The 129,701-nt window shown below is 37.2% G+C and overlaps 2 protein-coding genes and 1 non-coding gene across 3 annotated transcripts; 2 read left to right on the plus strand and 1 right to left on the minus strand.

The window, feature by feature from the left end:
• Positions 1–12,964: 12,964 nt before the first annotated feature.
• On the minus strand, positions 12,965–78,605 carry LOC107648878 (olfactory receptor 49-like). The gene is made up of 3 exons (XM_007479795.3): positions 76,929–78,605; positions 76,732–76,848; positions 12,965–20,193 (listed from the first exon to the last, which is right to left on the minus strand). Exons 2-3 carry the CDS (start codon positions 76,751–76,753, stop codon positions 19,253–19,255), a joined length of 963 nt encoding a protein of 320 aa, XP_007479857.1. The 5' UTR covers positions 76,754–76,848; positions 76,929–78,605; the 3' UTR covers positions 12,965–19,252.
• Positions 45,921–46,901, plus strand: LOC130453764 (olfactory receptor 6J1). Its single transcript, XM_056794422.1, has one exon. It carries the CDS (start codon positions 45,921–45,923, stop codon positions 46,899–46,901), a length of 981 nt encoding a protein of 326 aa, XP_056650400.1.
• A 28,451-nt stretch (positions 78,606–107,056) lies between the features above and the next one.
• LOC130456677 (U6 spliceosomal RNA) lies at positions 107,057–107,161 on the plus strand. Its single transcript, XR_008915732.1, has one exon. It is a non-coding gene; the product is annotated as a U6 spliceosomal RNA (small nuclear RNA).
• The last annotated feature ends 22,540 nt before the right edge of the window (positions 107,162–129,701 follow it).

Consider the following 129,701-nt stretch of genomic DNA (forward strand, 5'->3'; position numbering starts at 1 on the left):
GAGAGAAGTTAAGGAAAAAGATTATGGGAAGTGAAGTCATCAGAGTACATTTACTAAAGGCTTGTGAAGCACACCACTAGTTTCTCAAACCTGATCCATCACACAAATAGGAAGATATAAAATCCTAAACAGGGGGATGGTATAGTTAAAGGGAAGATTAGGAAAACAACTCATTATGATTTCAGAATAGATCCTTTGTTGATAGGGAGGACAAGCATGCAGTGTCCAGGCAAGCCATTACTGGATCCTGAAGAAAAATAAAGGTGTGATCTGAGAGAAAGGAGCAAATATGGGAGATAGCAAATAGGGGAAAGTAGGAGATTGCTGCAACTGAATGAATAAAGGTATTGAAAGGATTGTTTTAGACTTGAATGAGGTTTGTTGGAGGTTCACATAACTAATTCCATTTTGCTGCATATTTATTTGCCAGTTTTTGTTTGGGTTATTTGTTTGTCTGTTTGTTATGTTATATGATATATCAGTAACTCCTGCAGGTATTCATTAAAGCAAACTGCCTCTTCATATTTCCATTCTTCCTAATTGTTTTATGACTACAAAAGAGGAATAAAGAGAACTTTGAGAGTTCAAGGAATTTATCCATTTCTCTTTATTCTATCTGACAAAGCACATTGCAGTTGCTTAACAAATTATTATTGACTGGCTGTTAAAGAAAGTAGTTTCCTTTGGTCTAGTAGAAACTGAGAAGCTCACAAGGACACATTCTTTTGTAACAAGTAAGTACTGTATGAGTTCCTTTTGCTGCCATTGGTCTACTTGTTCTGACCAAACTACTTTATATGTTACTCTTTTTTGCAGCTTTAGAGGGGATACTATACCGATACACAGATACATGCAGAGATTGATAGGGATTTGTCAGCTGTAGCATTATCAAACACACATCTTTCTCTTATCAATGGCGTGTCACACTCTTTTTTTCCTGTAACCTTTGCTTTCTGCCTTAGAATCAATTCTTAGTTCTAAGAACAGCAAGGACTAGGCAATTGGGATTAAAGCATTTGGTGTCAAATGACTTGCCCAGGGTCAAACAACTAGGAAGTGTCTAAAGTCACATTTGAACACAGGACCTCTCATCTCAAGGCCTGACACTCTATCCATTGTGCTACCAAGTTGCCCTATATGTCACACTCTTACATGAACAAACTGCAGTTTCTTTATGAATCTATCATGTGCTGGCTGATTTATTGGCAGTAACTAGTCAGATACCATTGATTGGGTCCTGGAGCTAACTTTCCTGAATAAGAATCCTGATACTCTACAGCACCCTACCTCTGTCAAAAATGATTCTATCATATCCCATAACTTCAGAGCCATTCTGTGGTCTGCTTTCCATTGTATCAACAGGACAGAGTGTGCATAGAAAGATCCTGAAAGTTCTAGCATCAGAAACCTCAGTATAGCAGTCTCCAGCAATAGGAGGAAGCCTTGGAATTGGAGATCTCAGAGCACAAAGAGAGCAACATTGCCTCTGGCCAGGTGTTCTATGGGCCAGGAATTCCTGGATGTTGTGTCCACCTATTACAGTTAGAATGATATAAGTATTTGCTGTTTCATCAAGATTATTGACTCTACTAGAGAATGTAAAAAACAGCTAGAACAAAGGTTTTCACTTCTCTATCCTAGGAGGGGAAGGAGAGAGGTTTCCAATATCCCACTGGCAAGACTGGCCTCTCTCTTACCAAAAAGAATATAAATAAATTAATATTACCCTAGATATAATTTACACTAGAACTAGATAGAGACACTAGTGTTAGGAGGACAAGCTGAAAACCACTATAAGAAAGATTGGCCTACTTTGCTTCAGTGTGTGTGTAGAAATCCCTGTCTTCAAACAATATACAGGAAAGTAATTACGAATACTGACTCATTACTTTCTTTTTTAGGTTGGCACAGATTAATATGAAAATGAAACTTTAAGCAGCTCTATCTAGTCCTATTTCCTGGTTAGCTCTTAATTCCACCCAACCCCAGCCCCAGTGGCAATCTGATCACTAATCAACGAAGATACAAAATTCTTTTTAATTACATACAAGTTCACCTCCCAGTCAAAATTCAAACATAAATCCCAAATGGTTCTCCCATTATCTACTCACAGACCATCCCTGGTCTTTCATTACATACAGCCCAAGACAAATATCCAATAAAGACATCTTTATTCTCCCGTGAACCTTTCTCACTTTCCTGTACTTCCTATTTCTAAAACAAACAAAAAAAATACTAATTTTTTTTCATGGACCTTGCCCATAACCACTCATTCTAATACCTCATCTAAACCAATAGTTTTGGCCTCCACAATCATTTCCATGAGATGTTTGGAAGATGTTCTCTTGCTCACACTGCACACTGAGGATCAATTAGCAATGTGCTCTAAGTGCAAAAATATTTTATATTCTTGATTGCTGACAAAAGTCTCATTTTTCATTCTACTGGATCACAGGGTCTGAGATGAAGGAATCAACAGTTATGGTGCAGAATGAACCACTTGAACAAAGCACGCCCTTATGTACTGGTCCTTTGAACTACTGGTGAGAATTGAACATCACGAATCATTAAGCAGCAGTATCCATTTCATACATGTCCCACATAATAGAAAAGAAAACACTAATTATAAAGTCATTCAGAAAATGAAGAGGAAGTACATAACTCACTGAAGCAATTCGTTTTCAGATAACTACTTTCTCTTCATTTTATTCATAAGCTCTTTAAACAAAAGAAGAAAGTTTGTCTCTCCTCTAAGCAGTGAGGGGGACATGAGTATAATACTCAGGATTAAAGGAAGATGTGAAATTGTTTAAATTTTTTCTCATAATTTTATTAGAATCATAGAACTTCAGAGATGGAAATTGGACTCAGGATCCTGTTTAGTCCCTTTATTTTACAAAAACCTGAGGTTAGAAAGGTGAAGAAATTTGCTCAAGGTCAAACAGTTCCTTAGAAGTGGAGATAACACTCAAACAGATCTCCTAAAACCAGGGCCACTGTTCATTCCACTACAACATGATTATTCCAGTATCTGGAAATTTTCTGATTGTGAGATGGGGCTGGTGATAGTTACTGTATAAAGAGCTTTGAGAATGTTTCCTAAAAATCAGTGGAAAAGATATATAGCCTCTGTTTTTAATCTGATTCCTCTAGTTGATCCCATGCCATAGCCATATTCTTAAGCTGTCACTTAAAAATGAGTTCTTAGCCCTGGAATAACCTGGATTTTTTATTTCCATTATATTTTCTTCACATACATTTCCTTTCTTGCCACAGTTTTCTACACAGAAAATGTATATTTCATCCATTCAGTTCCATATTACAGAAGTTTTTTCCATTGTTCCCACAGAAACCCAAAATGATCAACCCAAAAGAGAATCACAGCACTACAGTGAGAGTTCATTCTGCTTGGTTTTCCCATCATATTTATTATTTCCCACTCCATAATTGTTTATTTCATTACATTCCTATGACATATTTTTATTCATTCTCCAATCAATGGGCTTGATATGCAGTACTGTGCCATCACAAAAAATGTTGTAATGACAAACAATTTTGATTAATGAAAAAACCAATGAGAATTCCAGAGGATTGATGAAGTAACACTTTATCCACCTCCCTCTGCCTCTCACCTCCTGAAAGGTGATGGATTTAGGGTATGGAATGTGACTTTTTTTTTACCTTGAAATGAATGAATTTTTTTTTTGTCTTCACAATATATAATCTGTAGAAGGAGTCGTTTTTTTTTTCATTGTTTCTCAAAAGGAGCAGGAGGGGGAAGAAATGAAAGAAAGAGAAGACAGACTCTCACTGACTAAAATTTTTTTTAATAATCTTGGAAATAAAGTCATTCTCCGGGTCAGGAAAATCTGTCTTCAAGTCCAGCTTCTTATACATACTGACTATATGACCTTGGACAAGTAACTCAGTTTCTCAATGCCTCCAGTAAATCTCTAAAACTGAGATTTAAATTGACTTATCTACATTGGTTGAAGAAATTTCTTCACCAAAAGTTCCCACATGCCAATGAAATCATAGTCCAGATCAAATCAATAAATAAAACAATCTTTTTTTTGCCATTATCTTCTTTTTTAGAATCTATATTGATTCTAAGGCAGAAGAGTGGTAAAGGCTAGGCAAATGAAATTATATGACTTACCCAGGGTCACACACCTAGGAAATGTCTGAGGCCAAATTTGAAACCAGATCCTCCCAACTCCAGGCCTAGCACCTTTCTGCTGTACTACCTAGCTGCCCCAAAACAATCTTGTTTTAGGAATAATGTGTGCAGGCAACTAGGGAGCTCAGCATATTGAGAGCCAGGCCCAATGCCAGGAGATCCTGGGTTCAAATCTATCCTCAAGAACTTCCTAGCTGAGTGACTCTGAGCAAGTCACTTAACCCCCATTGCCTAGCACTTACTATTCTTCTGCAATACACAGTATTGATTCTAAGATGGAAAGTAAGGGTTAAAAAAAAAAAGAAGCACTAAATGTTCAAGAATACAACCTTATTACAATATCTTTCTGCAGAATATTTTTAAATGTGTACAAGCCTTCCCAGATTTCTTGAAAACCACACAGTTCATCATTTATTATGGTACATTAACATTCCGTGATTATCACACAGAGAATGTCTTCTATTTTAACATGAATAAATGCATTCACAAGTGAGGAGCACAACATGTATAACCAATATCAATTGCATATCATCTCTGAGAAGGAGAAAGAAATGGAAGGAGAAAATTTGGAACTTTAAATCTTCAAAAGCAAATGCCAAAAATTGTTTTTATGTTCATTGGGAAAAATAAAACTTTACTGAAGAAAATAAAAAGAAATTTTATTAAAATAAATTTTTGAAAAATTAAGGGTACATTTTTGGCCATCTGCTGAATAAGGCAAACTCTAAGGACTCTGTCTTGTGAGTTCCAACTTCAGGCCCCAATAGGTCTGAAAAGGATCTCAATCATCAAACAGGTCTGGGGATTGTGACAGAGGCTGGCACATAAGAAAAGTGCCAGGTTGAAGAGTGTGTGGAACTGATCACCTCGATGGGGGAGGTGCCCCAGGAATTTGGAATCTGGAGGAGCAGAAGATTCTGTCTGAGAGAGCTCTCAGTTGTCTCTCAATTGGGAGAAGCCAAAGAGAAAAGGTTGAAAAAGACTTTCTCCTGAGGGTTACTCACTTTTCCCTGTCTGTGACTGGAAATCTTTCCCCCCAACATTTCCCAATTGAAAAGACTATTGAAGAAGAAACCTGAGAAAGACATTTTAAATCTCTGTCCAACTTTACTTCAGCTCCTGTTGCCCTGAGTCTGAACTGTGGCCGAGGGGCCAAACTCAGCATGAATCAACCTGACTTTCTCTCAGGGGGCTCAGGTTGGCAAGACTTGAGTTCTTCCCAAACTTGAGGGAGGGGAAAGGATTTAGATAGAGACAGGGACCCCCTTTTCTCCACTTTCCTCTCCCATTCTTTCCCTGCTAGTTATTCTTTGTATTACCTTGATTGAATTGACATTAAAATAGTTAACTTTTCCCCAAGTTGTGTGTGAGTGAACAGATCAAGGGGAGACCCTTTGGTCTTGAGTAGTGGAGGAGGAACAAGAGGGATAAGAGAGAATCTGGGAGAGCAGCCTTAGCTAAGGAGGGAAGGCCAAAGAAGGAAAATCTTCAAACCCCCTCTTCTCTCTCTATGCCAACCCTAAACATCAGCTGTCTCCCCTGAACCCCACTTTGAGAAGGGGGGTTCTCCTCTTTCCCCCTCTCTATACTGAAAGTCTTAACCCCTCTAGTATAAATAAACAACCCCTCGAAAACAGGATCAAATGATATCAGATAAATAAAACATTTTCTAAAGAGGAAAGAATTTATTAGCAATAAGGGGAAAATGTAAAGAGAGTTCCACATGGATGGATGAACTTAGGGTCCTTATATGATGGAAAAGGAAAGCTAGGTTTAAAGCCAATCAACAGCATTCCTCAGCATGTAGGAAAGGGGTAAGGGAAGATTGTGAAAGACTCACAGTCATTGGAGTTGGGAAAAATCAGGTTTGTACCAGGGGAAAAATGAATTTCTCTGTTGGAAGCAATCTCTAAAATGTGGTCAGTAATCTCTAAGACAGAGGAGAACTCCTTGAAGATAGAATCAGTCTTGCTCTTCTTGTAAACATCTTTAAGGAAGGAAATAGAATGTAATCTGAAGGTCTCTGTTGATATTGCCCCAAAGCTCTATTTCTTTGACCTTAAAGGTTTCTTTCTCTAAAGAGATGTTCCCCCCCACCCCCATTCACAGTGCTCAGGTTCATCTTCCTTCTCCACAATTTAACTCCTCCACAACATAATTTAGCTGTAATATTTCATGAGTCTGTGAATGATGACTGGGAACAAGAACAAGTGTGTCCTGCTTTAGGAATATGTCCAATAGAAAAATCCAAATTTAGGAAACAAACTGGGAGTGGGGAGATTATGAAAAGTTATACAGGATGAGGTGCATGTTCAATCAATCAATTAACAAACATTAATAGAGAATCTACTGAGTGTTGGGTGATATGCTAGATGCTAGCAGTGCCACAAACACAAATGGAAAGCAGTGCTGGTTCTCAAGTGGCTTCTGGTCTATGAGGAACACAGCATTCACAACCTAAGGACATACAGATTATTGTATACGCACAAAATATGAAGGGGGTCACTTGGCAATTGGGGGAAGGCACTAACAGCTGGAGGGAGGAGGTTCAGGAAAGGCTTCATGAGGGAGGTAACAAACATCTGAGTTGAACTTTTAAGGAAACTAAACTTTTAAGGTATCTGGAAGTCATGGAAACTCTCTTTGTAATTTGGGATCTGTGTATGTTGGGTATTTCTCTCATAACCCTCTGCCCCTCTCCTGTATCTCAGAATGGATGTTCAGTCTTTGAATAATGGCCTCAAAATAACAATGGACTTATAGCCACCACACATATATGCTTTTACATCAGTGTTTATAAACTACTTTCAGACCAGTTGTGTCTTCAAGCTTTACAAAACCCTGTGAAATAGGAAGGACAGAGATAATTATTCTTATCTCACAAATGAAGATACAAATTTAGAGGAAATTCTTGCCTAAGATGATACAGCAGGTATTAGAGGTGAGACTTGAACCTACTCTGACTCCAAATTGTGACGTTCCCCGCCCTCCCCCAACAGGCCAGGTTGATTTCCTGTTCCTCTCTCCCAGTGGGAGAGACTGCCATTAGCTATTAAACTAGTCTCTTCTCAGGTTATCTAGAGCCCTGAAGAAAAAAGGAGAACTCTAGAGATTAATGTGGTAAATCATCTTTATCTCCAACAAACATACAATCTCTTAATTTCTCCCCTGACAGTACTCCTTTGGCACTTCTCTGGCTTCTTTCTTTATCCTACCTCAAGAAACTCATCATTGGGAAAAACCTTATCATCCTGCAAGATCCCATTAACTTTGGTACTGTGCCTCATCACTACCCTCTGTCCCACTAATTGAAGGGTGGAGCCACAAACTCCAAAAATTTCATTTAAGGAAGGAGTTCAGCTCAAAACATCTCATTTCTCATCTGGCTGCAGTACTCTTGAGACTTCTCTGAACTCCTCACTAGGTCCCTCTTCCTTATTATCTTTCTGATATATCTTATCATCAGCCATTATATCGAAAGTTCCTTGATAGCAAGGGCTGTCTTTTTTTCATATTTGTATCCTCTGATCTTAGCACAGTGACTGGCACTAAATAATGGGCATTAATAAATATTTATTGAGTGAATAAACAAAGAAGTTATTTTACATATAATAGTTACCTCTTTTGCCACTAAACAGAATTTTTAAATTAATTTTTAAAGTTAACTTTAAGAAAGGAATAACAGAATTGTTTATTTCTTTGTAGGTCCTTTTTTCCTCTTCATTTTCTATAAATTTTTCATATTGCTACTTTTATTATTCAGAAGGTTTTAACATGTATAACTTTTTCTTTTGTCATCCTATATCACAACAATAAATCCTATCCCTTTATATTCTTTATCTTTATAATTTTCTATGGTTGTGGAAATTATTTAGACCTAGAGTTAGAAGAGCTCTCAGTTTATTTTACAGATAAAGAAACTAAGTCATAGTTAAGTTAGCTACTTGAGGTCATGCAGATAAGGTTTCATTACATTTATATTCCATAATTTATTCAGCTATTCTTTGAATAATTGTTTTGCTATTACAAATAATGTGCTAAGGTATTTTTTCAGAAACATATTTTTATCAACAAAATCAGCAGGTTATAATATCATTATATAATTAAATCATTAGGCCAAAAATTATGAAGAGTTTTATATAGCACATTCTCAGTACAAGTAGGAGAACTAAATAAACTTTAATTCATAATGCATAGCCAGAAATAGGTTCAAGCAAAAGTTTCCACATGATCTCATGGACTGAAAACAGTTAAAGGATTATCTATCTGTACATAATTCATGGTCTAACAGCCTGTAGGCCAGTATATTACATTTACATATACAAATTATATATACATATGGTTATAATATGGATCAGTATTAACTAAAGAATATAAAATTTCTAATGCTCTGAGATTTGAGAGGAGATATGATTCTGATTGAGAGGATTATCTTCAGAAGCTTCCTTGAAGAGGTGAAATTTGAGCTGACAAACATGGGCTTGATATCCAGAGATGGAAAGAAGCATACAGGATGTGATATGAGCAAAAACTTAGGAATAAAAAAAACAGGGCATGCTCAGAGAAAGATAAGTAGTTCACTTTGGCTGAAAAGTTGGGTAGGTAAAATGGAAGTGATAGTAGATATTCAGAGATAAACCTGAGAATATCACCTTAAACCAAATTATGGAAGGTCTTAAAAATTAAGGTAAGGAATTTTTACTTTATTCGGAAGATCAGTGGCACCAAACTGAAATACAAATAGGGACCATTAAATCATATATAAGGATGCCTATGGGCACATGTTGATTTAGAAAACCACTTATCAACATTATTTATATTTTATTATATTTTTCTTTATTTTGTTGAATATATCCCAATCACATTTTATTCTGGCCACTCAGGAGTATTGTAGGTCACGTGTTTGACACTTCTGTTGTAGGTGATGTGGAACAATTGAGGGTCTTTTGGTAAGGGAGAGGTGATCTGAGCTATAATCAAGATGACTAATCTGGATTGGATGGGTGCAAGGAAAGTCCAGAGTCAGAAGCTAAGTTAGAAGGAAATGAAAATGGCAATGTTGGAAGAGTTGTTACTTGTTGGAAGAGTTGGAACAGATATATTAATGTACTGTTGGTGGAGCTATGAATTGATCTGTCTATTCTGGAAAACAATTTGGAACTCTGCCCCAAAAGTTATTAGATCCTTTGGCTCAGCAGTACCACTACTAGGTTTATCTCCCAAAGAGATCAAATAGAGAGGAAAAGAACATACATATACAAAAATATTTATGAAAGCTCTTTTTGCAATGGTAAAGAATAGAAAAATAAGAGTGGCCATCATTTGGGAAATACCTGGACAAGTCATGGTATATGAATGTAATGGAATACTATTGTGCTATAAGAAAGTATAATGGACAGAGGTTTAGATGAAATGATGCAGAATGAAGTGATCAGAATGAAGTGATCAGATCCAGGAAAACAATGTATATATAATTACAAAAACATTATAAAGACAAACAATTTTGAAAGACTTAAGAACTCTGATCAATATAATGACCTACTATGATTCCAGAAGACTAGTAATGAAGCATGCTGCCCACCCCCTGACAGAGAGCTGGTAGATTTGGAATGCAAAATGGCATCTATAATTTTGGACATAGAAAATGAAGGAATTTATTTTGCTTGATTATGCATGTTTGTTATGTTCATAGTTAAGCTTTTTTTTAAATAAAGTTTACAACCACAGTTGAAGTTTTGTTTTTAATTTTTATTTTTTCCAATGGAGGGGAAAAAGGAAAAGAAGAGAAAGTAAATTTTGGTTAATTGAAAAAAGAAAAGATTTTCAGAGGTAGACAACAAGATTTGCCAACTAATTGATTTTGGGGAAAGAGGAAGAGGGAAACAGTCACAAATGAAACTGAAATTATGAACCTGTTTGCAAGACTGTGGTGTCTTGAGAAAAATGAGAAGTTTGTAGGAGGGGTGGGCTTAAGTAGGGGAATGGACAAATTCCACACTAGATATTTTGAATTTTAGATCTCTATTAGCCATCCAGGCAGAGGCATCCAACAAACTGTTGTGATGTGAGACTAAAATTGAGGAGAGATATCAGGGTTGAATATATAGCTCTGGGAATCATTTGCTTATATTTGATAGTTGTGTTTAGAGGAACTCATGAAACTACCAAAAAGAATATGGGGAATGAGGACAAAAGAGGAACCAGGTTTTAGGGGCAGAAAATAAATGATGAATCAGTAAAGGAGACTGAAAAGGAATGGTCACATAGGAAGAAAACCAGAAAAAAAAAAGCTATGTCAACAGTTTCAGTTGAATGATGGGGTCAGAAGTCAACCCTATAGGCTGAAAAATGGGTGATAAGGAATTAGAGGCAGGAAGATGAGATAGTTTTCTAGATTTCTGACCATGAAAGAAAGTAGAAAAATAGAATGATAGTTTGAAGTGATAGGACAGACTTTTTATCTTAAAGGATGAAGGAAAACCTGAGCTTGATAATAGGTATCAGATAACAAACTAATAGAAGGAAAAGAGTTGATGATAAGGAGGGAATGATTACTAAGGTATCTTCCTGAAGACTTTGGAGGGGATATGATCTACATAATTAAAAGGATTAGTGTTAACTAGAGAAGGACCATCTTTTCCTTATAGGGGACTGATAAAGATTAGAGAGAGTTGTGAAGTGGAGGGAATAAGAGGTAAAGGAACTCATAATTGAGGACTTAAAAAAGGGCAGTTTCTTGTGCTCCAAGGAATGATACATGGACCCACAGGTACCATTAGGAGGTAGGTCACTGACTAAGGGTCAGGAAAGAAGAGAAGAATAATTATAGTTGGTGACAACAGGGGTCCCTGGACAGCTATATATGGATTTAACGTACTCAGCACTGAAACATGTTATCCTCCTGAGGAAGCTATTTGAAACATTGCAAGAAGCATTGTGAAATCTGTCAAACCTCATAACCATTTCATATTTTTGGTGATTCATATGAGGACAAATGATACCAAAAGATGGAGTCTAAAATGCATTTCTCAAAATAATGAAATTCTAAGCCAGAACCTAGGATATAAGTGATGTTTTCATCACTTTATGAGTGAAGAATGGGTGAGGACCTCAGAGGAGAAAGAAATATTTAGGAAGTAAATAACTGGTTAAGAAAAGATGTGTAAGAAGGGTCTATAGATTTTAGAACCGTGACTTAAAATATGAGAATAATAGAACTTATATGGTCATACATGTAGAACTAGAAAGGACTTTAGAGACTATCTAAGTCACACCTCCTCATTTTGTGGATGATGAAGCTAAGGTCTAAGTAGCTTAAGTGATTTGTCCAATGTCATAGGACAAATAAGTGGCAGAACTGAAATTAAAACCCAGGTCTTCTGACTCCAAATCCAGAATACTTTCCTTTGTTCTATTCTTCCTCTCTAGATATGGATTAGACAGTAGAATAGTTGGATGGATTTAAACATTGGTTTAATGACTAGATCCAAATTTGTTGTATTTGACGTTTCATTATGCTGAAGTTGCAAAGAAATTGTAAAGATTGATTGACGGCCCTCAAACCTAGGTTCTGTAAGAGCTGGCTGGGTCAAGATTCTAAAGGGTTGGACAGCTTTCATCTGTCTCTGAAGCTGGATTCAACACAGAAGCTGTGAATCTAAGAGGCTCCCTGATATAACCATCTTTTAAACTGCCTATCTTGGATTATCATCAAGTGTGACTTCCCCATTCATTCTGGTGGACAGAGTGATTTGGGTGAGGATTCCTCTACTTCCTGGATCTTTTAAGGACCTTCAACTGATTTCTTCTGTCTGACCCATCAGGGACTCTGGGGAGTGTCAAAATCTGGGCTCCCTATTTGGACTTTATGCTTTGTTTTACTTTTAGATTAGTTTAGTTTAGGTAGATTAAGATTAATGTAGAAACTATTGGGTTAAGAATCTGGGTGGGAAAACAATCAGATGGTCCATCCTTCCCTACAATTCCCTTCCCTCTGTTAATAAAATTATTTATTTATTTGTGTGTGTTCCCTTTCCTAAACCTTTTCCCCTTTCCCCTAGAAATCCCACTATTACATTGTCCATGAGGTTTTCTTAGCAAAGATCCCAGACTGGTTTTGCCATTTCCTTCTCCAGGGGATTAAGGCAAACAGATGTCAAGTGACTTACCCAGGGTCACATGACTGGATAAGTATCTGAGGCTGGATTTGAACTCAGGACTTCCTGACTCCAGGCCCAGTGCTCTATTCACTGTAGTAAGGAGGTTTTGCAAAGCTAAATGCAAGAGATGTTGCAGGGCCAACATTTCACTCAGAACTCCCAGGACTGGGACTGGACACAGAGTCAGTTGTTGGAGAGAGAGTGAGTGGACTCTGGAAGAAGACAGAGGTGTGGAAGTGTCTCTCTCTCAAGGAAAACAAGGTTGGAGCTGCCAGGAAATTGGACCATCTTCAAGGAGGGGTTGAGTGAGTGATTACCCCACACTGGTGGACAGAGTGTGTGTGTTAATCTTCATTCCCCCTTGAATCTTCATCCTGAGACTCTTTGACCCAAAGGACGACTCTGGTTTCATGAGAATCTTGGACCCTGTAAATTTTACAAATCTCTCTAATTTTAATTACTCATTTAATTAGATACTTTAGGATAATTTAGAAAGTTTAGGGTTTAATAATTGGGTGGGGTTTAGGAGTAAGTCATTACCTGATTCCCTTCCCATACTTCTCTCTTTAGTTTAATAAACCTTTTATATGTTTATAACTAGTTTGAACCCTTGCTTTTACCCTCCCTATTACACTACTGAGCCACCTAATGTTGATTTGAGGGTGAATTCCAGTGGAATATCATATGAAAGTGTGCTTCACCTTGTACTGTCTAACTCAGTGGTTCTCAACCTTTCTAATGCCGTGACCCTGCAATACAGTTCCTCATGTTGCGGTGACCCCAAACCAAAAAATTATTTTGGTGGCTACTTCAAAACTGTAATTTTGCTACAGTTATGATTCGGAATGTAAATACCTGATATGCATTATGTATTCTCATTGCTACAAATCAAACATAATTTAAAGATAGTGATTAGTCACAAAAACAATATTTAATTATATGTTGAGAAATATTAATCCAGCAGGAGGCAGCCTGAGCGCTGGGGCGGGAAGTAAGTCCTGCCTGGGGAGGGGGTCTGCAGACACTGCCTTCTTCTTCCTGTCGTCTCCCTCCAGCTCGAGCTAAGGCTTCACTTTGCTGGGGTTACTCGGCTCTGTTATCCGCTCCAGGAGTTATCCACTCCAGGACTCGTTCTTAACCCCTCCAGAGCCCACGCCCAGGTGCTCTCTCTGGGTCTCTGTTTGAGTCCGGTCTCCAGGCAACAGGGTAAATCTTTCCGATGGCTTTAGGTGACCCCTGTGTTTTGATCATTCGACCCCTGCCAGGGTCACGACCCACAGGTTGAGAACCGCTTTTCTAACTGTTTTTGTCAAAAAGCTGGATGAAGGCATAGATATTATGTTTTCAAATGCACAAGTGACATAAAATTGGGAGGGATAGTCAGCATGTTGGACAACCAAATCATGATCCAAAAAGACTAACAAAGGAGAGAGACCAATCAGTGCCCCGAATGTAGAGTTAGAGAATTTAAGTTCAAAGCCCAACTTTGCAATTTATTAGCTATGTCACTTTAGTAAACTACATCAACTGTCTAGACCTGTTTCCTCATGTGAATGATGATGATAATAGCACTTATCTAGTACTTTAAAGTGTACAAATATTTACTCATTTGATCCTTAAAACCCCTCTATGAGGTGGGTGTTATTATTCCCATTTTACAGATGAGTCTACTGAGGCTGAGAGAAGTTGAGTAACTTGCCTAGATTGACATAGCTAGTAAGTAAATGAAGAAGAAGTTATATTCAGGCCATTCTGGCCTGAATCCAGGCCAAATCCAGCAATATCCACTGTGCCCTTCAGGTTCCACTTGTGAGGGTAGAAGACCCCTAAGGCCTCTTCTAACTCTAAGCAAATAAGATACTAAAATGGTAATTAGTCATTCAAACTGAGTAGGCCAGTGGGTAGAGTGCTGGGCCTGGAATCAGGAAGCCTCATCTTTGTGAGTTCAAATACAGCCTCAGACCCTTACTAGCTGCATGACTCTGGGCAGGTGTCTTTACCCTGTTTGCCTCAGTTTCCTCATCTGCAAAATGGCAAACTATTCCATTATCTTTCTCAAGAAAACTCCAAATGGAGTCACGAAGTGTCAGACATGACTGAACAATAACAATCTCAATTTGTGTTCCTTTAATCCCACAAATGGATGTCACAGGTCAGTTCTCTGGTAAAGCTTCAACCAAAAAAAGGAGAAAATGGGGAAGCATATCTTCAGCAAAATGACTTTTTCTGTCATTGGCATTTCTTACAGTGATTATATTTCCCTAGTTTCTACTCTGATCAATAGACATGACTAATGAAACTACCAAATATTAACATATGAGATTGAAAACCCAGCACTGTGATCTTATTACCTTGAAGCACCAAAGATCACTTCCTGATATCTCTTTCACACATAAACTACCCTGCAAAATGAAAATGGGTACATTTTAAATCATCACCATTATCTACAGAAAATAATATTTTAGGGATATTAAATTGACAGTATTATACAAACTGGTTTGGAGGTAGGAGATTAGGAGTAAGAATGTTACTGTGGAAGTAATCTGGATGTCAACAGATTTTATTATAAGAATGAGTATGCAGGGAACAGGTTGTAGTTAAGTACTGTAATAATTAAAATGGTTGATGTTGTAAACTATAGTGAGTTAAAATGGTGGAAGATATAAATTGTGATAGATATAAGAGAGGGTGAGTAAATTTGACCTCAGAAAATATGTTTCACTACAGTGTCTTGGTTTTAAATCAAATATAAGGTGGTCGCCAGGGAAATATTCCCAATTATTCAAATACCCAAGTCAACTGGGTTTTATAGAGATTTTAATTAATACAAATGTGGAATTAAAGAAAAGAGAGAAAGAGAGAAAAAGGAAATAAGTATGAAGGGCCTTAAGCCAACATGGCCTAGACCTGAGTCTTAAGAGAGAGAGATCAGTCAGTCAGTCTTTTAACACTCACCACAAGGTCTGTCTAAGCAAGGATTCTAGTGACACCAGGCCAGCTCCATCTCAGCTGACTTCACCAGATAGAGTTCCAGCCAGAGTCCTACTTAAAGAGCCTTCCAGCCAGAGACTGTTCCAAAGTGCCTCTCTCCAGAGCCTCCAGAGGGACAGAGTCCCCTCAGAGGAGCTCCAGTGAGATCTCCTTAGAGATTGTCCTCCAAGAGCTTCCCTTCTCCAGAGCCTCTCTCAAGAGATTCTTCCCAAGCGATCCTCATCAGAGATCCTCCAAAAGGATTTTTTTAAAGAGATTCTGCTTTTTCTTATATAGGGGTTTTTCTCCTATGTCACCTCCCCTAAGTCCTTACATCTACCAATCATTGTAGACGTTTTCCAAAGGACTGCCCATCTGAATTCCTGCTAAGTCGACTAATCTCCTCAGTAAGTCTGAACCAGAAAAAATGCTGTTGTGTTGACTAATCTCCTCAGTAAGTCTGAACCAGTGAAAACACAGCTGAGTCAACTAATCTCATTAAGAGAAAACTTGCCCGACCCTTTTAGGTACCTAGCATCTCATTGTATCAATTCTAAAAAACAGGCATGGCTCAAAGAATTCCTTGCCTTATTATAAGCATGGGTCCAAGTACTTTCATTGTTTAGCAAGGAGTTTTCTCCCCTAAAGCAGTCTTAAGTACGGGTGGAGTAGAGGTCCTCCCATTTCTGATCCTAGCGAGTTCTCACATCAAAATGGGGAATGTTTCCCAGTAGGGAATTTGTTCCAATGGAGGATTCCTCAATGTGGAAATTTTTAACATTCACAAGTCTGAGAAATTTCAAGATTTACAGTACTGTTGTGAGGAGAGATTCTGAGAGAACCTGATGACAATTAAGAGTGCTTAGGAGAGGGAAGAGTGGAAGAATGACCTTTAGGTCTTGAGCATGGGTTATCTGGAGAATAGCATTGTCATCTGACAAAAATGGGGAAACTTCGGAGGGTAGAGTAGTTCAAGACATGTTGGATTGGAAGTGTATCATGAGATCCCCTTCAGGTGAGGACTTTCTGAAAGCTATCTGGGTTATAGGATATCTTTCGGATCAGTATCCATTGAAAAGCCCAAATGGCAAACATCTATTGATCTTTATTCTACCAAACCAACCAAAGGACATACCAATTCAAAGTAAATGATAGGAATGCATTGGCATTGTAAAGATTAAAATTTAGGAAATATGGGGAGACTGAGGCAGGTAGAAATTAGTTTCTCTCTGCAAGGAGTATTATATTTTTTAGAGGTTTATTGAAGATTAAGGATTAAAGAAAATACAGGATAAGAAACACGTGTCCAGGCCATAGAGTGGCCTAGACACAACCTCACCTACAGTATGAAAAAAGTCAGGCCTACCCCAAAACGGAAGTCCAAGAGCGAGAGAGCTCAAAAGCCTTTGAATCAGCTTAAATATCTTCTCGATCTCAGCCCAGGTGAGATTACAAGGCATTCTGGGGAAGTGGAGCAAAGGCTTGTGGGGATTGTAGTCCTGTATTTGAGTCTATTTTTTACAGAACAAACATAGTAGTTCTGGTGATGGTATTATACTATGAACTGCTTTGTCATTGCAAATTGTCTGTGTCTCTCCTGAACCCATTCTCTGTTGGTTCTCCACTAAATGTGGGCAAGGAGTGGGGGAAGAAGGGGGATTCGAGATTTTTAGCTCTTTTAGTTTAAAGCCTCAAGGACTGGTTCAACTCTTTAAGATTTAGACCCATATCCAGCTGGTCTAGTAGCCAGCTAGAGAAATTTTTAGGCATTATCTTTAAAAAACAAACAAAACAAAACAAAACAAAACAAAAAAAAACCCTTACCTTCTGTCTTAGAATCTATACTGTGTATTGGTTCCAAGGCAGAAGGGCAGCAGTAAGGGCTAGGCAATTGGGGTTAAATGAATTGCCCAGGGTCACACAGCTAGGAAGAGTCTAAGGTTAGCTTTGAACCTAGGACCCAAGATACTATCTGTGGGCCTGGCTCTCTGTCTACAGAGCCACCTAAATTAGTCACAGGCATTTTATTTTTAAATTTTATTTCTTAATACAAACTTAATACAAACAAAACATGAACATTTCCATATAGTAAGGTGCCCAGGAAATAAGGATTGTATACAAAATTATGAATCTAATATGGTTTATATATATACATGTATATAATTTAATATGGTCATATCAACATTGCCTAGCTAGTCAGCATCACCTTCCAAACTCCTTCAGCTCTCTTCTTTGTATTTTTAAGTTTCATTAAATTTTTCTTTTCTCTTTTTGGTATTACTAGCACTCTCTGTTATTCTCTTCTCCCCTCCCAAATATAAAACTCTTTCATATATCAAATATAGTCAAGCAAAACAAATTTATGTTGTACTAGTTTCTGAAATTGCATGCCCCATACTTATAGTCCTTCACCAATTGACCCTGAACTGAAAGACAAGCATCATCACCAGTTTCCAAAGTCATAATTGGTCATTAAATTGATGGAAATATTTACATTTTGTTTTCATTTATGATGTTATAGTATTTTCATGAATAACTCTCTTAATTTATCTTTTTTTACAATTTCTTTTCATTTGCCTAAAGTTCTACTCCTTAAATTAAAAAAATCTTTAAGCTAGATGGAGAAAATTCCTTTTGACTCCAATCAATTCCAACCATACATATGGTGTATGAGAATTGTAGGAGATTCATTTTTGCTGGGTAGACTTTCCTGTTAGTAATGAAGTTGTTATTCTCTCTATAGAGATAACAGAGTGACATCTGAATAGAAATGCCCTTCCCTTGAGAAAACCAGTTGGAATCAAAATTATTTGATCTTACATCCTATATCCTGAATTTGCTCCTTTCTCCCAGATCAAACAGTTATTTTACTGTTTGCAAGTCTCATCTCCCTTCCAACCAATGATCTGTTCTTAAATCATAACCAAAGTTTTCCTAGGCTTCATTTTGATCATTTAGGATTTGATATCTTCCTATTGTGCTGTGGAGCAGGTTTAAGAAACTCATGGTTTGTTTCAAAAGCCTTTAGTAAGCATGTCCTGATGACCTCACTTTCCTTGTTTTGGTCCTCTTACCAGATTACCACTTAAATAGAAATTTAGTTGATCTCATCTGAAGGCTACCTATAACTGAGCCCTGTGTTCTGTGTCAGCAACATGGTGTCACAATTGTCTTTCTGTGTAGGTCACCATCTCTCCTTTCTTTATTGAAATGACTCTGGACAAAGTTCCTTTCCCAGTAAGACCTTCTCCAGGTACAAATGAGGTTGTGATCTAGCTTGTTTCCAAATTTATATTTGAATTTATATATCCCACCTATTGGCTTCAACTCATACAGATGCACTGTTTAACCTGGATTTACATGTTTGTTTTGCTATGTCCTTGGCATCTTAGTATATATTAATTTTACATATTTTAGATAATATGTTCCCATAGGGCAAGTGTTATATTTTTTAATAGCTTTATATAACATTTTCCAGACAGGTACAGTGAAAGTGCTTTGGGTGATGACATTTTAAGCAGATGTTATCCCAGCAGGAATAGTAGCTGGGTTTGTCATAAATGAATAATAAACTATGAGGGATATAAATTATCACTTGCAAGCAGGCATAGGTCAGGAACTAGACACCAGGGAAGACTTGGCACAAAAGTGGAATTGACCTACCTCTATTCTCTGCTTCCTTAACTAAAAAAAAAAAAAACTAGATATTCACCAGGTTCCCATGATGTAAGCAGGACAATACAGCACTATGGCTTTGGTTCCATTGGGAGAGCTGAGAGCAAAGTATTGAGCAGAAGTCAGAAACTTTTTTAGTAATTCACTCTGGGGAGGAGAGGAAAGAGAAAAATCTGAGTGGCTGGGGAGACCCCAAGAATAGTCTTTTCAGGGAACTTCAAGATCACTTGCCTACTATGAAGAACTTTCATAGCTCTGCACCTCTAGCTTAGACCTGGGAGATCCATTTGCCCACCTTTTCACTAATCACCAGTTTTACCTGTTTGTTCCTCAGAGTGTAGATGAAAGGGTTGAGCATTGGAGTCACCACAGTGTTGAGAATGGCCACCACTTTGTTCAGGTCCTCTCCCTCACTACCCTTACCTGCCCTGACATACATAAAGATACAGCTTCCATAGAAGAGTGATACTACAATGATGTGGGAGGAGCAAGTGGAAAAGGCTTTCTGCCTCTCCTTGGCTGAGGGGATGCGCAGGATTGTGTAGAGGATGTGACCATAACAGGAAGCAGTCACAGATAAAGTGCCCAAAAGACTGACATTGGCCCCCAAAAAGCCTATTAATTCCACCAGGCTTGTGTCTGCACATATTAATTCTAGCAATGGAAAGTTGTCACAAAAAAAGTGATTGATGACATTGGGGCCACAGAAAGGCTGCTGAAATGTGATGCAACTTGGGACAATGATGAGAAGGAATCCTCCCAACCATGAGGATAAAACCAGCTGCACACAGACCCTTTTGCTCATGATGGTAGCATAGCGTAAAGGATTACAGATTGCTACATATCGATCAAAGGACATCACGGCCAGGAGGAGGAATTCTGTAGTTCCTAGGAAGAAGTAAAGAAAACACTGCAGGAAGCATCCCAGTAAAGAAATTGTCTTATTGCCTGTTAGGATGTTGTTCAGCATCTTGGGAAAGATGACAGAAGTGAACCAGATCTCCAGAACAGCAAAGTTTCTGAGAAAGTAGTACATGGGTGTGTGAAGGCGATGATCCATCAGAGTGACAACAATGATGAGGAAATTCCCTAGCAGTGTGATAATGTAGGTCAGGAGGAGTCCCACAAAAATCAGCATTTGGAATTCACATGCATCTGTGAGTCCCTGAAGAATGATCTCAGTAATAGTGGTGCTATTCCCCATGTTCCCTGTTGGGGAAAAAGAGATGAGGGTATTAACACAAGAAGCTATGATGCTGTAGGATCACAACTGATCTACAAGTGGAAGGATGAGGAGGTGAGGGAAGCCTTTTTAGCTTTTTTTTTTTTGTACAGTAGTCTCTTCAGTCTCCAGTCCACATATGCCATTCACTCCCTAGCCAGTGAATGGCCAATACAATAGTTACCTTGGATTGGGAACTAGGTAGGGTTGGCAGTGTAAAGCAGAGAGTAATTCATAGTTAACTGAAGAGTGTGTAGACCAAACTCTTCTACTCTAGTTTTCTAACCAAACTAGGTCCATTCTTTCTTCTCTTATTTTGTTCCTTATAAGAAAACCTGTTTTCAACACTTATTTATTTCTTTTATCCCAGATTATGGGTCATCTTTTTTATGTTAACTTTGGCTCCCTAGTCTTCATTTCATTATTCCACTAAACCTTTTCCCCTCCCATAATCCCTATGTCCTTCAGGTCACTCAAAGCATAGGCAATGAAAGTAGGCTCTCAATTTAGCTTATTTAACCCAGCTGTTCTTTTCATGTACTGCAAGTATTGAATCCTTACATTAGGACTTCAAGGATCTATACAAATTCATTGATGTAGAGACTATTTACACTGACACAGATTGAAACTCTTTCATCATTTTAGTATGAGGTTCTTTTGAGAGCTGCTGGAGTTGAAAATTTCATTCTTATGTGAGACCAACATGGTAATGATGGGCCTCCTTCAACTTCATTAGTATGGTCATCAGACATACCCTCAAACCCCTGACCCACAAATGTAATCTTTCTAGCTTGATAAGATTTGTCAGAGGTTGTGTTCAATCGACATGTCCTTCAAAACCGAGAGTTACCTGCATGCTCTGAAGAGGTAAATGGTAGTACCTAGAGGATTAAATTTTAGTCATATCTACATTTCTATGTCCATATCAATGTATTTATGCATATCTATATATTCACATATGACTATTTTTTATTCTGTCTCCACCTATATGTGTGTATGGGAGGTTGGCAAATTAAGTATCAATTACAGTATTCCAATGTTACTCTTATAGGAGCTGTTCTCTTTTAAACTTCCTCATGTTTAAATACTCCCAAACTAATAAATAGAGGGATGCAAATTAAAATGACTCTGAATTTCTTTCACATATTTGTCGGTTTGGTAAAGATGATGAAAGAGGAAAAAGATAAATGCTAGAGGGGCTGCAGGAAAACAGGTACATCAAGCATTGTTGGTGGATCTAGCAGAATTGGTCCAATCATTCTAAAAAGTAATTTGCAATTATGCCCCTAAAATTAACTGAAACAAGCATATATTTTGACCCATCTGTGCCACCATTAGGTCTATAATACAAAGAAATCAAATGCAGGGGGAAAAGATTTATATGGACTGAAAATATTTATAACCACTGTTTTCATAGTACCTGAAAACTTGAAGGTAGGAGGGTATCCTCTTATTGGGGAAAAGCTAAAAATATATTGTATACAAATATACTGAGATGTGGTGCCATAAGAAATTACTAAATAGGCAGCTTCAGAGGAAATTTGGACAGGCCTCTATGAACTAATATAAAATGGAATGAGAAAAACCAAGAAAATAATTTATACTATGTCAACATTATAGAGAAAAAGAACTTACAAGATTTTAGAACTCTGATCATTGATTGATTGATAAATACCAAGATAAACTCTGAGTCCAGAGGACTAAAGATAGAACATGAACTCACCTCTGCTAGAGAAATGATGGATTTAAAATGGAAAATGAGACATATATTATTGGACATAACCAATAGTTAAGTTTAATTCATCTGAGCCAGACATATTTGTTATAAAGGCTTTAATTTTTAAAAATTACTGCTAGAGCAGTGTGAAGGAAAGATGATAAACATAAAATAAGTTATTTTAAAAATTCTTCATTTTGAAATTTACCTTTTTGAAATTTTATAATATTATGGAAAGGAAAGGAAAAAATAAATATTAAGAAGCAAAAACTAGGCGCTCTTATTAGAAGTAATTTAAAAAAGCAAGAATTAAACTGGATCAAAGGGAATGATATTTTGGAAAATGCTTTTTTAAGAACATATATGCTAAATACATAATGTAGACATCAGAAACCATGTACATTGCATATGATGCTATCTTGTATTCAATGAGCATTATGAGTGAAACAATAATATCAGAAGAATGATATTAAATGTATTAATTTCAACCTTGGAAGACTATTAGTGCTCAAGAATATGTCCTGAGCTAAATTCTGGGTAATAGCCTCTATATGGTATTTGTTGGAAACATATCCAAAATTACAAGAACTAAGGTAGGATGAATGTATTGTAGTGTCTGATATTTGTAGGAAATATTGACATCAACTAGCTCAAAGATCCATTGAAGTATCACCTCTAACTTCTTTCCTCAATTCTAGTCTTATATCAACTACCAGATAGCTAATGGTCATTTAAACATTTTTTTGTTTTGTTTTTTAGTCATATCCAATGATGAACTGTAAAAATGGAGATTTGAACCCCAGACTTCAATTCCCAGAAGTCCTTGGCAGTTCCCAGAATTCTGTATAATATCACCTGAATTCCCACCTGGGCCAAGAACAAAAATTATATTTAAACTGACTCTCTGCCTACTTCTCTCAGCTTCCACTTCTAAGCACATGCAGCTCTCTACCTAGCAGGCAAGATGAAGAGTAAGTGGTTGTGAATGGGCTCTGTGCCTAGGCACATGCTCTCTTATTTTGTATTTTCTTTATTTCTTAATTCTAATAATCTTTAATAAACCTCATAAAATATAATACTTTTAGTAGAGAAACTAATTTTAATTGTTACAGAACCCATTAGGAATTTTCTTGACAAAAATACTGTAATGGTCTACCATTTCCTTCTTCAGTTCATTTTACAAATAAACAAATGGAGGTAAGCTGGGTTAAGTGACTTCACACACTAAGAAGTGTCTGAGACCACAACTGAACTCAGATCTTTCTGACTCCATGTCTGGTGCTTTATCCATAATCCCATCTAGTTCCCTGTAGCTATTTTTGACTATTATCTATTCTTTATCTACCATATTTAATTAGTTGTTAATTTATCTAATATGTATACCATTTCTCATATCCATTTCCTTCTCTCTACCATCCCAATTTAGATCTTTGTCACTTCTCTCCTAGAGACTCTAAAACTGACTCCTACTATGTATTCTTCTTATTCTCTCCCTTTTCCAATTCATGCTCTACATAGGTGCCAAAGTCATTTTTCTAAGGCATAGGTTTGCCAATATGACTTCTCTGCTTTAAAAAAATTCAGTATTTATAATTGCCTATACTAGTGATAGCGAATCTATGGTATGGGGACCAAAGATGGCATGCAGAGTGCTCTCTGTGGGCACTTGGCCACCCTCCCTTCCCACACTCACCCCAAGAGTTCATTACTAGAAAGGCAGAGGAACTCAGGCAGAGCTGCTCCCCTCCCTCCACTGTGCCTGACATTTTTTCATATTACCCACCCCTCTGCCCAGCAGTACAATGGGAGCACATAGCAGAGGAGGGGAGAGGGTAAGGTTGGTAGCTCACAGGAGGCAGACCTGGAGGGGAGGAGAGTGCTCAAGCCACTCCCCTCCTCCTCTCTTCACTTGCTGAGGACATTCCTCACTTCCCCCAACCTTAGTCCCAGGAGCCCAATGGGAGCACTTTCTTCCTCCCCTGTGTGGGTTAAGGGATGGGGCAGGGTGTACTCAGCATGAGGTGGGGGGAGGGGCATGGCACATGATCTTGGGGGGGCTGAGCCTGGCACTCCCTCTCTAAAAGGTTCACTACCACTGGCCTATACAATAAAATTCCCATAGCTGGGCATTAAAAGCCCTCTATAACCCAGCTCCCATGTACCTTACTTCCTAATACTCCCTGCCATTCACTACATTCTAGTCAAATTGAACTATAATAACCACCCCCGGATTTAATACTCCATCTCCCACCTCTGTGAACTGCTTCAACTCATTCCTCATTCTCTGAATGAACTTGCTCATCAGCTTTGTCTGTCAGAACCCTGCTTTTTTTAAAAAACGGTCCCGGAGGCGGAATAGAAGCAGGGAAAACTCAAACCACTCTGAGAATACTCTCCAACCAACCTTAAAATAACATTTCAAAATGAATATTGGAGTGAAATAACCAACAAAGGGACAGAGTGAAGCAACTTTCTTTCCGAATACAACTTGAAAGGTAGGCAGAAAGGGTACAGTTAAATTGAGTGAGACAGGAGCACAGCCCACAGCAAGGATACACCAAGGAGGCAAGCCAATAGCAATCCCCCTCCCCACCCCATATCTACTGTTTCAGGTTCTGAACATGGGCCCAAGCCAACTTCAAGACCCTGAGATCCTGCCTAAGCCAATAACAATGCAATTTTACATATACCCCTTAAAGTTCCAAGCCCCAGCACAAACCAGTGGTGATGCCCAAACCCTCGCTCAGGGCATTTCATAGCATGCCTAGCTGGTGAATGCCTGGAGTGAGGCTCTGAACCCCTGCCCAAACCCAAACTGAAACCCCAAGCCTTAGTGCAAGGCAGTAAGTAGTGTCTGGCTGCTACAAGCCAAAGGGGAGGCCCAGAGCCTTTGCCCAAGCCTGAAGTGAGGACCTAAATCCCAGCACAAGGCAATCTGTGGTATGGCTGGCCTATATAAGCACAGAGTGATGCTCAGAGCCCAAACCTCTAAATTTTTAAAGGAGAAGTTATATGAACCCCAAGAGAAAATAGACAGTAAAACTATACTAGTGGAGGACCTCAATTTCCCCCTCATATCTAGATATACTAAACCAAAATATAGACATCAAGGAAGTGAATGAAATTTTAGAAAAGTTAAAACTAATAGATCTCTGGAGAAAATTGAACAGTAATATACTTTTTTTTATCAGTGCATGGCACCTACACACACAAAAAAAATTGACCACAGATTAAGACATAAAAACTTCACGACCAAATGAAGAAAAGCAAGAGGGGAAGTGTCCTTTTCAGATAATAATACAATAAAAACTACAATCAATAAAGTCCATGGAAAGACAAATAAAAAATTAATTGGAAACTAAATAATCTAATTATTAAAAAAAGAGTGGGTCAAAGAACAAATAATAGAAACAATCAATCATTTCAATAAGAATGACAATGAGGAGACAATGTATCAAAATTTGTGGAATACAGCCAAAGCAATACTTAGGGGAAATTCTATATCTCTAAATGTTTGTACCAGTGAAGTAGAGAAAAAGCAGATCAATGAATGGGTCACATAACTAAAAAAATTTTTGAAAAAGAACAAATTAAAAATCTCCAATTAAGACTAAATTGGAAATCCTAAAAATTAAAGGAGAAATTAATAAAATTGAAAGTAAGAGAACCATTGAACTAATAAATAAGACTAGTAGTTGGTTTTATGAAAAAAGTAAAATAGAGCATTGGTTAATTTGATTTAAGAAAGGAAAGAAGAATATCAAGTAACCAGTATCAAAAATGAAAAGGGTGAATTCACCACCAAAGAAGAGGAAATTAAAGCAATCATTAGGAGCTATTTTGCCCAATTGTATGCCAATAAATCTGACAATCCAAATGAAATGAATGAATATTTACAAGAAATTGAACAAGCCATCAATGAACTCACTAAGAAAATATCCGCAGGGCCAAATGAATTTACGAGTGAATTCTATCAAACATTTAAAAACAATTTATCTCTATACTAAATAAACTATTGGGAAAGCAGGTAAAGAACCCTTCCAAAATCTTTTTGTTTTATATATATATATATATATATATATATATATATATATATGTACAGAGAGAGAGAGCTTATACCTACACCTGGAAGAACAAAACAGGGAAAGAACATTATAGGCCAATTTCATTAAATCATATAGATGCAAAAATTTTAAATTAAAAAAAAACTAGCAAGAAGACTATGGCAATATATCACAAGGAATTCATCTAGAAAAACAAAAGGTCAAGAATGTCAAGGGAATTAATGAAAAAATTGTAAAATAAGATGGCCTAGCAGTACCAGATCTTTAACTATACTATGAAGCAATAATCATCAAAACAATATGTTATGGGGGGCAGCTAGGTGGCTCAGTGGATTGAAAGCCAGGCCCAGAGATGGGAGGTCTTGGGTTCAAATTTGGCCTCAGACATTTCCTAGCTGTGTAACTCTGGGCAAATCACTTAACCCCCATTGCCTAGCCCTTACTACTCTTCTTTCTTGGAACCAATACACAGTATTGATTCCAAGACAAAAGGTAAGGATTTTTAAAACAAACAATATATTATTGGCTAAGAAATAGAATGGTCAATCAATAGAATAGATTTCATATGTAATATACAAGGATAAATGAACTTAGCAACCTAGTGTTTGATAAATCAAAAGACCCTAGCTTTAGAAATAAGAACTCACTTTTTGACAAAAATTCTTGGGAAAACTGGAAAACAGTATGGCAGAAACTAGGTATAGACCAATACTTTACAACCTATACTAAGATAAGATCAAAATGGGTTCATGATTTAAACATAATTGGTGATGCCATAAGTAAATTAGGGGAACATGGAATAGTTTGCCTGTCAGATCTATGGAGAAGGGAAGACTTTATGACCAAAGAGACAGAGAACATTATAAGATATAAAAATAATAATTTTGATTACATTAAATTAAAAAGGGGTTGTACAAAGAAAAGCAATGTAACCAAGATTAGAAGGAAACAAAAAACTGAGGAAAAAATTCCATAGCAAATTTCTCTGATAAAGGTCTAATTTCTCAAATTTATAGAGAACCAAGGCAATTTTATAAGAATACAAGTTATTCCCCAATTGACAAATGGTCCAAAGATATGAACAAGCAATTTTCAGATAAAGAAATCAAAGCTATAAATAATCATATGAAAAAAATGTTCTGAAGCACTCTTGATTAGAGGAATGCAAATTAAAACTCTGAGGCACCATCTCATACCTATCAGATTGGACAATATGACAGTAAAGGAAAGTGATAAATGTTGGAGAGGATTGTCAAAAGTGGGACACTAATGCATTGTTAGTAGAATTGTGAACTGATCTAACTATTCTGGAGGGCAATTTGGAACTATGCCCAAAGGGTTATAAAACTGTGCATACCCTTTGATCCTGTAATACCACTATTAGGCCTATATACCAAAGGGATCATTTAAAAAGGGGAAAGGACCTACTTGTACAAAAATCTTTATAGCAGCTTTTTTTGTGGGGGCAAAGAATTGGAAACTGAGGAGATGTCCATCAATTGGAAAATGGCTGAACAAATTATGATATCTTGGTGATGGAATATTATTGTGCTGTAAGGATGATTTCAGAAAAATCTGGAAAGATCTATATAAACTGATTCAGAGTAAAATAAGCAGAACCAGGAAAATATTGTACACAATAAATGCAATATTGTATTATGATCAACTGAAAGACTTAGCTACTCACAAAAATGCAATAAACCAGGACAATTATGAAGGATTTATGACAAAGAATGCTATTCATTTTCAAAACAAAAACTGTTGGCATTGGATACATACTATTTTTCAGATTTGTTTATGTTTTTATTTTGGGATTTTTATTTTATATGAATATTCTCTTACAACAATGACCAATATGGAAGTATATTTTGCATGATAGTTCATGTATAACCCAGATTAAATTACTTACCTTCTCTAAGAGGGGGAAGGAAAGAAGGGAGACAATTTGGATCTTATAATTTCAGAAAATGTATGTTGAAATCATATGTAGTTGGGAAAATAAAATAGCTTTGAATTTAAAGAATTCAATTTTTAAAAGCCTTACCTTTCATCTTCAAATCAATTCCAAGACAAAAGAACAGTAAGGAGTAGGCAATGGGGGTTAAGTGACTTGCCCAGAGACATACAGCTAGGAAGTATCTGAGGCAGTTTGAACCCAGGACTTCTCATTTCTAGGTCTGGATCTCAGTCTACTGAGCCACCCAGCTGCCTGTCCCCATTTACTTTTAAAGTTCAACTCAGCAGCTATCTCTTCTGAGAAATATTCCCAGATCTCCCAGTTGTTAGTATTCTCTCTCCCTCCTCAATTTTTCTTATATGTGCTTATGTATATACCTCATGTATCTCCTCAATAGAGGGTAAATTCCTTAGGATCAAAGTCTGTTTCATTCCTGTCTTTATGTTCCTAGTAGCTAGCACAAAGCTTTGCATGTAGTAGACATTTAATAAGTTTATTGAATTGGATGTTGAAGTTAAAATGAACTAGGTGGCCCAATCATCAGATTCAATTATGAGAGTAAGCCCCTGGCTTAAGTTTGTAGCTCCTTCTATAAGATAGGAGCAGAAATCAGAGTGATTAAGATAAAAAGGAGAAGTTGTTAGATAACAGAACCAGATTAATTGGGATTAAGAGTTGGATAGGACAGTTCAAGAGATGCCTAGGTCTAAGGGAATAAATGATTTTATGTGATTCAGGAAAGAAAAAAATTAGGGTTTATGGCAGCATATATATTGAGAATGAATCAGCTATACCAAGCTATTACAAAAAAAGACAAATAAGATGGTGACATATTCCAAGAAGAATATAGAACACATTTTTCCAAAAAAATATACTGAGTACCAGTTGATCATTAGACTAGTTCTTCCTGTATTTCTAAGGAATTTAATATAAGAGACCAAACCAGAATGCAACAATTTGTGACAGACCTCCTAGGGAGGAAACCTGTGAATTCCTGATATTCTCCCCTTTAATAAATGGAGAGTTGGGTTTCATGGTATAGTTGCTGGAGAAGAGGAAAATAACATCACCTTCTTCATTCTACATGTAGCTCTTCTTCTTTGTAGCATTGGAATGACTAGGTTGGAAAGTCATTGCTATGATGGTGGTCTTGCCTTATGATGGTTCAGGCCATATTCTATTCTGGGCTTGTCAAGGAAATATTAAAGATCAAGTCTACCTAGATTTGAGCAAAGAACTTAACAAAATCTCTCATGCCCTTCTTATGAACAAGATGGAAGGACAAGTACTGGTTAATGGAATATTTACATGTACCTTACAATTGCTTAGATCCAAAGAGTAGACTTTAATGGACTGATGTCAACTTCAAAGAGCTCTCTAATGGAGTCATGTAAGATTATAAGCCTGACCACATGCTGCTTAAGATTTTTATTAAATCCTTGAATAAAACCATAAAAGCCAAGCTTATCAAATGTACAGATGGACATGCAAGAGGATGATTACCATGTATTTTATAAGATTGTTGGAAGAATCAATGTATATAAAGCATTTTGGAAGTTTTAAAGTCCTCTGTAAATGTCGGTTATTTTCTCAGCTGGTTAAAAGGTTGGCTGAATCTTATAAAAGGGAATTTAGTAGGGATAAATGTAAAATCTTATATTTAGGTTCAAAAAATTGATGATGTAAGTAGAAGATGAAGGAGGCTTTGCTAGACATCAAATTGTTTGAAAGACATCTGGAGGTTTTAGTGGACTGCAAGCTTGATAAGAGTCATGAGTGAAAGAGCAGTCAGAATGGAGATATGGCAACTTTTCTTCTATGATCTCTTGTTCAGATCACATTTGGAGTATTATGTCCAGTTATGGGCAACAACTTTTAATGATGTTGTTAAACTGGAAGGCAACAAGAATGGTTCAGGGCCTTAAGGCCATTTGAAGATGGGCTAAATGAGCTAGAACTGTTTATCCCATAATTGAAGAGACAGTCAGAATATAATGGTTATCTCCAAGTATTTGAAGGACTATCACCCAGAAGAGGGATTAGACTTGTTCTGTTTGGCCCCAGAAGCAGAAGTAGGCATAAGGTTTTGCAATTACACAAAGAAAGATCTATAAAGTGAGACTTCCTAATGATTAGAGATACCCAAAATAGAACGACTGCTTTTGGAGGTAGTAGGTTCCCCTAAGGCAAAGGCAGGATGTTTCTTTATTGGTATGTTGTGGAGGGAATTCTTGGTCAGATAAATGTTGAATGAGGCAGCCTCTAAAGACCTTTTTAATTCTGAAATTTTGTGATAGTTTTACACATAAAGTGTATGTGATTTTGTCTTCTGTAAGACTCTAAGGTATGTCACTGAAATACTAATTTGATACAGCAAGAATCTTTGACTTTTTTCAGTTGAGAAAATATCATGGTCCATGGGGGTCAAAGAACACTGACAAGCCGGGTGAGATTAATTTCAATGATGGATTTTCTTTCCTATTGCCATCATCAGTTTTTCTAGAATGTCTAATCCATGTCATATTGGATTTTGTGTGTCAACAGCTAAAAAGATTTTGTGTGATAACTACAAGGCAGAAGTTCCCATGCAACTGCTTCCCCAGTCATTATCTACTTAAAAAAGGATCTACTGTATAAATTATTCCATACATCACTGGGAAAATATTCTAGTTCCTCTCTAGGTCAACTGTACTTCTGGTAAGATTGATGGTGCTACTTACAGGATGGCAGGGTACATGATTCTCACCACTGGCTCCAAGGGACAGCATGGAATCTACAGATCTGAAACAGAGTCAGGTGTCCTCTCTTTTCTTGGACTGGGCTTCCATGTTTCTCAGCAAGTTCCTTGTTTCCCAGCAACACCCTTTTCTTGGCTCACTATTCACCTTACTATTTAACAGAGAAGAGACTTTCTCTAGGTCACCCTTCTCAACCAAGCTTGGTAACAGCCCTTTGCTTTCCCTTCCAGAGCCTCTTGTTCTTCTGATATCATGGCATCTTAAGTTGACAATGATCTACATTTCTATACTCTCTTGGTAAATGACAAGGAGTAGTTTCCAGTGGAAATGGATAGAGAAGAAAGATATGTTAATCACTGGTTGCAAATCATCCTCCCATCCTAGACCAAAAGGATAACTTTTGCTAGTGATAGCTCATTTTGCTCAGCCCCGGGGGCCTATTGTTAAATGATTCTCTCATGTCTCAGGACAATGTGTCCATAGAGAACTTTGTACATAAAACTTTGATGAAATTAACTATAGCTGTCTCTGTGGAACAGGCAGAGGGCCTATAATATTTGGGATGCTGTTTTGTTTTCTTTGAAACAGAGATGTATACAACCCAAAAGAACATAAATGTTTGGACCCACTGGGGGATTTCTGCTCCCTCTACTGAACCAAGATCCTTAGAGATTCATTATAATACTATTGTAACAAAGGCTCAGCCTTGTCATAACCCAATTGATTGTTACTTTTTCCAGCATTGAAAATGAAAGTTTCCTTTATTCTTGTCAAGAAATGGAATTACCTTAGACAAAATTTAATTGTACCAAAAATGAATTGTTTCATTAACTTTTATAATGCTTTAAGATACCTGGAGGAGGAAAAAAGACAGACAAGATTGTGTCAACAGGCTGGCCACTGGAGTCAGAGGAGGATGTGGAAGTGGTTGCTTTGGGGGAATTAAGGACAGGAGGAAAGTTAGCATGGTTAAGGTCTAAAGTCCTTTCATGCTGGCCACCTTACTTTGGAGAGAACTGTAAGCTGATTTCACTTTTTTTCTTTCCAACCTCATGTCCTAGTCTGTAAGTCCATTGTTCTTTAAGTTTAAATTTTTGTATACCAATTTTTCTTTAAAATTTTCTTATACCAGGGGGCAACTGGGTAGCTCAATGGACTGAGAGCCAGGCCTAGAGATGGGAGGTTCTGGGTTCAAATCTGACCTCAGACACATCACAGCTGTGTGACCCTGGGCAAGTCGCTTAACCACCATTGCCTAGTCCTTACCACTCTTCTGCCTTGGAACCAATTCCAAGACAGAAGGTAAGGGTTTAAATTTTTTTTTTCTTATACCAGATTTCAGTCTCATAGAATATTATAACTAGATGGAATCAACTTGAATAGAAGACATAAAACCAATCCTAATATTTTATCTCTAAAACAAAAGTTTCCCAAAAACATATACATACCTCTATGTAAGTAATATCTACAGTTGAATTGTAATTTATGATAGAAATACACTTCTGAAAAACACTCCCAACTATGTAACTAAAGGCATGAGACCTATAGAAAATTATAGTTTTTCCTTTAATAGAGACAAGTGACCAAGGTATGATGGAAATTCACAGGATCCTAATTTAAAGCAGAAAGAGACTTTAAAAATCAATATTACAAAGGTAAAATCAATTTGCCTTGGCAACACATTGGTTGTGGGGAGCAAGAGAGAATAAGGAATTGAGAATGACACCTAGGTTAGTAGAATGGTAATGCCCTTGATCTTAATAAAGAAATTAGGAAAAGAGTGTTTTGAAGGAAAGAGCTCAATATCATCAGGTTGAAACTACCCCCAGAGAGCAATCAAGCATCATTCTGGTAGCCCATGACCCAGTGTATTTCTCTTGGTTCTATTTTGCTTAATTTTCAGTTCCAAATTCTTTCATTCTTCCCTCTCCTTTCCTTTTCATTTAATTATTTCAGTCATGTCTGACCCTTTGTGACCCTATCTGGGGATTTTCTTGGTAAAGGTACTAGAGTGGTTTGCTATTTCCTTCTCCAGATCATTTGACAGATAAGGAAACTGAGGCAATCACATTTAAGTGACTTGCCCAGGATCACACTGCTAGTGTCTCAGGTCAGATTTGAACACAGAAAGATGAGTCTCCATGACTCCAGGCCTGGCGGGCTATCTACTGGACCACCTAGCTTTCTTCTTACTCAATAAGAAATCAAGAAATATAAAACCCATTACAAATATATCTAGATAAAACAAATTTTCACATTATCCATGTTCCAAAAGAAAGAGAAAAAATTATTTAGTCTACTCTTTGAGTTTACCAGTATTCTTTCCAAAGGTACATAGTTTGTTTCCTTATGAGTCCCTTCCACTATTTGCCATTTTCCATTTTTGTCATTTTAGAAATATGATGGTTCTGAGATGGTACATTAGAGTTGTTTTGCTTGACATATCTTTAATTATTGGAGATTTAGAGCAATTTTTCATATGTCTATTGATAGCTTTGATTTCATTCTCTGAAAACTACCTATTCATTTTTTTGAACATTTATCCACTTAGGGATATTTCTTGTTCTTTTAAATATGACTCCATTCCCTGTATATTTTAGAAATGAAAACTTTATCTGAGAAACTTGCTGAAAGTTTTTTTCCCTAGTTTCCTGCTTTTCTCCTAATTTTAACTGCCTTGATTTTGTTTGTTCAAAAACTTTTTAAAATTTAAATAATCAAAATTATGCATTTTATTTCCTACAAACTTCTCTATCTCTTGCTTGGTCATCAACTCTTTATTCATCCACAGACTTGATAGGTAAGGTTTCTTCTATGCTTCATTTATGCTTATCATATCACCCTTTATGCCTAATCATGTACATATTTTGTAATTATCTTGATATACAAGATGCTGAAATGCAAAATGTTGATCTATGCCTAGTTCCTTCTAGACTCCTTCCCAGTTTTCCACAGTTTTTCTTAAATGTTGAGTTCTCATCCCAATACCTGGGATCTCTGGCTTTATCAAATAGTAGGTTACTGTGCTCATCCCGTTTTTTTTTTCAGAAATTACCTTAATATACTTTATCTTTTGTTGCTCCAGATGAATTTTATGTGTTTTTCTAGCTCTGTAAATTAATTTCTTGGTAATTTGGTTGGCATGGCATTGAGTAAATAAATTTAGGTAGTATTGTCATTTTTATTATATTGTCTCAGCCTACCCATGAACAACTAATATTTCCTCTGTTATACAGATGTCTTTATATGTATAAAGGGAGTTTTATAATTATGTTCATATAGTTACTGTATGTTTTGGCGAGTAGTCTCCCAAGTCTGTCTATAATCATTTCAAATGGAATTTTCTTTCTAGCTCTTCCTAATATGTTTTACTGGTAACACAGAATTGCTGACGATTTGTGTGAGTTCATTTCCTTTCCTGCAATACTGCAGAAGTTGTTAACTGTTTTGATTGTTTTTTTACTTGACCCTAAATTCTCTCTAAGGGCAGCTCAGTGGTGCAGGAGGTAAAGTACCAAGCCTGGGGGTCAGAAAGTTTCATCTTCCTGAGTTCAAATCTGACCTCAGGCACTAGCTGTGTGATCTTGGTAAGTCATTTTGCCTATTAGCTTCAATTTCCTCATATGTAAAATGATCTGGAGAAGGAAATGGCAAACCACCCCAGCATTTTTCCCAAAAAAATACCTCAAAAAAGTCACAAAGAGTCTGGTACTGTTGAAAATTACTGAACGACAAATGCTAACGTAACAAATTGGAATTTTTTTAATTCTCCTAGTCTTACTAAGAATGTCTCTTATAAAGCTCTTCATACTTTTTGACCCAATATTCCAATTCTATAATGGGACTATAACCCACTGCTTTTATTTATAAGAAAAACATCTTTATACAAAAATATCTTAGCAGCATTTTTTAATAATAGCAAAACTGGAAATAACCCTGAACAAATTAAAACAGATAAGTACAATTAAATATTATTGTGCCAGAGGCAGTGTAGTATAGAGGAAATCAAGCCACAGAGTTGAAGACTTTGGGTTCAAATCTCAACTCTGTGTGTGTATGTATGACTTCAAGCAACTCAGCTGTGACTCAGTTTCTTCCTCTATAAAATGGATTTGAACTGCAAAGATCATGAGTGTCCTTTCTGTCTCTTAAATGTAAATAATTTTCTTACTTCTAGGAAATGATAAACATGAAGGATATAAAGAGCTATGAAAAGATTTACAGGAAGTGATATAGGGTGACATAAAAGAAATCAAGAGAAAAGTATATGCATCATTCCATAGTTTTAATAATAACAGTAACAATCTGAAAAATATACAGAAAATAAAGTAAAGAGAAAAGGACCACATGAAAGGTAAAATATAAAATTTTCTGATTGGCATTCCAAGCCCTCCATAACCTAGCCTCTTCCTACCTTTTCAGTCTTCTTGCCCCTTAATACCCTGAAGGTAACTATAATCCAATGAAAGATCTTCTTGCTATTTCTTTTTTTTTTAAACCCTTACCTTCCGTCTTGGAGTCAATACTGGGTATTGGCTCCAAGGCAGAAGAGTGGTAAGGGCTAGGCAATGGGGGTCAAGTGACTTGCCCAGGGTCACACAGCTAGGAAGTGGCTGAGGCCGGATTTGAACCTAGGACCTTCCATCTCTAGGCCTGGTTCTCAATCCACTGAGCTACCCAGCTGCCCCCCTTCTTGCTATTTCTTAAGTGCACAACACTATTTGTTCTTTATTTTCACTGGCTGTCATCCATGCCTGGAATTATTCACTTTCTCACCTCCACCTTCTAGCTTCTGTGGCTTCAAATCCCAGCTAACATTCCACCTTCTATCTAAAGCCTTTCCCAATCCTTCTTAATGCTACTGCCTTTCTTCTATTGATTATCTTCAGTTTATCCTGTCTACATTTTACTTATCCATAGTTGTTTACATGTTGTCTCCCCCATTAGATTGAAAGCTTCTTGAGAAAAGAGACTAGTTCTGCCTTTCTATATACAGTATTCCCAGTGCTTACTTAGCTCAGTACTTGGCGCGTAGTTAGCACTTAACAGATACTTATTTACTTGACTAAGAATGCTACTCAGAGGGTGACAGGAGACTTGTAACTCTCACTGACAGCTTTTGGAGCTGGTCATGGTTCTACATGGCCCAAATAAGAGAGAACATAATCTTTTTGCCTTTTATGTGTCAAACCCATTTCTCTCATTGCTAGTACCTTTTCTCAATCACAACTTCTAGGAGATAGCTTATTTTATGTCATTAATATAGATCCCAAACCAATTTAGGAGCATTGAGGAAGACTTTCTTAGACTCCATCTGTCATTCAGGTTATCTAGAATAACTAAACTCATAAGATACTCCTTTCATTCCAGCCCATCAGGGCATTCCATTCTGATGCTGGTTAAAGCTATGCCCTGCTAAATCTGAATTCTGCTTAGGGGTATAGATGGGATTTTCAGGATTGAGGAATGTTGGATTTGAAGTTAGAAGACTTGGGATGGAATCCTACTTTCACTATTTACTTCTTGTGTGACCCTAGGCCATTTGTTGAGTTTCCCCATTACTAAAATGAGGGAATTTGGATCAAATCCTCTCTAAGGTACTTTCTAGATTTAAATACATCCAGTAAAATGAATTAGACCACCCAGACCTGCTTATTTTGGAAAATAAATCATCCCCTCTCCCCTCCTACTTCCCAGGGCCACCTTGGCTGATAGATGTTCAATAAATTCATCCTTAGCATGTTCAGTGGCAATGTGCTCCCAGAGAGTTTTGTGAATGAGACATTTGTGGAAGAGACCTTCTTTTTCTTTGGAGAAGGTTCAAGTTCTGTAGCACATAAAATGCTATTTTGTTACCACATAAACAAAAATAAGCTGTCCATAGTTTCTACCTGTCCAAGGATCTTGGCCTTCTCTGGGATGATGAGGCTGGGTTTATTGAAGGAATCAATTTAACACAGTGATAACAAGGCCCCAGATGCTTCACAAATCCCTTGGCTATTACATAGCTTAACTAGAGAACTAAAACTTTTCTGTTTGTTCCAAATGTGTTGGGAATTTTATTTGTGATGAATATTCTACCATCAGAAGTCAGGGGTGAGTGGGGAAGGTCATTGGGAAGGATATTGTTTTTAAGGAGTATTAATAATGGCAGCAAGGCAGCTAGGTGGACAGAGAGCCAAGCCTAGAGTAGGGAAGACCTGGGTTCAAACATGGTCTCAGAAACTTCCTAGTTATGTAACCCTGGGCAAGTCACTTAACCCTAATTTCCTAGCCCCTACTGTTCTCTTACCTTGGAATCAATCCTTAGTATCCAGTCTAAGACAGAAAGCAAGGTTTTTTAAAGTATTAATAACACATTTTTAACAGATATTGAAGGTTATCATCCACATAACAACATCAGTTGAGGCTGGTAGAGTGCACAATCCATATCAGTCTCTCAGTCAATAAGCAATTACAAAGTACCTATCATGTTCTATGAACCATACTAAGCCCTGGAAATACAAAGAAAAGCCAAAGTGGCCCTTCCCATCAAGGAGATTGGTTTAGGGAAGGAGATAACATTCAGGAAACTATGTACCCAAAAAAGTATATACAAGATAAATTGGAGATAATCCACAGAGGGAGGGCACTAACAATGAAGGGGTCCAAAAAAAGCTTCTTTTGGAAGAGTGAGATTTCAATTCAGACTTAAAGGAAACCAGGAAAGTGGGGAGGTAAAGATGAGGATTAAGAATTAAGAATTCTGAGCATGAGGAACAGGTAGTGAAAATACACAGAGGAGAGAGAAGGAGTGTCTCATTAGAGGAACATTAAGAGGGCAGTGTCATTGGATTATATAGTATGTGAGAGAGAATAAGGTGTAAGAAGGCTAGAGCGGTAAAGGGGGGCCAGGTTATGAAGGATTTCTTTTTCTCCTGGAGGGGGGTAGGGAAAGAACATGAATCATATAACCATGGAAAAATATTCTAAATTAATTAAATTTTTTAATTCAAAAAAATAAAAACCAAAACCCCACATCCTATATACATATAAACAAGTGATAAATCATAAATTTTTCTTCTGTGTTTCTATTCCCACAGTTCTTTCTCTCAATGTAGATAGCTTTCTTTCTCATAAGTCCCTTGGGATTGTCTTATATCATTGCATTGCTATTAGTAGCAAAGTTGATTATGTTTGATCATTGCACAATGTTTCCATTTCCGTGTACAATTTTCTCCTGGTTCTGCTCATTTTGCTCCACATCAGTTCCTGGAGGTCTTTCCAGTTCATATAGAAATCAAGTAGTTCATAATTCATAAAGGACTTTTAATACCAAACAAAGGAATTTACATATGATCCTAGAGGTAATTGGGAGCTATTAGAATTTATTGAATAGGGGGTAACATGGCCAGACTTACACTTTCAAAAGATCACTTTGATAGCTGAGTGGAGGATGGAATGGAATGGGGAGAGACTTAAAAGAAGAAACCAGCCAAAGAACTATTATAATAGTCTAGGATTATATTAGGCAAGCAAGTATTCACAAAAAGGCAAAGCCAAGTTTACTCCAGGTAATGTCAATGATTGCCTGGAAAAGAATCTTATAGAATTTCATGGGAAATACTCCAGGTTTTCTCTGTCATGACACAACAGCCTTCTCTCCCTAGAAATTTGCTCTACTCTTGGCCTTCTTACACTGGAAATATATCCGTTACTCTTTTTTCTGATAAATTAATTCCTCCCAAAATCTTCCTTTTAAGGAAAGTACCCAGGACAGCCATATTTTCATTCTTCTCTGGAATTTATACTTGACTTGCCAGACATTTTCCACTATGCTCCATGTGGATAACTTTTCTCTCTCTATCCCCTCCCCTTTAAGATCCATTTTATGTATTGTCTTCTCCAAGAATATAAATTCTTTGAGGACAAGAACTGTATTTTGTTTGTATTTGTATTTCAGGGCTTAGAATAGTGTTTCTTGACTTAATTTTTATTCAGATAGGATATAAATCCTGAATAAGATGAACTAACTTATGACTTACACCAGAACCATGTTCAAACTATTTGGGAATAGTTTTAACCTCCCTTTTGGTTGAAGATGTATATCTTCTTTTAGGGAACCTTCAAATCATCTCATTTTGCACATAAAAATACTAATATATAGGCATAATTTTATCAATTTATTGAGGTACATATACTTTAGTGTGGAACAGAAAGTCTTGTAAAAGCCAAAAAAAAATCGTTCCTACATATCTGTGATGGGTTCATGATCATTCAACCTTGCATCTTCTACCCTGCCTGGTGTCAACAAGATGCCTCTCCCAAGATAAGTTCATCATTTCTAAACTTACAACCATGCTGCCAACTCAAGCCTTGATTGACTCCAGTTTATTCAGCTTCCTCTCTAATCTGTTTGGAGGGCAAAATGGCCTTCTTTTATAGAAGGCAGAAACTGGACTCTGATCACTCCTCTTTGGATCTGCTATCATGCATGGCTTCAACTACATAAAAGATGTCCCCAGGCTAGATACCACATGGTGTCCCATCCCTCCTGCCCATTCTTCTGACTCTTTATGTCCATTGTCTCTCCCTTTAGATTGTAAGCTCATTAAGGGCAGGGGCAAATTTTTGCTTCTTATTGTCTCCCTAGGGCATGGCACAGTGGCTGGTACATAGTAGGAACATAATACATTTTATTGACTATCTGACTTCTGTAAGTATATTCATATAATCTGTTCAGAGAGGTGATAGCTTCAATATGCTGGATGAGATATACATTTTTAGTCCTGGACAATGTGGGAATTTGTTTGCTTAACTATGCAAATTTGTTACAAGGATTTTTTTTCTTCTTTTTTTCCAGGTGGGAGACTGAGAATAAGAAAAAGTAAATGCTTATTAAGTAAAAAAATAATAATAAAATCCTATTATAAAAAAGGAACAGAAGCTCAGATGACAAAGAAGTATTTGGAGGAGGGAGAATAAACCAATCTGATTGTAATAAACAATCAATTGGAAAGGTATAGTAGAAATAGGGTTATATGTGAAGTCCTAGAAGCTTTGTTAGAATCTTGACTCTGCTACTTACTATTCTGTGTGACTTGGGGCAAGTCAATTCACTTCTCACTTCAATTTCCTCATGTGTAAAATGAAGGGGTTGGACTACATGAACACTAAGACCTCTATCAATTCTAAATTCTATGAGTTACAGCAGTGGTTCTCAACCTGTGGGTCCAAAACACAGGGGTCGCCTAAAGCCATCGGAAAACACGTATTTCCAATGGCTTTAGCCGCTGAGAAATCGCGCTACTTTACAGCAAGATCTCGGAAAGAACGGGGATCCTGCTGCCCGCACATTGTACTAATATTAGTTACCTATCAGCAGCCCTCCCCCTAAGAGGGGCAATGGATTTACCCTGTTGCCTGGAGACCGGACTCAAACAGAGACCCAGGCACTGGCTCTAGAGGGGTTAAGAACGAGTCCTGGAGCAGATAATGGAGCCGAGTAACCCCAGCAAAGTGAAGCCTCAGCTCAAGCTGGAGGGAGACGACAGGAAGAAGAAGGCAGCATCTGCGGACCTCCTCCCCAGGCAGGACTTACCTCCCACCCCAGCGCTCAGGCTGCCTCCTGCTGGATTAATATTTCTCAACATATAATTAAATATTGTTTTTGTGACTAATCACTATCTTTAAATTATGTTTGATTTGTAGCAATGAGAATACATAATGCATATCAGGTATTTACATTCCGAATCATAACTGTAGCAAAATTACAGTTTTGAAGTAGCCACCAAAATAATTTTTTGGTTTGGGATCACCACAACATGAGGAACTGTATTGCGGGGTCACGGCATTAGAAAGATTGAGAGCCACTGAGTTACAGGAAACAAAGCTGATAGGAGAGGATTTTAGAAAGTTTTCAATATCATCTTATAAGCTATGGCTGACCATTAAAGACTTTTTGAGAAGGGACATTAAAGACATTTTAAATATGGCAACTTAGAAAAATTAGTCTGAAATGTAGGATAAATTGAAGAGAAAAAGAGCTTGGAAGCAAATCAACAGGTTAGGAATCTATTGTATTCCAGGTACAGTGATAAGGTCCTGTAGTAGTGGTAAGATTGAGAATGGAAACAGAATGGAACATTTAATGACAGATTAGAGAAATTTTGCAAAGGAAGAAAGAAAAGGACTTGAGTGCAGTAGTGAAGTATTATCGGTCACTTTGGCTGGTATTCCTATATGTTTGAGTTGGCCCAATCTTCTAAGCAATCCTTAGGAGCATTGCTTTGAGTTTTTGTGCTCAAGGACAAGTTTGTAAATTGTGCCCCTTGAGGGATCTCTATTGATTAAGTCCTAGAGGTGCCTTTGTTGAATGAGAATAGTCCCACTCCATCAAAATGCACTGGTCTCAATTAGAGGTGATTCTGTGTCCTACTCTACATTATCCTATCAGGGCAGAGTGTACTCAGACCCACAATCCACCAAGTCTCAGCAGAGGAAGTCTCAACACAGCAGCCTCTAGAGCTGGGAGCCCTGGAATTCCAAGATCTCATTAAATAAAGAGAACGGGAACACCTCCAGCCACTTGCTCTATGGAACAATGAATCTCAAGTTCTGCCATTCCCTGTCTCCATTAGGGTAATTGTAAGTATTTTGTGGCCTCAAACTTATTGATTCTACTAGAAAAAAGTAAGAAGTGTGTGAAGGAATTGTTTCTGATTTCCTTCACAAAAGCTAGAACGTTGCTACCCTGGACAAGAGAGTCTCACAAAATTCCACTGGAGAAAATGGTCTTCACTCTCAGTAGCAAACAACATTTAATGTCTAGAAAAAGATTAATTTATTTATAAACTGTGCTGGGACCATGTTGTAGAGAGAAACTCACCACAAGTACCAGTAAAGTTTAGCTTCTTATGCTTTAGTGAAACACTCTTTCCATTAGAGTGTACCTGAAAGATTTGATCCTTGATATGAGTGAAATAATAGAATAACAAGGTTCCTTATAAAAGATTTTAACTGTATTTCATTAATATGTAGGATACTGTGTTTAAGACTTCAGAGGCATAACTCAAAGCAGACCAGCCAAAGCTTTGCTCTACCAAGAGGATATATTTTAGGTGCTCATGATAGCATGCCTTCAGCCACTGGCAATTTTTTCCAACATGGTCCTCAAGCAACACTCAAAAGTAGCATTACAAATGGAAGTCCCAATTGCAAGAAGCTTTTCCCAAGCTTTAATCTTAGGTGCCTTCCCTATGAGACTATCTCCCTTTTACATTATATGTAAGTTGTTTGTACACAGATATTTTCATGTTGTCTCTCCCACTGGACCAGAAGCTTCAGGAAGATAGACACTAGTTTTTTGCCTTTCTTTGTAACCCCAGAACCTACCACAGTGGTAGATGCCTAATAAATGCCTGTTTACTGACTGATTGACCTGAGTCTCCACCTTTAAGAAGAATCAGTGTCTCAAGTTCTCTGTCTCCCAGCTGAGAGTGGTTTCCTCAGGTTCTTTCCCTTCTCTCCCTTATTTTAATTTTGTTTTAAACCCTTACTTTCCGTCCTAGAATCCATACTTTGTATTGGTTCTAGGATAGAAGAGCAGTAAGGGCTAAGCAATGGAGGTTAAGTGACTTGCCCAGGATCACACAACTAGGAAGTGTCTGAAGCCAGATTTGAACCTAGGACCTCCCATCTCTAGGCTTGGCTGTCACTCAATCCACTGAGCCACCCAGCTACCCCATTTTAATTTATTTTTTAAAACTGATTTCAGAACATCTTTTTAAACTCTTGCCTTCTGACTTAGAATCAATACTAAGTATTAGTTCCAAGGCAGGAAAGTATTGACTAATCACATATTAACATTATCTATATTCTATTGTATTTTTATTTATTTTGTTAAATATTTTTCAATTAGTTTAATCTGATTCAACTACACTCAGCATTTGCAGGCCATATTGGACTGAGGGCCTCTGATTTAGATATATTCCCTTTTTTTCTCTAGCTACATATCAGACAGGGCCAACAGGACTTAGAAGACCAGTCAATTGGAAGAGGCAATGGGTTTCCCTCACCAAAAGTCTTCAAGTAAAGGCTCAATGACTTCTCAGGAATGTTGTAGAGGGGATTCTTATGATTTAGGTTGGATTCACCCTTTCCAACTCAAATTCTGTGAGTCTTGTTTTGTTGGAGTCAAAGATCAAATTTTTGAGATATGTTTGAGTTTTTTTAAACCCTGACTTTCTGTCTTAGAATTGATATTCAGTATCAAGTTCAAGGCAGAAGAGTGGTAAAGGCTAGATAATTGGAGTCAAGAGACTTTCCCAGGATCACATAGCTAGGAAGTTTCTGAAACCAAATTTGAACCCTGATCCTCTTGACTCAGGTCTGGCACTTCCTCCATTTTGCTATCTATTTGCCTCAAGATATGTTTTGTTTTGTTTTTAATCAAACTTAATAGGTCCTTCTAACATACAACAGTAGGCCTCAAATCAGGGAAGAATTCATAGCAAGAGAGTAAGAGAGAAAAGGGATAAGCATTTTTATGGTATTTACTTTGTGCCAAGCACTGTGCTAAGCCCTTTTTTACAAATATTATCTCATTTAATCCTGCAAAGAATCTCTAATGAGTTGAGAAAAAGTCAATATTTGCTTATAAAATATTGTTGCTATAAATGTCTATTTGGGGATCAAATGGTGACCACTGTGCCCTCCTCCAATGGTCCTTGAGGTTAGGTACAGTTGCTAGAGAATCAAAAGCATTTGGCTGCAATATGTAGTAGTCTCCAGGTATAAAATATATACAGGAAAGGAATTACAAGTATAACATATTCCTTGCTGTAAGTTGGAATAGTTTAGCCTCAAAACAGGGCTTTTAGCCTATTCTGTTTCCCCAGTTTACTCTTACCTAGTCTAAATTAGAATTCTTTATGTCACTGAGGAAGCAAAGTCTTTTTGTATTGATTGGATCCAGGTCTACCTCTGGGCACCTGAATAACCTTGAATTAAAAACCCAAGTCCTGACTTAGTAGTGCTTCTGATGTGGGCTCACAGATCAAGTCTGTTTTAGGCAAATTCCCAGCACATAGCCCAGGACAGAGATTCAGAAAGGTACTCGTGCCCTCCCTCAAACCTTCATCTTTCTGTACTCCCTTCCTATAAAAATATTCTATTTTTCTCAACTTTTCTCGGATGAATTTTTTTCTAATTACATTTTGATCATTCTAGTCTTAACTAACCTGAGGTTAATTTAGGAAAGAGTTTTGAAAACCAGCATCCCTTTGCTCACACTGGACATTAAGCATAAATAAGGAATACCTTCCAATCATAGGAAAATATATGGTCCCAGTCTCTAATAAATGTCTCCTTTGCTGCTGGAGTATGTTGGAGGGCAAAAGAAAAAGAAAGGGGGAAGAAAGAAGGAGAAAATGTGCCACATTATTTAAAGCTACCTATGAGAACAGGTCCTTGAAGCAATTGCTGAGAATTTGAGACCATCAATCATTAGGAAGTAGCTTTGCAAGGCAGTTAGGTAGCACAGTGCATAGAGCACTAGACCTGGAGTTGGAAGCACCTGGGTTCAAATTTGACCTCAGATCCTTCCTAGCTGTATGACCCTGGACAAGTCACTTAACTCTAATTGCCTAGCCCTTGCTGCTTTTCTTTCTCAGATACTAAGATAAAAGGTTTTTTTTTTAAAAAGTAGCATCACTTTCATAGGAGAAGTAGTGGTAAAGTGGATAAAAATTGAGTCTCAAATCCAGGAAGATCTGGGTTCAATTCTTATCTCTGATACATGTGGACTCTATGATCATGGGGAAATGACTGAACTTCTCAGTGTCCCCAGGTGACTCTCAAAGACTATAAATTTGATCAATCAATAAACATTTATTAAGCACCTACTATGCCAAGACTCTGCTAAGCACTGGAGATACAAAAAGAGGCAAAAGACTGTCTCTACCTTATGGGTCTTACAATCCAATGAGGGAGACAATGCAAATAAATACGAACAAAAAAAGCTATAGAGGGTAAAAAGGAAATAATTAACAGAGAGTAGGCACTGGGATAAAGAGAGGTTGAGAAAGACTTCCTGTGGGAAAGGGAAGAATGTTGATCAGCATTAGGGGGAAAGCCTTCACCATGAGGTTCCCTACATTGCTGAAATCATAGGTCTTATTAAAAAAAAATGCATTTCACTCTATCATGTGTCACACACACTAGGAAGAGCAGATACCAGTAATAAAGCTAAGGGAGAAAGGAAGCCAAGTAAATAAGTCCCTCAGAGACTTTAGTTTCAGAAGACCAATTGACAAGAATTCTCTCATTTTTATCCATAAGCTCTAAGTATGATCAAAGAACTGAAAATCTATAGAGATGAAACTCCTCTAATAAGTGTGAAAGAGTTACTTCAAACACCATGGAATAGGATAAGCTTTTCTCTCAGTTTTGAGGGCAAGATGGGGATAGGACAAGGACTAGGAGTTCAAAAGTATAACTATTATTTAACTACTGTCATGCCATTGAATCACAAAATTTCAAAGATGAAATTTTGCTTTTTTTAATTAAAATTTTGTTTATTTTCAAATATTTTTCCAGTTACATGATTCATTTTCTTTTCCTCCCCCCCCCTCCTGGAGCTGACAAGCAATTCCACAGGGTTACACATGTGTTTCAAAGATGAACATTTGACCAGAGGTCTAGGCCAGTTCCTCATCTCAGACCCAAAGAGGTCAAAGTGATTAATTCAAGGTCACAGATCTAGTTAATGTAAAGATAACACTAAAAGTCAGGTCTCCTAACACCTATCCTAATGGGCCTCAGAGAACGATATGATTTCAATGTTATCTGCTTATTTCCTAAATGCAGGTGGGATTGTTGTAAGTATTGGGAGGTTATTTATAAAGAAGACTGAGAACAGAAATGGGTTAAGAAGATTCAATATCTGCTTTCAAACAGGTTGTGTTTTTTGAGGTTTGGTGGGTTTGGGGGAGGTGTTTTGCAGGGGGAGATTTTATTCTAGTTACACATTCTGACCAGATCCTTAGCTTAAATCATGAAAAGTGTAAATCCTAGTTCTTAACACTACAGTATGTCTCAGAGTTATGGTGCCCCAAGAAACACTCTTTTCCCATAGATCTAATTTCCTATTGTGAGTTGCTTAGTAACAATTTAAAGAGTTCATCAACTCATTTATATCCTACAGATTCTTTTCCTATAATTCCCTCATGGAGAAACATTCAGGACAATTTCCCCATCCATGGAGAATCAGACTACAGTAACTGAATTCATTCTTCTTGGTTTTCCCATCAGCAGAGAGGTGGAGCTGCTGTTCTTCCTTCTCCTCCTGCCCACATATCTAGTGACACTTCTGGGGAACATCCTCATCATCTGCATTGTTGTGTCCCACTCATGCCTCTATACACCCATGTACTTCTTCCTCTGCAATCTCTCCATCCTGGACATTCTCTTTACTTCTGTCATTTCTCCAAGGGTACTTGCCAACTTGGCCACTGGGTATAAAACCATCTCCTTTGCTGGGTGTATCACCCAATGCTATTTCTACTTCTTCCTGGGAACAGTGGAATTTATTCTACTGACATCCATGTCCTATGACAGATATGCTGCTATCTGTAACCCACTGAGATATAGCACCATCATGAGTCCTTCTATGTGCATTGGGCTAGTTCTTTTCTCATGGGTAGGTGGTTTCTTGTCTGTTCTTTTTCCCACTATACTCACTTCTATGTTGCCCTTCTGTGGTTCCAATATCATTAACCACTTTTTCTGTGATAGTGGGCCCCTTCTGGCCCTGGCCTGTACAGACACAACCTTTATTGAGCTAATGGATTTCCTGCTGTCATCCACAGTCATTATCTTTTCCATAATTCTCACTGGGTATTCCTATGTTTGCATCATTATGACCATTTTACGTATTCCATCAGCCACTGGGAGGAAGAAGGCCTTTAACACCTGTGCTTCTCACTTGACCATTGTTGTGATGGCTGGAGGCATCACAGCCTTTATCTATGTGACTCCCTCCCAGAAAGAATCCCTGGAGATCAACAAAATACCTTCAGTGTTGAGCAGTGTGGTGGCACCTTTCCTCAACCCCTTCATCTACACCTTGCGCAATGACACTGTACTGGGGGTCCTCAGGGAAGTGTGGGTGGGAGTCAGAGCAGTTTTAGTGGGAAGGGGAAGGGAACTGTTGAGCAGAGTGTCCAAGAAAGATCATTGACAAAAGGATTTGGGCCTTCTTTCCACTTGCACAAGGACCAATTTATAATCCCATATAAAGCAGTCTAATTTAGATCCCAGAGAAAGATATGATCTAGTTGGACAAGAGCAGGTAATAAGTCTGCACTAGTGAAAATGTAGACTTTAACCCCATAGAGGTGAAGTTTTTTAATAATGGTATTAAAAAGAGCAACAGTTTATAATTAAACTCTCAAGCTTCCCTTATCTAATCCTTCTTCTCTGTATATTCAAGTTGTCTCACATTCACAGAACTTTCTGCTCTATATCCAGTGTGATAAGAGTAATATCTTCCTTCCCCCTCACCCAATCTCATTCAGGTTAGGTTAGTTGAAACACTCCTTGAGCTTTGGATGGCTCAGACTACAGACTTCCTCATTGTCAAAAGACAAGGAAACCATAATGAGTTAAAAGGGCTCTCACTGTGGATTGCAATGAAAGCTTCACTCAACTGAATCAACTCAAGTGGTTCTCAAAGCAATCCTTCTGCTGTGGCTAAGTAAATCCCCTTTTGTTAATGATTGAATAATCTTATTTTGTTCCAGTGTCAAACCTAAACTACTAGGGATTTGGCCTTGAGTCAAGACCAATCCAGAAGACCCATCCAAGCTTATAGTTGCCCTTAGTATGATATAGTAAAAAGAACTGATTTTAAAGCCAGAAAATCTGAATTCATCTCTAAGCTGTGTGACTCTGGGCAAGTCCCTAGATCTCTCTAAACCAGTTTCCTCTTTTGGTCCAGAATTGTGATTTCCTAATTGTGAAACTTACAGTGTAGAAACTCCCTAAAAAAAAAAGAAAAAAAAAAAGAAACTCCCTCCCTTGATACATGTTGATAACTATTTTATAACTTATCTAAAGCTAGAATAAGAAAAGCTGTTAATTGGGGGAGAAATCTTGACAACAAATATCTCTAGTAAAGATAGATCTAAAAAAGATGTCTCTCAATTAGATCAAGATTTAATAAAAATAAGAGCAAGTGTTTTTATTCCTATAGATAAGAAGTCAAAGGATATTAATACGCAGTTTTCAAAACAAGAAATATACACTATCAACAACCATATGAAAGAATGTTCCAATTCACTAATAAGACCAATGTAAATATATGTTTAAGGAAAAGATATCAATGAAAAATTTAGGGAGAAATGCACATTAAGACAACTTTGAGGCTTTATCTAAGAATTTCACCTATAACGTGGCAAAGATGACAACAGATTAAAACAGTAAATGTTGGAAAGGGTATGCAAAGATAAACACACTCATGCACCATTGTTAGAGATGTGAATTGACCTAACTGTTTTGGTAAACAAACTATGATAAAAAAATCACCAAACTATATATATATATATATAGAGAGAGAGAGAGAGAGATAGATAGATAGATAGATAGATAGATAGATAGATAGATAGATAGATAGATAGATAGATAGATAGATAGTTTGGTGATATATATATATATCCTTGGATCCATCAGTACTACTACTAAAGCATACTATAAGGAGGTCAAAAACAATTATTGCCTCACATTTCCTGGAAACCAAAAATTAGAAACAAAGTAAATATTGAGGAATTGGGAAATAGTTGAACAAATTGTGATATATGAATGAATGTATATAATATTATCATTCTATAAGAAATAATGAATATTTGGAATTCAAGGAAATGGGAAAATTTCTATGAAGAGTGAAGTAAACAGAACCAATAAAAATAACTCACATAATGACTATAATAATGTAAAGAAAAACAACATTGAAAAAAATCAGAACTCTGAGGAATGCAATGACCAATATTGACTCCAGAGAATTGATAATGAAATTCACATTGGAAGAAGTAGATGTACTTTGCCTCACATGATCAACATGACATGATGAAGAGACCAATGGACTTGGAATCTGGTAGATATGGGTTTGAATCCCACCTGAAACACTTAGTAGTTGTATGATCATGGGCAAGTTCTTTATATCTCTAAATCTCACTTTCCTCAGCTATAAGGAATAAAATAACACTTAACATCTGGTTTGAGTGTAAAATAACCTTTAACTAATGTGCTTAGTTAGGTTAAAGCCTTTGATAAGTGTGAATTATTATTACTTTGTTACAAAGAAAGGTTCTAAGAGGAAGAGGTGAATAAGAAGTAACAAGAATGTGATTTGGGTTTTTCTAAGTGATAATAGTCGTAATCTCTACAAACTTGGGGCTAAAATGGATAAAAATTGGAAGGGAAGAACAGGATAACTATTATGTTGGAGAGGGGGAATTACTATGGATAATGAAGCAATATCAATATTGGATCTGTATGCACCAAGTATTGTAGCACTCAGATTTTTAAAGGGAAAACTAAGTGAGATACAGATGGAAATAGAAAAAAATAATAGCAGCAGACTTTAAGTTCCCCTCCCCTGCCCTTAGAAATAGCTAAATCTAACCCAAAAATAGATAAGAAAGAAGTTAAGGAGAAGAAAAGAATCTTAGATAAGTTAAATAAGATAGATAATTAAAGTGCCCCACACACACATCTGCATGAGGCTAGAGGTAGGCATACACATATTCCAAACATAGTTTCCAATGGGACAAAAATGGCTTATAGAGTATAAATATTCTGCGAAAATGTTACTTTAACATTCATTATACTATGGAAGGTAATCCTGCATCTCTGAGGGGTTGTAGAACTAGAACAAAAGTTCTTGGATACAAGGGAACTGGAAAGACCTGTTTTGGAAAGAATATGGGCCTGGCAATAGATTGTATTTGCTGCCTAAGAACCAATCTAGCTAAATATAGACCCAGTAATGTATGTTAACTGAAAACCAGATAGGCTAATATGATCAAGTTAAATACTGATTGTAACATGGAGAAACAGGACTAGTATTACATTGCAGCTGTAAATTTTTTTTTTAGAAGACAATATGGGAATATACATTAAGAGCTATAAAGCTGTTCGTACTCATTGACCTAGACCCCATTACTAGGGTTAGCCCCCAAAGGCATCAATAAGATGGTAAAAAGCTGTGAATGTATGAAAATATCCCTAGAAGATTTATTTGTTATGATAAAATTACTGTAAATAACACAAATGCAATGAATGGGAGAAATGGCTGAATAGATTGTAACATTTGAATGTAATAGACTGTATTATGTTATTAGAAATGACAAATATTCGAAATATAAAGACTATATGAGGTGAAAGAGAAGAGAATGAGAATAACATATACCATTATTACATTTTTAAAAAATAACGGCTACAAAATCAAGAGAAAAAAGTATCCACGTAAAACAAATCCAAAGGGAACTCAAAAGCAGAGGATGTTTATATTAGTATACATATATAATTTACATATTTTAAACAAGTTATAAACAATGTGGAGTTTGTAGTTTTGCACATAAATTTTATGCATTTGTTTAGTAAAATGTTTGTGATGTTAGTAACTAAGTAATAAAAAATGAGAAAAAAGAAAAATATCAACAAAACATTAAAAATATTTTCTAAACCATGCTTGCTTTGCGGCTTTCTGCCTTTAGTCCTAATCCTGTCATATCAGTATCCTACTGTTTCCTAGCTCTCTGTTCTATTATGTTTTGGATTCCAGTTTTTTCTGTTCCCTTATTCCATGATGTATCCATTCTTTATCCAGACTGGTTTGGGCCCTGCCTTTGACGACTTGTTTTCACTATGACTCTCCTATATGTATCTTATCCTGCATGATCAGGACAAACTTAATTGGCCTCTCTCATCAATTTACAGTTGTTCAACGTTATTTCCACCAGATGCTTCTGTACCTGAACTCTGACTCCAGTTTCCAAAGCAACAGAAGCTTGGTAGCCAGTAATACATTGAAGCTACCCAGCCTTATCTACTTCTAACCTGGATCTGGAAGCTCCTTCCAAATATCCCATTACTACAAGACATGTAGCCATCATTCAGGCACTGCAGAAAAAGAAAATGATATTATGGGGATAGTTTCTCTTCATGAGCACAAGTAGAATCTGTACAAACAATTTTAGAGTTCCTTCCTAGTCGTTAGAAGTACATTCTCCTTCTTTTGCCCTTTACCAAAGCAGACAGATTAAGAAGCTTTAAAAGGGCTGCTCAGCTTTCTAGTCTATGTTCACTTGTATATGAAACTATCTCCTGATCACTTCCCAAATAATTACACAAGCATGGTCTTCCCCCTACTTTCTTGACCAGACTGGCCCCCAATTAGATATTGTATCTGAGAAAAACAACCGGAGCTCCAAATGGTGGTGTTTGAAGACCTGTAGTAGAAGGAAGCTGCCAATTAACAGATTCAAAAAATGTCATATGCCTGCTCTGGACTATATCAATTTCTTAATTAATATTAACTTAGAATCTGCATAGGGAAGTCTGCCCTGGTGAACTATTTCTAGGCCTCAATGATTCCATCTGAAAAGAACTTGCCTGGGTGAAGGTAGGCATCCTAATTCACCAGACTCAAACTTCTGATCTAGAACCCACACAAGGGAACTTAACATTTTGTCACACAATAAATCCTATGACGTTGTCTATCAAAACAGCTGACTGGGGTCACAGCTTCTCTTCTGGCAGTGAATTTCATTGGAGCCCTAAAAGATAAACAAAATTCTGAAGAAAACTAAAGCCTAACAACTTCAAAAACATCCTTAGTTCTCCCTGAGATTTGCAAACTATTATTGCTTTTATTTACCTTAGATGAATTACATAAATCTCTGGAGTTTCAGTTTGTTTCATTGGTAAAATGAGAATATTAACTACCTCATAGTTTTGTTGTGGAAACATTAGTTTGTAAAGTGTCATGGAAATGGGTTGCTAATTATTTTTAATGTATTATTATAACCTTATTTTTAAATTTTGAATTCCAAATTCTCTCCCTCCCTCTCCTTTCACACATTCACTGAGAAGGAAATCAAAACAATATCAATTATACATGTGAAATCGTGTAAAATATATTTCCACATTAGTCATATCACAAAAAGCAAGAAAAATAAAGTAAGAAAAGTACATCATTTTACACTCAGAGTTCATCAGTTTTCTCTCAGATGGATCGTACTTTTTCATCGTGAGTCCTTTGGAACTGTTTTGGATCATTGTATTGATCAGAGTAGCTAAGTCATTATTACATACAACATTGCTGTTTCTGAACATAATGATTTCTTGATTCTTCTCACTTCACATTGTATCAGTTCATATGAAATGCTATTTTTTTTTACTGAAACCACCCCCTTACCACTTCTTATAACACAATAGTATTCTATCACAATAAATGCCATGACTTGTCCAGACATTTCCCCAATTGATGATCATCCCTTCATTGACAATTCTTTGCCACCACAAAAAGAGCTGCTATAAATATTTTTGTACATATAGGTCCTCTTCTTTTTTTCTTTGGGATACAAACCTAGTAGTGGTAATGCTGAGTGAGTCAAAGGTATATGCACAGTTTTATAGCCCTTTGGGCCTCCTTCCAAACTGTTCTCCAGAATGATTGACCAGTTTACAACTCCAACAATTTATTAGTGTACCTATTTTCCTTCCTCCCCTCCAAAATTTGTCATTTCACATAGGCATGAGGTAGTACCTCAGGGTTGTTTTAATTTGCATTTCTCTAATCAACAGTGATATGGAACATTTTTTCTTCCTTTTTCTTTTTTTTGAGGATTTTATTATTTTGTTTGTTGGTCACATTAAAATTTTCAAATATCTCAATTCCTAGAGCACGTTTTCATATGACTATTGATAGTTTTGATTTCTTCATCTGAACACTCCCTGTTCATATCCTTTGACCATTTACTTATTAGGGAATTACTTATATTCTTATATATTTGACTCAGTTCTATCTATATTTGAAAACTGAAGTCTTTATTGAAAAATTTGACCTTAATTTTTTTATATTACTTCATTATCTATGGTACCTTTCAGCAAAATGCAATTTCCCCAATTATCTCTTTTAATTAGGTTTATTTTTGCTTTTGTTTTGTCTGAGATCATGATGGCTACCCTGCCATTATTACTTTCAATGAGGTAAAATATAATCGACGCCAGCCCTTTATCTTAATTCTGTATGTCTCTTTTGTTTCGTGTCTCTTTTATCAACATATTGTTGGATTCTGATTTCTAATCCATTATGCTATCCACTTCGATTTTAAGGGTTAGCTCATCCCAATCATAGTTATGATAACTGTATATTTCTCTCCATTCTATTTTCTTGTTTATCCTTCTCTTTCTCTTTTTATCCTATCCTTCCTCAAAGTCTGTTTTATAAGAAAGTGAGAAAAATGTGAAATAGCATCCCTAAAACATAGGTCCCAAACTGGAGACTTGTCTGAAAAAATAAAATAAAATACTACTGTTCTGAGAAAAAAAAAAGTCTGCTTTCCTTCTGACCACTGCCTCTCTTAATCTGCCCTTTCTTTTATCATCGTTCCCCATATCTTTTATCCCCTTCCCCTCCTATTTCCCTATTTGACAAGATACATTTTTATACCCAATTGAGTGTGTGTGTATAATCTCATTACCCACCAACCCCCATTTTCCCCTACACATTAAGAGTTCTTTCTTATGTGCTTCTTTTATGTGAGAAAAATTTTCCCATTCTTCCTTCCCCCTTTTCCCAGTGTATACCTCTTTCTCACCTCTTCATTTTTTTTAATAGAATGTCCCAAGATAATTGACTCATACTCATGCTCAGACTCATACTCATGCTCACTGTCTATGTAGACTTCTTATAACTGCCTTAAAAATTATAAAGTTCTTAGGAATTAAATGTATCATCTTCCCATATATGAATATAAATGCTGTTTTCTTGAGTCTCTTATGATTATTCTTTCATTTTTACCTTTTTATGTTTCTTGATTCCTGGGTTTGAATGTCAAATTTTCATTTCAGTTACAGTCTTTTCATCAGGAATGCTTATAAGTCTTCTATTTAATTAAATATCCATTCTCCCCTCCCCCAACTCCAAAGGTTTATATTCAGTTTTGCTGGGTAAATTTGTAGCTCCTTTGTCTTCCAGAATATAATATTCAAAGTCCTCTGCTCCTTTAATGTGGAAGCTGCTAAATTTTGTGTGATCCTGACTGTTGCTTCATTGATATTTGAATGATTTCTTTCTGTCTGCTTGCAATATTTTCTCTTTGAACCAGGAACTCTAGAATTTGGCTGCATTCCTGGAAGTTTTCATTTTGGGACCTCTTTCAGGAGGTAATTGGTGGATTCTTTTAGTTTCTATTTTATCCTCTGTATCTAAAATATTGAGTCAATTTTCCCTTATAATTTCTTGAAATATGATATCCATTAATGCATTGTTGGTGAAGATATGAACTGATCCAACCATTCTAGAGGGCAATTTTGAACTAAAGCCAAAGACTTTACAACTGTGCATACCCTTTGTTCCAGTAATGCTACTTGGGATCTGTATCCCAAAGAGATAATAAAAGGGGGGAAAGAATCTACTTGTACAAAAATATTTATAGTAGCTCTTTTTATAGTGGCAAAGAATTGGAAATTGAGGGGATATCTATCAATTGGGGAATGCCTGAACAAATTGTGGTACATGTTGGTAATGGAATATTATTGTGCTGTAAGAAATTATAAGCAAGATGATTTCAGAAAAGGTTGGAAACATCTGTGGGAACTGATGCAGAGTGAAATAAGCAGAACTAGGAGAACACTGTACACAGTAACAGCAATATTGAATGAGAATTACCTATGAAAACTTGGCTACCCTCAGGAATACAATGATCTGGGACAATCCTGAAAGACTTATGATGGGGAATGCTATCTGTCTTCAGAGAAAGAACCATTGGAGTCATCTTTTACATCAGCGTATTTTTTGTTTTATTTTGGGGTTTTGGTTACGCATGACTGATCTTACAACAATGACCAATATGGAAGTGTTTTGCATGACAATAAAAATTAAAAAAAAAAAAGAAATATGATGTCCAGGCTCTTTTTTTTTAATCATGGTTTTCAGGTGACCCAATAATTATAAAATTATCTCTCATGTTTTCTAGGTCAGTTGCTTTTCCAATGATTTTCTTCTTTTTTTTATTATTTCAACCTTGTTTCACTGTTTCTCAATTTCTCATGGAGTCAATAGATTCCACTTACCCAGTTCTAATTTTTTAAAAATTATTTCCTTCAATAAGGTTTTGTGCCTCTTTTTCCATTTATCTAATCCTGCTTTTTAGAAAATTCTTTTATTCAACAAATTTTTGTACTTCCTTTTCCATTTAGCCTATTCTACTTCTTAAGAATTTCCTTTCTTCAGGTAATTTTTGTCTCTTTTATCATTAGGCCAATTCTATTGTTCAAAGTTATTTTCTTCAGTATTTCTTTGTGCCTCTTTTAACACGCCATTAATTTTCTTTTCATAATTTTATTGTATCACTCTTATTTATTTTCCCAATTTTTCTTCTGTCACTCATCTCTTGCTTTAATTCTTGTTAATATTGTGTCCAATTAGCATTTTTCTTTTAGGATTTTTTATAGCTATTTTCACATTGTTGTCTTCTTCTAAGTTCTAGTTCAACCTTTTATACTAACTCCTCACATTTCTAGCCTTTACACTTTATGTTTAAATCATATACCCATTTTGACCTTATTCTGATAGAGGATGTGAGAGATTGATCCAGCCTATTTCTTGATTTTGAATTTTATGTTAAAGTTGAGCTCTGCTCACCTAAGGGTGGGAAGGCACTGTTCCAAGCTTCAAGTATTTTTGTGCTATTGTTTTCAGAGCTTATTCTGGGGGGGTCTACAAAGGTGCTTGGTGCTTCCAAGATAGTATCATCTAAGGAAAGGTATGGTCACTGCTCTCCTTGTCTGTGCTCTGGTCTTTACCTTGGAAGGACCTCTGTTCCCTTGCAACCACAAGTGCTCCTGTGGGCCCTAGAACTGTGACCAGGTCCCCTGCTCCCCTGTTTCTGCAAAAAGTACTCTTCTCTATCCTGAAACTGTGACCCAGAACTACTAAGGGGCAATAAAGATGTTGATAAACACAAGTTACACCAGTGCCAACAAAGGGTCCCCCATAGTCTCTTTCTGACCAGTTGTCTGACTCTTTTACTATCTTTGGGTTGAAAGTTTCTGAAGCTGCTGCTACTGCCACAGCAGTCTCCAAGGCCTATCTTTGGTGGTGCTGCTGCACTCCAGGTAGGCTCCCACCCTCTGTCACAGATCTTTCTGGTGACCTCCTAAATTGTCTTAGGCAGGAAAAATGTCTAACTCTGACCTTCCATTGGCTCTGCCATTCCAAAATTCAATTTGAAAAATTATTTTCAAATTGTTTGGAGGGGAATGTTGGGAGTTGCTGAGTTGCTGCTTGTACTCTACCATCTTGGCTTCCTCCTGTTACTAATTATATTTTTTACAAAAATATTTCATCAGCATGTCTTTCTCATAGTCCGTGAAGAGGGAAAAAAAATCCTACCTTCAACTGCCTGCCTCAGGGCCCACCAGACTTTTACAATCTTGAAACAACACTTCATTTTACAACCCAGTTCTTGCAAGTTCTTCAATATAAAGGCTAATGCTTCCACTGTCAAGGAAAGGATAGTAATATTTCCTCTTGGCCTCTACTCTTTGCTTTCTCTATTGACTTAACTTGTTGTCAATTCAGTCATGCTTTGTGACCCCATTTTGGGATTTGCTCAACAAAGATATTGGAATGGTTTGCCATTTCCTTCATTAGCTCACTTTACAAATGAAAAAACTGAGGCCAATAGGGTTACATGACTTGCCCAGGGTCATACAACAGTAAGGTCTGAGACCAGATTTGAACTCAGTAAGATGAGTCTAGGGCTCCTCATTTTCTTTGTAGTCATTGTAAAGCCAAACTCTCCCATCCTTGGTTCCCAGTTCCCCTAAAAAGGTATATAAGATTCCCAATTTTCATGGCTCTTTGGAGTTGCCATCTAGCTGCCATTGCAGGGGTCAGTGTCCAGAGCAACCAGAGTCTTGGGGCTCTGTGTAGGTTTGTAGCATGAAGCTCAGTGTGGAATTTGTCGAATACCTTTCCTTAATTAAAGTGGTTTTTCTGACTGTTTAATAGTTCTATGTTTTTTCCAATCTAACAAGTTTGATGAGAGAGAGGTTGGTAATGTAGAAAGAGCTAAAACACACACACACACACACACACACACACACACACACACACACACACACACACACACACACAGTTACAACCAGAGTTCTCTGTTATCCCTTTGATGTTAAAAGACCTAAAGGAAAGCACTCCAGTGTTTTGGGTAGAGAACCTAGGTAGACTTTTGAAAGGACATGAACAAGAATGATATAGTTTGAGAAGGTAAGGACAAGCTGTGTGATCTATGCTAGACATAGAAATATATACAGCAAAGAATTATGAACCTATCACAGTAATTGAGTATTGGTAGAGAAGGGAGTTAATTGTTTTGAGTACTGTTTTAATAAATATGATGATTATAGTAACCTTGCGTTTGAAAAATGCAAAGATCCAAGATTTTGGGATAAGTACTCACTACTTCATAAAAATTGATGGGAAAACTAGAAAGCAGTCTGGCAGAAACTAAGTATAAACCATTTGCCATGATAAGGTCAAAATGAATACATGATTTAGACATAAAGGGTGATAGCATACGTAAATTAGAAAAGCATGAAACATATTACCCACAAGATTTATGGATAAATGAAGAATTTATAAATAAACAAGAGATAGAGAACATTGTGGGATATAAAATGGACAATTTTAATAATGTTAAATTAAAAAGGGCTTGTACAAATAAAACCAATATAGTCAAGATTAGATGGGGAGGGAGAGGAAACATATTATAGCCAGTTTCTCATTTAAGCCTCATATTGCAAATATATAGATAAATGAGTCAAATGTATAAGAATATGAATCATTCCCCAACTAACAAATGGTCAAAGGATGTCAGCAAGCTGTTTTTAGAAAAAGAAATCAAAGCTATATAATCATATGAAAAAATGTTCTAAGCCATTACTGATTAGAGAAATACAAATTAAAACAGCTCTGAAATACTATCTCTCATCTATCAGATTGGCTAAAATGATAGAAGGGGAAAATAACAAATGTTGGAAGGGATATGGAAAATTGAGATACTAATATAGTGTTGGTACAATTGTGAACTCATATTTTGCAGAATAATTTGAAATTTTCTCCAGTTATAAAACTATGTATATCTTTTGACCTAGTAATATCACTAATAGGTCTGTATCACAAAGTGACCAGAGTAAAAGGGAAAGAACCTCTATGATCCAAAATATATTTATAGCATTTCTCTTTGTGGTGGAAAAGAACTGGAAAGGGAGGGGATGCCCATCAGTTAGGAATGGCTGAATAAATTGTAGTGTACAATTGTGATGGACTACTACTATGCTTTAAGAAATAATAAACAGTTGCTTTTTTTAAAACTTGAAAGACTTGCATGAAATGATCAAAAGCAAGAGAATCATAAAACAATAGCAACATTGTTCAAATAATTAATAACAGCTATTTCGAGTAATATGATCATTCAGATCAACTATGAAGGGCTTTAAGAAGGAAATGCCATTCACCTACAGAGAAAGAACTAATATATGGAAGTATGTATTATATAGTTCCAGACACATACTAAGTGTGTGTGTGTGTGTGTGTCTATCTGTCTGTCTGTCTGTGTGTGTGTGTAATGTTGACCTCTAATGCAGAATTGCAAATGAGAGAGAAAAACAATTTGCAATTTGGAATTCAAACTGTAACAAAAATTAATAAAATTTTAAAAAATAAAAAATATGATGATTAGTAGTGCTGGTTAATATTCTATGGCTTTTCTGAATAATTTTTAATCATAACTGAATGGAATAGGATGCTTATTTCTCTTTTTCAATTTCTTATATTTTATTGTATTTTTTCCTAATCACATGTATGTAGAGACAATTTTTAACATTTGTTTTCTGACATTTTGTGATCCAAGTTCTCTCCCTCCTTCCCTCTCTTGGAGGCAGCAACAATCTGATATAGGTTATGCATGTGCTATCATGTAATACATATTTCTATATCTGTCATGTTGCAAAAGAACACACAAATTGGGCATACAAGAAAAAAACTCATATAGGAAATAAAGTGAAAAATGGTATACTTAGATCTGTATTCAGATTCCATCAATTTCTTCTATGATGGCAGGGAACATTTTTCATCATGAGTCTCTTGGAGTTATCCTGGATCCTTGCATTGCTGATAATATTGTCATTTACAATTGGTCATCATACATTATTGCTATTACTGAGCATAATGTTTTCCTGGTTCTGCTCACTTCACTTAGAGGAGCCTAATTTCTTTAAACTAACTATATATACATGTAATCTAGTTGTCCAGAGCATGAGGTCACAATCAGCTCCTGGTAGGCTATTTTAATTACAGGCAAAGCACTTAGAAGGAATTAAACGGCCCTTTGAAATCATAGGATCATAGACTGCCATAAAGAAGGGATCTTAGAAGTCATCTACTCCAGCTCACTTATTTTATAATTGAGCAAGCTTCCCAAAAGAAAAACAACGTGCCCAAGGTAACAAGGATAAGTGGCATAGCCAGGATTTGAACCCAGATCCTTGGACTTCAAATCCAGTACACACCATGCCCAAATCAAAAAAGTGATAGCAACCATACTTATAAACTAATAGACTTACAAATACAAAAGACCAAAGAGGTCATTTAGTTCAACCTTTTCTTTTACAAGTGGGGAAACTGAGGTCCAAAGTAGAGCAGCTTGAGCAAATGGACATAGCTAGTGAGTGGCAGCACTAGGACCTTTATCAAGATCTTCTTCTCCCTCCTTCCACTCACAGCAGCCTTGTCTCATCTCTTCTCTTCCCTATGTTCTTTACTGTTTGCAAGCTATTTAACTTTGGGTTATTCCCATTTCTGTGCCATTTTGTATATTGTTAATCCTTCTTAGGATACTCGGTCCTCTTCTTCATCTACCCAAATTTAACTGTGGCAACCAACTTTTCCCAACTAAAGTGATGTCTTCCTGAATCCCAGGAGCTAGAATTCATTCATTCAAGCAGGATGGGTCACAAGGTGGGAACTTTCTACCCAAGCATTTCTTTCTCCTCTTGTTTGGGAGGCTTCAACTAATGTCAGGAGAGACAAATACCCAGCTTATATTAGGACCTCTCCTTAGCATCAGAGTTGGGGCCAGAAAAAACAATGAAATCTCCCATCACTCCAGAAATGAGGAATTACCCTAGTGATCAGGGATCTGACACCTGGGTGATCACACTCCAAGAGTGGCTGTCATAATCACAGACCCAAAATGCTAGACTTCCAGAAGGAGGTGGGCTGATCAAAAACTAAGATTCAATTCAAGGGCAGTGTAGCCACCTCTTTATAAATCCAGCTGGATACTTGTAGGGAAAGCTAATAGTTCAATGAGTGCATTGAGATGCTGATTTCCTGGGACATAAGGCTCAATTGGCACTATTTAGATCCCTACTTGAAGCACTCCTCTCCAAACACATTAAAGCAATCACCATGGTACCCCAATCAATGAAGTAGGCCACCTGTTGGGCTATACCCAATTTGATTGGCAATCACCATGATTACTGACTTGGGAACTCCTAATGCTTCTTCTGATGGTCTATTTTACTCAGAACTCATCCACCAACAGATCTTCCAGGCCTAGAGGAGTACATCAATATTTCCCCTATTTTAACCCAAGGCATCTAATGGAAACAGTTAGTATTGATGAACCAATTAGTGAAGGCCTTGGCAAATCCAATCTGAGATGAATTTGCCCAAATAGAGTTGTCAGAAACACTATTAGGTATCATTGCCGCGGTCATGGTCCAGCCCCATTCGCGACTCCATGGTTCCTGACTGGTGGTGAATGATCAATCAAAATAAATAACATAAAATAAATAACAAACGGAAGACAGCTTAATCATTACGGCCATGGGACTGCTTTGCATCTCCGAGCTGCTCCGACATTCCCAGACTTGGGATTTATTTTATATCCATATTCTTGGCATGCAGGTATACAAAATCAAAGAGAGATAATTGGAAAAGTAATACATTAACTTTTAACAAATCACTTGATTAACATTCTATATTTTTGTATTGTGATTACAGACAGAATACAAGATAAATGATTTCACCACAGGTGGCTTACTAGGGAGTTTGAGTTACTGATTTGTGTAATTGTGTCACTGAGGGGGCAGCTGGGTATCTCAGTGGATTGAGAGCCAGGCCTAGAGATGGGAGGTCCTAGATTCAAATCTGGCCTCAGACACTTCCTAGCTGTGTGACCCTGGGCAAGTCACTTGACCCCCATTGCCTAGCCCTTACCACTTTTCTGCCTTGGAGCCAATACACAGTATTGACTCCAAGACAGAAGGTAAGGGTTTTTTAAAAGAAAAAAAAATTGTGTCACTGAGACATACTGAAGCTTAGTGTACCTGTACTGTACCTATACCTATTGTATGGGCCTCTATGGTTGATTTGTGTGCTGGCTTCATGAGAAAGTTTGGGGCTTGGCCTGTAGCTGTGGTTTTGCTGGGAATTATGTACCTAAGTAAAAGTTAACCCATGATAGTCTTTTGGGATTGGGTTTGAGGGCCTGATCTTTTGGTGATGTTTTAGGGAATTAGGGTACATGTGTTTTGCTCTTGTATTATTTCTTTTGAGACTAGGGGGAATACTGATCATGTCAATTCATAGGTAAGGGGTATTGATGAAAGAAGTCATGCAAGGGGGATAGAGTGGGCAATCACATCTCACCAAGGACCACTCTGTGGTCTCCCCAGCTACCACATGTGACTCTGTCAAGGCATCGTGGACTGATGGCCCCCAGAATCTCATCAGATAGCTCTCTATGATAAAGATCCCCCTCAATTCACAACTGTGATGACAACTCAAACACAGCCACATCCAGTTCATACTCTAATCCCAAATCTCATATTATTCAATCCATAAAAGTCCATACAATTTGGAGGAGCCTGACTCAAATTAACACCAAAGAGACCTGGAAAGGACTTGTGTACACTAGGGCCTCCCAGGGTATTACTCAGTGGAATGATCAGACAAGGGAAATGCAAGAGTTCTGCTACAGGTGACCTCCATCTTCCTTCACCCGATCCATCCAGACTGTCATCCCCCCCAAAAAAATGCCCTTCAAAATGGAATTGCCAGAACACTAGTTGCTCTAGGTCCAGGTCATGATGTTTTCGAAATCCTCAGCAAATTTTTCTAAATAGGGACCAGAAGTCCCATGTGCCTCAACATCACCAGGGGGAGCCTGTTGGTAATGGAAACTACTGATGGACAGCCCTTATAGTCAGAGCCAGGGACTACATGCTGGAAATCAGGAATAACCTGGGTTCCCATACTTCTATCATCCTGTGGAGAATTAGGAGGTTGATTTATCATAATTTAACATTTCTTAGGACTTGCTTGATTTCATATATTACCATTTCCAATATGCAAGGAGCCCATAGCAAAGGACCTCCCCAGAGCCAGTATCACATTTCCCCTACCACATTAGCAACATCAGGACATGTTCCATACCACATACGGAAAAAATACCCTCTCTACACAATTCCTGGGACTACAAAATTAATTTGGTTCCAGGTGTCTCCATTTTCTCAAACCACAACTATTCACTGACTAGCCCAAGAAGGAAATGCTCAAGGAGTTCCCAGAGGAAAATATGCCAAAATAATTTATTTTCTACCTCTCCTTCCAGGGTAAAATAAATTAAAATTAAAAATTTTTTTGAATTAAAAAACAATAAAGAACCAAGAGTCTCTCATAATTATCAAGTTCTCATGCCTGGTGTATAAGATTGGTACTGTCTACCTCTGAGCACCAAATTAATGGCCTAACTTCATTGGATAATTATGTTTATTAAACTGGTCCTACTAGGATTCTAGAAACTGATTCAGCTCTATGAAGAGGATGGCATTTTAGACCAATCAGGAATGGTTTAAGTCCAAAGTAACATCTTTTTAAGTCACGGAATGCCCCCATAGTTTTTCAACACTTTATGAGATAATCTTTTGCAACCTGCTGGAATAGGTGAAGAGTAGTATATTTCAATAGCATATACAAAGGCAAATTTGGTAGTTCAGTGAATAAAAGACTGGGCCTGGAATCAGGGTGATCTGAGTTCCAAACCACCCTCAGACACCTACTAGCTGTGTGATCCTAAGCAAATCATTTAAATTCTGTTTGCTTCAGTTTTCTCAACTATAAAATGCAGATGATACCTACCTGAAAGGGTTGTTGTATGGTTGATAATATTTGTTTTTTAAAAGTGCTTAGCACAGTGTCTGGCATATATAGGTGCTACATAAACTCTTATTACTTCTGTTTCTTCCTCCCCCATCCAGACTTATTTTGGTCAGCATATAACCTTTTTTTTTTAATTTGGAAAATGTTATTTAATTAATTAATTTTGAAGATTTTTCCAAGGTTACAAGATTCACATTCTTTCCCAGCCCTCCTCCTACCCCCTCCCATAACCGACATGCAATTCCACTGGGTTTTACATATGTCATTGATCAAGACCTATTTCCATATTATTGATATTTGCACTAGGATGTTCATTTAGAGCCTCCATCCCTAATCATATTCCCATCAAGCCATGTGATCAGGCAGTTGTTTTTCTTCTGTGTTTCTGTTCCCACAGTTCTTTCTCAGGATGTGGATAGCGTTCTTTCTCATAAGTCCCTCAGAATTATACTGAATCACTGCATTGCTGCTAGTAGAGAAGTCCATTACATTCAATTGTACCACAGTGTACCAGTCTCTGTGTATAATATTGGTCAGCATATAACCTTGATAAAAAATGGTTCAATACCTGTGCCAAAATCAAATGTTCACATAGCTAGAGAAATATCCATTTAAGCACAAAGAACTTGAATTTCTGAAATGTGAAAAGACAAGGAGGAGTTTGGAGGTAGCCATAAACATGGAAAAATCTTTCAAGGAAAGGTTATTTGCAAGAACCAAGGACCTATAAAAATTTTAGGGTTTAACTTCTCTAGAACCCAGTTTTCTCAACAGTAAAATAAGGAGGATAGATTAGGTTACCACTAATATCCTTGCTAGCTCTGAATCTATGATCTTGTCAATCCTTCAGTGACTTTGGAAGTGATAGGGTAGAAGAGTGGGAGTAATCATGGATTATAAAGCAGAACTGTTATCATGAGGGCTTCCTCAGGTTACTAAATCCTCTCACAAACATGACTCAATTCATTGCCTTTGTTGCATCTCCCACTGCATTTCTTTCTCTCTGAACCAAACACCAAGCATGTCTTTCTCTCTGAAGTCTGGCTAGACAGCATTCCATTACTTGTTATGTTAGTTTGAGCCCCTAATTTACTTTGCATTTTGTATCTTCCCTATTCACTGCCTTTCAAACTAGACTTTGTTTCTTCCCTGCCTTTCACCAGTAATCTGACAGCCAGACAGTGAAAAGACTGGATACTAGACCAACAACTTCATTGCTATAATTATTATGATAAAGATAACATCCATCCTCCTGCCCACCCTAAAAATCTGTTTTAATAATGCCAGTGACTACCTCTACCTTAAAGGCTCCCTGCTGTGTGAACTGAGGACATCACTCCAGATTTTTCCTGTGGTCACTACCTCAACTACTATGATGATGACATAACTATCTGGGGGAATTGGAAGCAGCTCAGCCGACAGGAGGCATTACCAGTAGTCAGATTGCTATGAGATGAGAGATAGATTTGGGTAGGAGAGAGAGGTTTGTGTGTTGAAGACCAAGAACGGCCAGGCACTGAGTATCTCAAAACTTAAAGGGCACTCAAAAAAATTAGAAAGCTGAGCAAAAGGACCATCCTCAATTGTCCAGAAAACAAATCAGTGATCTGCAGATGCTAGCACTCATTCTCAATGTATATTCATTTTGTATTTCACCAGTTTCTGCTCCATTACACACAGTGTGGTGGTGGGTGGATCATGAAAATTTTCTTATTAAGGAGATTCATGAGGGCACTGGGGTTGAACAGGATATTGGATAAAGGAAAGAACCTATTAGCACACTGCCTTCTTGCCACTGAGTTAATAGGAATTAATAGAAGCTCCCCACCAAATCCAAGGCTCAAGAATATTCCCAATGAAAAGAATAGCATACACCACCACTTAGGTCAATTTCCTTAGAGAGTAAGGCTTCTAGCCTTAGTAGCAACTAATACAGCTAATTTAGAATGGAACTGGATTCATATGTAGGGAACAAAAAAAAAACAGAAATGCCAACAAAGATAGTGTTATACACTTTAGAGCTGGAAAGGATCTATAAACTATATGTAGCCAGCTCTGCCACCTGTGAGCCTCCCACCTTACCCCAGTTGGGCTGCTGAGCAGAGGGGCGAGAGATGTGAAAAAATGTCATCAGGCGTGGTGGAGAAGGAAAGGGGCACATCTCCACCCGAGGCCCTCTGCCTTTTTATAATAATGAACTAGAGGGTGGGGGGTGGCCAAGTGCCCACAGAGAGTGTTTTGCATGCCATCTTTGGCACCCATGCCATAGGTTCTCCATCACTGGTCTATACTGATGAGACAGTAAAAATACCCAGAAAGAGGCAAAACTGGTGTTTATTCACTGACAACCACTCCACATTTTCCCCAAATCTTTCTTCAAAGTATATGAGAAAAGAGAGCAGAGGTGATATCTCCATGTTCTATCTGACTCCTGATCCCTCTTTTATTTTTTTTTTATTTAAGGCAAGGGGGGTCAAGTGACTTGCCCAGGGTCACATGGCTGGGAAGTGTCTGAGGCCATATTTGAACCTAGGACCTCCTGTCTCTAGGCCTGACTCTCAATCCACTCAGCCCCTTAATCCCTCTTTTTAAATGCAAACTTGTTTGTGACTATTGGTGCCATTTGGAAGTAAAATATGCCATAGATATGTAATCAGTCCCCTACAATAGAACTGTGTTCCTGAACCATGACTATTCTTCTGGATTGGCAGTATTTACAATAAATCAAGTCAATGAATAAGTATTTATTAAGCTACTATTAAGCGCCTAAGCAATGCACTAGGCATAAACCATCTCTTGTATCTGCCTTTGCATTAGTTTGTACTCCATGCCTGAAATACAATCCTTCCTCACCTCTGCCTTATATAAACTTCTTTCAAGATACAAATCAAGCATCATCTTCCACATACAGTCTTTTCTGATCCTTCTAAATACAAATTGTCCTCCCTTACTACCTTATATTTATTTCTTATATTTATTCTATATATACTTATTATATGATGTTCGTGTTGTCTTCCTGGGCAAAAAGGCAAGCTATTTTAGAGAATGGAGTATCACATTCTTTGAATTTGAAACTACTGTGTCTAGTAAGTACATAGTAGGCACTTAATAAATGTTTGCTAAGTGATTGATTAATTACATTCGAGTACAATTTCCTCACCCAAAATTAAAGAAAAGCCCAACAAAATGTATCATAAATTACTGTTCTCTTATAGTTCCATTGCTTCATCTTTAAAATGATATGGCTAAATATTCCCTAATTTCCCTCCTGTCTCTTGAACCTCCATGATTATTAGAAGGATCATATAGAAAGCACTGAAAAGGCCATAAATATACAGAGTCTTCATTTTACAGATAAGAAAACTGAGGGGACAGAGGTACGGTAAGTAGCCTAAGGTCACATAAGCCACAGATCTGGATTTGAACCCAAGTCCTCTGATTCTACAACTCTTTCCTCTATCTAATTTAAGATTGCTTTATATGACTTAATTATAAGTCTAAACTTTACTTTTAAAAACAGAACTTTGGCCTAATTCTCATTTATTTTTATTATTTTAAATTAATGGAAATTAAATATTTTGAGGTTTTTTTAAATGTTTTTCTCTGCCACATCTTTCCAAGACTCCTTGCTTTCCTCCTGTGTCCTAATTCTCCTCATGTTCAGGGTAAACATTCAGTACCTAGGGACCCAGCTGACCTTCACTGAGAGGCATCTTTAGGACAGAAGCTTGAAACCAACTACAGGCACTGTGCCATCTTCACTGTCACTCTGCCCAGGCAGAATAAGATTCACACACTCAAACTTTTTAACAAGCACAGGGAAATCTCAATTAGCCAGGAACACAAGCCCTGAGGAGTAAAGTTCACTTTTAATTGTTTTCTCACTTTAATCACCTATAAAACTTGGGCTGGGAAGTCACAATTACAACAAAGTTCTCATTAGCCCAGCTCTCTCTAGGGAAAGCTACCTTTGGGGCAAAGCCTAGAGTACATTCTACAGGATAACCTAAAGAAGAAGGTCAACATACACAGCGAACTGCTCTTACTCCCTAATGCCTTCTTCATGTGATCACTACTCCCCTTTGTTGTTGACCTTCAGGTTGGGATGGGCTTGGGATGGAGTTAGCCCTCTAGGAGTTAAACTATCAGAATAGCTTAGTTGGTTGAGATAGGGCTGGAAATAGAGATACCTGGGTGTCCACACCAGCCTCCCCACTGACTATGAATAACCTGAGCAAGAACCCCTCTTGTGGGCCTCCAATGCTCCCATCCATGAAATGTGGGGGTCCTGTGAGGACTTCTCATATCCCAGGGCTCTGAACTCCTTGGAGGCAGCCACTGTAGGGTATTAATATGGAGCTCTACACAGTCAGTGTCTCTCATATCCTTTTGCACATGATTAATGGAATGCAATTCTCAGCCCAGGCAACTGAATGGAATTTATGACCTAGACTTATAAATATTTTTCCAATTTTCCACTGAACTCTCTCCACTTTTAGTCATAAAATCTCATATTAGAAGCTGAGTAGGGTGCCCATATCTAACTCTCTCCCTGGGTGGGGTTGTTGCTCCATGATGGGAAGTTATCTGGGGGACAATGTGATGATGCTATGGCAACCTGTGTTGATGAACAATGCAGAAATGGTTCCGTAAACTAATCTGCCCTTCCTACACTGCCCATGTTATTAATATACAATTATTTGTTGAGTATCTACTATATTCTTAGAACTATACTAAATTTTATAGAATGTACAAAAGTATCAAATATGGCTCTTTAGCTAAAATCAAATCAGAGAGAGAAAACTAACATAAATACAAAAATTTGAGAATTAGGTACAAAACTATATGATACTTTTTTTGAAATATAAACTATGATCCAGACTCTGGGCACTACTTCACTCTTGGCAGTCCCCAAAATATTTCTCTTTGACTCATTTTGCCCCCACCTAGAGTGGCCTCTGGGAAATCTAAGAATAACTCATGCCACAACCTCCATAGATTTGGGTGAAAGATACCCAGCTCTGATGAAAGTATTTAAGACGATAATGCACAGAAGAGATATGTCATCTCTGTGAAATACACAAAGAACTCACAGTAACCCTGTGATACAAATCACTTAACCCTGTTTGCCTCAGTTCCTCATGTGTAAAATGAGCTGAAGAAGGAAATGAATGGCAAACTACTTCAGTATCTTTGTCAAGAAAACTGAATACCAACAAATAGAGAAGTAGAGAATCTAACTCATCAAATGGCTGAGTTTGGTCCTATTTTTTAAATTAAGTAGTAGTCTACTCTTCATGGCCTAAGCAAGGCTTCTGAGAAATGGTACCTATTCAAGAGGCCATGAGTTCAAACAAAAAAGTACTGTAGTTTGTTCATGGCCTGAATTTTCTGATTTAACTCAACTCCTTCTCTGCCAATCTAAAACAGTGTGCAGGTTAACATTCACTCAAAACCTTTCGTTCATCTCTTCATATATTGGAGTGACATGCAACTAGAAGATGAGCCAGCAAGCAATTGCCTAGAATTAAAATAGTCCCCATGGCAGTAAATTAAATGGAATGTCAAATTTGAGGAAAAGTAAATGATGTAGTTCAGTGGGAACATAGAAGGGGAGTGACATAAAATAAGTTTTACAGGTAAGCTAGAACCAGATAGTGAAGGCCATTATACCTCAAACAGGAGTTTGTGTTTTGTTCTAGAGGCAAAGGGGAACTACTACAGTTTCTTGGAGCTGAAAAGTTTGTATTTTATCTTAGAAGCAAAAGGAATCCACTGGAGAGTTTTAAGCAAGAGGGAAATGTGGTCAGGCCAGTGTTTTAAGATTATTGTAACAAACGTATAAACAATCTATTTTAAATATTTATGGATCTCACTAAGGTACAGTAATGTTCTGAGAGTTGAAGTAATCATCATAATATCATCTACAAATAGGAACATTTAAAGGTTTGGAGTATATGAGAAATCCCTCTTCCATTTGGGTCTTAGATTATAAGTTTCTTGAGAGCAGAGACTCTTTTTGATTCCCTAGTCCTTAACAAGTATTTAATGAAGCACAGCTAAGTGGCTTAGTGACCTGAGAGCTAGGCCTAGAGACAGGAGGTCCTGGCTTCAAATCTGTTTAGATACTTCCTACCTTTGTGACCCTGGGCAAGTCATTTGACCCCAGTTGCCTAGCTATCACCTTTCTGCTTTGGAACCAACAATTAGTATTAATTTCAAGATGGAAGGTAAGGGTTTTAATAAATAAATATTTATTGATCAATTTTTTTTTAAGTCATCCTCCATGATAGTGGCAAACAGCATTGTTAAGCACATATCTTCAATTTTTATGCCTTGTTTGAAGTTAATAACCAGAGAATTGTTGAATAGAATTGTTTCTGTGATTTTATCAAGGAATTTTATATGATCTTAACATAAGCATGAGATATCGTTGAAGGAGATTCTTTGAGGATATATTTCAACATATTGATTTTTTCAAATAGTAAATAATAAATGCAGTATGATCTTTTTTTATTCTCTGTACCTTTCAGTCAATTGGGTGGTCATAAATATGTGGTCTGATATATAAAAACCATTGAAAAAATCTAAGGGTTTCTTTTTTTGTATTTTCACTAAGGATACTATTGATATTCATATAGATTTAAGGAAATTTTATACAGATGAGCAAGTAGATATGATATGTAATTAGATACTAATGTTCTCTCAATCACCTGTGATTTTTCCCCCATTCTTCTAGTATCTTCCTATCTTCATGACCCTACAACATTTTAAGTCTAAATACTCTAGCACAGTCTTCTTTGATGTACACTAAGGCTAGTCTGGCTGCTCTTCCTAATTTCATATTAATTCTGTTTCAACTTTTTCTCAGAGCATATCAGGAACTCAAGCATTGGCATCCAAATGTAATGCCTCCATTGTCACCAGTGATGAAAATAGTTTGTAGAAACTTTAACAAATTTGTTCCACTTTTTTCATCTATTATCTTCTCCCCTCTTTCCTTTGCGTATGCTCTTGGGATAACATGGCTCTATTAGGTCTCAGGCCAAACTTAGCTTGTTTTTGCCTCTACTGCTTTTGCTATTTTATGAGGCAAGAGTGCATTTAATCTTCTGTCATTCTCTGCTGTGGTGTTTTACAAGTAAGTTTATTATCTAAACCAATGCTGTTAATTGCCATTTCTCTCTACTTGGGAAAGAGATCAAATGTTTGCAGGCTAAAGCAATTTCTAGGCTCTTTTTGGCCTCACTGTTGTGGTGATTGCTTTACATTGGGTTGAATTTCTACAGGAATGGTCACTGTTAGTCAATAAACATTTATTAAGTGCCTACTTTGTGCCAAGTACTGTGCTAAACATAGGATACAAAGAAAAACAAAAAAAATTGTCCCTTTTCTCAAGGAATTTACAAGTCTAATAGAAAGATAACATTCCAACAGATATGTATAAACAAGATATATATACAAGATAAACTGGAAATAATCACCAGAAGAAAGGCACTAGAATTTAGGGGAATCAGGAAAGACTTCTTATAGAAGAAGGATTTTAGATGATACTTAAAGAAATTCAAGGAATCCAAGAGATAGAGATGAGAAGGAAGAGCATTCCAGGTATGTGAAATCATCAAAAGCCTGGTGTCAGAAAATGAAGTATTTTATTTGAAGAATAGCAAAAAAGCCAGTATCACTGGATCATAGAGTACATAACAAGGTTTAGGAGCAAAAAGGGAAGTTACGAAGCCTGGAAAGGCTCAATACCTACAACTTTTCAAGTTTCCATTTTTCATCACATTTTAATAGATAAATTGAAGTTGTTGATTATTTTTTTCTTCTTCTCATCTTGAGTCTATCTTTTAATTTGAAGTTAATTTTTACCTTTGCTCTAACTAGTCTGTGTCTTGAATTTAACAGTACCTTCTAGAATTTTGCCCAGATTAAGAGTCAAGTTCTCCAATTATCTGATTTTTGAAAATCAGTTTATTTGCCCTTCTCCAATCCTTCAGTACCTTACCTTTCAAACCTTTTAACTGAAGTAGAATCACTAATTGGTGACACCATCCCAAAACAGCAGTTTAATTTTTTGAGGGATAAAAAAGTCAACTTTAGAAATTTTCTGCACAAAACCTCAAATTATGAAATGGCAGCAATGTCAGGTTCCTCAAATACAGGTTCCAGTTATTATCCAGGGTCCAGCAGTTTAAAATCAGGCTTCCTTCTAAAAGAATGCAATTTATAAAAATCTAGAATTATTATAAGTTCTATTTTAATTTACATAAACTATTTTGTAGGTTCAATTTTTGAATTTCCACAAAACTGACCCCTACAATGGCTCATCATTACCTATTTTATCAGGTCCAAACTCCTTGACCTCTCAAAGCTCTTATAATATCTTTCCAAGCTTATGTCTCATCATATTCTCTCCTTTTTTTATTAACCCTTATCTTCCATCTTAAAATCAATACTGTATATTGGTTCCATAGCAGAAGAGTGGTATGACTACACAACTAGGAAGTACCTAAGGCAAGATTTGAACATATGACCTCCCATCTCTAAGTGTAGCTCTCAGTCCACTGAGCTACCTAGCTGTCCCCCAGCATATTCTCTTAAATGTGAAGTGCTCAACCTAAACAATTTGTGGAACTCAGACAACTCTAGGAAACAACTGTTTCTGCATTTCAGTTGGACCTTCCTTATCCTGTCCCCTCTGACCCTATTTAGAGATAAGGTCAAGGGCAAGACCAGCCAAAGATCTTAGCTTAGGTATATCCATAGCATAGATGGTAATGTCAAAACCTGTAGGTCAGGTTGTCTAGGTAAAAAAAAAATCTGTAGCAATAACATTTTAGTCAGATCAGGAACCAGAAATAAGGCATGGATCATTCAAGGCAATTGATTCTGTTGTCAGAATAGCCAACAAAGTAATTCACAAGTAGTAGTCAGAGGTAAGAGGTATATCCAAGATCCAAAAGTACAGGTCAGCAATGTGGTAATTTAAGACCCAAAGGATAAAATGGGAAATTATGATCAAAGGTCAGGCAAGTGTTTAAGATACCAAACAAATAAGTTTGAGTCTATACAAAAATATGTCTCCTATTAAGAGTTCATCCCCACAGTGATCATGCCTATAAAATATTTAGGGCTAACTCTATCCCATTTCCTCACAATTCTGAATGAGATTCAGCTATAAATAGTTCCCAGCTTATGGCAACATTTTCCACATCACATACAACTGTGTTTATTTGATGGTGGACACCCCTGTGGCTACAGAACAGCTATGTGTGTTGACTTAGAGGAAGACTGCTTACCCAGGCTGCTCTCCAAGTCATTCATGAAGATATATCTTCATCATATCCTACAGGCTCATATAGCAGCCTGTCTTTGAACAGGATAGAATACAGATAGATTGGGAGGAGGAAACTAACATCTTTGCCCAAATATCTAATTAATTTCTGGCTTTTATCTCTTCAAGAAGATGTGAAATGTAGTTCTTTGGGTATATGATTGGGGGGGGTTGTTTTAAAAGATCACTATTAAAAATATGAATAATATGGAAATAGATTTTGAGTAATAATACATGTATAACCCAGTGTAATTGCTTGTCAGCTTTGGGAGGGGGGAGGGAATAGAGGAGGAAGAGAACTTGAATCATGTAACTAAGGAAAAATATTCTAAATCAATCAATCAATAATTTTTTTTAAAGATGTGGAAGAATAAAAGGGGATCCAGAAGGGAAAACAGACAGAGAAATGAAGGTCTATAAAATGATCCATAACAAAAAAAAGTTAAAATAATTAATTATTTGGCCTTGAGAAGACCCTAGTTCAGTAACTACCTTCTGCTAGAGGGAACCTAATAGCAAAACCATTCATCTTCCTCAGCCATACCAGAGGAAAAATACCCCAAAGCAACCTAGATACAGACTGGCAGGCAAGAGTGACTAAGTTCCTACACCCTAAGCAACAACACCCTTCAAAGCTGTGGACCTTATTCATCTGCCACTGTTTTACTATCCCAGTAGCTAATAATCTCTTCCCAACATGTTTCTCAACCAATCCCTGTATCATACAAGCTCTACTTCTCATTCTCTCATCCGTATCCTTTTCACCCCTTACCTCATCCATGTCCCATTCCAATCCTGCCCAAACCCTTCCACTGAGCCCTCTAGAACTCCTGGTCCAAAAAGGAACAAATTTCCCTTCATTCTCAGCCTCTTCCTTTTGTCAACTATCAGCCACTGAGACCTGGTTTCCCCTAGATCACACCATATACCCAGCTCCAGCACTGGCTGTACCTTTACTCACCTTCCTAAACATACCCTGGAAGAGGAATAAAAATATTCCTTGATTCCCACTATCACTTTTAAACTACTTTTACCACCATGATTCAGTAAGCTCTCCTCCTTTAAAGTTCAATAAATTAAAATGTTCTGCCTGATTAAGACCATGCTATTGTATATAACATCCTATAGAGTATTCCCCTTCCTTTCTTAAGCAGTCAGACATCTGTTTCACCATTTTTCTGTCATCTCTAACTCCTTTTCCTTATAGTAGGAGACTTCAGAATCCATATTGATGCTCTTTCATGCTGCTTGACCTCCCATTTCTTCAGTCTCCTTAAATACCATGATTTACTCCATCATCCCACTTAAACAGCCCATAAGCAGAGTCACAACCTAGATCTCACCATTACCAACAAATTTCCCATTTCTTTGATCAAAAGCTGTACTATTCCCCTGACAACAACCAATCATTCTATCTCTCCCTGTGCCTCATCGCTCCTAAACCTGTTGTAAGAATTTCTTTTTCTTATATTGTATTAACTCTTCTTATCATGGCCCCAAGAGTAGAATAACACTAATCCCTGTATATTAGAAAGATATTGAGTCAAGATCTTGGACTTCAAGCACCATCCAGTCTATAGTTTTTTGCATTTTCTTTGTCCTCAGGAATGTGTTCCTTTTACAAAATCTGACAGGAAGGTTTTACAATTATTCTTTTCCTGTACACATTACAAACCATCACCCCTTAGTGTGGGTAAGGACTGAGAGTCTGATGAACCTCCTCCTAACTAGTTATTTACCAATGTGAGATGTCTTGGGATGTTCAAAGGAGAAACTGAATAAATGAGTTCCCAAAATTGTATTTAGGTGCCCTGGAAAAAAAAGGGGTTGGAGTCTTTTTGATTATTGAATCACTTGACCAGATTAGGAAGTCTTGACAGTCAATTAATAAATTATTTTCAAATTAAGAAACACTACCTCTGGAGAATTTCAACCATTAGTATGGTGACCAAAGGGACTTTGAATTTCTCCTTTTTTGCCCACCGGACATTTCACTCCAAGATATTGGGCCCAGGTGTAATTTTTTTTTCACAAGAAGTGATTTCTCTTTGGGTAAAGAACTGGAATTCCTCGTCCTCTTGTCCTAATACTAATAATCATCCTTTGCCACATTTCAGCCATGGATTGTTTTAATCATCCTTTTCTACTTTTCCTACTCACATGCCACTGAATGGAGCTAGAGGTAATTACACATACTGACTAGATACATTATAAATAACTGTTATTCAACTTCAGCTAAGCCCTCGTTACAATAGAGCAATTCTTTTATTCATCCCTAATGGATTCCCTCAGTTGTCTTCATGGCTCATTCCTAATATAACCACTCTCTCCCTTACTGTGAGTATTCCTCAATGCACTCTTTTGGGCTTTCCTCTATTCTCTCTGTACATTTTTTCTCTTCTGGTGACTTCATCAATTCCAAAGGGTTCAATTACTATCTCTAGTTAGGATAACTCCTAAATCTTAAATATCTATCCTCATCTAATTCCTTAGCTTCACACATCGCTAATTGTCTAGTGGAGATTTCATACTAGATGCCCCCAAGATATTCCAAATTCCATATGTCCAATCTTACTCCTCAAACTCACACTTCTTCCAAACTTCTCAATTTCTACTAATGGCATTCTTCCAGTCTCTCAGGTTTGTAGATTTGACCTTTACATTCAATTCAGCTCTCCCTCACTTTATATACCAATCAATTGTCAGATTGTCACTTCTACCTCTATGACATCTCCTGAATCTGATTTCTTTTCTCTTTTCACCAAGCCATCACCTTAGTTCCAGCCATTATCACCTCTCATATAAATTATTACAACAGCTTCCTAATTGGGTTCCCTTCTTCAAAGTATCATTCAAATCTTGACTGTCCTCCATACTGCTGCCAAAATAACTTTCAATAAGCACAAATCTTACTATGACATTCCCCAACTCAAAAAAATTCAGTGCCCCCCCCCCAATGCCTTTAGAACAAAGAGAAAACTCCTCTGTTTCACTTTTTTATCACAATCTGGTCCCAACTTATGTTCCCAATCTCACTGGATATTTCTATGAACAATCTATGGTCCAGCCAAATCAGCCTTTTATATAAAGCCTTTCCTGATATCCCCTTCCCCACAACTACAAGTGCTTTCCCTCCCAAACTAGCCTTTATTTGATGACTTTGGACTTATTTATATTTACTTTGTACATACATACATATATATATATATATAAACTTGTCTCTTCCATTAAAATATAAATATAAAATAAATATAATACACTCCAAGAGTGTAGGATTATTCAGTTCTTTGTATTTGTAGTTACATCATCTAGCATAGTAGTTGGCACATAACAGGCACTGAATATAAATGCTTGTTGATAGATTGAGAAAGGAAGAATGAAAGATAACTGAGTACTGACCACCTATTAAATATTTATCTTTACCTGGGTCAAGAGAGAACAAAGCAAGAAGAACCCAATTGCTATTTTAGAAATAGCTATGTTTCCTTGTTAGTGTCTGGTTTTCCTTTATATCCAAAAAAGACACAATCTTATTTCATTCATTTCTACAAAAGCATTTTTCAAATAGTTGCTATGTGCAAGGCATTCTGCTAAGTGGTAGGTATACAAAAATGGAAACAAAACAGTCCTAGCTTTCAAAGATTTTACTTGGGGAACATTTGCACCAATCAGTGAATATAAGGTAATTCATGAAAGAAGAATATCACTAACAACTGCAGAGCTCAGGGACTTCATAGAAGAAGTTGAACTTAATCTAAACTTTGGTAACAATAATGAGTCTAATAAACTATGCATTGCAGGTATAAGAGATGCCTATAAAGATACACAGGCATGGAAAATGAAATGTCAAGAAAATTAGGGAAGCGTAGTGGATACATAGCTGAACTTGGGAGTCAAGGTTTGAGTTTGAATCCTGCCTTGGATCCTTACTACTGACTCTCTATCTCAGGAAGTTAAAGAAATTCAATAGTCACTAATGTCTCTCCTCTCTATAAATCTATATATAGTTCCTATCCTATAAGTTCAGAAAATATGTCCAACTTGGGAAAGACTCTAGTTTGGCTAGAATGTAGAGCCCACAAAGGACAAAAAGATGGTAATACAACTTGATTCTGAGCAACTTAGGTATAAGAAAGAACTTGCTAAAATCAATAGATGTTAAAAAGTGAAATGAACAACTGAAGGAGATTATATAATCTTCTTTAAAGTACTTACAGAAGATATTCCATCTATCCATCTGTGGAATGAAAGGCTAAGAGTGTGTAGAGTTGTTGGGGAAGGTGTTGGTCAGCGCCATAAGCAGAAAGAAAGCCAAGTCAAGAGGACACATTCCTTCAATGAAGAATGAAATAGTGAAAAGAGAAATGGAATTGGAGTCAAAAAACTTGGGTTCAATTTTATTGGGTTACTACCTGTGTGACCTTGAATGTTCTTCACTATAAAGAGGAGAAGTTGATCTACATTGCCTTTACCATTCCTTCTTGTTCTAAATCCTAGTATCCTAAACCATGGCAAACTAACTCCTCCTCGCTTGATATTTCCAATCCTTTTTGAGTTATTCTTCTCCTTCACTAAGATTCACTAAGAGAACCAGTTTGAAATTCCAGTACTTTTGTGGGGGAAGGGTGGAAGGGAAGGGACAAGCTTATTGGCCTTTATTATCCATGGCTATAATGAAGTCATAGTGACTCCTCTATGTGAAAGACCTCTTAGCTTGGAAATCAAGAAAGAAAAAGAGCTAAAGTTGTTACTTTAAGAGACCCAGGATGGGAAACTTAGTCCACAGAAAGAAAGTACCCAGTCAATTCCTAGATTTATGGAAGCACAAGAAAGGAAAGGAAGAGGAAGAAGAGAGAAAGGAGAAAGTGAAAACCAAAGGAAAAGGGTGTTTTGTCTTGAGATTTAAAGGGAGCAAGGTGAGTATAAGTTTGTCAGACAGGAACACCCAGGCTAAAGTGGCATAGCATTCACTCTGTATATATACCCTTCCATTAACACAAGCAAACTCGTACTCATAAATGTAGAGACATGAATACCTACTCATATAATCTCCCTTGCAATTTTACATAAAGGGATTCACAAGGGGATGCTGAAGAGAAACACCTTTGTTACACAGAGCTTCCTATATTGTAGAAATCATGTAGGAATCATGCAATCCTAGAATAATATCACTAAAAGGACCTTGGAGATTATCTATCCCAGTCTCCTAATTTTATATGTGAGGAAATAGATCCAGGGAACCAAAATTATCTGTCTCAATTTGCGAAGAGCTTACTAACAAGGTAGGTATTTAAACTATTCTTATTATAATTTCTCTCCTTTTATTTAAGACCTCCAAGGAAGAAGTCTTCACAACTTTGTCTCAATCATCTGTTTCCTTTGCCTCAATCATCTATTTCACTGCTTAACAATTCTTACTGACAGAAAGTTTTTCCAGCTGTCTTGTGACTAAATGTTTGTTGATTGGCTGGTTTAAGTCCTTCCTGTCCCCGTTGAATCCCCCATCCTCTGGTACTACCCAAATAGGAAAGATGAATAACATCTAACTTTCAGAATCCAGAAGTCTACCTTAGCCTTGTCTTCTAAACCCTATTTCACTTATCTTTCTTCATAGGCCCTGTTTTCCAGCCTTTTATTGTCTTGATGAATTATATCCAGGCTTTTAAAAAATTTCTCAATATTTCTTTAATTTTTTATTAGCCATATAACCCCAACTGGACATAATGCTCTAAAAAGGATATTAACAGTGTTTACCAAAGCTGATGAATTGTTCCTCAGTTCCTACTAATAAACTTAAGTAAAAAATTGCATGCTTTGATCTGCATTCCAACTCATGCTGTACTTTTAAAATAACACTATATAGCTGGCATCCAGTCACATAGGAGTCACTATTATTCCTGGTGTCTTTCTTCCTATACTGTGTTTAGTCTTTCTGTCATTGTGAGTACATGGCATCAGTTTTATTTGGTTTTTATTTTCATTTTGACATTTGTTGTTTTTTTTTTATAGACTGTTAATCCTAAAACATCAGGTTGCCCTTGTCATGCCCAGTCCCATTATTTGGTTCCTGAGGGAAATAACAGCCAAGTAAACAGCACCAGAAGGATGAAGTGCTCCCAGTGGCCCAAAGATATCCCGTCCTGCTGTCTGTCTCCCCAAGAAACCCAAGACCAGGTTGAAAGGGAGCAGACATACAAATGCATACATCTTTTGGAGGAGCTAACTGACCTAATAAAAGGTGGAGGGATCCTCTGTAATGAAATAAATAGTCATCAAGGAAACATGTCCCCTACAGCCAAAGTCCTGCTGGAATTCTGGAAGCGGCTCTTTTCCCAGCTGAATGAGGACCAACCAGTCCAACATATCCTCCACTTCTACCACTGGGAACTCCATTCTCTCCTGTGGGTCTATGGTAATTGCTATGACTGAAACACCTGGAGAAGAAGAGAAAGAGATGCTTCTGTTCTCAGGGAGAAAGTATATAGAATGAAATCTTAGAAAAGGTAATTGTTCAAACCAATAAACTGGATCTTTATGTATTAAGAGTAAGAGCTGATTTTCTTTGTAGTCAGAGTTAATAATTACAAATAAAGCAAGGTTGTCCCCTTTAATGATACTATAGATGTTCATAAGATTATAAATTTAGAATGGTAAGAGACCGTGGAAGTTATCTGGACTGACATTCTCATTTTATTTTTTTATTTTTTTTTTAATTTGGTCAATTTCAAATATTATTCCTTGGTTACAAAAATCATATTCTATACATTCTTATTTTAAAGAAGAGGATATTGAGAACCAGAGGGATTAATTGACTTGCCCAAGATTTAACTCCACAAAGTGGGGAGATTAGTGGCAGAGCTGAAGCTGGAAAGCATATCTGACTTCAGATCAAATGTTATTTTCCCCTGAATGCCCCTGATTCTGTTCTGGTAGACTACTAATTGGCCTTGAGAATACCAGAGAATTTACAGCTAGAAGAGACCTCAAGTCATTGTGTCCATTATGTATCTGTAACAGAATGTAGTGATCCCCTCTCCCAAGATACCCTATATATCTCTGGTTCACAAAATGGGAACCAAAGATAACTGTGCACACTTTCCCATATGCATCCACTCTAACACTTAATAGTGAATTCACTCACATATTTTTTAAAATAGGTATTTTCAAAGAATAAGCAGAATTTTGAGTCTTTTCTACAGCAAAAGGCAGGAAAGGATAAGGAATGATGAACATGATGATTTCAGAAAGAAGTGGAAAGACCTTCATGGACTGATGCAGAGTGAAATAAGCAGAACCAGGGCAACATTGTACATAGTAACAGCAATATTGTGGAATGATCAACAGAAATGAAAGACAGCTATTGTCAGCAATACAACAATCCAGGACAATTCTAAAGGACTTATGGCAAAGAATGTTCTCCACCTCCAGAGAAAGAACTGTTGGAGTCAGATACAAATGAAAGCATATGATTTTTTACTTGTTTATTTGGGTTTATTTTTTGGGGTTTTGGTTTTATAAGATTACTCACAAAAATGAACAATATGGAAATATGTTTTGAAGGATAATACATGTACATACAGATTGAAATGTCTGGCATCAGGGTGGGGAAGGGAAGGGAGAGAGGGAGATAAGTTTGATCAGTGTAACCACAAAAATGTGGTTTTGCCAAGACTGTGAATTGCCAAAACTGTAAAAGTTTCGGCCAAACTGTAAAGATAATTTTTTAGTGTCTTGATTTATATTAAAAATAAGTGGTAGCCATGGGAAAACTCCCAAAATGAAAATACCCAAGTCAACTGGGTTTTATGGAGATTTTAATTAATACAAATAAAAGGAATTAAGGGAAGAGAGAAAAAGAAAATAGTAGAAAGGGCCTAGGCCAGGGGGCAGCTGGATAGCTCAGTGGATTGAGAACCAGCCCTAGAGATGGAAGGTCCTAGGTTCAAATCTGGCCTCAGCCACTTCCTAGCTGTGTGACCCTGGGCAAGTCACTTGACCCCCATTGCCTAGCCCTTACCACTCTTCTGCCTTGGAGCCAATACACAGTATTGACTCCAAGACAGAAGGTAAAGGTTTAAAAAAAAGGAAAGGAAAGAAAAGAAAAGAAAAGAAAGGGCCTAGGCCAAATAGCCTAGGACTGAGCCTTAAGGGAGAGAAAGTCAGTCTTTATCACTTACCACAAGATCATCCCAAACAAGCTCCAGTCCTTCACTGAAATCCTCAACTCCTGAACTGAGTTCAGAGACCCTCCTCTGAACTCCTGAACTTTGAACTGAGTTCAGAGAGCTCCTTTTTAAAGAGATTTTTCTTATGTTATCTCCCCTAAATTTTCACATCTACCAATCATAGTAGACGCTTTTTCCCAGGACTGCCCATTCTTAGTTCTCATCACTCTTTAGTTCTCACCTTCTCTGGGTATATTATATCTTCTGAGTATTTCACATCTCTTTTGCTAAACTTGCCTTTTGTAAGTTGCTTGACCTTTTGGTGATTAATTTAACCTTTATAGGGACTTAGCACTTTTTTGTATTAGATCTAAAAATAGACCACCTAGCTTAGTGTTTTTGATTCACTATGAGTTGGGGACTTTTCATTGTTCAATTAGGAATTTGCAACTTTATCTTCCCCTAAGGCACTATCTGAGCAGGGTAGAGTAATTTTAAAGTTCTCCATACATTCCTGACCAAGTACCTCCATTGTTACAATAGGGGAATAGCTTAACCAAATCTTCTAAGGTATAGTCTGAGCAATTTTAAGATTCACATCAGGAAAACTTGTGTGGAAATTTGTTATTACATGTAATTAGTAATAAAAAATAATATAAAGTTCACCAAAAAGGTATCAAAAGAAACTATTAAATCAATGCATAGGAAGACTTTCTCTGTGCACTCTGCCCCTATCAAAATTTGCCTGTTCCAGGACAGAAAAACAGATAGCTCTTTGACTAGAGTCAGGCCTAAAGACAGAAGGTCCTGGGTTCAAATATGGCCTCAGACATTTCCTAGCAATGTGACCCTGGGCAAGTCACTTAATCCCAATTGCCTTGCTCTTATATCACTCTTCTGCCTTGGAACCAATGACTTGGTACTAAGACAGAAGGTAAGGGTTTAAAAAAAATTTGCCTGTTCCTCAGAACATGACTAACATTATGAAATGACTGACATAAACGAATTCACAATGAGGTGTTACTAATGATTGATTATGGATCAACAAATTTTCATAGTGACATTTTCATGTTTTTAAAAGAATTGCTGAGGATGGTAATATCTAACCTAGAGTTGTGAAGGCAAAGGGAAAACACAAAAATACAGAAGATTAATCATTTAATCTAATTAGTAATCTATTCTAAACTTTAAGTTACAAAGTATTTTTGTTTGGTTTTTTGTTTTTTAAACTAAACAAAATGGGATTACAATTTTAAAAACACTAAGTACCTGACATGATATGATAAACGTTCATGTGCTTATATCTGCCTTTTACTCTCCTAGAAGCATGCAATACCTATGATTTTGATGTAAGACTGTCTGCCCTATCAGATCCTATGCTCTAAAGCTCTCAAATACATGTACAACTCTCAAATGAATTAATAAGATTCCTGTTGACCTCTAGAGAAACATCCCTACTAAAAATGTATATAAGATAGTAAAGTGAAGAACCATGTTAAAAAAAAAAGAAAGAAATCCTGAAATGTCAGCCAACCTGAGGTTTTTACAAAATTCTTGTTTCCCAAATTCAAAAGATGAGATGTAAATAGATACAGGCTTGATTAGGAGTTTAATATATGCCAGGTATCATTTAAAAATTGGAGATACAAGTAAGCATAAACAAGGCAGTCCATAGAGAGATAAATGGTGAAGTAAATAGCCACTCACTAGATTTGTGACCCTGGGCAAGTCGCTTAATCCTATTTATCTCAGTTTCTTCAACTGAGCAATGAGCTGGAAAAGGATATGGTAAACCAGTATCTCTGCCAAGAAATTCCCCAAATAAGATCATAAAGAGTCTGACATGACTGAAACAACAGAACAACTGACACAACAAAACAGAAAAGATAACATATAAAGGGGAGTTGGATGGTGCAAGGAAATAGGAGTATCTTCAAAGAGGCTCGGTATGGAAATAGAAGTAGAATGGAAGCTTGGATCTAGGCATGAAAATGTAAGGGAAAAAAATCACCTATCAGAGACCTGCTACTGTGTTTGATCTAAGTGCAAACCTTAAATGACTGTATAAATGTCAGGCACTGATAATTACAAAATAAAAGTAGCATACTTAAAAGCTGATTCAATTTGATTCATAGAATGTAAGCTCTTAGGTAGAATTATAAATTTCTTGAAGGTAGGAGATGTTTATTCCTCTTCTGGCTGTGTATTCCCAGCACTCTCCATGGCCTAATAAATGTTTGTCCAATTAAACTGAATGTTAACTAATATCTCATATTTAAGTTCTATGAGACACTATCCTTACAATGACCCTGTCTGTATGATTATTGTGCTTTTTTTTTTATAAATGGGGAAAACAAGGTTATGAGAAGTTGAATGACTTGCCCAGGGTCAGTCATATAGCTAATAAGTGTTGGAGGCAGGACTCAAAAATAGATCTAGTGGGGCAGCTAAAAATGGCACAGTGGACATCAAGCTTAGAGTCAGGAGAACTTTGTGATCAATCTTGCCTTAAAATTTTAAAAAAATAGATCTACTAACTCTAAATACTTCCAGCCACTACACAAAAATGTCTTATTAAATGCTGATCCTTCAAGCCCTGTGGGTACTAAGTCATTGTGAAAGATAACAAAAAGAGCAAGAGGTGATGTTCTTCCCTCTAGATGATCTCCTTTTTACTGCCAGATGCAGCATAGAAAGTCTTGGAACTACATTTTGTAGGGCTTTTAAAAAATTAACTTATAATCTTTTTCATTTCTCTTGATAAATTTTTTACAATAACTTCATTTTTCTGAATGTATCCCTTACAAGAGATTAAAAAAAGAAAGGTAGGAAAAAAAACTGATCAGCAAAACCAAACAGAAGCCATGTCATTATCTATCTTTAGGCCAAGCTTGGAGAGATTATGTTTTAGTTATATTTCTTAGCCTTGGCTACATTTATACTTATTTAGTTTCCTCCTCCACAAGCCCTCTAAAGTTCTTTGAACACTATAGGCACTTAATTTGGGGTAATGAATCAATTAGCTTTATGAGTTATGCAATAATTACTTTGGTTGGTATAAGAATGCAACCTAAAATGTTGTCTAGCACACATCTATTGTAATACAAGGGGTAAAATCTACAAAACATTCTCTGACTTCTTTTTTCTCACCTGCTTCTGGTTCCTCAATCATATGCAGAATGTGAAATAAGTTGGTCTATGTTTGGAAATACACCAAAGTCAAAAAATAAAGTAAAATTAACACAAAATAAGGCAAAGAAAATGTTCTTGATATGGGCAAGTCTGATTCCAAGGCCAAGAAAAGTATTAAAATGAATCATCTAAAGGTTTAAAACTATTGGTGGTGACAGCACAGGAAATGAGACTGACTAAATAGTATTCCATGTAAGAAAAAGAACTTGGGGAGGAGAACAAGGGCCTTTTTTTCTTAGCTCCTCTTCTAAAAATTATTATTGTTGATACTCAGAACTAAAAGTACATAAAAATAATATTTTGTTACATTAGAATGTCTCTAAACTGAATACAACATTCCTGGAAAGATCTGGTCATTGTTAAGTAAAGCAAAGCATAGTTGTTGGTACTGTAGGGAATATAACAATAAATAAGCCCGTTTCTACCCTCAAAGAGTTTACAATCCAGTTGAGGAGATGACAAGCATATAAATGATTATAAGGGCTAGAAGAGAGGAGTCCAAATTCAGTTCCATGTGGGTTCCCAGACAGGAGAAATCCCAACAGTCTGTGGACATCAAGAAAGGCTTCAAACTATATAGTATTATATAAATGTAAATTTATTTCAAGAAAGAGAAGTTGCTCGAGATAGGTTAGATTTCAAAGGGCAGAAATGCAGAGAAGAAGGTATTTCAAATACAAAAAGGAAAACTCTGAGCAAAGGTTTAGTTGGGTACAGATAAATGAAGAAGCATGTGCTCAAAGACCAGCAAGTAGGTCAACTTAGCTGGGATATAAACAGGAAAATTAGGTTGGGGCCATATTTTGTGGAGGGCCTTGAAGAACTCACATTTACATATGATCAGATTGAGAAAGTTGTTATAAATTATGAAATGCAATATTCCTTAAGTTTCATGGCTTTTACCTGAATTTTTACAAAAATTTAAAGTATTTTAAATGTAAGTTCAATGAATAAATTCATCTCATCTGAATAAATTATACTTTTAAATGTAATATACTAAATCTCATTTTACAGCAAACTATAATTGCATATTTTTACATTTTATCTTCTTGAATTAACAAATTGTCTTTGGATTTGTTTTTTAAAACACCTAAAAAATGAAGTCCATTTCTACTTTTCTCAATAATTTTTCTTCTAACTTTTCTTGCCCAGATGGCATCAGAATTTCCAGAGAATTTACATTTCAAATCTTAACCAAAGAGATGATGGGCAATTCAGACCCAGAGGCAGGAAAGTGAAGAAGATATTTTGGAGCAAGCCTTCTAGCACTATCCTTGAAATCATGCAAATCACATCAAAAAAGGCCAGCTAAGAAGAGTCCACTCTCCCATTCTGATGGGAGAGAGAGGCTAAAGAACTAACTTTACAGAAAATATATCCTGAGTATTTTGATTATATTTATTTAGTATATGTACTGACAAAGCAAGCATTGATTACATTTATTTAAACTGATGTTCACAAACCAGATGCCTGGGAGAAGATCTGGAGAACTTTATGTCAGCTGAACCAGGACTTAAGGGATGTATAACAAAATTATTATGATACTCTAGCAACATCTCTAAACATCAATGGCCAGCCCTTTGTTTTTAATGAGGAAAATGAGGCAGGGAATGGAAAGTCTCTGGTCAAATGCTGATTTCCTGGCTAAAATGGGGTTGCAAGTCTCAAAACCCACAACAGGAGGACTTCATTAAAGAGAATTAGAACCAGGAAAAGTCCTTTAGGGTAAGGTTTAGGGCATCTTGCTTTCGTGTCCATTTATAACCCCTGGAGGCAGAGATTATTCATCCTTCTTCACAAATGGAGAAGTTAGTCCCTATATATAGGCCACACATCCACTTTGCCTCCATAATAAAGTCTTCCAGAGAGACTGTGATTGAATGGAGAAAAAAACTCGTTTCCTGAAACTAAAAAGTCACAGCTCAGCCCCCACTAATTTGCCCTTCCCAAGTGTCTGCGCCTAAATAGCCAATCCCTTCCAGCCCAGAAATTGACTTTAAATTTAGTACCAAAGGAAGAGGAGCAAAGACCTCCTGAGGAAGGTATTGGAAAGTGAAAGTCCTTCTCTACCTTTGATCCCCCTGCCTCTGGCCACCGCCTGGATTGTACTACAGACTCTGCCTGAGCAAAGGAAGCCTCCTCAAGAGAGAATTGAGTTAATGAGCCCTCTGTTGTAACTGTGACTCCCTGCCCAAGTTTTGACAGCTGATTAAGGTAGGAATATAATTAAAAGTGAATTCTGTTCCCCAAGGCACGAGTTCCTGGCCAACTATGATTTCCCCGTGCTTGTTTAAAGTTTGTGCATGAGTCTCAATCTCTCAAGACAGAGACTCAAGGAGGACTGTCCTGTCTCATTCAATCCACTGCCAGTCACTTTCCATCAAAATTGCCTACGGTAACAATTCTCATGCAGTATACATACAATTATCTCTACTAGGTTTGTCCTAAACTGAACTGGAAAGAATTAGCAAATCAGAAGCAGGAGAAAGAATGTTCTCTGGTTTCCATTTTTGCTAAAAATAAATAAATAAATAAATAAAAGTTTTATTGATGTCTTTTTTATGCCAGTCATTTCCTAATAAATATTCTATATCTCCAACACAGAACTCCTTAATTACAAAGGAAAAAAAGAAAAAAGTCATATCTGGCAATTTGTGCAAAAGTTCTACTCTTGAATCTCCCCATTTCCAGGACCACTTTTGGTATGACATTTAATCTGACTTCAACTACTTTTTATAGGTGCTTTCATTTACAAGATTGTAGTCATCATGGGTATTATTTTTCCAGTGCTTTTTTTTCCCCTCTGTGTCAGTTTATACAAGTCTTCCTCTATTTTTTCTGAATGCTTCAAATAACAAGACTGTCCAAGAAAGGTCCAGTAATTGGCTTTGCCTAGTACAAGCTCATATAGATGTTTAAGGATCCTGTTTTAGGACACATGATGGAGGACCCACTTCAGAGCATAAACACATATTCTGTGACTATTTCCTGTCCATTTACTGCATGAAGAAAATCTTAATTGGCTGCTGAGCTAGAACTAAGTATGCAAACAATCTGTAAAAACAGTCCAAATCTCTTTTTACTGGTGGCAAGGAAAGGAAGGAATTCTATTAAGTTCTGAGTGGTAAAAGAAGTCTTTTGGTCCTCATCTCCCAATCTGGGCTAGTAAGAAGCATATGAACAAATGGCACTAAATTTTCTGCCCTGTTGTCTTTATTCTTTCCTGATTTTAAGTGAAGGAGCTACTACTACTGGACAGCAACCCTTGACCTTCAAAAGGATGGAAGCACCAACAGAATCCCAGCGTCCAAGCCTGCAGTGAAGTCAATCCTGAGGAGCATCCTGCTTGACTCAGCCCAGCAATTGATGGGATGCCATGTCATGCAAACAAAAGAGTGACTCATCTTTGGCTCTGCCATACCCAGTATTAAACAAAGTGGTAGAAGGAGTGTTTATAGCTTTCTCTTTGAGTTGAAGCCTATTCTTCCCAGCAACTAAGATGGCATTGGTCATGTGTGTGGAGAAAATGTGTCCCTAGTCCTAGATATGTTTCTATTTCTGTTCTTGCTTTACATTCTCAGTAAAAATCACTAAATAAAAGTCAATTGATATTAATTGGTTATATTGAGGCCATACCAACAGATCAAATAATATTGTGGCACTAATCACTGGTAACAAAATGGGGATACACTGGATGGGGACTCAATCTAATAGTAATAGTATTAATAAAATTACACTTCCCCCCAGGGGTGTACATTACCCCTAGGGCTCTGAGGGTGAGTTATAGTCAACCACACTTTAGAGATTCAACTTGCTAGTATACATGTGGTTTGGAAGATTAAATCCAGTCTTACTACATTCATACCCATTGTATCTTATTATTTTTTAATATTCCATTATATTTCTATAAACACAATTTGTTCAACAACTGTATATATTATAACTGTATAATCAAGTGGTACCCATTTTGTTTTTCATTTTTGACTAGAACCAAAAAAGTGCTACTATGGGTATTTTGGTACATATTTATTGGGCTTTACTTTCTCTCTTTGAGCTTCATGAAGTATATGCCCCACAGTGGGCTCACTGGATTAAAGGGTATTGCTAGTTTTGTGATTTTTCTGGAATAATTCCAGAGTTATTAAATCTGTTTACAGCTTCAACAATATGCTGGTATACCTGTCTTCCTTCTGGCTCCTTTATTCACTGTCAGATTGAATAAACTGGTTAAATATAGCACAAGACTGATTCTCAATCAGTCTATCATGACAGTGACAGCTGCTTTAGCTTAACAGCCATTGCTATGGCCATATTGTCTCAGACCAGAAAGGAAAAATCATCTCGAAACTTTAGAAGTGATGACAAAAAGTAGCCACCAGTCCAAAATTAAATGAAGCTCTATCCAAATATCAAGATCCCTGATTCCCTGACTAAAGTAAACCCTTATTTCATGTGACCAATACCTCCTAAGACCCTTTTCATAAGTTGAAAATTGTGCCTAATAGCAAACCCCTTTATTTAATAAGTATTGCTTTTGCAAACATATCTATGTACTTATGAGTTTTCTTAGGCTTATGAGAGTGACTAGCATCATTACTCTTATACTTTGGGGCCATTATTAATAACTAAATAGCATTAATTAAACAAAGAAAAGCACTGCTCTGATGCAGACAGGACTTTTTACAAGTGAAAACCATGAATAAAAACTGATATGGGAGCTAATGTTTGGCACAAAGTAATGTAATGACTGGCACTAGCACTTCTCAGGATGGGAATAAATATAATTGGGCAAAGTGCTGCAAGACTTTATGTTGCTTGGGGAAATGATTTAGCACTTGAGATTTTTAATTTTCTATATTTTTCTGTATTTTTTCATTTCCTATTGCATACATCTGAATTTCTATGTTGTGTTCATATAAAATAAGATCCTACTGTACAGTCTGGATTGGTTTTGTTATGTTTCAACCATTTCAGTCCAACTCTTCATGACCCCATTTTGGATTTTCTTGGCAAAGATACTGGAATGGTTTTCTATTTCCTTCTCCAGCTCATTTGATAGATGAGGAAAGTGAGGCAAATGGAGTTAAGTAACTTGCCCTATTTCACACAACTAGTATCAGAAACCAAATTTGAATTCAGGAAAGAAGAGTCTTTCTGATTCCAGGTCAAGTACTCTATTGTAAGGGGTAAATTTGGGGTTTTTTGACTAATATACTAATGGTCACTAGGGATTAATTCAAATCCCAATAAAAATATTCAAGTCAGTTTGGAAATTTTATGGTGATTTAATGAATATAGAGGGAAGGAATTAAGAAGAAGAGAGAAAGAAAGGGGTATAAGATTTCTTCGGCCTATCCTAAATCAAGGGGAGTTCAGAGACCTCAGCCATGAGGCCTCCTCTGAGATGAGGGGCCTCCTAGGAGGACAGTATTTTAGGAAAGGTAAAGGAAAAAAAGGAATCAGCCTAAACTCCGCGAGAGAGCTCAGGGAAGACACCTCACCTGACCCCCACTACTGAACTTCTCCCAGTCACTGCACCAAGGACGCTCACCACCAAACCCCGACAAGAGCTGCAGGCATGCCAAGGTGCCAACACGCTGCCACAAGCCACACTGCTAGTTGAACCCATCTCCAAGAGAGAGACCCAGAGCTCAATGCCTCTGCCACAAAGAGCCCAGCAAGAGGAAGTGATGTGAATATACAGACTTTTTTTTTATATCACTTCCAGCATCTCACATGTACCAATGCTACCATGGTAGCTTAAGCTTAAGCCCAGGGGGTCTGTCAGTTGTTTCTTATTTGTCACTTGATAGCACATGTCTGTCATAGGCCATCCTCCTCAACACTTAATCCTTAAGTAGGGGTGTATGAATTCCTGATTGCTAGACTAAGCAGGGTGGAGTAAATCTAAAATTCACACTATCCATGGTGCCACCTAGCTGCCCCAGTCTATAGTGGTACTAGACATTATCTTCTCCCAACCCAAGCTGCTCCTTCTCTCTCTTTATTCTATTTTTCAGCCTTATTCACATGCTCAGGTAAAATTTGACAAGCTATGACTTTTTTTAAACCCTTACTTTCTGTATTAGAATTGAGAGTAAGTATTGGTTCCAAGACAGTAGAGTAGTAAGAGCTAGGCAATGGGGGTTAAATGACTTGCTAGGAAATATCTAAGGCCAGATTTGAACCTAGAATGGCCTGTCTCTCTACATACTGAGTCACCTAGCTGCCCTGACTTGATTTTTTTATATGTAGTTCAGTACCAGGAATCCAATGCCAATTCATGATATGCCTCCCCTGTCCAATAGCCAATTCTCTTTCAGTTTCCCAAAGTCATAACCATAAGACTATATTTGACTCATGTTTCATATTTATTCAGTTTCAAGTCCTATAAATTCTACCTCTAAAATATTCCTGGCATCTGACCACACTTCTCCATTCCTACTGTTACCATCCTCATTATAGACTTTTACTTCCCCCGGCCTGGACTATTGAAATAATCTCCTCACAAATCTTCCCATATCCACCTTCTTTCTCCTCTAATCCATCATATCACCCACAAAGTAATCTTTCTTATACATAGATCTAATCATATGACTCTGCTTAAAACTCTCAATGTTTCCCAAACTCCTCTATCTGTCCATTGAAAGCCTTCTATAATCTGGTATCACCTTGCCTTTCTAGAATCATCTCATGTTACTACCCTCTAGATACTCTACTTTCTAACCTCACCAAATTAGTCTCTGCCCCTAGAAACATCCACTATGCTCTCATAACTATGTGCCTTTAATACCACGATTCACTGTACTTAGAATATCCTCCCTCCTTATCTTTGCCTGTTGAATTCTGGGCAGTCAAAGCCCTAGAATTGGAAGGAAGAGAGCCTCCATTTCATAGATGTTGAACAACTCGGCTAAGCCCAGATAGGTATTAACATGACTAGGAATTTAATTCAGTCTTCTAGTTCCAAATACATATCTCCTTCCCTATATCATACTGACCTCCATAAAGCTCCTATGGTCATGACTGCTGCCCACCAGATCTTACTGTACTGTAAGCATTGTAATTTGGGACTCAACAACATTTCTCATATGATATTATATGTTATAGTGATCTGTGTTTGTGTCATATCCCAAGACTATATGCTCATTGAAGGTAGGGACCATGTCATATAAACTTTGTATTTACCCCTAGCACAGTACACTGCATACAAAAGGTATTTAACAAATGTTTACTATACATATTATATTATGATCTTCCCTTGCCCCTTTCCCCAGATTTCCATAATTGTAAATCTACTCTTTTATTTTATTTTCCCTTCTCCTATTACTTTCCTAAGCCTGGAACCCTGGCTTGAAAAAGATAACCATTTAAGATATGTATAATTGAAAATCTGTTACCCTAAAAAAGAACTACATTTCCCAGGAGCCCACTGAATTCCTGCCGTTACATAACAGAGGATATTAGTGAGTGGGCTGTCCTCTTGGGCCTCTTTCTTGGACTTGCAGCCAGCATGGTTGTGGTGTTAAGCTAAGCTCACTCAAGGATTTTAAATGGGCTAATCATTCATGGGCACATGGTATTTATTTTGTATCCTCTTTATTCCTTGATTTCTAATGATCATTAATAAATCTCCTAAAATATAACATTGTTATTATTGACATAATTTTTAACTTTTAAATTTTGATTTTTACAGATATAAGAGGAAAGAAAATGGGTATTTTTAAGTGCCTATCATGTGCCAGCCACATATTTTATCACTTTGTCTTCACTACAACCCTAGGAGATAGGTGCCATTATTATTTTTTTACAATTGAGAAAATGAGGGAAATAGAGGCAAAGTGACTCTCCAAGGGTCACATAGCTAAGAAGTCTCTGAACCATATTTGAACTCAGATCTTCTGACTCCAAGCCTTAGCACTCTATCAACTGAGCCATTCAGCCTAAAAAAAAAAATCTGTTATGAAGAAACCTATGTCCTTCATCTGTAAAATGAGGGGAGAACTAGATGGTCTCTGAGGTCTTTTCTGACTTTGAATCTATGATCCTTAGACCTAATGAACTTTTCCCATTTCCTAGCTCTACAGCAGGACTCAAGACATAAATAAATACAAATGGGAAAAAATGCATTGCATTAGGATTTTTTTTAATAGGAGGAAACTGAGCTGGAGATGATTGTATTTAATTTTGCTTTGTAGGAGAATTTCTCTAGAGCAAAAAAATCCAGGAGGCAGGTAAAAATAAAGTTTTAAGTAGAGATATGGTTCAGGGGAGGGAGTAGCCTTGAAGTCAAGGAAAGGAGTGTTATATTTCCCAAATTAAAAAAAAGGAGGTTTTAATTATAAAATAAATGAAAATAACTATAAAGGCTGGCAGAGTCTTAACCAGTCATTTTTTCAGAGTGGGACAGCCTAACCAGACTCATTAAGGACTGAAGAATGAACAAAAAGATTAGGAGCTGGGAAGACTTCAGCATATTTTCACTTAATACCAAAGCAAATGACACACTAATGGGTCTATCTGTTAGGACCAAAACAGACACTTAGGTTAATGTCCAACAAATGGAAAGGCTATTAGAAAATTCATTAATTGGGATCTTATTTTGTGTATGTTCTATTGAGTTAGCATGACTAAGCCATTGAGTCTTACAAAGAACTGCCAATCTGTGAAAATCTTTACTAAAGATCTCTAGGGATAGGAGATTATCAGACCCGTGGAACTGATATCAAATGGTCAAAATTCAAATATATTGTTCCTTAATTACATGCAGTAATGAGTTAATTAATTAAGGAAACCTCAGTTTAAACAGTAGAGGTAACAAAAAAAGATGAGTCTAATTAGCAAATTTCCTATTCCTCAATCCCTTATTTATGAACAGGAGATGATTTGATAAACAGTATGAAAAGTCTTCAGAATAATAATAGTTAAGATTTATATAGGGCTTATATATGTGCCAGGCACTGTGCTAAGCAATCCTCAAAATCCTGAAAGGTAGATATTATTATCCTCATTTTAAAGAGAAAGAAACTTAGCCAACAGAAATTAAATAATTTCCCCAGTCACAGAACTATTAAGTATCTGGGACTGCATTTAAGCTCAGGTCTTCTGAGCTCTTTCTAGCCAATGTTCTATCCTTTAGCTGCCTTTAAGTGGAACAATATCTGCTTCGATATCTTTAAATTATCTATAGAAAAGAATGCAAAAAAAAATTTTTTTAAGTTTAGAATGAATACCATCTGAGTATTTGGACAACTACAGCAAACCACATTTATTTCAGATCCTGGGGCTTCTGAAAAATAAGAAGGTAAACTGTGTCCTATAACTCTTAACTTCTATCTTAGTAACAACTCTAAGACAGAAGTGCAAGGACTTGGGAAACAGGATTAGCGGACTTAAACAGGATGACACAGCTAGGAAATCTGTGATGCTAGATTTGAACCTAGGGCAAGTGTTCTTTCCACTGTGCTACATAGCTGCCCCCTCAAACCCTAATTTTTACAGAGAATGAAACTGAAACCCAGAGAAAAGGTACTGATACAAGGCCACACAGATAGCAAAAGTAGAGCTGGGACTGGAATAGAAATCTAAATTTTTTTTAAAGTATCTTAGTCTTTAGACTAAAGCTATAGCTACATGATTAATAACTAACACTTAATGCCTGAAGGCTTTTTCTTCATTACTTCCATCCCTGACATCATGTTAGCAATATAGAACTAATCTCAAAAAACTGCATCAGAAACATCAGGCAGATCCCAAGCCTTGTATTCCCCATCTCAGAGTAAAATTGCTTTTCCCAAACTGCCCTGTGTGGGGAGTGAGAGCTTGATTATGAGGACAGGTAAGCCTGCTGTGCATTTGGGAGCTTTTTAATTAAGCGGAGTTTATTTAATTAAGCCCTAATTCAGGTGTTCATTCCCACAGCCTTCTGATTAATAGCTTGAAACAGAGCTCCCTTAAGCTCCCTAACTGCTCCATTAGATGGCTTCAGTTTGACTGTCTCTCAGATGGGGGTCTACTTATTTACACTTAAAGGGTCATTTTAAGAATTTCATGCTTACCTATCTACATTATTGTTCTTGCTGGTTTTATTAGAGGGACTAGGAGACAGCAGGATTGAGAGAAGATCAATTCCATTCAACAAATGTTTAAGTCATTATTATATGCCCAATGGAGCAGCAGCATGGGGATAGAAAGCCAGCTCAGATTTTAAAACACCTGAATTCAAGTCTCACTTTGGGTACCTACTGGCTATATGAACCTGGGCAAAACCTTTAACTACTATATTCCCTGGACAACTTGCTGGGACTGTTAAGGTCACAGATTAGGCTGACTTGCATGGATAGAGGAGTTTCTTTGTCAGTAATTCCCTATATTAAAGAAACTCTGATATGATTTTGTAACAAAAACAAAAATATGCAAGCAGCATTTGCTTTTGCTGGCCAAGCTTCAGTCTTCTCTGGCTCAGCTTCAGACTTCCCAGAAATCAGAACCAGGTCCCAGCATGCTCACCTTCATTCCCCACCCCACCCCCAATCCCACTTTTCAGGTCTTCTCTGTGTTGTCTTCTGTCATTAGGCTACAAACTCCAAGAGGACAGGGGCTGTCTTTTGTTTGTATTTATATACCATTGCTTGGCATAGTGTCTAGCACATTGAAAGTGATTTTTTTTAATGCTCGTTGCCTTATTTTATCTTATCTTTTTTGTTTTATTTTCCTTTGTTTAAATCTGTGCCCTCAAGTAGCTTACTGGGAGAATAAGACATATATAAAGATCATTTCCAGGAAAGCACATTAACAATGGAGAGGAGTCAAGGAAGAGGTAGCATCTGAGCTGCTCTTTGAAAGAGGCAGAGAGAGGGGCAGTTAGGTAGCACATGGATGGAGGGCCTGGGTTCAAATGTGGCCTCAGACAAGTCAGTTAACTGTGTTTGCCTTGCCCTTGCTACTCTTCTATCTTAAGGAATAGAGAGAGAAACAGGCAGTTGGCAGGCAGGCAGGCAGGCAGGAAGGGAGGGAGGGAGAGCATAGGAGTGAAGGGAATGTATTCTGGAGATTGGGTATAGCCTAATCCCCAGGGCAGGCAATGGTCTATCACATAAGGGGAATAGCTAATAGTATCAGGGAATACATCTTGGGAAGTTCAAGGAAAACAGAATTGGGAGGGAGTGTGGTAGAGTGCCTGTCAATCAAGAACCAGGGTTCCAAATGGAATGTTCCCAGGAGTTGGCAGTTGAGCTGACCAGGGGGAGGGGACTGGACTTGGAGTCCCTCTCTCTGGAGGTTGAAACCTGGCTGAAAGACCCTTGTGGGACTGACTTGGTTTTGGGGGGCTCTCTGACCAAGGGAGAAACTCTGAGATTTGACAGATCAACAGTTGAAGGAAAGCCAGGAGAAACTGAGAGACTTTGAACTTTGATTCTCTCTGGGGTTGAAGCTGAAAAAGGAGACAAACCAGGCTAAAGGAGAAATTTTGAACTTTGTTTCTTTCTGGGGTTAAGCTGAGAGACTTTGCTGATTTTGTGAAGAAGAAGAAAGATTTTGAACAGCTGTTGTCCTCCATCTCCCTAACTGTCTTAGAGTCACAGTTTGTGACTGGACTACTTCCTCAAACCCTCATAATCCTCATTTTTTATTAGGGACATCCTCATCCCTCTTACCTCAGTTTCCCCTCCTACTATCCCAATAAACCCCCTGAATTGAAAAGGAAAAGAAAAGAGTTCTTTATATATATATCTTTATAGTTCACTGGGGGGTGGGGAAGCGAAGAATTGGGAGAAGAGGGTGGCAAGAAGAAGAGAGTTGGAGAAGGGAGGTTGTGAAAGGGAGGAGGAGATTAGAAAGATATACTGATCCATCAGTCATCAGTAGGGATCAGTATCAGTAGGCAAACCCCAGGGTATTCCCCAGAGAAGTTCCCCTGTGTACCAGCATCTCTGTGTGGCAGTATCCCTGTGTACCAGCATCCCTCAGCATTTCTCATTCCTATCTCCATTACAAATAAGCAGTTTTAGGTTCCTGTAGCAGCTCTCTAGTCACAAGCCAGAGAACAACAGTCATTACAGAAGAAATAGTTTCCCATCAGTTTACATTCTCTATTTCAACAAGTAATAGTTTCCCACAGTTTACTTTTTCTAATTCAGGAGGTAAAAACCACACTGTGAGGTGTAATGGTTAAAATTTTAGCTTCTGGGAGAGGTTATAATATTGAACAATGGCCGCCAAGGAATTTACTTATGAAATTCCTAAAATGAAACACTCAAGTCAGAATGGAGTTTATGGAGGTTTAATCACACTGGGAGTAGGGAAAGGAGAGGGAGAGAAGAGAGAAGAGAAAAGGGAAAGGGGCTACTCAACCTCTGACCAAGGCAGAGTGAGTTCTAGGCCCAAAGGGCCAAGGTGGAAAGAATCAGTCCTTAACTCACGTGAGTGATCTGAAGGAAAGCTGTCTGCGGGCATCCTCTCCCTCCAAGCTCCTAACACCAACTCCTTTCTAGCTTTCTCCACAGGAAGTGAGCGAATTCCAGAGGCTGTTCCCTACCTCACTTCCTGTGTCTCACAAGTGCCAATGGTTGGCTCTAGCTTAGCTTAGGACAGCCCAGGTGGGCAGTTAGTTATTTCTGATTTGTCATTGACTAGCACATGCCCGTGTAGTGTGGGTGTGCACAATTTTTGGGTGCTAGACCAAGATGGAGACTTTTAAAATTCACAATCCCCCCTGATGATGATTGGGGGACTAGTCTCCCCAATTGATCACTAAACATAAGCATACTGCACCCCAAAAAGTTCTAACTATAAGTGTATACAAAAATTTTTTACCCACTAAGAGGAAAATTATAATAGTTGTAAATATGGGGAAATAGAGGAGAGAGAAAGACAGCAAACCAATGTTTTGCTGGGCGCATTGACAAAAGCCAATTAGGGGGCAGTCCCCTTTGGCATAAGAGTGTACATTCAAAAAATGTTCAATCAACCACACCCCAAGGTTCATTCTGGATCTTCCTGTAGTGAAAAGGTTTAGATATCCTTCTGCAAACAGTTCATTCTCTGGATCCAGTTAGTTAGCAAGCTTCTTCTCTGAAGATTTATCTCGAACAAAATTTAAATCTTGGATTTGATGAAATACAATCCCCCCTGAAGAAAGTGTTGAAAAAACACTGAGTCCAGCTGAGGATTCAAGTTTTAGTTGTGGAGGTGTGTGAGTTAATCCAAAAGAAAAACAAAACAAAATGAAAATAAAATAATGTGAAAATAATAATAAAATAAGGAAAAGAGAAAAAAGGAAAAAAGAAAAAAAATTAAATTTAGGAATTCAATGTGTCAAAAGCAGAATAAAACAGTTCCACTTGTCAATGGATAGTTATCTCCAATGCATGTATAGGATACAGTCAATCAGTCTCAACAAAGGATGCTCTCTTTACATGAGAACAGTGAATCCAAGAGTCCTTTTCTCCAACCTTTATAGATGTTGGAGTAGTTAACAATATTTGGAATGGCCCTTCCCAGGAAGGCTGGGTTGCTCCTGTACGCTGGAAGTTCTTTATATACACGTTGTCTCCTGGGTTCAGGTCGTGAAGTGAGAAGTCTAGTGGTCCAGCTTGTACTGCAGCTCCAGATTCATGTAGCTCACGCAGTTTGTGCTGTAATTCCTGTATATAGGAAGCAATAGTAGTATCTCCCCCTAATAGCGATGTATAAGCCGGGGAGAGAGGCTTAGCCTGTATAGGCGGATGTCCAAAAAGCATCTCAAATGGTGAGATGTGTAGGTCTCCTCTAGGCCTGCTTCTAAGATAAAATAGGGCCAAAGGGAGAATTTCAGGCCATTTTAAATGGGTCTCAGTGCATAATTTTCCAATCATAGTTTTAAGTTCTTTGTTCATCCTCTCAACTTGGCCTGAACTCTGGGGATGATATGGAACATGGAATTTGGGAGTTATCCCCAAGCAAGAATATATCTGGTTTAGAACAGAATCAGTAAAATGACTCCCCCTATTGGAATCAATACGTGCTGGTAGGCCAAAGCGAGGAATAATTTCTTTTAAAAGCACCTTAGCAACAAAAGCTGCTGTGGCTCGGGCTATAGGAAATGCTTCTGGCCATCTGGTCAGTTGGTCTACTATGACCAAACAAAATTTATATTGTCCAGCCTTTGGCATCGTTATAAAATCTATCTGCAGGTGCTCAAAAGGTGTGTAAGCCAGAGGATGTCCACCAAAGGCTTTGCCACGAAAGGCATGTTGGTTATATGCCTGGCAGGTAGGGCAGGATGAACACACTTTAGAGGCTATGGTAGTTATACCAGGGGCTATCCATACTCTTTTAACAGAGTCCACGATGCCCTCGGTACCAAAGTGGCCATTATTATGAACAGATTGGCAAATTTGGTGATAGAAACTTCTAGGGAGCAGGGGTTTTCCTTCAGATGACACCCAGACTCCATTGATCTGTTTTGCTTTGAATTTTTGTTTCCATTTTTCCACTTCCTTCTCATTAGAGGAAAGTGATAAATTTAAGTCATCAGTAGTTGTTAATGTTAAAAGTAATTCAGGCCCTTCTATGGCTGCTAGCTTTGCAGCAGCATCTGCTTGGTCATTTCCCCTAGAGACAGGGTCAGTGCCACCTGTATGGGCTGAGCAATGAACTACAGCTAGGGCTTCAGGCAGCTGAAGAGCTGAAAGGACTTCATTAATAATTTCAGCATTAGCTATGGATTTTCCAGCTGAGGTTAAAAATCCTCTCTGGAGCCATAGCATCCCGACTGAGTGACAAATGCCAAAAGCATATCTAGAATCCGTATAAATTGTTGCCTTTTTACCCTTGGCAATTATACAGGCATGTTTCAGAGCTATGAGCTCTGCTCCTTGAGCGCTAATGTTAGAAGGTAGTGAGGCTGACTACTCAGTGACAAATTCTGAGACTACGGCAGCTCCACTATAGCGTATGCCATCCCTCATGAAAGAAGAACCATCAGTAAATAAGATCAGGTCTGAGTTCTTTAAGGGAGTGTCCAAGAGATCATCTCGAGGCTTTTCTGCCATGGACACTAGTGTTTCACAACTGTGTAATGGTTCTCCTGAAGTTGGTAAGTCTGGAAGCAAGGTGGCAGGATTAAGGGTTGAACAGCGTTTCAAAGTAATATTTTCATTATTTAGCAAGGTTATTTCATACCTTGTAATTCGCTGATCAGAAAATGCCTGTGTTCTCTGTCTTAGCAATAATGCTTCTACCTCATGTGGACACATAATTGTCAATGGGCATCCTAATACTAGATCAATGGTTTTTGTCACTAGTAAAGCAGTAGCAGCCACTCCTCTAAAGTATGGTGGTGCTCCTGAAGCTATTGGGTCCAGCTGGGCTGAATAATAAGCAACTGGACGCTGAGAAGGCCCCAGAGTCTGAGTTAAAACGCCTGAGGCTACTCCTCTTCGCTCATTTACATACAAAGTAAATGGCTTGTTGTAATTTGGGATGCCTAGAGCAGGAGCAGATAGGATAGCCTTTTTTAGCTCTGATAGAGCTGACATGTGTTCAGGCTCTAATTTGAGGGGTTCAGGGACTACATCCCTTGTTAGTGCTATAAGAGGTTTAGTAATTTCCCCATAGCAAGGAATCCATTGTCTGCAAAACCCTGTTGCTCGTGGTCGCCAATTGTAATGGTTAAAATTTTAGCTTCTGGGAGAGGTTATAATATTGAACAATGGCCGCCAAGGAATTTACTTATGAAATTCCTAAAATGAAACACTCAAGTCAGAATGGAGTTTATGGAGGTTTAATCACACTGGGAGTAGGGAAAGGAGAGGGAGAGAAGAGAGAAGAGAAAAGGGAAAGGGGCTACTCAACCTCTGACCAAGGCAGAGTGAGTTCTAGGCCCAAAGGGCCAAGGTGGAAAGAATCAGTCCTTAACTCACGTGAGTGATCTGAAGGAAAGCTGTCTGCGGGCATCCTCTCCCTCCAAGCTCCTAACACCAACTCCTTTCTAGCTTTCTCCACAGGAAGTGAGCGAATTCCAGAGGCTGTTCCCTACCTCACTTCCTGTGTCTCACAAGTGCCAATGGTTGGCTCTAGCTTAGCTTAGGACAGCCCAGGTGGGCAGTTAGTTATTTCTGATTTGTCATTGACTAGCACATGCCCGTGTAGTGTGGGTGTGCACAATTTTTGGGTGCTAGACCAAGATGGAGACTTTTAAAATTCACAGAGGGGGCAACTGGGCAGCTGGGTAGCTGGGTAGCTCAGTGGATTGAGAGTCAGGCCTAGAGATGGGAGGCCCAAGGTTCAAATCTAGCCTCAGACACTTCCCAGCTGTGTGATCCTGGGCAAGTCACTTAACCCCCATTGCCTAGCCCTTACCACTCTTCTGCCTTGGAACCAATACACAGTAATGATTCCAAGACAGAAGGTAATGGTTTTAAAAATAAATAAAAAATAAAATAAAACACCACACTGTGAAAAGATTTAAATGCCAAGCAGCAAGAGGGTCATCTGCTGAAAAAGTAGAATGCAAGTTGATGATTAGACAATGAAGTCTCTTCAACCTTCTAAAGATCATTTCCTTCTCTTGGGGCTTGGTCCAGCATGGAGCTGCCTGATAGGTGTAGCCTTTCTCTTATTATGTGGAAAGATACTGGGATTAGGCTCCTTGCTTGGTCCTAAAATGAAGAACTAGGAGCAGTGAGTGAAACTGGAAGTTCTTCAAGTAAAAACTAGATGACCAATTGTCAGGGATGCCCTAAAAGGATATCTTTGATCCAACCTGTCCAAGGAGGATTAGGTCTCGAATATCCTTTCTAACTCTGAAATTCTAGGAATCTATAACCCAAAGATTGTGGGCAATGGGGAAACATACTACTTACAGTTACCCTGAACTATTGAAGAATAGTTTCCCTGATGATCACAATGGGAACTTCCCCAATCCTGGGTAGGCTCTCTTCTTCAAATCACAGCCATGTGGTCTAAAGAACTCTGTGTATAAATGTGTGTGTGTGTGCTCATTTGTGTCAAAATATCCCTGTAAAATCTGTAAAGACCAGCACTACAGGTAATAAAGGGACATAATCTCCCCACTATTTGATACTGCCCTTGTGGCTAATAGTAATAATGGTCCCTGTGTGCCTATGAAGTATAATAATAGGCTTTCTATCTTCTAAAGTCTATAGCAAAACTACTTCTCTCCTTTCAAAACTGTTGAACTCCCACATAGTAAAATGTGGGAGAAGTAATAATGTGAGATCTTTAGTATTTAAAATTTTTTAAGGAAAGATAAGGAAGAACTTCCCAGGATAAGATTTTTTCTTTTCACATACTGATATGTAACTAAGCAATGGAAATCCCTGGGAAGAGAGCTATGTTGGCTCAATAAATACTGGAGGGATCTGAGCGAAACTGTGGATTAATGTTAGGGGGAAAGAAAGGAATTTGGAATTATGGGTTGGATAAGAACCTTTTTTTTTCTTTTTAATGAAACCATAATGTCAGAGAAAAACTATTGAGAATACAGGTTGTTGGTTCAAAGGCTATTAGAACAACTTTCCTATTTTTCTTAAGAATAAGGGCAATAGTAAATTAAAAAAAAACAGAAGAGGCATCAAAGAAATTACCTTGGAGATCATCTAGTTCAATCCCTTCATTAAAAAAGAAAGAAAAACAAAAATGAGGGGATGCCCTTCAATTGGGGAACAAATTGTGGTATATGTTGGTGATGGAATACTACTGTGCTCAAAGGAATAATAAACTGGAGGAATTACATGTGAACTGGAATGACCTCCAGGAATTGATACAGAGTGAGAGGAGCAGAACCAGGAGAACATTGTACACAGAGACTGATACATTGTGGTACAATCGAATGTAATGGACTTCTCCATTAGTTGCAATGCAGTGATCCTGAGCAACTCTGAGGGATCTACGAGAAAGAACACTGTACATTCAGAGGAAAAACTATGGGAGTAGAAACACCAAAGAAAAACAACTGCTTGATTACATGGGTCCAGGGGGATATGATTGGGGATGTAGACTCTAAATGATCACCCTAGTGCAAACATCAACAACATGGAAATAGGTTCTGATCAAGGACACATGTAAATACCCAGTGGAATTGCCCATGGGCTACAGGAAGGGTGGGTGGAGGGGAGGGAGGGAAAGAATATGATTCTTGTTACCAAAGAATAATGTTCTAAATTGATGAAATAAAATTTAAATTAAAAAAAAAAGAAGAAAGAATCCTAGAGAATCAACTAAGAAGCTAGTGGAAATAATCAACAACTTTAGCAAGAGACATAAAACATCAGCATTTTTATATATTTCCAACACATCCCGGCAGCAAGAGTTAGAAAGAGAAACTCCATTTAAAATCACCCTAGACAATATAAAATACTTAGGAATCTATTTGCCAAGACAAACACAGGAAATAATGACCACAACTACAAAACACTTTCCACACAATTAAGACTAGATCTAAACAACTGGAAAAACATTAATTGCTCATGGGTAGTGTAGCAGTCCACCCTAGCTATGGGCAAGGGAAACAGTTAGTATGTACAGGTTGTCTTAGAAGAGAGAATGCTCAGTCTTGAGCATGCTTAGTCTTGCACTTGGCTAGGAAAGCCTCTGACCCTTGACCCCAGCTTCCCCCAGGTTAGGCGGGAAAACAGGTTTCTTTGTGCTCACCTGGCTAAGAGAAACCACACCCATACCTTGTCGTTAACCAATGATAATCATCCCTATGTGTCATATATATTTGCATATCAAATACATTAAAAGCAGCCACAGCAAGCTCCGCCTTCTCTCTTCCTCTTGGATCTCAGCTCCCACTGATGTCTGTCCTTGCTGGAGCTTGGCCTCTGGCCAAGCTCCATCTTTAATTCCGTTCCTTCTCTATCTCTCTCACCTGGGACCTGGCCTTCGGCCAGGCACTTTCTTTTCCCTATCATCTCTCCGACCTGTGTGGTATTAAATTTGGATCACTGGACGGGTACAAGCCTTCTGAGTAGTCCACGGATCAGAGTTTTGCTGTGGCTCATTGATAATTAATAAGGCCTGCATTTCTGACTCATTCCTGCCACCTCATATCTCTAATTTGGCTCTGCCACCCCCCCTCGCAGTATCCAGAACCTCTATCCTTCCTCTATCTTCCTACCTTAAAGCTTCTCTCGCCTCGGGAAGCTTTAGGTAGGACAAGCTAACATAAAAATGACCATCCTACCCAAACTAATTTACTTATTCAGTACCAAACCTATCAAACTACCAAGAAACTTTTTTACTGAATTAGAAAAAACTATTACAAAGTTCATTTGGAAGAACAAAAGATCAAGAATATCAAGGGAAATAATGGGGGGGGGGGAGAATGTGAAGGAGTGGGGCCAGCAGTACCTAGCAGTATCTTAAACTGTACTATAAAGCTTCTTTTGTACTATAAAGTTTCTATATGGGTTTATAGTAATAAACCCAAAGATTCCAGGTTTGGAGACAAAAATCCACTATGTGACAAAAACTGCTGGGAAAATTAGAAAACAGTATGGGAGAGATTAGGTTTAGATCAACATCTCACACCCTACTCCAAGATAATATCATAATGGGTGAATGACTTGAATATAAAGAAGGAAACTATAAGGAAATTAGGTGAACACAGAATAGTATACCTGTCAGATCTTTGGGAAAGGAAAGATTTCAAGACCAAGCAAGAGTTAGAAAAAAATCACAAAATGTAAAATAAATAATTTTGATTACATTAAATTAAAAAGGTTTTGTAAAACAAAACCAATATAATCAAAATTAGAAGGGAAGCAACTAATTGGGGAAAATCTTTTTTTTTTTTAAACATTATTTTAGTTGGTCATTTCCAAACATTAGTCATTGGAGACAAAGATCATTTTCTTTTCCTCCCCCCCCCCCCACCTCTCCCATAGCCGACGCGCGATTGCACTGGGTATTACATGTGCTCTTGATTCGAACCCATTTCCATGTTGTGGGTATTTGCATTAGAGTGTTCATTTAGAGTCTCTCCTCAGACATGTCCCCTCAACCCCTGTAGTCAAGCAGTTGCTTTTCCTTGGTGTTTTTACTCCCACAGTTTGTCCTCTGCTTGTGGATAGTGTTTTTTCTCCTTTCCCTGCAAATTGTTTAGGGACATTGCATTGACACTAATGGAGAATTCCATTACGTTTGATTGTACCACAGTGTATCAGTCTCTGTGTACAATGTTTTCCTGGTTCTGCTCCTTTCGCTCTGCATCACTTCCTAGAGGTTATTCCAGTCTCCATGGAATGGAGAACATCTTTATAACAAAAACCTCTGGAAAATGTCTAATTACTCAAATATAGAAGGAGCTAAATCAATTGTACAAAAAAAATCAAGCCATCCCTCAACTGATAAATGGGCAAGGGGCATGAATAGGCAATTTTCAGATAAAGAAATCAAAACTCAATAAGAACATGAAAAAGTGTTCTAAATCTCTTATAATTAGAGAAATGCAAATCAAAACAACTCTGAGGTACCACCTTACACCTAGCAGATTAGCTAACATGACAGCAAAGGAAAGTAATAAATGTTGGAGGCGATGTGGCAAAATAGGGATATTAATGCATTGCTGATGGAGTTATGAATTGATCCAACCATTCTGGAGGATTTAGATCTATCAATTTGGAACTATGCCCAAAGGGCTTTAAAAGACTGCCTGTCCTTTGATCCAGCCATAGCACTGCTGGGTTTATACCCCAAAGAGATAATAAGGAAAAAGATTTGTGCAAAAATATTTATAGCAGCACTCTTTGTGATGGCAAAAAAATTAGAAAATGAGGGGATGCCCTTTGATTGGAGAATGGCTAAACAAATCGTGGTATCGATTGGTGATGGAATACTATTGTGCTAAAAGGAATAATGAACTGGAGGAATTCCATGGAAACTGGAACAGCCTCCAGGAATTGATGCAGAGTGAAAGGAGCAGACCAGGAGAACCTTATACACAGACAAATACACTATGACACACACAATCAATTGTAATGGACTTCTCTACTAGCATCAATGCAATGATCCAAAACATTTCTAAGGGACTTATGAGAAGTGTGGGAGCAGAAAAACAACTGCTTGATCACATGGGTTGATGAGGATATGATTGGGGAAGTAGACTCTAAATGATCACCCTAGTGCAAATATCAATAATATGAAAATAGGTCTTGATCAATGACACATGTAAAACCCGGTGGAATTGCACATTGGCTATGGGAGGGGAATGGGAGGAGGAGAGGAAAAGAACATGAATCATGTAACCATGGAAACTTTTTCTTAATCATTAAAATTAAATTATGAAATTTTAAAAAGAAAGAAAATTGTGGACTAAAGAGCAAAGTAAATTGTCCAAAGTCACACAGCTAGGGTCAAAGCCAAGACAAAAATTCAGGTCTCCTGACTCTTCAATTACTAGTTCCTCTATACCTTCATCCAAGATGTGCTAATGGAGATAGATTCACTAGCTAAAAAAAATGAGTGATGGTAATTGCCCATAAACAATAGAAGGTCTAGTCAAAAGTTCCTTCTCCACAGAGCCTCCAGCTGAGCTACTGAAAGCAGAAAATTGCTATAACAATCTCAAATCTAAAGCCAAAGGGAATCAGACCTGAGATTCCAAACAGGAAAATAGTTTTCCCTTTTTCCTAGGGACCTGTGAACTCAATCAATGCTTGTTAAATTGCTTTGAACCCAAATTGGGCTTTGATGTGAAGATAGAGTTGACTATTAACAATAATTATAAAAAATTAAATTTATTTAAGATTTTGAAGATTACATAAATTTTTCAGTTACATTTGCTACTATTATAGGGTAAGTAATATAGGTTTTATAGAGTAGCTCTGCCACTTATTAACTTATTGATTTTTCCCCTTTTTGTCCCCAATTGACTGCAAAGTTATACAGGACAGTCTGCTGTTTACAGAAATGCCCCATTTATCACAAAGTCCCACTAAGAAACGCTCAGATTCTATAGAGAACTAAGTCAAATTTATAAAAAACATGTCATTCCCCAACTGACAAATATTCAAAGGACATGAACAAGCAATTTTCATGTGAAGAAATCAAAGCTATCAATAATCATATGAAAAAATGTTCTAAATCACTCTTGATTAGAGAAATGCAAATTAAAACAATGCTGAGGTACCACCTCACAGCTATCAGATTTGCCAATGAGACAGTAAAGGAAAGTAATAAATGTTGGTGGGAATGTGACAAAATTGGAACACTAATGCATTGTTGGTGGAGTTATGAACTGATCCAACCAATTTTGGAACTATACTCAAAGGACCATAAAATTGTGCATACCCCTTAATCCTTCAAGGTCTGTATCACAAAGAGATCATAAAAATAGGAAAAGGACATAGTTGTACAAAAATATTTATTGCAACTATGAGATGGTTAAATAAATTGTGGTACATGTTGTTGAATGATAAGCAGAATGATTTCAGAAAAAAGCTCAAAAGAGCTACATGAAATGATACAAAGTAAAATAAGCAGAACCAGGAGAACATTGTACATGGTAACAGCAATATTATAAGATGATCAACTGTGAAATCTTGGCTACTCCCAGCAATGCAATGATTGGGAAAATCCTGAAAGATTTAGGATGGGGAATGCTCTCCACCTCCAGAGAAAGAACTGTTTAAGTCAGATGGATGAGGATCAAAATATACCATCTTTCACATCAGTGTATTTACAATTTTATTTAGGGGTCTTGGTTTTGTATGAGTGTACTCTTACAACAGTGACCAATATGGAAATGTGTTTTGCATGATAATATATAGATATATATAGCCCAGAAAAAAAAGAAAGAATTGCTCAGATTTTGCTCAAAACTACATCTTAAAATGCAGTGGGACCCTAGGTATAGGGAGGAAAATATCTGGGAAAACAGCCCCAAGATCCTTTGGCTAAGGATTTTTTCCCTACAGTATTTAGAATAAAGGCCCTTCTTATAGGTCCCTATGAAAACGAACAATCCCAGTAACTGAATGGCCATCCATTCATAACACTCAATTATCTTTTCTGTTGGCTGAAGAAATGGTACCATGACAAGAATAGGAATTTCAGGCTGACAACTACAACTTTGCACAATATAAACAGAAATCCACTATCCCTGAGAGTGATTTTTTTCCCCAACACTGCACTTACCTCTCAGTAGGAGCCTTTACTACAATGCATTTTCTGATGCTTGCTTCACCAGTCCACATACTGAAATTAGAATGATATGTAGAAGATCAGCATGGTCCCTGTGCATAGATAACATGAAAACTCATTAAGTATTATATATATTTTAAGGTATCTCTCTCCTCTCCCTCTGGGTCTTGATTCACAACCATGTGAATCTCAAAGTAAAAAAGAATACTGATTTTCAACAACTGTTCCTACTCGGATTAAGTTATATTTGCACTTAAGAGAAGAAAGTCTGTCAAATACATTCATTTCCAATATACAAGATGGAAATAAAATTCAAATTAATATCACCAACAAAACTTTCAACCAATCTCTTCTCCCACACAAATTGTATCTGTCCATAAAAAGGTAAGTATAAAGGAGATAATTCAAGGATTAAAAAAAAACCTGGTTTTCAACTATAATATTTAGATGGTTGCAGTGTTTTGGCTATTATAGTAGTCTCCTAACCTCCTAATGAGTGGCCTTGTCTCAGGTGTCTTCTCTCTTCAATTCATCTTCCATACAATTAGCTGCCAAAGTGATTTTCCTCAAACATGGACCATATCACTCTTCTGCTCAATAAACTCTAGTGGTTCCCAATTACCTCGAAGATAAAATATAAACTCTTTTGCTTAGCATTTTAAACCATCCTCTGGGGCAGTTGGGTGACTGAGGCCTAGAGACTGGAAGTCCTTGGTTCAAATATGACTTCAGACCCCAACTGTATGATCCTGGGCAAGTTACTTAACCCCAATTGCTTAGCTCTTACAGCTCTTCTGCCTTAAAACTGATACTTAGTATTGACTGTAAGACAGAAGGTAAGGGTTTATATATATATATATATATTTTTTTTTATCACAACTTGATTCCAATATACCTTTCCACCTTCAATAGATATTATTCCCCTTACTCTTCCTAGAATACTCCCAAGCTAGCCTTCTTGCTGTTCATCATGTAGGAGACTCCACCTCTCATCTCCAAACCTTTGAACAGGCTATTTATTCCCTATGCCTGGAATTCATTCCTTCCTCACCTTTTAGCATCCCTGTTTTCTTTCAAAGATTAGCACCACTTCCTAAATGAAAATTTTCCTAAATGCTCACAATACTAGTGCTTCCTCAATAAATATTGTATTTTGTATATACTGTATTTATTGTGTCTATAGTTTATATATATATATATTTATATAGGAATATAATTGGGATCTGGCACATGCAGAATGTCATCCTGTTTGGTTGATATATCTTTTCTACATGAAAGAGACTAGGGAGCTTACTTTTGGGAGAATCATGATAATGAGAAATAAAAATGCCTTGGAGATATTGTGGAAAATATGAAGACTTTCTGTAACTGATTCTAGTTGGCCAACAATGTGTTTAAGTGAAGGTTCTTTGATTGGCTATGGAAGCTCTCAAAAAAGGTCTTTTAGCATTGGCTACTTCCTCTCTTGGTTTTGTTGTGGGGGCTTGAGGTGAACCCATCCCCCCTCTTTTCGGAAGGGTACCCTTTGCAAGAATGCAAGACTCCATAACTTAACTTAGAAATAAAAAGAGAAATTTATTCATTTGGAATTCATGTTGAATTTGGCTGGGAGGACAGCATAGATGGAAAGCTGCCTCCCAGAATCACTTCTGGGATCTTTATACTCTTTACAATATGACTTGAGGAGGGTATGATCTCAGGCACAAGGTGGGGGTGGTGGTCAGCCTGAAGACATAGAGGGTGACCCTCATAGTTTAGGGGACAGATAGATATCTTAGATACAATCCAATGGTATCAAAGCCTGGAGGTGTATCTCTACTTCTATCTCAAAACCTAAAGGAGATCCTAGGAGGATAATCCTCTCAGGGTCTTATCAGGAGTTATCAGATGTTTAGGGTTAGTGGTCACAGTTTGGCCTGAAACACTTCTATAATTTCGGGGTGCAAGGTAAACCTAGGGTCCCACACCAGTGTCATTTGTTGACTTTCAGGGCATCTAATGGGAGACAATTCTATAAGGGTCTTCTTCTCTCTGAGACCATCTAGCCCCCCCAAAAAGGCCTTGGTAACTAACCTCTGTTTCTTATTTTAATCTTCTAGGTAAAAGCAGTAGGGCCTCCCTAACCTTTTCCATTCAGAAGGTATGGAGAGCAATTCAGCAGTCCTATGTGCCAAAATCTGCAAGTTTGCAACTAGCACCATATCAGTGCCCCCGTGGGGGTTGAAAAGAAGTGACTCTTTGGGAGCAATAATCAAAACCCAGACTAACAGCAGCTGAGACAGATTCATTTGGCAGTCATGCTACATCTGGACATGAATTTGGTGGGACCAAGATTCTGTAGCAACTAAGCCTGGTCCCTCCTCTGAGACTGAAGAAGTATTGGGAGGAGTATGGATTTGTTCTTGCTCTATCTTTGAAGTAAATATCCCTTTGTAAAAGCCAATCAATGTTAAGTGATTAAATGGAACTGAACCTGATAATTGGTCCATAACAATAAGGAGAACACAGAAGGTGAGAGTTCAAACCAACAATAATAGAGAAAAGACTGCACAAGATGCTTAAGGTACCCTAGGACGCAGAGGGACAAATGTAGCAGCCTGGCTTTGGGAGAAAAGGCTAGAGAATACAGGTATTCCTACTGTGTCCCCTTCTGTACTCTCCTTGAGGACAGGATCTCTTTCATTTTAATCTTTGTATTCCAAGGGTTTAGTGTATGTAGTATGTAGGACAAAAGAGCTACTTAATAAATGCTTATTCTTTGATGGATTGATATTTGAGACAAAGGGAACTTTGGGGCTCCAATTATCTAGATATTTATCACTATTTCTTTTGCATAGATAGATAAAGCCTTAAGAAATTCTTCTACTTTGTCACTGGTTCTAGAAATCAAAGACCTGATGTAGACCTATCATTCCTGATGATTTCCAGTTTGTGTAGCTATATAAACAGGACTAAAACAGTCTATCATATAAATATTCAATACCCTATTCCCCCACAGGCTCTGGCATGACTATGATGCGTGCAAAACTATAAAGTCTGATAGAAATGGAAATCTTCCTATTTCTTCCTATTCCTACATGGCAAGCATGAATACAGCAGGTTACTCTGCTTAACTTCAACTAAATGTCTTTTTTAGTGTCTGTGTGCCCAGATCATCTATACAGTCTTCACTCAGGAAGCTTCAATTCATTCTAATTTAGGCCACAGATGAAGCTAACCACCAAGTACACTCTCTTACCAAGCCCTCTTTTTAATAGTATTCTTTGGAAAAGAAAGGGGGGGAGGGAATGAGATTAATATTAAAGTCTGCTGTTCCTAGTTATCCTTGTCCTTTAATACTTCCTGCCTTTGGGGCAAAGAAGTCTTAATCAAAATTTATTACTATTAATTGCTGCTACTATTACAGTACCAGAGTAGTGGTATATTTAATTACTGGCCAAACAAGTAGAATTTGTACTCATTCTGCTCAGTGAAAATTGTTTTAATAAGTCTGTTACACAATAGGTATGACTCACTTGAAACATTAGTTGTGGGAGAAAGAGACAACAGAAATGAACTTAAAAAGGAAATAGAATCTAAGTTCTCTGATGTAAGAAAATTTTAAATTCTATAAAAGAACCAAGGCAAAAATGCCAGGAAAAATATGCATCATGAAAACACATAAAGAATACATGAAACAGTGGAGCTAGGCAGGACAGTAAATAGAAGGCCTAGACTCAAAAAGACCTTGGTTCAAATCTGGCATCAGACTCTTCCTAGCTATGTGCCACTGGGCAAGTCACTTAACCCCTACTGCCTATCCCTTATCAACTCTGACAAAAGGTAATGGTTTAAAAAAAAAATTCACAAAACAAATACAAACGAAAATAGCTAAAGTGAATAGAAAGGTGTTGTATTTCGCCTTTTGGTTTGTTTGTTTTACCTAATGAAGTATACACCTTTAGGGATTATTGGGTTACTTCCTACTTAGGGGCTAAAGTCAATGACTAACTTGGATGGTACAGGTTCCATGGAAGGAGGAATACTTTTTCAACACTCTAAAGTATGTTTAACTGCCTTTATATAGTATAAACCAGGGGATGTTACAAGTCATGAGAAACTATAAAATTCTTTGTGAAAGAGAGACTCACCAGAATGACAAAGGATTACCATAAGATCATCCCCAAATTAAGTACCTAAAAGAAGTTTATGAGTTATTCTGTATTTGATCATGAGCTCTAATAAGTTCTGAGCATCATATACATTTTCTGTGATAGTGGTCTCAAACCCAATATCCATACTTAACACCGAGTGCTTTCTGAAAGTTGGGGGCCATAATATTCAGAAGCCAAACAAATTTTATTTTGGAGGTTTGTCTGATTTAATTCCAGGTGGAGGAAAAGAGCCATAGAAAAACTAGTCCTCTTAAGAATCAAAACCTGAGAATATTAAGCTGGTGTTTATGAGCCCACAGTCCTTGGGAAGTTGAGGGCAGGTGAAGGGTTACAACTATGTATCTTACACTTACTTCTCTGTGAATACATTGAATCCCTTTGTAGAATATAAATTCTGACAGACAGGGACTGTCTTACTTTTATATTTGTATCCTTGGTAACTAGCACAAAGCCTGAAATTATGTATGCTCTTAAATACATAGTTATTATTCAGTTAATTTTGTTAATTTTAGAGATAGTTGCATAATTGAATTCTGATCTCTTTCAAGTGATGAGAACATTTTAAAAAATTTCTTTGGTTTTCCTTCAGGTAGAGGAAAAAGGACATCTCTAAGTGATTAGTGTGGCAAAAAGTTATCACACTGTACAAAACTCCAAGTTAAATAGGTTTATTGAGAGGGATCCAAACTCCCAATAAAGTCAGAACCTAGTCAAGATTAAGACCAGAGACCTCAAGCTTTAGGAGATAGCCTTTTTTAGAGAAATCTGATGACATCCTGTCATAAAAGACAAACTGACTACAAAATTTTTCACACGGACAAATCTTACAAGTTCTGAATAAGTCAGAAAGTATATTTAAAAAATAATCACTATGGGTGGTAACTTTATGTCTATTATTATTACTTTTCAGTAAAGGGTTAGGATCTAATGTTTTTTTCCACTAACAAGTAGGAGTCAGCAGTTAGATGGATGAATGTATTACTGACATTTTCACCCTGAGATACATTTGGACCCAATAACAGCCCTCTACCTCCTCTCTTATGATTTTGCAACAGGGTGTGGTGGACTTAGTTGGAACTTTGGGGGCTTCAGACTTAAGTTCAAAATGTTTGTCAGCAAGATTTGATACCACCCTTAAACTGTATTTTTCTTAGCTAATGTTTATAATTCATATGAAGCAAACTATATTATCTGTGTTATAATCGTAAAAGCTGATACTATTATAATCATAAAAAAAGGGGAAAGGGATTTCACACTCACATTACTTAGCAAAATGGGGTAGAGCACCATAAGGAAGTTTCCAGAATGACTTGAGAGCAAACCTGGAAGTAAAAGACCTATGACCTGTGGGCTAATTCCAATATATTTAACTTAAGCAGTATTCTGAAAGGAAGCCATTATTTCTTACCTAGGACCACAAGGCTCCTGATCCTTGATTCCTAGTCCCAAAAATTATCATATTCCAAGGTTAGTATGGGAAATTTTAGGTCAGTAAGAAACTCTTCTACATAACGATGGGACATCAAAAATTTTAAGGTCAAAAAATTCTGCTCTCCATGGCACTTATTATGTATTCTATAATGTCAAGTCATTAGTGTTACAATGAAGGCTCAAAACTGGTGTGATTTTGGCAAACCATTTAATCTTTAAATGATGGGATTGAAGGATATAATCTCTAATGACTCTTCCAACTCTAAATCCTATGATCTTTGGTAGACAGTCACATACACAAAGCAAATTTTCAAATCTTCCTTGGGAAACTTTCACTAACCACCTATTCTGATGCTTCATCAAGATATAAAAGAATTAGATTCTCCAAGGTCATGCCAGTGAAGTGAATACTCTAACATTCAACTAAGCAGAGTATAGAAATGGACTGGGTCTGTCATTCAAGAGCACCCTCACTAAGTTCCTTAATGTTCATTACTAGATGGCTTGCCATCAAGTAATGACTGTGTTCAAAAGTATAGAGAACTTGTCCTTTTTGTTGTTTGAAGGACAGATAAAATTATGAAAATATTGAAGTAAGCCTAGGTAGCACTACTGTTTTGTCTTGATTCAAAGTCTTAGAGAAGAGGAATAAGAGTGAAGGAACTTTTAAAGAATGGGGGGGGGGGGGAGGACAGGAAAGAGGCTACTTTAGGAATCCTTCCTCAGTACTATAAATCCATTAACTCAAGCTTACTTTTAGGCTTATTATTATTTATAGGATAAGAAAGACAATACCTCTTTACTACTATTTAAAAAAAAATACTTCCCCACAGCTTTCCTGAAATTCTTTTAAGGAAAGCCAAAACTTTTCATTCTACAATTAGAAATAAAAGGCTGTTTAAAAGCAAATACCTGTGAGAATGTACATGTTAATATGAATGTTGATGTGAACTTCAGTGAAAATGTTAATGGCATGGATCCTTTAATATTTTGACTGAGGGGATTCAATTGGAAAACAAGAGAGTACAAATTAAATGAATGAAGGAAGAGGGGATGCTACTAAGCACTGAAAAGGTCCTATAAAGGAAAGCCTAGAGACTACCAAAATCTTTACTTCACAATTTTGTGCCCAGCCAGCTCCCTTTGTTTATCTTACTTGCACCAAGAATAACAGAAATGTTTCCTAATGTAAAACAGCTCCTTAAATACAACCATAGTCTTTGGAATCTGTAGTAAGCCGCCCCCATCACAGTAACTTCCCTAACTTTTCCCGTTCTTTAACTTTAACAACAAAGCTAAAAAGACTATGAAAAATCCCCTGTGCCTCAATTTTTGGCTCAGAGTAAAATATGGCCAATATAATTTATAAGATAAGATATAGAATAGGGCCAGGAAGTAATCTGAGAAGTTTGGGGAAAGGAGAGATAGGGGGAAAAAAGAGTTTAAACAATAAGGAAAATTACTGCATAACTGAAAATTGTTATCACAGAATAGAATCCTTGAGGAAAGCAGGGCATTAGAGATTATCTGGTTAAGTTCAAGCTACATCTGAGCAAAAATTCTCTGGACAGAAGGCCAAAATGGAAAAAAAAAAATAATAATCTCAAGGATCCCCTCCAGTTATAAAAATTTATGATCTCTCATCTATGGATCCCAAGTCACTTTCTTTAGAATATTTGGAAGGCAGGCAATTGAAAAGATCAGAATAATTTGTAGACTTTCATAGGACTACAATTTTTTTTTGTGGAAGTTGCTACAATTTACTAAATGTCACAATCTAAAAACCAATACTTAAAAAAAAATAAAAACCAATACTTCTAAAGTTGGAATAGCTAGGTGGCACAATGGAGAGAGTACCAGGCCTGGAAGAATCATCTGAGTTCAAATCTGAATTCAGACACTTACTAGTTCTGTGACCCAGGGTAAATCACTTAATCCTGTTTGCCTTAGTTTCTTCATCTATAAAATGAGCTGGAAATGGAAATGGCAAAACATTCCAGTATCTTTGCCAAGAAAACCCCAAATAGGGTCATGAAGAGTTAGACACAACTGGAAAACAACTGAATAAACTGTTAAGGTAGTCAAAAACTAAATGATCTGAAAAATAATCCAAAAATTCCCAATATATCATAAAATATAGCCATATTTCACAAAATTACATGCTTTTATTTTTTACCTTGAAGATATATTCAGGATAACATGAGCTATTTTTTTCTCATAGTTGTATAATTGAAAATCTGTTACCCTAAAAAAAGAACTACATTTCCCAGGAGCCCACTGACTCCCTGTCATTACATACTTCCTGTAGACAGGGAATAAATTGAATAGACATCCTACTTTCCCTTTTGGGGCTTGTTGACAACTGAGCATGGTGGTGGTAAGGTGGTCATTTGAAAATGGCTGATTAGCCATGGGCACATGGTCTTTTTATGTTACCTTTTTATTCCTTTATTTCTAATGATCCTTAATAAATCCCTTAAAATATAATATTTTTTATTATTGCACTTTAGTTTTAATTTTTACAATAGTTCCACTATTTCAAATTAACTTGTTTGAGATGCCAACTGCACAGCAACTAAAAGTACACTGAGTACCAGACCTCCTAAGGGAAAAATGCCTTGAGATAAATGCCTGCAGGGATAATGGCACCCCTATTACAGGTGAGCAGGCCAGAAAAAGAAGTTGAGCTATTCCCTCAAAACCTGCACTCCTCTACAGAAGAAACACTGTTGTAATGGGGAAACTACTGAACAAGATTCAGAAGACCAGTTTGAACTCTACTCTAACACTTATTGGATATTTGATCCTAGGCAACTCTATCTTTATGAACCTCTGTTTCTTCATCTGTAAAAGGAAAATAATAGTCATACTGCCTAGTTCCCAGAGTTGTTGTTATGCGTGCTTTGTAACCTTTAAAATGCTATATATAAATGTGATTTTTTTTCATTGATGTTATTGGGAAAGAATAGTATGCTCAACCTACATGGTAAAAAATATTATGAAGTGTGAGGTTTGGTTTTGTCAGATGCAAAATTAACGCTTAGCTCTTGGTCTAAATTCTCAGTTAAGAAGATTGAATAGAATAAAAGACTACTGGGGCAGCTAGGTAATTCAGTGGATAAAAAGCTAGTCCTAGAGATAAGAGGTACTAGATTCAATCTAGCCTCAGACTCTTCCTGATTGAGTGACCCTGGGAAAGTCACTTAACCCCATTTGCCTAGACCTTACCTCTTAGAATCAATACACAGTATTAATACTAAGGCAGAAGGTATGGGTTCTTTAAAAATATAATTTTAAAACTACTTATAGATGTTGGCAACTCATGCTAAGTACAACAAAAAGCTTTCTGGCTATGTCTGGGATAAGAAAAAAAAAATCAGACAGGTTATAACCACTATGAATGTATGGGCCAGTTATAATCAGGGACTGAGAGAATGCAAAGCCAGTCAACTCTTGCTTTACTGCTGCTATCTTTGCTAGGGGTAATATTCTTCAGACTGGCATGTTTGGAATTAAAGGGTTAACAGAGAATTAAAACCTTGTTATATCAAATGAGGAAATGGCAAAAAGTTACTTGAAATAAGTGAACAGAGGACAAGAATCTTTAACTGCCCTTAATGAGTTTAAGCAATTAGTCCTGGATGAACTACATTCAAGAGTACTAAACAAAGTATCTTATGTCATTGCTAAGCCAAACAGTGGTGCCAGATAAAGGGAAAAAAAACATATAAAATGGAAGTCATAAGATTATGGAAAGGCAAATGTTATTCTGATTTTCAACAAAGGAAAGAATGTGTCACAAGAGAGTTCTTGTCCAGGGCTCATCTTGGTTAATTAAAGGCAAATTTAGGAAATAAGATAAGATAAAATAAGATAAGTTTATCAAGCAATTGAATTAGAGCACACCATTTAATTCCATCTATGAGCTGTGTTTATGGAGAGGAACAAACCAATTTATATACACTAAGGGTGTATATAAAATAAGGGTAAGAAAATCTTGATTTATAGACATCTCAATGAGGAGGAGAGGTTAGTATCACTTCAGTTCCTCTTCATCACTGAATTGGGAAATAGAATTAGCACTAAATAGACAGGGGTAGTTCTCAGGAGAGGGGATTAGTCTAAGTGGACCTCGCCTTCTCCTGCAGGCTGGCCAAGTGCTTATCCAAAGGTTTAGTAAAGCTAAAACATGGTGGTCACTAAGATTGACTCTGTTCCAAAGGCTAAGTTTGTACATTCCCCCTTTGGTGCTAACCATTCTCATGGCACAGCACAATCAGATCTATATCATTCCTCTAGTCTCAACTGCATCATTTTAATCCCTGCTTCTGGAGTCAAATAAATTTGAGTAAGCATTAGAGACTATAAACTAGGGGACTTGACCTTGTAAAAATTAAAAACTTAATCTCTACAGGAAGTAATGACTGGAAGTCAGTGGGCTCTCAGGATATATAGTTCTTGTTTTTTTAGGGTATATATTCCCCTTCCCCCAGAGAGCCAAGGAAGCCTAGTCTCTCCAGTGGGTCTTGTAAACATGCCAACTTTGAAATTACAATAATTTGAGGATAAGAGGAAAAGAGAACAAAGCCAATAATTGCTAGGAGCATTGACAAAAAGCCAGTTAGGGGGTAGTCTCCTTCAGTATAAGCATATACATACAAAACAAATGCATTCAACCCCACACAGTTCAAATCACCACATCCCAAAGTTCACTCTGGATCTTCTGGTGCAGCGTGTGGTCTGTGGAGGCATCTTCATGGTGCCTTCTCCAAAAATTTCACTTTCTGAATGTGGAGAGGTAGCAAGTTTCTTAACCTAAAATTACTCTCAAAAAGGATTTAAGCTTTGCAATTTAAAATAATTATACATTCCCTCATGAAGAGGGTGTTGAAAAACACAGAGATCACTTAGGAATGCAAAGCTGTGTTATGAGGTATATGAATCAATTGGCAAGAGAAATTAAAAACATCCCAAAAAATCCAAATAAAAGAGAAAATAATTTGTGGATGAAATATAGACTATCAAAGTCTTATGTGTAAAAATTTCTAAGTAAAGGAAAATAAACCTATAACAGGTCCTTGAATCAAGGCCCAATTAAAGTAATGTCTATCCTACAAGTCTATAGGACAAAATGTAGTAATATTTCACTTACCCATTTGCAGTAAAGACTACAAAAAGTTGCCATACTACAAGAGAGAAAAAAGGACTTCTAGGGAAGTGTCATTCCCTGGTCTGATTTTTCTCAAGGATACTGGAGCCAGAACAATTGATGTATATGCATTTGATATAGCGTGTGTGTTATAAGGAAGTACTACATCTTAACATATGTCAAGCACCGCAACCTCGAGTCTCACACATGATCAAGTCCCTGGGCTCCTTTTGCAGAATGTCATCAATCCACATAGGATTGGTTTGGTCTCTTTGACCTTGTGCTCAATTGGCACTATGCAAGTAGCTTTGTGCTTTGTATTCTCTTCTCCTGGAATCAGACAGAATCATTAAGCAAAGTACCATAAAAATTTTTTTAAATATCAATGGCAGAATTTTTATAGTCTAAAGCTTTCTGGGTATGCATTGACATTATAGCAAATATATTTTAAACTTATATTACTGCAAAATCAAAAAAGTTAAAGAAAATCTTCTTAATACTGGTGACATCCTTCAAATACAAAAAGGAGAGAAAGAATAAAACTGAAATAGTATATTGCACATGCAAGCAAAAACAATAATAAAAGTTAAAATTCAAAAATATATAGCTTATAATCATTGACACACTGTGAATACAAAGAATACAAAAGTTTCTCACCTAAAAATGAGATCCATTTCCTTTTTAACTTAATTAACCACTGTGTGAGTACAAATGATTTTCAGAATAAAACAGTACTATCCACAAGCAGAGAACAAACTGTGGAAGTAAAAACGCCAAGGAAAAGCAACTGCTTGACTACAGGGGTTGAGGGGACATGTCTGAGGAGAGACTCTAAATGAACACTCTAATGCAAATACTCACAACATGGAAATGGGTTCGAATCAAGAACACATGTAATACCCAGTGGAATCGCGTGTCAGCTATGGGATGGGGCGGGGGGGGGGGGGGGGGGGGGGGGAGAGGTAAAAGAAAATGATCTTTGTTTCCAATGAATAATGCTTGGAAATGACCAAATAAAATAATGTTAAAAAAAAAACAGAATAAAACAGTAACACAGAAGATAATGCACATTCAAAGAAGTACCAAAGTCCCCAAAATTCACAATAGCCCAGTTAATTACAATAGCAAACAAACCCACTATCATATTTCATATAAGTTGCTATATGACAAAAAAAAAAAACCTATGAACTGATGGTCTATTTGTCACAATTTTTACAGACATAGCAAATCTTTCAACCTTGGCAAATATATTTTTAAACAAAGTAAAACTATTTGGGTCTAGAACATCACCAAGAAATCTAGATTGTTCTGGTGGCAGTAAATTAACTTAAAGAGGCTTTTCAGGAGCTCTTTTTTTTTTATTCCTGATTCATAGAAACACCTTAGTAGGAACATATCTTTGTTTCTCTACCTTTAATACAGCATTCTTTAAAATATAAATATTTTTAAAACTCATCCATTCAGAAACCACTAATTAAAATTATTTATGAAGACCCCTTAGAATCACAATTAAATCCTTAGCTTATCAAATTCTCTAAAGGTTGTTAGCCAGGTTGAGTCCATCCATCATCTATGTTCCAATTAAAAAATGAAAAATGGGGGGGGGCTGTTTATGGGCTTTTACAATATTTTACAATATTTTGTTCAGTAGCCATAGGGGAAAGGTAACAGAATATATCTAATAGTTAAAACACAGTAGATTAAAATTATTCAGTGTAACAGAACAGTATCAAATACATTAACATATGAACTTAAAACAACAAAATTAAATCTTAAACAAAACAATCAGCAAAATACAATAAAATATAGAGGCTTTTATAAAACATTGGAATCTGAAAAGGATCAAAAATTTCACCTCCAGTCTCTTTAAAGTTCCTTTTTTTATTATTTGAGATTCCTTTTGTAAGTACTGTGGGATCTCCCTTAGCAAGGGAGAACATGGGTTTTAAGAATCTCAAACTGGGCAGGCCCAAATGGCAAAGGTTTGTAAGGAGATGAATATTCCCCCTGAATCTCGGGCAAGATAATTGAATAGATTAGTGGTAGAAAGAAAAAACATCCTAAAACTGGAAGCTGTTTGAGATAGGTAATGCACTGCTCTTTCATAGAATATGCCATCCTTGTAATCAGCTTCCTGTTCGGAAGAGTAACTTCCTTCAACTCTTCCCTCCCTGAGATCCCCTGCCATGGGGAGGCTAATTGTTGCCTAAGGAAAGAACACCCCAGTTTTTACCAGCTAGTTTGTGATTCTGAAGGCACAGCTGCAGCTACCAGCAGCCCAACAGGACTAGGACTGGGGCTGGGGCTGGGGCCTTGGGTTGAATGAATGATCTCGATTGGAGGCCAGAGATCAGGAGTAGAGTTGCTGGGTGGCCTTGTCAATTGAGTGATCATCGTTGGGGACTGGAGGAAGCAGTATCAGCAATACCAGAGTCAGCAGTGAGGAACTGAAGAATATGAACTCAAGCAGTTAGCCAAGAGAAGTGGCTTATCTCTTCTTCACCAAGAGTCCCTCAGCTAAAAATAGAGTTGGAGTTTGCGAGGGTGGGTGGGTGAGTAACTGGGGTGGGCAAAAAGCCTTAGCAGGAGAAATGTGGCTTAAAAAAATTATCTAGGCAATCTTTTAAAAAAGAGAGTTTCTCATCCCTTCTGGTTGCCAACTGTAAAAATTAAAAATTTAATCTCTAATAAAAATATTATATTTTTGGAGGTTTATTAAAGATCATTAGAAATCAAGGAATAAAGAGGATACAAAATAAAAACCACGTGCCCATGGCTGGTTAGCCATTTTCAAAATCCTCACTCAACACCATCACTGCTGATTCTACATAATGGCAAAAAGAGAGGAGGAGCCTCAACACCCACTCCCTTTATCCTCTGTCTACAGGAAGTAAGTAATGACAGGAAGTCAGTGGGCTCTCAGGATATGTAGTTCTTTTTTTTTTTAGGGTAACAGATTCTCAATTATAACCTTAAAACAGAAAACAAGTATAATATGGCCATGAGGGATTAAAAAAATCATAATCCAATTTTTCTTTCAATGTTACAAAATTTTTAATAAACTTAATTAAAGAGTTTTAATTTTATATTATATTATATTAATTTTATATATCCCTAGTGGAAATGATGAACCTTGTTAAATAAACTCTATAGGCAAACCAAGTAAACTTACAGATTAAACTACTTAGACAGCTCACTGTGTGCTAATTTGGGAAGGTAGATTTGCATGCCATTAAAGTCACCAGAGAAAACTCAGTAAAACATCATTAAATACCATGGGGAGAAAAAACATATACATATATATGTGTGTGTGTGTGTGTGTGTGTGTGTGTGTGTGTGTGTGTGTGTGTGTGTATTTTTTAAGTCAAAGGAGGGGCAGCTGGGTAGCTCAGTATCTAGAGAGCCAAGTCTGGAATTGGGAGGTCCTGGGTTAAAATCTAGCTGTATGACCCTAACCAAGTTGTTTAACCCCAGTTGCCTAGCACTTATAGTTCTTCTCCTCCTAGGAGGCCCTTCATCTCGGAGGAGGCCCCGTGACTGGAAGATCTCTGAACTCCCCTTGGCTCAGGCTAGGCCTGAGAAATCATATACCTTTTTCCCTCGCTCTTCTTAATTCCTTCCCTCTATATTAATTAAACCACCATAAAATTTCCAAACTGACGAGTATTTTCTTTGGGATTTGAATTAATCCCTGGAGACCATAAGGATAATATATTAGTCAAAACCCCTAAATTTACCCCTTACACTCCAAAGAGATGAGATTAACTGGAAGGTGTAAACCTTAAAATTTCTTAGACTTATAAATGTTGGAAATTTCACCATTGGGAAATTTCATACTTGGAAAATTTCTTACTGATAGTGTATTGGAATGTGAACCCCATTGGCATGGGAGGTTCCTTCTCCTCCCTTCTTAAGATTACTTTAGGACAGAAACCTTTTGCTGAACAATGGAAAGGGCTTTGTCCTATGCTTAAGCACAGAACAGGAATTTCTTTGAGTCATGATTGATTTTAGAATTGATACAATAGAGATACTTGGAATGACAGAATCAGGTCTTGGAAAATACAATTTCCACCCCACTCAGTCCTAACAGGATTTAGGAAGGGCTGCAGCATAGATCAAAATTTAATTATTTGAGAATATGACCTCCAACAGACATGTGCAAAGCCACAGACCTCTGGGCGGTCCTGGGTTAAGCTAGAACCACCATTGGCACAGGGAAATTGATGGACAGTGATTGGTAGATGTGAGAACTGAGGGGAGGGAACTTGGATGGTTTCCTTAAAGATAGAGGGGTCTGAGGACTGAGGGGGTGGTTGGAGAGTTTTGGCTCTGAGTGGTTGGAGAGGTGCTCTGAGAAGCTTGCTCTGAAGGAGGCTGAAGGTGGGGGCCTCTGAGACTGTTTCTCCATTTTGGTCACGTGAGTAATAGGGACTGATCTCTTTTCTTTGCCCCAGCTATCTAAGGGCTTGGGCCCTTTGGCCCAGCCTAAACAGAAGGGGTATTTAAGCCCTATTCCCTTCTCTCCCCTTTCTCTCTCCCTCTCTCTCTCTATCTCTAATTCCTTTCTTCCTCCTGTCTGTAATTAAACTCTATAAAAGGTTGACGGCTGACTTGAGTTTTCATTTAGGAATTACATAGCTGAATTCCTTGGCGATCTTAAATTAATATATATCAGTCTTTTAAAAGTGATTTCTTTGTCACAAAGGGAACCTCCTCTTCTCCTGCATGCTGGCTAAGCACAGTACCCAAAGATTGAGCAAGGTTAAAATATGGGTGTTCACTAAGATTGACTCTATCCGAATGACTGACTTTGCACAAATGGAGTCCTTTAACTACTGATCAACATACTTGAATTGATTACATGAAAAATTCAAAAACAAATACTAAAGGGATAGTTTTTTAATGAATAAGGGTAAAGAGCCCCTTTGATATGGTAGATACTAGGTCACTTCCATGGGGCCACATTCAGGGATGTGCTGGAAAATATTTAACTAATTCTCCTATAAAACAAATTACACACTTTTAGGCTTAATCTGCATTATTAACATTTTCTTCATCACTTTCCCAAATCTAGACAATCAACAAAACAAAAAATTAAGCCCTCATTGGTAATGTTTCCCCATTTCCAAAGTATAAATACTCACATTGAAAATTTAACAATGGGTTCTCCCAATGGTTTGAGATAGCTGACTGGCTCTAACACATCCCTGACCCACAAGTGCTTTGGTTCAGTACTAATTCTAATTCTAATTTGGTTCAGTACTAATTTGATACAGTACACTTTGGAATGTCAAAATAATTTCATTATTAATAGGTCATTGAGTCAGGAAGAGGTGTATACTTAGTGGACCTTAAAAAGGAGTACTCAATCCTCTTATGCACTTCATCCTTCTCTAGTACTATATAAGAGCTTTGGGATGACGAAAGGATCCCTCCCTCCACACATGGAATAATGAGGACTGCCAACACATAGTATCTAAAGAATGTTTTACCTATATGAGCCTAAGTCTGGGCCTCTGATCCCTGGTTGCCTCTTCTGTTTTGAAAATAGGTAACCAAGGGGGCAACTAGTTGGCTCAGTGGATTGAGAATCAGGTCTAGAGATGGGAGGCACTGGGTCCTATAAAGATTAAAATTAATATGCAATAACTAAATATTATCTTTTATAAAGTTTTATTAATAATAACTAAAGCAAAAGAACTGCCTGAATTCAGCCTGGTCACACAGGTCAAAGAAAGAATATGGGAGGAGCAAAAATCCACTTAAATACCAATAACGTGATCTCACCAATATGGAGATGCAGGAGAGATCATAGGGAATTTGGGGAAATACTAAAAACTTCTGAGGAATGAAGTCAAAGGTTCAAAATCTCTATTTATACATACCCCCCTGTGAACCTATTGGGAAACCAGTTTCCCCAAAAGGATTATGGAAACATAATCAACTTAAAAATTGCAATAATTAATGAATAAAAGGGGGAAAAAAGAAAACTAATGATTACTAAATTGACAAAAAGCCAATTTGGGGGTAGTCATAAGAGTACAAAGGCATTTCACCCCCTTTTCCCCCCCAGTTCAATTCACATCCCAAAGTTCACTCTGGATCTTCTGGTGCAGCATGTAGTCTCTGCAGGCATCTATCTTCATGGCGCATTCTGGATTCTGGGAGGTAGCAAGTTTCTTATCCTAAAATTGCTCAAATTTAAATCAAAGTTCACAACAATAACTTGGCCCCCCTGAGATGAATAATAACAAACACAGGGATCACTCAGGGATGCATGGCTGAGTTATGAGGATTATGAATCAATTTGCAAAAGAAAATCAAAAACATGAAACAAATCTGAATAAAAGAGAAAAATAACTTTTGGATGAAATACAAAATGTAAGTCTTATGTCTAAAAAAATTTAAGTAAAGGAAAAACAAATCTAAAATAGGTCCTTGAATCAGAGACTAATTAAAATGATGCACTACCCAATCAATAGCTAGGACTACAGAAAGTTTGCCACACCATGAAAGACAGAAAAGGGATTAGATTTCAGCAGCAAATGGGAGCCAGGATGGCAGAAAAAAGGAGGTGCTTGATAGAATGTGGTTCTTAGGAAGTCCAGCCTCTGACATATGTCAAAACAGCCACAACCTCTAACCCCAAACAAGTTCAAGTCCTCTTGTCTTGGCTCAAAATTACATCAATCCCACTGGGATCTGGTCTCTTTGACCTTGTGCTCCATAGGCACTATGCAGGGGCTCTGTGCTTCTTTAGCACTGTACAGTGGCTCTTTTGTATATTCCCTTCTTCTGAAATCGAACAGCATCATGAAGCAAGGTTCCATAATTTTTTAAAAAATCAATGGCATTTTTATAGTCTAAAGCTTCTTGGGTATGCATTAATATTAGAACAATTTTTTTAAACTTATATTACTACAAAATAAAAAAATTAAAGAAAAATCTCAATACTGTTGACATGTGCTTCAAATACAAAAAGGAAAGAAAAAATAAAACTCAGATACTATATTGCACATGCAAGGAAAAACAATAATAAAAGTCTTAAAAATCAAAAATATATAGCTTAAAATCAGTGACACATTGTGTCAGCCATCTGTGAGTACAAATGATTTTCAGAATAAAACAGTAACACAGTAGATAATGCACATTCAAAGAGGTATTAGTCACCAAAATTCACCATAGTCCAGTTAATTACAATAGCAAACAAACCTACTATCATATTTCATATAAGTTGCTGTATGACATCAAACAAAATTATGAACTGATAGATATTTATCACAATTTTTACAGATGTAGCAAATCTTTCAACCTTGGTAAATATATTTTTAAACAAAGTAAAACTTATTTGGGTTTAGAACATCACCAAGAAATCTATACCTGCTCTAAATAAGTTGAGAATCTTTCTGCTCTGCCTTGTGGGAAAAACCTTAAACATAAGCAAAACTCAAATTTAAACAGGATGTTGATACTTAACAATCAGCTGGGGGGGCATACAAAAAATATTTTTAAGTTTAATGTATATTGTTAACATTTTTTAAAGTCTAGATAATAAGTCATGCCTTTATAGCATTTCACAATTTCCTATCATGATAGGCTGAACTAGCTCCAACACAGTCCTGGCTTTAAGTAAATTTCCCCAGGATTTCAAGGTAAGGGTTTAAACAGTTCAATAAAAGGGAGTCTGCTTCTTTCTTTAAGGGGCAGAAGATGGGGTGGGGAGGAAGGCATCATTTGGACTTTGCAGCAATGTTGTATGGGTTTTTTGTTTTTGTTTTTTAAGAGCAGCAAATAAACAATGATTTTAAAAGAATAATAAAATCACTGGTTTAGGAATCAGAGGTCTGGAGGTCAAATCCCACCTATGATGCTTACTACCTATTGTAATAATTAAAATAGTTGGGGGCAGCTGGGTAGCTCAGTGGATTGAGAGCCAGTCCTAGAGACGGGAGGTCCTAGATTCAAATCTGCCCTCAGCCACTTCCCAGCTGTGTGACCCTGGGCAAGTCACTTGACCCCCATTGCCTAGCCCTTACCACTCTTCTGCCTTGGAGCCAATACACAGTATTGACTCCAAGACGGAAGGTAAGGGTTTAAAATAATAATAATAATAATTAAAATAATTGAGGCCATAAATTGTAGTGATTAAAATAGTGGAAGACTTAAATTGTTGTAGATATAAGAGTGGATGAGTAAATTGTGACCACAGAAAATATGTTTTCACTACAGTGTCTTGTTTTTAAATCAAATATATAAGGTGGTCACCAGGGAAATATTCCCAATTATTAAAATATACCCAAGATAGCTGGGTTTTATAGAGATTTTAATTAACACAAATGTGGAATTAAAGAAAAGGAGAGAAAGAGAGAAAAGGGGAATAATGAGAAAAGGATAGGCTGGCCCAGGGCAGCCCGGGCCAACCCAGGCCTAAGCCCTAAAAGAAAGATCAGTCAGTCCTTAATCACTCACCACAAGATCTGTCCAAGCAAGGATTCTAGTGTCACCGGGCCAGCTTCATCTCAGCTGCCTCCACCAGCTCAATCCTGAATCTCTATCTGAATATCAATCTGACTCCTCTTCAGCTCTATCTGAGCTCCTATTTAAAGGGAATTTTCTCCTATGTCACCTCCCCTAAATTCTTACATCTACCAATCACAGTAGACAGTTTTCAAAGGACAGACCATTCTTAGTTCACACCTAAGAAGCTGTAAATTTTTGAGTAATTCACACCAGGAAAGCTCTGAGTAAGTTTCTCACCTCTTTGCTCCTTGTAAATTCACAACTTGCCTGAACTTTATAGGTACTTAGCACCCTTTTGTATTAGTCCTAAAATAGGCATAGCTTAAGAACTTTTGTCCCACTATAAGTATGGGTTTAAGTACTTTTCATTGTTCAGAAAAGAGTTTATAACTTTATCTTCCCCTAAGGCATGCTTAAGTATGGTGAAGTAGAGTTCTTCACATTCCTGATCTAAGTAGAGTTCTCACTTTCCTGATCTAAGTACCTTCACTGCCCAAATGGAGAATGGTCTCAATGGGGAATGGTCTTAACCCAACCTTATGAAGTAGAGTCTGAGAAATTTTAAGGTTCACACTATGTAACCTTGGGCAAGTAACTTGACCTCGGTTTCATTCATCTAAAAAATGAGGGAGTTGGGATCCATGATCTATTAATGTAAATTTAAACCAAAAAAAAAAACTTCCTCAGAATTAGAGTTATCCAAAATTGAAATGGGCTACATGAAGGAAATAATCTTTCACACAAAAATTGGATAGATGACCATTGGGCAGAAATATTTAAAAGGAAGGATTCCTGTTGAGGTGTGGATTGAAGATCTCAAGATCCCTCCAACTTTGAAATTCTCTGGTTCTCTGGATCTCTCTTTAAAATGTCCAATGTATGGGGTAGCTGAGTAGCTCAGTGGATTGAGAGCCAGACCTAGAGACAGGAGATCCTGGGTTCAAATATGACCTCAGCCACTTCCCAGCTGTTTAACCCTGGGCAAGTCATTTAACCCCCATTGCCTAGACCTTACCACTCTTCTGCTTTGGAACCAGTATTGATTCCAAGATGGAAGGTAAGGGTTTTCAAAAACATAAATTAAAATCAAAATTAAAATTAAACAAAATATCCAATGTCCTAAAGAGATAGGTAAGCCATCTTTGCAGAGGTTGGGGCAAATGGGTATGGAATATTACACATATCATACCTTTTCAATATGTTGATCAATTTTGCTGATTTTTTTTCTTTTTTTCCTCTTTTATGTTTTTTTTAAACCTTTGCCTGTGTATTGATTCCAAGGCAAGGCTAAGCCATGGGGGTTAAGTGACTTGTCCAGGGTCATACAGCCAGAAAGTATCTGACAGCACATTTGAACCCAGGCCCTCCTATCTAATTTCCCTCTCAATCCACTGAGCCACCCAGCTGCCCCTCTTTTACTTCTTCCTTTAAAAATATTTGTTGGGGGGCAGCTGGGTGGCTCAGTGGATTGAGAGTCAGGCCTAGAGATGGGAGGTCCTAGATTCAAATCTGGCCTCAGACACTTACCAGCTGTGTGACCCTGGGCAAGTCACTTGACCCCCATTGCCTAGCCCTTACCACTCTTCTGCCTTGGAGCCAATACACAGTGTTGACTTCAAGACAGAAGGTAAGGGTTTTTAAAAAATATATATTTGTTATCAAGATTACAACAAGACTCTCTCTGGGAGACAAGAGGAAAGATACAGGGAGAAATTGTGATATAAAAATAAATCTCAATTTTAAAATATATTTTTTAATTTTTTTAAAAGCAAAGCTATGTGAGAAATACAGTGCCAAGAACTTGTTTTATACCAATCAGCTTTTCCTTAATGACAGGTGATGCAGTTGATAGAGGGCTGAACCTGGAGTCAGAAAGACCTGAGTTCAAACTTTGCCTCAGATACTTATTAGCAGTGTGAATTGGGCAAGTTACTTAGCTGAGCCTGTCTTAGTTTCCTCATATGTAAAATGGGAGTTGTAACAGTTAAAATTCAACTGTTATAATTAAAATTTAGGGGAAACTGAGGCAGGTAGAAATTAGTTTCTCTCAGCAAGGAGTATTATATTTTTAGAGTTTTATTAAAGGTTGAGAATTTGAGAATATACAAGTAAGAGAAGCACGAGCTAGGTGGGCCAAGAGACCCATTTTAACCTCACCTACATCATGAAAGAGCCCTCTGCTTACAAGCAAAAACAGGAAAGAGAGCCTCAGTAAGCGGAGAACTCCTTTAAATAATAACTTGTGATCTCGCCCAGGTGAGAATTCAGTGCAATTACAAAGCATTCTGGGAAGTGAGCAAGGACTTCTGGGGACTGGAGTCCTGGGTTCAAGTCTCCATTTTTTACAGGGTAACTATAGTGCTTTCCTCCTACAGTTATTGAGAATAAAATGCTTGATAAAGTCTTTTTTTAAAACATTATTTTATTTGGTCATTTTCAAACATTATTCATTAGAAACAAAGATCATTTTCTTTTCTTCCCCCCCTTGATAAAATATTTGCAAACCTTAAAAGCATAAAAAAAATGCTAGCTATTATTATCTTCTAGAATTACATTAATAACCATGAGTATCTTTTCTGGGGTTAAGTATATGTTGTTTGTGGTGGTATTGCATTGTGTTGTAGTGTTCTAGTTACCCCAAGGCTGTGAGATTGATTAGTGGACTAGTTCTCAGTGAGATCCACAGACTCCTTGGGGGTCCCCAATACCCTTTCTGGGGGATGCAGAAGTTCAAAACTATTTTCAAAATAATTCTAATACGTCATTTGCTTCTTAAAATACACAATTTTCCAACTGCCTGAGGCTAGATTTTCTTTATATATTTCAACCAAAACAACATATAATAAGAGAGTGAATGCAGAAGCAGACTTGAAAATCAACCCATCACTTTTCTAGGTCAGACATTAAGATTTGCAAATATACATAAAATAAAACTATTCTTCTCACTAAATTTTTGGGGGATTGGGAAATTATTTTTGCAAAAAGGATTTCTTACCATGTAATGAACGGGCTTGCTAGTGTTTTAATGAAAATATTTTAATTTATAATTCAATAAATATTGATGGATATAACTCATAAACAAAAGTGAGGAGTTGGGGTAGTATTGGTGGGGTACAGTACTCAATAACTTAAGAAAAAAGCGTCCTGGCTCCCAAAAGCTTGAGGACCAAATAGAAAGGCTGGCGTTGAGAACACCTAACTAGGTGATTGTGGGAAAACATACACGAGCTTCTGATTTTTTATCCCAGCACGTCCTGAATCTACAGAGATTGCAGAAAACACTCAAAGGCTCACACATGGCCGGCGCATCCTTAGGTAACCCCAACCCCGACTCCTGGAGCGAAATCAAGGGGATCCCTCGGGACATTCTTCCAGAAAATCCAATAAGGCGGGCAGCAGCTTCCACACGGAGAAAACTGC

The sequence above is a fragment of the Monodelphis domestica genome, chromosome 1 (assembly GCF_027887165.1).
Source record: "Monodelphis domestica isolate mMonDom1 chromosome 1, mMonDom1.pri, whole genome shotgun sequence".
Taxonomy (NCBI): domain Eukaryota; kingdom Metazoa; phylum Chordata; class Mammalia; order Didelphimorphia; family Didelphidae; genus Monodelphis; species Monodelphis domestica.

What these genes read in the sequence shown, in the direction of transcription:
- LOC130453764 (XM_056794422.1), top strand. Translation starts at nt 45,921, where the DNA reads ATGGAGAATCAGACTACAGTAACTGAATTCATTCTTCTTGGTTTTCCC.
- LOC107648878 (XM_007479795.3), bottom strand. Translation starts at nt 76,753, where the DNA reads ATGGATAGATGGAATATCTTCT. An exon ending in GGATAGATGGAATATCTTCT is followed by an intron (nt 20,194 to 76,731) that starts GTAAGTACTTTA and finishes TTTCCCCAACAG; the next exon opens with GGAACATGGGGAATAGCACC.